The sequence below is a fragment of the Tursiops truncatus genome, chromosome 1 (assembly GCF_011762595.2).
Source record: "Tursiops truncatus isolate mTurTru1 chromosome 1, mTurTru1.mat.Y, whole genome shotgun sequence".
Classification (NCBI taxonomy): domain Eukaryota; kingdom Metazoa; phylum Chordata; class Mammalia; order Artiodactyla; family Delphinidae; genus Tursiops; species Tursiops truncatus.
In genome coordinates, this window is record NC_047034.1 from 62,891,938 (window position 1) to 63,036,116 (window position 144,179).

Here is a 144,179-nt window from a genome sequence, read left to right on the forward strand (position 1 = left end):
AACATTGTAATCTAATTTGCTGTGATAAAGAATAAAAATTAAAATAATGAACAAGAAGTAATGAGACATAATCTTAAGGGGCTTTTCCTGGCACATTCCGTTCTAATTTACAACCTACACCACAACTTCCATTATGGCTCTGTTGCCCTATTAAGCAGATTTGGTAAGGAGAAGTGCTGCTGCCTTCTGGTCATTTCGCACAACAGCACTAATGGTCACTTAATATTCAAAATAATTGCAGGCCTGTAAATGACACCTGGCATCAAAAAAAATCCTGGGGTCGTAAATCGATCAGAAAATTCAAAAGACGTCAACATTTCAAGAAGACAATTTCAAGAGGCATATTTTACGCACATTTTGTCTTTTCTTTTTCTTTCTTTAAAATAAAAGGGAATTGAAAAATGTGCAACATCAGCAATTAATAAAGCCATGCAAATCCAATTACAGAAATGTTCACCTCACAGCCGTCAGAATGTTCTTCTCAAAAAGTCTACAAAGAATAAATGCTGAATGGGGTTTCAGAGAACTGTGTACCCTCTAGCTGCTGGGGGGATGTAAACTGGTAACAGAAAGTAGTGAGAACATAATGGAGGTGCGATTAAGGGTAAAAATTGACCTACCATGTGATCTGGTAGGTCCTTTGATGCTCCTATCACCTGAGCAGAGCAGAATGGAAAAGACACAGGCTGGCAGTCCTACACTGCAGGATCATTTAACATAGCCAAGACTTGGAAGAAACTAAAATGTCCATCAACAGAAAAATGCACAAATAGGAAGTGGTCCATGTAAAAAATGGAATATTAGCTATGGAAAACAATGAAACAGTGCCGTTTGCACCACCATATAAAGACCTAGAGATAATCACCCAACTTGAAGTAAGAAAGTGAAAGACAGATATCCTATGACATGACTTATAGGTGTTACCTAAAAATTGATACTCATGAACTTAAAGAGAAGGAAAAGCATGGATTAAGAAAAAAAATATGTTTAACCAAATGGAAAATTGTAAGGAATGTATGAATTAGGATATGGGGGTTAACAGACATGTACTAACACATATGAAATATATAATCACAAAATACGTATGGAATACCAAGAGATGTCTGCTCAACACTCTGTAATAACCTACACGGGAAAGGATCCAAAGATGAATAGACAGATACATTGATATGATGAACCAGATTCTGTACACCTAGGAGAATCTACATTTTTATCAAATTTGCTCTGATAATTAATAAAAATGAAATTAAAAAGCAAACAAGAAGTAAGGAGATATAATCTCTTGGGGATGTGCCCTGGCACATTCCACTCTAATTTGAAGCCTACTAACACGATTTCCAGAAAGGCTCTGCTGCCCAAAAACCCAGAGTTAGAAATGTAGAAATTCTGCCACCTTGTGGCCACTTCCCGCAAGAGTGGCGTTAAGCCCACAGCTAATGGTCTGTTAACATTCACAAGGACTCAGGGCTATAAAGCACACCTGCCCTAAACAATTGTGCAGAGGTAAGAAATGGACAATAAAATTCAAAACTGGCAAATTTTTCAAGAAGTTAGTATGAAGAGGTAAGTTTGACTCACTCTTTTTTTAAAAAAAAAGAAAATGGGAAAACGCTCAGCCTCAGGAATTATTAGACTCATGAAAATCTAATCTACAAAAAGATTTCAACTCACACCAATCGACTGACCATCAGCAAAAAGTCTACAAACAATAAATTCTGAAGGGGTTTAGAGAACTGTGTACCCTCTAGCTGCTGGTGAAATGTAAAGTGGTAACAGCCAATAATAAGAACAGAAAGGAGCTGCGATTAAAAGTAAAATTTGAGGTGCCATTCAATCCAGCAGTCACACCACTGGGCCTCTCACCTGAGAAGACCAGAATCGAGAAGACCCGGACTGCAAAAGCTGCACTGCAGCCTTATTCACAATAGCCAAGACACGGAAGCAACCAAAATGTCCATCAACAGATGAGTGGATAAAGAAGAAGTGGTCAATGTACACAATAGAATATTAGCCATGGAAAACAATGAAACACTGCTATTTGAGGCACCATAGATGAGCTAGGAGATAATCACAGAACATGACGTAAGTCAGAAAGCAAAAGAGCTATATCCTATGATATCACTTATAGGTGTTATCTAATAACTAACACAAATGTACATATTTCCACAGAGAAAGACACTCACAGCCTTAGAAATTAAGTATGCTTATCTAAAAGGAAAGGTGGGCGGAATGGATAAATTAAGATTAGCGTTACCATACGTATACAAATACATATTATAAACATATATCAAAAAGACCGACGATATAGCAAGGGAGGTCTATGGAACACTCTGTAATATTTTACATGGGAAGAGGATCTGAACATGAATAGACATATATATTGTACAAATGAACCAGATTCTGTACACCTGGACAAACAATATCTAATCATTATCCCAATTAAATACATTTTAAAAACTAAGAAGTACTGAGACATAAACTTATGGGCGTTTCTCCTGGCACATTCCATTCTAACTTACAACCCAGGAACACGACTTCCAGAAAGGCTCTGCTGCCCTAGTACCCAGATTTGCGAATGGAGAAATGCTGCCTCCTTGTGGCCATTTCCCACAACAGCAGCTTTAAACCCAGTGCTAATGGTCACTAAATATTCACCAAACTTGCAGTTCTGTAATGACGCCTGCCCTGCAAAAAGATCCTGGGGTCGAATATCGACCAAAAATTCAAAAGAGGGCAACCTTCCAAGAAGAAAATTTCAAGTGATATATTGTACTCACACTTTTTTTTTTTTTACAGAAAAAAAAAAGGCATGGAAAAATCATGAATTTTAGGAATTTTTAAAGACATGCAAACCCAAATTACAAAAACCTATCAGGTCACAGCAGTCAGAACTGGCATTAGTAAAAATGCTGCAAACAATAAATGCTGAAGGGATTGTGGAGAAATTTGTACCCTTGGTTCTAAGGGGGAGGTGGTAAGAGCCACTAATGAAAACATAATGGAGGTGCTTTGAAAATGTAAACATTGAGTTACTAGTCAGTCAGTCACACCCACTGCTGGGCCTGTCACCTGAGAAAATGAGAATCAAAAAGTCACAGGCTGGCAATCTTGCACTCCAGCAATATTTAGTATAGCCAACACGTGGAAGCAACAAAAATGTCCATCAACAGAGGAATGCATCAAGAAGTGGTCCATATACACAATGGAATATTACTCGGATAAAAATATAAATTAAATTTAAAAAACAAGCAAAATTAAAGAGACATCAGCTTTTCGGGGTTTATCCAGGCACATTCCACTCTAATATATAACCGAGGAAGACCACTGGCCAGAAGGTCTGTTTCCCTAGTACGAGCATGGGGAATGAAGAAAGACTGCCACACTCTAGCTGTTACCTGCAAAAGAAACTTTAAAGCCTGTACTAATGGTCACTTCATGTGAACAAGTACTGCAGGGCTGTAAGTGAAACCTTCCCTCAAAATGTCTTGAGGGATGTAATGGCCAATAAATTTCAAAATGTGACACATACTTTAAGAAAACACTTTGAAGAACTAAGTTGTAATCGCAACTTGAAAAATAAAAAGGACATGCCTTCAAGCTCAATTTCAACGGATTATGAGTCACATGCAAATTCAACCACAAAGATGTATCAGCTCACACCAGTCAGAATATCCATCAGCAAGAAAACTACAAATAATAAATGCTGAAGGTGTTGTGGAGAAATGCATACCCTCAACTTTAAGTGGGATGTAACCTGGAAAGAGCCACTAATGAGAATAAAATCGTGGTGCTTTTAAAAGGTAAACCCTGAGATACGATATGATACAGGAGGCCCACTCCTGGGCCTATAATATAAGAAGACAGAACTGGAAAGACACAGGCAGGCAAATGTGCATTGCAGCAGTATTACAACAGCCAAGACATGGAGGCAACCAAACAGTCCATCAAGAGGTGAGTGGACAAAGAAGAACTGGTACATGAACAGATGGAATATTAGCTAGGGAAAAAAATGAAACAAGGCCATTTGTAGCACTGTAGATGATTCTAGAGGTAATCAGGCAAATTGTACTAAGTCAGACAGCAAAAGACACATATCCTATAATATCACATATAGATGTTAGCTAAAAATTGACACCAATGAAGATACTTCCTCAGAGAAAGGCAATCACAGATTCATTAAACAAAGTTATGGTTCACCAAATGGAAAGGTGTGAGGACTGGATACATTAGGATCTTGGGGTTAACATAGATATACAAACACATGTGAAATATATAATCACCAGAGACCTACGGAATACCAAGATAAGACTACTCAACATTGTGTCATAACCTACATAACAAAACGATCTGAAGAAGTATAGATACATGTATATGGGTAAAAGAACCACATCTTGCACACCTAGAACAAACAAAACATTTTAATCAAAGTTACTCTGATAAAAAATAAAAATTAAATTAAAAAAAGAAGACTTAATGAGACATAAACTTAAGGGGCTTTTTGCTGGCACATTGCATTCTAATTTACAACCAGAACATGACTTCCATTAAAGCTGTGTCATCACTAATAAAGCAGCTTTATAAGCAATGTTGAATGTAGCTTAAAAGAAGTCTCACTAATTATTCATAGTAACAAGAAAACAAATAAAAGTAAAAACCTCACTGCAAAAAGTATACACAGAGTAAGGGTAGTAGATCGAACAGTTATTAAACTTCTGTAAAGAATAAAAGACAACAGTAGTATGTTTTGTTAAAAAGAGACGGCCCAAATAAATCAGAAATGAAAGAGATGATGTTACAACAGCCACCACAGAAATACAAAGTATCCTAAGATACACACAGGGTAACTCAGGGCTCAGACTGGACAGAGCCCACTCTCCATTCCCCTGTACATGACTTACAGGAGCCTCAGGAACTGAGGAGCGGGTTCCTGAGGAGAGGCACAAGATAGAATATATTAGGCATTAACATGACTGCATTCATCTTAAACGTGCCTGTGAATGTGAACTACATTCATACGAGATGATTTTGTCCTGTATTTACATCAGCACCTCTCGTCGGAACTGCAGATCTTTGGCTTCACCACCTCTACTGACAGCATTAGCTTCACCTGGTGTGGACCGTCTCCTATAGGATTTCTAGAACCACAAAGCATTGAAGCTTCACAGGACCCAGAGTCTGTGTGACTCCAATATGAGTCTCAGAGTCTCAACTGCATTCAGAGACTCAGAGTCTCAACAGAGACTCCCCTCTTGGAGGGCACACACAAAGTAGTGTGAACATCAGGACCCAGGGGAAGGAGAAGTCACCCCATAGGCGAATGACCATACCTAACTACTAGTGTTAGAGGGTCTCCTGCAGAGGTGGGGAGTGGCTGTGGATCACCATGGGGACAACGACACTGGCAGCAGAAGTTCTGGGAAATACTCCTTGGTGTGAGCCCTCCCAGAGCCCACCATTAGCCCCACCAAGAGCAAGGTAGGCTCCATTGCTGGGTCGCCTCAGGCCAAACAACCAAAAAGGAGGGAACCAAGCCCCATGCATCAGCAGACAAGCAGATTAAACTTTTTATTAAACTTTTATTTAATCCACAGACAAGCAGATTAAAGCTCTGCCCACCAGAGCAACAGCCAGCTCTACCCATCACCAGTCCCTCCCATAAGGAAGCTTGCATAAGCCTCTAAGATAGACTCAATCACTGGAGAGCAGACAGCAGAAGAACTACAATTCTGCAGCCTGTGGAAGGAAAACCACATTCACAGAAAGATAGAGAAAATGAAAAGGCAGAGGACTTTATACCAGATCAAGGAACAAGATAAATCCCCAGAAAAACAATGAAATGAGGTGGGGATAGTCAACCTTCCAGTAAAAGAATTCAGAATAATGATAGTGAAGATGATCCAAGACCTTGGGAAAAGAATGGAGGCAAAGGTCGAGAAGATGCAAGAAACGCTTAACAAAAACCTAGAAGAATTAAGGAACAAACACCTAGAAGAATTAAAGAACAAACAGAGATGAACAATACAATAACTGAAATGAAAAATACACTAGAAGGAATCAGTAGCAGAATAACTGTGACAGAAGAACGGATAAGTGACCTGGAAGACAGAAAGGTGGAAATCACTGCCATGGAACAGAATAAAGAAAAAGAATGAAAATAAATGAAGACAACCTAAGAGACTTCTGGGACAACATTAAATGCAACAACATTCGCATTATAGGGGTCCCAGATGGAGAAGAGAGAGAGAAAGGACCCGAGCAAATATTTGAAGAGATTATAGTCGAAAACTTCCTTAGCATAGGAAAAGAAACAGCCACCAAAGTCCACGAAGCACAGAGAGTCCCAGGCAGGATAAACCAAAGGAGAAAAATGCCGAGACACACAGTAATCAAACTGACAAAAATTAAAGACAAAGAAAAATTACTGAAAGCAACAAGGAAAAAATGACAAATAACATACAACGGAACTCCCATAAGGCTAACAGCTGATTTCTCAGCAGAAAATCTACCAGCCAGAAGGGAGTGGCATGATAAAGTTAAAGTGATGAAAGGGAAGAACCTACCACCAAGAGTACTCCACCCAGCAAGTATCTCACTCAGATTTGTTGGAGAAATCAAAAGCTTTACAGACAAGCAAAAGCTAAGAGAATTCAGCACCACGAAACCAGCTCTACAACAAATGCTAAAGGAACTTCTCTAAGTGGGAAACACCAGAGAAGAAAAGGACCCACCAAGACAAACCCATAACAATTAAGAAAACAGTAATAGGAACAGACATATCGATAATTACCTTAAACATGAATGGATCAAATGCTCCAACCAGATGACACAGGCTCACTGAATGGATACAAAAACAAGACCCATATATATGCTGTCTACAAGAGACCCATTTCAGACCTAGGGACACATACAGACTGAAAGTGGGGAAATGGAAAAATATATTCCATGCAAATGAAAATCAAAAGAAAGCTGGAGTAGCACTACTCATATCAGATAAAATAGATTTTAAAATAAAGAATGTTACAAGAGACAAGGAAGGACACTACATAATTATGAAGGGATCAATCCAAGAAGATATAACAATTATAACTATATATGTACACAACATAGGAGCACCTCAATATATAAGGCAACTGCTAACAGCTATAAGAGAGGAAATCGACAGTAACACAATAATAGCGGGGCACTTTAACAACACACTTACACCAATGCAGATCATCCAGACAGAAAATTAATAAGGAAACACAAGCTTTAAATGACACAAGAGACCAGATAGATTTAATGGATATTTATAGGACATTCCATCCCAAAACAACAGATTACACGTTTCTTCTCAATGGCACACAGAACATTCTGCGGGATAGATCACATCCTGGGTCACAAATAAAGCTTCAGTAAATTTAAGAAAACTGAAATCATATCAAGCAGCTTTTCCGACCACAATGCTATGAGATTAGAAATCAATTACAGGGAAAAAAACCATAAAAAATACAAACACATGGAGGTTAAACAATACATTACTAAATAACCAAAAGATAACTGAAGAAATAAAAGAGGAAATCAAAAACTACCTAGAGACAAATGACAACAAAAACATGATGATCCAAACCCTATGGGATGCAGCAAAAGCAGTTCTAAGAGGGAAGTTTATAGCAATACAAGCCTACCTCAAGAAACAAGAAAAATCTCAAATAAACAATCTAACCTTACACCTAAAGGAACTAGAGAAAGAAGAACAAAACCCAAAGTAAGTAGAAGGAAAGAAATCATAAAGATCAGAGCAGAAATAAATGAAATAAAAGCAATAGCAAAGATCAATAAAACTAAAAGCTGGTTCTTTGAGAAGATAAACAAAAATGATAAACCTTTAGCCAAACTCAAGAAAAAGAGGGAGAGGAGTCAAATCAATAAAATTAGAAATGAAAAAGGAGAAGTTGTAACAGAAACCAAAGAAATACAAAGCATCCTAAGAGACTACTACAAGCAACTCTACGCCAATAAAATGGACAACCTGGAAGAAATGGACAAATTCTTAGAAAGATATAACCTTCCAAGACTGAACCAGAAAGAAATAGAAACTATGAACAGACCAATCACAGGTAATGAAATTGAAACTGTGATTAAAAATCTTCCAACAAAAGTCCAGAATCAGATGGCATCAGAAGTGAATTCTATCAAACATTTAGACAAGAGCTAACACCCAATCTTCTCAAACTCTTCAGAACTTTTCAGGGGAAGGAACACTCCCAAACTCATTATATGAGGCCACAATCACCCTGATACCAAAACCAGACAAAGATATTATGGAAAAATAAAATTAGAGACCAATATCACTGATGAATATAGATGTAAAAATCCTCAACAAAATACTAGGAAACAGAATTAAACAACACATTAAAAGGATCATGCACCATGATCAGGTGGGGTTTATCCCAGGGATGCAAGAATTCTTCAATATACACAAATCAATCAATGTGATACACCGTATTAACAAATTGTAGAATAAAAATATGATCATCCCAATAGATGCAGGAAAAGCTTTTGACAAAATTCAACACCCATTTATGATAAAAAGTCTCCAAAAAGTGGGCATAGAGGGAATCTACCTCAACATAATAAAGGCCGTATAGGACAAACCCACAGCAAACATCATTCTCAATGGTGAAAAACTAAAAGCATTTCCTCTAAGATCAGGAAGAAGACAAGGATGTCCACTCTCACCACTATTATTCAACATAATTTTGGAAGTCCTAGACACATCGATCAGAGAAGAAAAATAAAAGGAATACAAATTGGAAAAGAAGAAGTAAAATTGTCACTGTTTGCAAATGACACGATACTACACATAGTGAATCCTAAAGATGCCACCAGAAAACTACTAGAGCTAATCAATGAATTTGGTAAAGTTACAGGATACAAAATTAATGCAGAGAAATCTCTTGCAATCCCCTACACTAACAAAGAAAAATCAGAAAGAGAAATTAAGTAAACAATCCCATTCACCATTGCAAAAAAATGAATAAAATACGTAGGAATGAACCTACCTAAGGAGGTAAAAGACCTGCACTCAGAAATCTATAAGACACTGCTGAAAGAAATCAAAGATGACATAAACAGATGGAGGTGTAAACCATGCTCTCGGATTAGAAGAATCAATATTGTGAAAATGACTATACTACCTAAAGCAATCTACAGATTCAATGCAATCCCTATCAAATTCCCAGTGGCATTTTCTACAGAACTAGAACAAAAAAAATCTTAAAATTTGTATACAAACACAAAAGACCCCGAATAGCCAAAGCAGTCTTGAGGGAAATTAAAAGAGATGGAGGAATCAGACTTCTTGACTTCAGACTATACTACAAAGTTACAGTAATCAAGACTATATGGTATTGGCACAAAAACAGAAATACAGATCAATGGAAGAGGATAGAAAGCCCAGAGATAAACCTAAGTACCTATGGCTAACCCATCTATGACAAAGGAGGCAAGGATATACAATAGAGAAAAGATAGTCTCTTCAGTAAGTGGTGCTGGGAAATCTGGACAGCTACACATAAAAGAATGAAATTAGAACACTCCATAACACCATACACAAAAATAAACTCAAAATGGATTAGGGATCTAAATGTAAGACCAGACACTATAAAACTCTTACAGGAAAACATAGGCAGATCATTCTATGATATAAATCACAACAAGATCCTTTGTGACCCACCTCCTAGATAAATGGAAATAAAAAGAAAAATAAACAAATGGGACCTAATGAAACTTAAAAGCTTTTGCACAGCAAAGTAAACCCTAAACAAGACCAAAAGACAACCCTCAGAATGGGAGAAAATATTTTCAAATGAAGCAAATGACAAAGGATTAATCTCCAAAATTTACAAGCAGCTCATTTAGCTCAATATCACAAAAACAAACAACCCCATCCAAAAATGGGCAGAAGACCTAAAAAGACATTTCTCCAAAGAAGATATACAGATTGCCAACAAACACAAGAAAGGATGCTGAACATCACTAATCATTAGAGAAATGCAAATCAAAACTACAGTGAGATATCATCTCAAACCAGTCAAAATGGCCATCATCAAAAAATCTAGAAACAATAAATGCTAGAGAGGGTGTGGAGAAAGGGGAACACTCTTGCACTGCTGGTGGGAATGTGAATTGGTTCAGCCATTGTGGAGAACAGTATGGAGGTTCCTTAAAAAACTACAAATAGAACTACCATATGAAGCAGCAATCCCACTACTGGGCATATACCCTGAGGAAACCAAAATTCAAAAAGAGTCATGTACCAAAATGTTCATTGCAGCTCTATTTACAATAGCCCGGAGATGGAAACAACCTAAGTGCCCATCATCGGATGAATGGATAAAGAAGATGTGGCACATGTATACAATGGAATATTACTCAGCCATAAAAAGAAATGAAATTGAGCTATTTGTAATGAGGTGGATAGACCTAGAGTCTGTCATACAGAGTGAAGGAAGTCAGAAAGAAAAAGACAAATACCGTATGCTAACACATATATATGGAATTTTAAAAAAATGTCATGAAGAACCTAGGGGTAAAACAGGAATAAAGACGCAGACCTACTGGAGAACAGACTTGAGGATACGGGGAGGGGGAAGGGTGAGCTGTGACAGGGCGAGAGAGAGTCATGGACATATATACACTAACAAACGTAAGGTAGATAGCTAGTGGGAAGCAGCCGCATGGCACAGGGATATTGGCTTGGTGCTTTGTGACAGCCTGGAGGGGTGGGATAGGGAGGGTGGGAGGGAGGGAGACGCAAGATGGAAGACATATGGGAACATATGTATATGTATAACTGATTCACTTTGTTATAAAACAGAAACTAACACACCATTGTAAAGCAATTATACCCCAATAAAGATGTTTTTTTAAAAAAAAAAGACATTCACCACAATGTTCATTGCATCATTATTTACAATAGCCAGGTAATGGAAGCAACCTAAATGTCCACAGACAGACGAATGCATAAAGATGTGGTACATATATAAAATGGAATATTACTCAGCCATATAAAGGAATGAAATTGGGTCATTTGTAGAGACGTCGATTGATGTAGAGACTGTCATACAGAGTGAAGTATGTCAGAAAGAGAAAAACAAATATTGTATATTAATACATATATGTGGAACCTAGAAAAATGGTACAGATGAACCGGATTGCAGGGCAGAAACAGAGACACAGATGTAGAGAATAAACGTATGGACACCAAGGGGAGAAACCCGTGTGGGGGTGGTGGTGGGATGAATTGGGAGATTGGGATTGACCTGTATACATTTATATGTATAAAATAGATAACCAATAAGAACCTGCTGTATAAAAAATTAAATAAAATTTAAAAATTAAAGAAATAAATAAAATTTAAAAAACAGAAAAAAGTTCTTCCCTTCCCATAGATGTATTTATATGAATGAATTATTTCCATGTTTATATCTATAAATACACAAAAGAGGAATAAAATCTACCATGAACCAAAAAAGAAAAAAACAAACCCAGAACCCACCAGTTATACAGAGCAAAACCCTATCAGGGCACTTGATAAATACACAAAAGAGGAATAAAATCTACCATGAACCAAAAAAGAAAAAAACAAACAAACCCAAAACCCACCAGTTATACAGAGCAAAACCGTATCAGGGCACTTGATAAATACACAAAAGAGGAATAAAATCTACCATGAACCAAAAAAGAAAAAAACAAACAAACCCAGAACCCACCAGTTATACAGAGCAAAACCATATCAGGGCACTTGATAAATACACAAAAGAGGAATAAAATCTACCATGAGCCAAAAAAGAAAAAAACAAACAAACCAAAAACCCACCAGTTATACAGAGAAAAATCGTATCAGGGCACTTGATAAATACACAAAAGAGGAATAAAATCTACCATGAACCAAAAAAGAAAAAACCAAACAAACCCAGAACCCACCAGTTATACAGAGAAAAACCCTATCAGGGCACTACACTGGTAAACAATTCTGAAGTTGGTCAGAGGTGGGGAATCATCTCCCATGCAGCCAGCAGCCCACCCGCAAGGAGCGTCCTCATTACAAAGCTGGCGGACCGTGCTGAGGCGTCTGTGAGTAAACGTGAGCTGAGCCCCAGGCCAGCTGCTGCTGAACTGTTCCCACACTTCCCAGGTAAAACACCTGAATGTGTGCAAGGACTTGAAAGCCTAGAGGAAGGGCCATGGAGCCACACGAGTGACAGCATGCCGGCCGACTTGGTGCCTGCAGGCCAGCCAGGATGGTCCTGGCCCTGGGTGCTCTTCTGGAAGCTTTCCATTTCCCTGCCTGAGATACCCGTCCTGTCCCGGCCCCCACTGCTTTTTTCTTTCCTCACCTCTGCCTGGGGAGAAATTCCAGCGGCAGGTATGGGTGACACATCCTCTTCTTTAGCAGGTGGCAGCTTGGCAACTCCTGCAGAAAGTCCAGCAGAGCCCCACTCACACCGGGCCACCCAAAAAGCCGTGGCCCCTCACTCCCTCCCACCAGCCCAGCCCCGACACTGCTGACGGGGCAGAGAAAACGGCGTCAGGCACAGCTGCAGGGGCTCTTGCTGCCTGGAGCGGTGTTTATATTGACCTCAACCCAGGTACACCTGGGGAGGGCTGGTCGACAGGGTCAGGCTGCACAGGTCAGCCAATCCTCGCCCCTCAGGGGCTCACATTGCATAAATTGGGCCTTGCTGAACAGGCCAGGTCCAAGGAACAGGTGTGGGCTCCTGAGAGTCAGGATAGACAAGGGGCTGCAGCTTTGGCTTGTTTTCTAATCATTTTATCTGGCCCATGAGTGGGAGACAACTTCAAGAAAACCCTCTCCTAATGAGAGGAACCCAGGAGTCAGGGAGAGGAGGGGTGATGGGTGGAGAGAGAGGCCTGGTGCCCTGGCTGCAGTGGAAGTCTCTGGAAGACCAGGCAGAGGAGGGCCGCACAGAGTGATACCCAGAGTCACAGACCTTCTGGAGCTGCTGTTTGTTAGTTCAAGTCCTGCTCTGAGGTGCTCTGTGTCAGCTCTGAGCTACAGGTGAGCTGGGGATGGTCTTCAATGAGGGATATGTGCACGGTTCCTGTGTGCCCAGCCTGGCCAGGGTACCTACCCAGGTGAGCTCCATAACCTGGGAGGGGCCTGACCATGAAAGCCCCGTGGGCTGCTGGGGACCTGCCCAGCTGAGCTCCATATCCTGGGAGGGGCGTGACCTCGAGAGCCCCGGTGGCAGCTGGGTACCTGGTAATGGATGTCAGGACAGTCAGTGAAGCCACCGAGGATATACATTCAGTAGTTCCTAATTCCTACACACTGCTGGTCATTCTACCATCCACCAGGACATGGTATTCTGTAGTAGACTTCAATGATGCCTTCCTTTGTATTCCATTAGTCCCAGAGTCACAAGAAATTTTGGCTTGTGAGTGGCAGGACTCAACATACAAGAGAAACAATACTTCTGGGCCGTCCTGCCCCAAGGGTTCAAAAATTCCCACACCATCTTTGGGGAAACGTTAGCTAAAGACCTAAAAGTTCTACCTCTGGAAAAGGGAACCCCCCTTCAATATGCAGACGACATTCTGATCTCCAGCCCTACTAAGGAGGCCTCTGAACTACCGAGCCAATAAAGGATAGAAGTTGTCGAAGAAAAAGGCTCAAATATCACAGACTAAGGCGACCTGCCTGGGCTTCATTCTCACAGAAGGTCGGAGAAGCCCATCCCAGGAAAGGGAAGAAACCATTTGCAGCCTTACCCCTTTCTAAAACTAGAAGACAGCTTAGGGGTTCCTGGGGAGGCCAGGGTTTGCTGCTTCTGGATCCCTAACTACAGTCTACTAGCTGGGCCTCTATATGAAACACTGAAAGGAAAAGATGATGATCCTTTTGAACAGAATCCAGAAGTGGCCTTTCAAGAATGGAAAGAGCAGTCAATTCAGACCCTTGCCCTGGAACTCCCTAATTTAGCTAAACCCTTTGACCTTTATGTTCCCGGTCAAAGGTGAATCGCCCTTGGAGTATTAGTGCAAAAACTGGGACCACCTGAAATGGAACAACTCAAGAATGTCCTCCAGGTAGGATAAACTACGGTCACCAAGGGCTTGGCTCGCCACCCCATCCGGCCAGGATACTGGGAGTATCTAAAAACCTGGAAATCAGCAGCCCGCAAGGCCAGCTCCCTCCTAAGGGAAAAGGACTCCACGTAGTGATCCTAACCACCAACCATGCCCTGAAGTTGCAGGGTTCGCTCCGTGGGCACACCGACCTCGAGTGAGGAGGCCCTCCAACTCCAACCTTCAGAGAGACAACCGGGGCAACGGGCCCCCATGACGACTCGTGTGACCATCACTTGACCTGGAACTTCTGTCAGAAAACAAGAGTGTGTCCCAAAAGAGTAGACTACTGCTTGCAGGACTTACTGCACCCAGAGGGGAGCTAATAAGCTTGTCGGGGGAACCGTATATCACACTGTCTCCATAGAAAACCTACAGACACCGTGGTGATGGTGGCCAATAAGACCAGCTGGACTCCTGGCTATTTCAAAAGGCCGTTGACTCAGTGGCCGTCATGGTCCTGGATCATCACCCACCCTGGACTGTCTGGGAGTTGAGCGGGAAGGGCTCTGACACCTGGTGCTGTTTTTACGTTAATTCAGGGGCCTAATTGAAGAAAGCGCAGACTACTGGTCAGAGCATCTAGGCTAGCAGAAACGGTCAGCTAAGGTGGCCGAACAAATGTTGGGCCGGGTAAAACAGGCCCCCCCAGCGTCTCTGCGCATCTCTTTCCTGGACCCTTAAAGGTCATTAGAATCTATAACGGTTCCAATGCTGGTGCTCAGGCGGACGAGCAGTGAGGCAGGAGGCCTGGAGACAATCAACCTCACCTGGAATCTGCTGGGGAGAAGTTCTCCCCCTCCCCACCCGGTGTGAGGACTCCCAACTCAGCACGAAGGAGTTACAGAAGAGGGGTCTGCACCCTCAGCACTCCAAGAATGAGGAACGGGACAAAAGGCAGAGGAGGGGTTTGTCACTGGCAAAGCCCATTAAAAATTCCTGGGAGATAAAAATAGAATCTGGGCAATAAAATAAAGTCTGACCTTTTTTCCTTTGTGCTTTGTCTAATTTCACATGCTCCTAGGGTCCCGCATGCAGAGGTTCCACACCCGGCACTTCAGACCAGATTTCCTAGTGCAGAATGGCTGGGTCGACACCTCAGCTCCTGGGGCCCAGTGCAGGCTCCGAGATATAGAGCCTGAGCTGCAGCCAACCCGGCCCTCGAGAGCTCCGCCCCCTCCCTCCCACTGACTCTGACAGGATCTCTACACAGCAGCCCAGCCCACAGCCCACGGGGTAGTGCATGCTCTCACCTCTCCATTCTCTCATCAAAATATAAAGTTTCCTTTGCTTGTGAACCAAACTCAGTCTCGATCTGTTGGCCCCAATGACACTGGGCAGGGGGACCCTTGTTGGGGCCCACTCTGGAGGATCAGTAACAGAAATTGAGAACATTGTAACTTCAATGAACAGATATGTGAGCCAAACTGTAATTAACATAGAACAGTGTATAAGGCTCGGGTAAAATAAGATGTTTCTAACACTTCAATTTGATATTTCCATCACTTTATTATAAGCAAGTTCAGTGAAGAAGTTTGTCTTATTTGTCAGGTCAACATTAGAGAAATGAAGTGATTTCTTTCCAAGGATGTACCTCTAATAATCATGGCTGAAGCTTCAATCTTGTTTCAAATGCTTTTCCATTGAAAAAGATACCTCTCTTTCAGCTCCCCCATTTCTGAGAAGTATAAACTCTTATAACTTATTATTACCAAAGGGGAAAGGTGGGAGGAGGGATAAATTAACAGTTTGGGTTTAACACATACACACTGCTATGTATAAAACAGATCATCAACAAGGAACTACTGTATAGCACAGGGAACTACACTCAATATTTTGCAATAACCTATAAGGGGAAATAATGTGAAAAAGAACAGATATTTTTATCAACATCATCTATCAACGACAGATAAAATGTAACCTAAGGGAAGCCGGTGGTGAGTGCTTCTGACCCTGAAGACTTCAATCATCTAAAGTTCACACTCTGCCTACTTCCCAAGGCCCTTAATGAACATATGTGTAGCCGTATCTTAAAAATTCCCCAGTTTGGGTTTCAGGGAGACACTGATTTGAAACAATCCCTGGTGTTCTCCTTACATGCACGGGACCCTTCCTACTGCTAAAACATACCTGTCACACCCAGATGATAGTACACCGTCTGATCGGGAAGAGTTTGGAATAGGCATCTGATCTCCTCATCTCTTGGTGCTCGGGTTCACCCCTCCAGTGTCTTTCCTAACAATCTCCCCACTTGGAGATGTCAGCACCGTCAACATCCTGTTGCGTACAGTTTGGAATTTGTCCAGAGGATGAAGCGGAAGGATGCGAAACAATGAGAGGTAAGTCCTAGGTGTTCGGAAAGGCACATGTCACTCTAATTTCCAATCAGGAAGACGTATTGACCAAAGGCTAAGATTACCCACGGAAACAGAATAGGGCTTGAGGAAATCCCGCTGTTTTGTGGCCAGTTCCCAAAAACGCAAGTTGAAAAATGGAACTCAGGGGCACTAAAGTTCACGAAACTGAAGAGCTGAAAATATCTATCGTCGAAAAATGTCTTGAGGAAAGTCAAAGAAAAGGACTTGTAAGCAAGGGAGAATGGCAGGAAAGGGATTTGAAGAGGTAGAAAGGACTCGCCATTAAAGCACAAGAAAAGGGGCTGAACATCGCCAACGATGCAGTTGGCCAAAAAGGGCATATGCGTTTTTTCTGAATATATTCAAGAAAAGGGCATATGCCCTTTTTAGCCAACCAAACAGGTGGGCACTGGAAATCAATACTACAAGAGGTATCACTTTGCATCAGTCAGAAGAGCCATCCTCATAAAGTGTAAACACCACAAAAGCAGGACAGGGCGAGGAGAAAAGGGAGCCCTGTGAGGCTGATAGTGGAAATGTAAATTGCCAACGGCCATTCTGCAGAAGTGTATTGTGTTTACTAAAACATCTGAAAAATGAGCTACAGAGCATAGGGCACTTGCACTCATGGGCGTATATCTTGGGAAAAACAAACATCGAGAGGACACAGGCACCCCAATGTTTACCGCCTCTCTGTTTAAAAGATCCTCGACTAGGATATAACTTAAATGTCTCTGGAGGGAAAAACTGGATAGATATGTGGTACTTACGTAGAGTGGAATATTACTCAGCCTGGAAATCAATGAAATATGGCCAGTTGTAACAACTCCGGAGGAGTTACGTATGATCATTCTAAGTGACAGAATTCAAAAAGAAAAAGACACATATCATAAGATATCACTTAAAGGTGGAATCCAGAATGGCTACACATGAAATAAATTACAAAACAAAAACATAGTCAAATATGTAGAAAACACGTATAAGGCTGCTAAAGGGGAAAGGTAGGGAGGGGTGAGGCATCATCCAGGAGGTTGAAATTAGCAAATATACCGTTTCAAATACCAAATTGATAATCGAAAAGGCCTACACGGTACCTCAAAGAACTGCACTCAGCACACTCAAGTCACCGGAAAAGAATATATACGACTGGTAAGAATCCGAAGAAAAATTTATTGATGTCTCTCTATACGTGAATCAAGTGGATGTACAGCAGCAAGAAACAAGACCATTGAAAATCAGCTGTAACCAATATAATAATAAATTTTAAAAAAAAGACAGTGAGACAGAAAAATTCTTACAACTTTTGCTCAGGGCCTGTTAATCAACATGGATTGAACATATACAGACCCACAGCAGGATGAGACATAAGGCTGGAAACTGTTCGTGGTAAGAGAATTAGTGAGGTTAGGTGAGGAAATGCAGACCATTGAAAGTAATACTGCCTGGTACCCATTCCATGGGTCCCAAATCTGCAGGTTCAAGGGAACTGCCTACAGGTAAAACATGCATGGGAAACCCAGAGGACTGTACACGGTGTGAACAGGAAAGGTGGCTAAAATGCACCTCATTTTTCACCTCCTGGTGTTCGGGTTCGCCATTCCAGCCACTTTACTAAAAATCTCCCCACTTGGAGAATCAGAGCCTTTAACCTCCTGTTTCGCACAGCTGTAAATTTGTGCACAGGATGAACGGGAAGAAGGGGAACCAATGAGACACTAGCTGTGGGTGTTTCGACAGGCACATGTCAGACTAATTTCCCATCGGGAAGAAGAATTAACCAAAGGCTCAGCCTACTGGCCTAAAACCAGAATAGGGCCTGAAGCAATCCTGCGGTTTTGCGACCAGCACACAAAAAAGCGAGTTGAAAAATGGAGCTCAGGGGCAGTAAAATTCACAAAGCTGCAGAGTTATATATGACACCTAACGTCCAAAAATATATTGAGGTAAGGCAACGAAGAGCCTCTGAATGCAAGGCAGAATTGCAGGAAACAGATTTCAAGAGGTGGATTAGTCTAGCCTTTAAAGTACATGAAAAGGGTCAGAACTTCGACAATGATGCAGTTGGCCAAAAAGGGCGTATGCGTTTTTTCCTGAATATATTCAGGAAAAAACGCATACGCCCTTTTTGGCCAACCAAGCAAGTGGGCAATGCAAATCAGCACAAGAAAGAAGTCTCACTTCCCACCACTCAAAAGGGCCATCCGAAAAATATGTAAAAACCAGAAATGCAGGACAGGCCATGGAGAAGAGGGAGCCTTATTACGAGGATGTGCGCGGTATAAATTGCCGAAAGCCACTCTGGAGAAGTGGATCGTGTTTCCAAAAACATTTAAAAACAGAGTGAAAGAGCATAGGTCACTTCCAGTCACGGGCGAATATCTTGGGAAGACTAAAAATAAACAAGACACAGACACCCCAATATAGGGCTGCTCTGTTTACAAGAACCTAGATTTCGGTTCAGCTTAAATATCCCAGGAAAGAGAACAATGGATAAAGCAGATGTGGTACTTATGTACAATGGAATTTCACTCAGCCATGAAATCAGTGTCATAAGGCTAGTAGCAGCATAATGAGTGGATTTAGGTCCGATGACTCTAAGTGAAGTCACACAGAAAAAGAAACTTATCATAAGATATCACTTTTAGAAGGAATGTAACCATCGCTACACATGAACTAAATTACAAAACAAGGCAGAGTCACACATTTAGAAAACACGCTTATGCCTGCTTAAGGGGAAAGTTGAGGTGGGATGATGCATAAAAAAAGAGATGGAAATTAGCACAAATACCGTTATATAATTCAGATATGTAACAGACAAGACCTACTCCTTGCTCAATGAACTAGACTCAACACTCCCTCTTCACAAAAGAAGAATATATCTGACTAGTAAGAATCTTAAAACCTATGTATTGATATGTCACCGTAGGGAAATCAAGTGTGTGTAGAGCAGCATAAACACAGCAGTGAAACTCAGCTAAACCCCATTATAAAAATGAATTTCAAACACAAACACAAAGACCGTGAAAGAGAGAGAAATTCTTACAAAATTCGTTCATGGGCTGTGATGCAACATGGACTGAGCACATCTACAACCACAGCTGGATGAGACATAAGGCTGGACATTCTTGTGGCTGAGAGGATTGGTAGGGTTGGGTGAGAAAAGGCATACCATTTAAAGTAATTCTGCCTGCTACCCATTCCATGGGTCCCAACTCTCCAGGTTCACCGAATCTGCGTACGGTGAAAAGATGAGTGGGAAAACCAGAGGATGGTACACGGGGTGATCCGGAAAGATTTCTAAAACGCACCTCATTTTTTAATCTCCTGGTGCTCGGGTTCACCATTCCAGCTGCTTTACTAACAATCTCTTCACCTGAATAATCAGCGCCTTTAACCTCCTATTTCCCACAGTTTGCAATTTGTCCGGAAGATGAATGGGAAGAGGGGGAATCAATGAGAGACTAGCTATAGGTGTTTGGATGGGCATATGTCACTATAATTTCCCATCAGGAAGAATAATTAATGAAAGGCTCAGCCTGCCGCTTCAGAACCAGAATAGGGCCTGATGCAATCCTGCGGTTTTGAGGCCAGCTCACAAAAAAGCGAATTGAAAAATGGAGCTCAGGGGCACTGCAATTCACAAAACCTGCAGAGTTATAAAGCACAACTATCATCCAAAAATATATTGAGGTAATGCTACGAAGAGGACTTGAAAGCAAGGCACAATTGCAGGAAACAGATTTCAGGAGGTAGATTGGAATTGCATTTAAGGCATATGAAAAGCGGCAGAACTTCGACAATGATGCACTAGGCCAAAAAGGGCGAATGCGTTTTTTCCTGAATATATTGAGGAAAAAACGCATACGCACTTTTTGGCCAACCAAGCAAGCGGGCAATGCAAATCCGCACTACAAAGAAGTCTCACTTCCATAGGTAAAAAGGGTCATTCGAGAAAAGTGTTAAAACCAGAAAGGCAGGACAGGCCATGTTGAAAAGGGAGTCTTGTTACGCTGACGGACGGGATGTAAATTGTGAACAGCCACTCTGGAGAAGTGTATAGTGTTTCTTAAAACACCTAAAAAACAGCTACAGATCATAGAGCACTTCCACTCATGGGCATATATATTGGGAAAACTAAAAATCAACAAGACACAGCCACCGCAAAGTTTAGGGCTGCTCTGCACACAAGATCATCAACTTCAGTACACCTTAAATATCATAGGAAAGAGAAAGATGGATAAAGAAATTGTGGTACTTATGTACAATGGAATATCACTCAGCCATGAAATCAATGTCATAAGGCCAGCAGCAGCAAAATGAGTGGATTTAGGTACGATGATTCTAAGTGAAAGAAGTCACACAGAAAAGGAAACTTATCATAAGATATCACTTATAGACGGAATGTAAACATGGCTACAAATGAGCTGAATTACAAAACAGAACAGTCACACATTTAGAAAACGCACTTATGCCTGCTTGAAGGGAAAGGTAGGTGGGGTGATGCATAAAACCGGAGTTTGAAATTAGCACAGATACCTTTCCATAAACCAAATATGTAATAGACAAGACCTACTCTTGCTCAATGAACTGGACTCAGCACCCACTACGCACCGCAGAGGAATATATGTGACTAGTAAGAATCTTAAAACCTATGTATTGATATGTCTCTGTAAGGGAATCAAGTGTGTGTAGAGCGGCAGAAACACTGCAGTGAAAACAGCTAAACCCCATTATAAAAATAAATTTCAAAAAACAAAAAAACACAAAGAGAGTGATGGAGAGAGAAATTCTTACAAAATTCGTTCAGGGACTGTGATGCACCCTGAATTGACCTTATCTACACCCACAGCTGGATGAGACATAAGCTGGACACTTGGGGCTGAGTGGATTCGTGAGGTTGGGTGAACAAATGCAGACCCTTTAAAGCAATACTACACGCTTCCCATTCCATGGGTCCCAACTCTCCAGGTTTAAGGGAATCTTCCTACAGCTAAACATGCAAAGGAAACCCAGAGGACGGTACACCGTGTGATCGGGAAAGGTTTCTAAAACGCACCTGATTGTTCCTCTCCTGGTGCTCGGGTTCGCCATTCCAGCTGCTTTACTAACAATCTCCCCATTTGGCGAGTCAGCGCCTTAAACCTCCTGTTTCGCACAGTCTGCAATTACTGCAGAGGATGATCGGGATGAGGGGGTACTAATACTAATGAGAGAATACCTGTAGGTGTTTGGACGGGCACATGTTACTCTAATTTCCCATCAGGAGGAAGAATTAACCAATGGCTTAGCCTGCCGGCCCGGAACCAGAATACGGTCTGAAGCAATCCTGTGGTTTTGCGGCCAGTTCACAAAAAAGCGAGTTGAAAAATGGAGCTCAGGGGCACTGCAATTCACAAAGCTGTAGAGTTAAAAAGGACAACTTTCGTCGAAAAATATATTGAGGTAAGGCAATGACGAGGATTTGAAACCAAGGCAGAATTGCAGGAAACAGGTTTCAACAGGTAGATTGGAGTCTTCTTTAAAGCACACGAAAAGCGGCAGAACTTCGACAATCATGCAGTTGGCCAAAAAGGGCGTATGCGTTTTTTCCAGAATATATTCAGGAAAAAACGCATACCCGCATTCTGCCCAACCAAGCAAGCGGCAATGGAAATCGGCACAACAAAGAAGTCTCTCTTCCCACCGGTCCAAAGGGCCATCTGAAAAAAGTGTAAAAACCAGAGAGGCAGGACAGGCCATGGAGAACAGGGAGCCTTGTTACCCTGAAGGGTGGGATGTAAATTGCCAACAGTCACTCTGGAGAAGTGTATGGTGTGTTGTAGTTTTTCTTATGACCGGGCCGAAAGTAAGCTCATCACACGAGATGAATTGTGCCGAAGCACAGCAGTAGAGGGCTGCCACTCGCTCAGGCAAAACAGCGCCGTCTGTCCTGCTGTGGTAGCTTTTAAGCATTATCTATGTTTACATTTTAAGACTTGTTTTCTTAACATTCCAACAATGCCAAAGCAGCAACATACGCTTTTATTGATTATACAAGCAATAATGGGCTTTCTTGAAAACATGCCGTGCTTCGTCCTTGAGCGCAAAAGCAGCACAAGGACATTGCCTTGTGTTCCCACCATTCTGATTATTCTGAAGTAGCACAAGCACATTTCCTTGTGTTCCCACCATTCTGATTATACTGAGGACATCTCATGGATCAGTGCCCAAAGCACTCAATGCTTATTCGCAGGCCCCCGGTTTGCTGTGGGGGGGGGGGTCTCAAAGCACTTAGGACTGTTTACAGTTCTGGCTTATTCGCATGCCCCCGGTTTGCTGGGGGGGTGGCTCATAGGTCACGTCTCCTTTCCATGTCCTCAGTTATTCCACTACATTTCCCCCTTTTTGTTTTGCAGCTTGTGCACCATCAAGGAGAACACGGCAGCTTGTTGAGATGTTGTATGGCGGGTAGCTTTCACTCGTCGTCGGACTACAGTTAAACATATGATTATTATTATAATGAGCATTAGCAATCCTGTAGTAGAACAAAATAAAGCATGTAATTTAGACATGGGATTAAAATTATTAAATCCTTGAATAATTTTAGACCATATTTCTTGTGAATTAAGTCGTTGTAATTTCCTTTGAAAAGTTTGTTGAATTTTCCCTTGTAAATTCACAATTTCTTCTGTCAAATTTTTGTGGTGTAATAAATGCTTTTTTATTTTTGCCCAGGGGAATGTAGACTGATTATATGGAACCGAAGTGCCACAAAAGGCACTTTGATTCCAGTCACAACGTAGCTTCATTTGTCTTTGTAAATTTACAAGTTGGTCCCCCAACATAACCACAGCTTGTTGTAAGTCTGCTATTTCCGAATGTATTTCCAAATCAATTTGTCGTTGAGAGGACCAAAGCATTTCAGAATTTTTATGTCAATCAGTTATATAATCAACGGTTTGAATAGATTGTTCTAAAGCAACTCCAGCTACTGCAGCAGTAGCTGTTATGGCTATAATACCCATGACAGCTGCAATCAACATTCCTACAAATCTTGTACCTTTTTTTAATGCATCAGCTAAATATTGCAAAACAGCCATAGGAAGAGATTCTTGCCATCCCCTTCCAAGATTGACAGGAAGCCAAAGACCTGTCCGAGCTCGTAAGATATACAAACTTCCAGTAGATATGTTAAAAGATATACTAGAGTTAATGCAGGTATACAGAGAGCAATTTTTACACATTATAATACCTAGAGTCTTATTCCATTTATCTGGTCCCTTTAACAATATATAAGGTAATTTCACACAACTATGAGTATACCAAGTAACATTTTTATGAAAACTCAAACTATGATTTCCAGATTTGTTAACCATATGTCCTACCCAAGCATTAATCTTTTTCAAAGCTGCCATAAGCTTCCACAAGTCCTTTTGGATAGGATATCCATTTAAATGAGGATCTGGAGGAGAAAACCCTCCAGCATGTCATACTATGGTATCATTAATAGTATTGCTATAGTGTTATCCTCTCTATGCCAGTGTAAATTCTTCAGACCCCTTTTTTCTCGGGCGGAGCCAAAAGGGCTCCAATCAATGACGCTTCCCCAAGAAGTATTAACAAGAACCCGAGCCACTTCTCCTCGGCATCGAGTCCAATGGACCCAGTCCGATAATCGATCCACAAGAGGCACCTGGCATGGAGGCAAGTAAGGTGTGGAAACATTCTCATTAAGAGTGGAATTAGAACTTTTAAAACTATAAGCACTCAAAAGATATAACCCATGATATCTGCTTTCATTTTTGACAACACTTAACCATGCCTGATAATTCATTTTAAGGCAATGATCTCCCTTTCCCATACAAATAGGAGGTCCCCTAACACCCACCGTGTAATATTCTATTACCCTTCCTTCTTCTTCCGGCTTCAAAGGGCCTCTATCATCAAAAGGACCAGGCAACCATCTAGACTCATTTATATATACAAGAATTGGGGCATCCCACCAGGTAACCCCCATATTAAGAGGAGGGTTAGGAATATAAGTCCAATAAGTATGGTTAGTACAATTTATCTCATTGGCTGATATGCTTATTACCTGTGCAGACAACACTGCCATCATGGCCACAAAAAGACTGGTGCTATTGAGGGATTTACCCTGCGAAATAACAAGATTTTCAGCAGTGCCTGTAAACTTTTTCATTTGTCCCCAGGTCAATGGAGGCGCCTTCTTTTTTCCACCAAGTCTTAAACTGTATATATTGTCCAGGTTCAAGAACAGTCTTGGCAAGCGCCTCCCAATCCTGAGGAATTAATATGTTTTCGGAAGCATACCTAGACAAAACACCTTGAACATAATTAGAATGCATCCCATATACCTTAATGGCTTTTTATTAGCATTTTTAAAATTTTTACATCATGAGGGTTATACTCAACGTTCATATACCCATTCAGAAATTGATCATTAGCAGGCATAGCTTGTCTAACAATAGGGAAAGCAAAAAATGATTCAGAATATTGCTTTTCTTGTTTATTCATCTCTTCTTCCAACAATATTCTATCAGATTCAGGTTTTAGAGGAAAGCGAAACTGACGAGAGGCTCCAACAGGATAAGCTGCTAATTCTAAAGGAGGAGCCAAAGGAATAGTAGGACATGGCTCCTGATATAAAGGAGTGGTAGCACTGTTTTTATTTTCTTCCAATTTAACCCTCAAATTTTTCAACTTTGAAAGTATATCAGAAATCTCATTTTGTTGAGAAAGTGGCATCTCATTTTGTTTGCTAGCCTGCTCCCGATCTTTATCATCATCAGAAAAAGCCCCTTCATCACTGGAACCTGAAAAATCCTCTCCCGTCTCAGACACAAGGGGAGGAGGGGGCGGAGGAAGGTCCTCTATAGGAGACTCACGAAACAAAGTACGAAAAGCAGCAGAATGATCGGGATCAGAATTCGGACGCTGAGGGCGTGCCCCATTTTCACTTTCAGTTTCAGATTGTCATGGTTTCAGAGCAAGGGAAATTAATTTACAAACAGACCAAACACGGACAGATACAGGGTCTCCATGTTGATGAGCTCTTCTTAAGGCTCGCATAACCTGTTTCCAAACTTTTATATTCAACTGGTTATGACCAGTAGGTTGAAAGCAGTAACAATGTTTACGAACCAATGCAAACAATTCATCAAAAGATTCTGGTTTCACTTTCACTCCTGAACTCAGTAATAACTGTTTCAGGAATCTAATGTACTGAAATTCTACTGAATGGGAATTCCCCATTACAGTTACTCTACTGCTCCCGAAGGTTTGGCTTACTCTTGAACGTACCAAATTCCCCTTTGGTCCCGCGATCACGCGATTGCTTACCTTCAGGTCCCTGTTCGGGCGCCAAATGTTGTAGTTTTTCTTATGCCAGGGCCGAAAGTAAGCTCATCACAGGAGATGAATTGTGTCGAAGCACAGCAGTAGAGGGCTGCCGCTCGCTCAGGCAAAACAGCGCTGTCTGTCCTGCTGTGGTAGCTTTTATTTAAGCATTATCTATGTTTACATTTTAAGACTTGTTTTCCTAACATTCCAGAAATGCCAAAGCAGCAACATACGCTTTTATTGAATATGCAAGCAATAATGGGCTTTCACGAAAACATGCCGTGCTTCATCCCTGAGTGCAAAAGCAGCACAAGGACATTGCCTTGTGTTCCCACCATTCTCATTATACTGAAGTAGCACAAGGACATTTCGTTGTGTTCCCACCATTCTGATTACACTGAGGACATCTCATGGATCAGTGCCCAAAGCACTCAATGCTTATTCGCAGGCCCCCAGTTTGCCGGGGGAGTGGCGGGGCTCAAAGCAATCAGGACTGTTTGCAGTTCTGGCTTATTCGCAAGCCCCCAGTTTGCTGGGGGGCAGGGGCTCATGGGTCACGTCTCCTTTCCATGTCCTCAGTTATTCCACTACAATGGTGTTTCCTGAAACATGTAAAGAAAAGAGCTACAGAACATAGGGCACTTCCACTCATAGCCATATACCTTGGGAAAACTAAAAATCAACAAGACACAGACACCCCAAAGTTTAGGGCTCTTCTGTTTACAAAATCCTCGACTTCTGTGCACCTTAAATATCCCGGGAAAGAGAAAAATGGATAAAGGAGTTCTGGTACTTATGTACAATGGAATATCACTCAGCCATGAAATCAATGTCATAAGGCCAGCAGCAGCAAAATGAGTGGATTTAGGTACGATGATTCTAAGTGAAAGAAGTCACACAGAAAAGGAAACTTATCATAAGACATCACTTATAGACGGAATGTAAACTTGGCTACACATGAGCTGAATACAAAACAGAACAGAGTCACACATTTAGAAAACGCACTTATGCCGACTTAAGGGGAAAGGTGAGGTGGGGTGATGCATAAAACCAGAGTTTGAAATTAACACAGATACCCTTCCATAAACCAAATATGTAATAGACAAGACCTACTGTTTGCTCAATGAACTGGACTCAACACCCCCTATGCACCGCAGAGGAATATAGGTGACTAGTAAGAAGCTTAAAACCTATGTATTGATATGTCTCCGTAAGGGAATCAAGTGTGTGTAGAGTGGCATAAACACTGCAGTGAATATCAGCAAAACCCCATTATAAAAAGAAATTTCAAAAAGGAAAAAAACACAGAGTGATGGAGAGAGAAATTCTTACAAAATTCGTCCAGGCGCTGTGATGAACCGTGAATTGAACTTATCTTCACCCACAGCTGGATGAGACATAAGGCTGGACACTTGGGGCTGAGCTGATTGGTGAGGTTGGGTGAGCAAATGCAGACCCTTTAAAGCAATACTGCGCGCCACCCATTACATGGGTCCCAACGCTCCAGGTTTAAGGGAATCTTCCTACGGCTAAAACATGCATGGGACACACAGAGGATAGTACACCGTGTGATCGGGAAAGGTTTCCTAAAACCCACCTCATTTTTCCTCTCCTGGTGCTCGGGTTCGCCATTCCAGCCGCTTTACTAACAATCTCCCCATTTGGAGAATCAGCGCATTTAACCTCCTGTTTCGTACAGTCTGCAGTTAGTGCGGAGCATGAAAGGTATGAGGGCGAACCAATGAGAGAACAGCTGTAGGTGTTTGGACAGGCTCATGCCACTCTAATTTCCCATCAGGAGGAAGAATTAACCAAAGGCTCAGCCTGCTGCCCCGGAGAAAGAACAGGGCCTGAAGCAGTCCTGTGGTTCTGTGACCAGCTCACAAAAAAGCGAGTTGAAAATGGAGCTCAGGGGCACTGTAATTCACAAATCTGCAGAGTTAAGGGCAACTTTCGGCGAAAAATATATTGAGGTAAGGCAACGAAGAGGATTCGAAACCAAGGCAGAATTGCAAGAAGCAGGTTTCAACAGGTAGATTGGAGTCTCCTTTAAAGCACAGGACAAGGGGCAGAACTTCAAAAGATTGAAAGATTGAAAAAAGATTCAACCTCCTCAGGGCTTTGTGGATGCTAAGCAGGGGGCTCCTGCTGGGGTAAAGTTTCAGCCTCCTCAATGAACTCTGCATGAGGAGCTTGGGCCTCCTGCTGGGATGGAGAAGTTTCAGCTTCCTCTGGGGGCTCCATAGTTTTATCTGGGCTCCTAAAAAAATCCCTAGGTCACCTCTCCTCAGGTTAAATGGCATCCATACTGGTATCCAAACAACAACCCTGCAACTGTCGTTCTAGACCCTGAGTGTTTTTTTCGAAATTGGCCTGTAGTTCCAACAACAACTTTGGCAAGCCGTTGATGCTGAACTAGATCTTTCTTCAGGTTTGGGGGTGAAACAATAAACTTCATTGGTTTTGAGCTCTTACTACCTAGAGGTGGAACAAGTATGAACAAATGACTGGTGACCTTCAGCCTCATCTAGACCTATGTGTTTAGTCTTACTTTTGTGTCGAGAAAGGAGAACCAAGGGCTGACTCTGATCCCAGTCTAGCACTGGAACTGCCTCTGGGAGCTTTTGATGTTGGGTTTGCTTGTTATTCAGATCCTGATGTGGAACAGCAAACTGATCTGGCCCTGTAGGCAGCTCTCCAACCGAATCCGTGTCCGGGTATGGAACCCCAGTCTCAGTCAACTCCTGATGAGGCCGGGCCAACATCTGGACTGGAGACTAGGACGTCAAGTAGTTAAAGCCCCCGGCTTCTGCCAGGGATGTAAGGGCATGGGGCAATTTGGGAAGGGTTCTTAGGCATCTGAAGACAAAGCCTCGGTCAGCCGTGCGGGGTTGGGGATCACCTGGACGGGGCCCATGGCCCACTCCGGAGGCTGAACTGCCTGGGCTAGAAGCGACCGTTGTTGCCATGTGAGGAAGAGCCGTGGGGTGCAGCCACGACACAGAGGCGCAGCCACGACATAACATGCGGCGGCTCCCAGGCACAGTGACCCAGGCCAGTGAGGAGCCGGAGCCACATCCTCCTCCAGAGCCAAACGGAACTGCTATGCCAGTGCCGCGATGTGAGGGCTCATGTTAGCAACCGCGCGGACCGGCCCCGCAAAACGTCCCACCCGTTATTTATGACGTCTTTAGTTATGCCACCGTTATTAGGCTCATTCGGAGATCCAATCCGCGCCACCAGAGTGGGACTTTCTCCCAGAGTCCACAGGGCGCAAGCCATCCTTCCCCTTGCAAAGGTGACAGTTACCTCCTGCTGGGCCCTCTTCCCAAATCCGCCCTGCGCACCCCGGTCCCAAACAATGAGGCGGGATTTGGGCTGCAGACCCGAGTGGCCCCAAACTCTGACAGCCCAGTGGTTGAGGGGGGTTGGGAACGATGCAGAGCTTCCCGTGGAAACCAAAGGACCTGGCATTCTGGGAAATTCAAAAGTGCTAGTCCAGTTCTGGCAATCTCAACTCTTCCTCCTCAAAGCTGAAGTCTGAGAGACATTCTTCCTCCCTTTGGCCAAACGGCTGACATGAAAAGTAGCTGACCTGCAAAATGAGCACCAGTTAGGGTGGCGGGAAGGGAACACACCTTACAATTATGCTGAAATGTTGCCATTTCCTCCAAACTCTCAGTATTCACGTCTCATGATTCATTCACCACTCTATTATTAGGGGGTCACCACTGAATCAGTGATGACTCCAGAATTTCTGTAGGAGGGGAATGGGGCAGGTGAACAATTCATTCTGGGAAAGAGTTTAAAACCAAGTGAATGGCCCTTTACATTAGCATGGGAAAATGTCCCACATCCCACCTTGTCTCAACAGAGCCATTAATCTAGAAAAAACTACAGTGCCACTTTTCAGAGGTCTACCTTGTGTGCACATATGGAGAAGATACTTAGAATGTTAAAGTCAGCATGTTAAGTAATTTTCTTGAAATACTCTAACTAGCACGAAGTTTACTTTCTTCACAGTCCTTTTCATAATCTATTTAATTTTAGTCCTTTTTAATTGTCTGTTACACCTTTAACACCTAAACTCCAAGAGAGAAGGAGCTTCACCTTATTTCCAGTGCCTAGCACATAATGGTTTCTAAATGGAACTGATTCCAAGATTGGCCTCATTTAGGAGTGGATCTCTTGTTATAATCAGGTTTCCAAAATCTTTAGTATCAATACGGAATCCTTTCCTCTCACATTTCACAGGAAGCTAGACTTCTTAAAGCCCAAACATGGATACGTTTCAAGTTTCCTTGACTGATTTAAATTGAATTGAAATAATTATTTTGTACGGGAAAAACTTTCAAAAAGTTTTCATTTTTCAGAACATAACCACCTTTTCTTTCTCTACTTTCTTCCCTTCAAAACAAACTTTGCAACATTGGGGTGAGTTAAATAATCAGAAATCTAGGCAAAAATTAAGCTCTCAATGGCATGAAACACACTTTTTGCTCATTTTAAATAAAAATCCTATATGCAGTACATTAATGTTTTCTTTCAGAAATTACGTTGACAACTTAATCCCTAATTCGAGGTATCCATATAACTTCTTTACAAAAAGGTTCTTTGGCAAAATATTTAACACAAGATACATATGAGATGCTGAGATCTGGGTAATATACCTTACTTGAAAGGCATGAATTGTTTTTCAACAGTGTAGCATAATCACACTTAAGACCATAGTTACTTTGTTCCCAAATCCCTGCAATTCTAATTGAGGGGAGTTCTAAGGGCCTGTGTCCACAACTGTAGACGTACACTGGTGGCCCTCAATCCTGCTCTCCAAACTTCAAATAAGGGGCCAGAGACAAGGCTCAGAACTTGGAAAAGTCCTAGAAATTTCCTGCCTCAAAAGCAGTTTCAGAGTTTCACCTTTTCCTAAGAAACACAGAGCTGAGTAGATATGCTGAAGTCTTCCATATCCTGCTGGTTGTTTTGAATTATGGCTACACTGGCTGTGTACCCCTTGAGCTTTTATCTCCACATACTTGAATTAAATCCTGTAGTTCCTCTTCGGTTCTAGCATCTGTGACCTCTTCACAGGGTCTATATGCCACAGCTGTTTTACCACTTTCTGTAATAAAATTAACAAGGATCAATTCAGAAGTTTTCTTGTTCTTAAACTTCCTATATACAATGGTAGCACCGAATAATTAGACATTCTTTTGACTTCTAAAAGCAGAAAATAAGAGCATTTTCCTAGAAGTTCCCTCATCTGACACTTCAGTTTTTATCATAATTATTTGTGAAAACATATATAAGAAGTATCAACTTTGGTTCAAAAATTTATGATCTTAGAAATAAGAACTAAGAAATAAGGACACAGAAATTAAAAGCTGTGGAAAAAACATGTTCAATCACAATACAGTTAAATAGGAAGGCATTAGGGGAGAGTCAAAGTGAGTTCAAACCTGGGAGAGATACCACTGGACTACAATAGATACTTCCTATTAGAAGCAAGGCAAGTGCCTATTCCTTGGGACCAAAATTCTACCAGATACAATGAACATAGCTTTAGAGACAGAGACAGAGAGAGTGAGCATTTGAACACTCTACTGGCAGAAACTGGCCCATGTACACTTTGCACAATACAGCTTTCCTCAAGGCAAGTTAGGGATACCAGGCTTTTTGGTCTAAGGAGTTTTGGGTATATATAAGGAGTGCCTGGGCATATTAGGCACAAACAACCCAGTCATTTAGTTTGGTTCTTAAAGGCTGTTACCCAGAGTTGACAGCTGATGGAGATTCTGCCTGATGACCAGGAAAATCAAACTTCACTGGAAAGATTGCCCAGGCTGGAAAGACAAGACCAATCCAGGGTCAACTCTTACAAGCAAATAAAGTCTCTGACAACTTAGCTAGGATTTCTCAGCCTGCAGGGCTGTGAAGCAGGGGAGCAGTTCTGTTCTGGGGATCTACTAATCATAAAGTTTCCTTTGGGCACAGCTTATGCCATTCTCACCGCTGCATAACTCGATAGGGAACAAAACCAACACTATTCAATCGCATGACCACTTTCAAGGTTTACAAAAACGTAGCCGGTTATTATGTAAGAATAATATTCACCGAATACATCAGAAATGAAAACTGAAATTAAACTGATTCCCAAAACATAATCTAATAAACTCTTCAACAAGAAAATGGCAGTAATAATAATAGTCAATATATTTTCTCTGCTTACTATGTTTCAGGCATAGCTCTAAGCTTGTTAGGTTCATCATCCCATTTACTCTTACAATATCCCCCATTTGGTGGTAAGCTGAATTACTAACCCTATTTGCAGATAAAGAAATTGCAGCTTAGAGATATTAAATACCTACAAATGTCTCTGGCTACAAAAATCTAAAATTGCAACAACAACAAGAAAATCTAAGAGACAAAATTAGGACTCAAACACAGGTGTCCAAGGCTTATAATCACTACACCATTCTGTATGATAAGCAAGCAATTGAGGAAGAAGTGGATCAAACACTTTCTGTATGAACTGAGGCAAGTCATTCTACATCTAAACACTGGGGACAATAATATTTGCTGTTGTTTTTCTCATAAATGCCACAAAGCACAAATGTAAGACTGCTGCTGTGAAAGCATCTGGTGAATGAAAGAATACGTAATGTTTTAGATAACCATTATTTTCATCCAATTAACTTTTCAAATAAGTTTATTTGCTCACTGAAACTGAAGCACTTCAACGACAATCAAAAAGGTCTTACCTAAAACCACAATCAGCAATTTCTGAAATGCATCTGTCATAGCTTTCTGAATAGCAAGCTTCTGGGTTATCTTCCTTTTCATAAACAACAATAATGACCCTAAATCCAGCCAAAACAGATGAATTTAAAACGCCTATATGAATAACTGATTTCTAGGTTATACGTTTAAAACTAAAAATGCATCTGTGATCCTTAGATCATTACCTTAGTGATTAAGGGCAGGCACAACACTGGGCTACGGGTGAATGTCTCCGTTGCAGGTATACCCTGGCATGGCATATTTTTACAGCTCAGATGTATTCTGGAAGTTCCTAAAATACTAGACGGGAAATGCAAACCAAAAACGTGGCAGAAATCTCGTATTACTCACAGATTTCAAATGGAGAAGCTGAGGCTACACTGCTACAGACCCTGCTCTCCTGTGCATAAACAGCTGGATTCATACAGTGAGATAGATTTGGTTGTAGTGCAGATGATCTGGCCTCTCCTCAACCATCACCCACTCAGGTGAATAGTGGAGCCTCCTCCACCCCATTCGCTAACAGCCCTGCCTCTGACTTAAAACCCTAAGCCCAAGTGCCATGGATTCTAGGAAAAAACTCAGTACCAATCAGAATCCCCTTTCTAGGAATCTACATTTAATTATTCTGCTCAGGTCCTTTTACAGGAGGCAAAAGACTGAACATTTACACAAGAGTTTATTTCAATCTTTAGACAATGATTTTGTTGGGATAACTGAAGGCCAGAAGACATGTGCATTTGAAGGACTATTTTAGCACAAAAATAATTATTAACGAAAAAAAAAAAAACCATTCCTAACTGATTTTCCCTCCTCCTAAGCTTCTTGGCAGGCAGTGAGTTCCAAATTTCTGAAGATTAAGGTGCTGTCAGGTATTCCCTAAGATAAAAACCTATAGTGTCGGGCAGAAAAATTCTGCCCAGGGCTTTCGTTGCTTAGAGAAGGTGATGATGTATCTGAAAAGTTGAGTTTCAGAAAGAAAGGAAAAAAGAGAAATCCCACTCCCTCACCTCCCCACACACACACACATACTGGAAAACAGGCCTTCCTCCAACTTCTCCAAAGGTTCCTGAGCCATGCCAACTCAGGGACTCCTGCACTCGTGGGAGGGCAACACACCTCTAAAGCACAGAAGACCTTCAGGCTTTGCTTCTGAAGTGGTGTCACAGTATCTGTATTTTCTCTTTCTTCAATGTTAGAAAGATCCTGAAGCTGTTAGGATTTTGAATTAAAGGCTAGACTTCAACATATTCTGTTGTTAGAAATAAATACCAAACTCCAGCAATCCCAGGTAATAGTTTAGGTATGCTATCCCTTCAAAATCAACTGAGACTTGCAAATGAATGACTAGATATGGCCAACTATTTTTTTTATGATATAACATACAAATACTGGAGAAAATTTTGGACACCACCATCCAAGTCATTGAGATTATCACTAATTCTAGGTGGCAGGCCAATGCTCAGATACTTCCATGTGGAAGTCTCTCACAACTCCTCCCCACAGCCCTGTTCTGTTCTGCCCTCTAAAGTCTAGGAGTTCAATGTTGAAAGGAGTCTGGTTAGTCAAAGAAAATCTACAGAGTTTACCTTGATGATCCTTTTTGAACACCCACGGAAACCAAAGTTGTATGTTCCCAATTCTTGGCATCTGGAGCTCTTTAGGGCAAGCGTATTATGTTGAACCGCCTTATGTCTGGTGCCGAGATGAACCTAAAGACATAAAAGACCTAAAAATATCACGACCCTACATAAAGACTCATTTTCGATATACCTGAGATTTATCAATACCAATTTTATAGAGTGGTTTGAAGATTAAGTAGGACATTTTAAGCAATGAGTTCACAGTGAGTCCTAAATAAATGTTATTTATTATTTTTCAGTCAGTACTTTTGTGCATCATTTCCAGGACCCCTGATTAACTGGAAGGTTCCCTGACCTCTGGTGGTGAAAGTGATGATGAAAGAACCAAGGAAGCCCAGGAGAAGCCTATTATGGGGCTGGGGGTAAGCAAAGGAAGTGAACTATTTTACTCACCTCATCCTGTATCTCCTGCTTGAGAATATGACCTGAAGAGGAGATAAGACGGACCTGCCACTGAATTAGGACCTGAATCTGTAGCACCCCCTCCCCAAGTTACTAACCCCTGTTAGAAGAGGGAATATGTATACCTCTATAAATGTAAATAAAGCAACGAAAAGAATTAGAGGTTCATCTGCATTAACAGGCTTATTTGACAGTGCAAATATTTCCAGTCTTAACTCTCTGAAGAACTTACATATTACTGTGGAGTTTTTATATCACTAGTTCTTTCTTAGATGTCCATTTCCATTTTGAACAGGGTGTAGTATATAAATATAGTCATAAAAATTCAAATAATACAAATAAAATCACAGCATTGTTAATGCTTTATGGATTTGTTTGTGCATCTTCCTCTGTCACTAGTTTATGAGCTCCTTCAGTGCTTGAAGGAACCATATATTATTCTTTCCTTGTTACCAGAAAGAAGAATACATATTGGCATATAATAGAGGAGTGATGGTCTGTTGACTGAGTGAATGAATGAGTACATAAGAAAATGAAGTTACTTTCTCCAACTGAAGTTGCCTGCTGGGTAGGAGAAATGAAGATTAATTTTTAAATATTGAGTGTCGCATGGGATGCTAGGCCCTGTACGGTGAGTCAAAATGGAGCTGTCCTGGACAATTAGGAAGCTTCAGAAGGGCTTGAGCTCCTGGGTAGTAGATACAGCTGACATCTGGGATAACCTTGCCACAGTTCTTGCTGGCAAACCTTTCCCTTCGTGCTACTAAGAAAAGCTCAGATACATTAGGCCTTTCCTTGGTTTTAATTTAAGATGTTATTCTCTTTTCTGTATTTATAAAAAACACAGGGGAAGTAAGATAAGAAGTATGTATACCTGCCAATGAATAAAAGAACACATAATTGGAACTTCCGTGCTGGTGCAGTGGTTAAGACTCCATGCTCCCAATGCAGGGGGCCTGGGTTCGATCCCAGGTCAGTGAACTTGGTCTCACATGTATGCTGCAACGAAGAGTTTGCACGCCAAATTTCAGGAGCCTGCAAGCCACAAAAAAAGGAGCCTGCCTACTGCAAATGGGGAGCCCACATGCCACAACTGGGGAGCCCTTGAGCCAAAACTAAGGAGCTATCTGCTGCAACTGAGATCCAGTGCAAGCAAATAAATAAATAAAATTGAAAAAGAACGCATAAGTAAAGTAGGGAAAAATTTCGGGATTGTGGGTAGTAAACTAAGGCTCTGCATTAAATATACAAATCTAATACGAATGCCCTTTCCTCTCACCTCTATAGTGACTTGGAGAACATTTTCTTCATTATGCTATCAGTGACGGGCTTTATGCTGTGAAAATCTCACAACCTATGCTTATGGAATGGTCTTAATGTCCAATATAAGAAAAGAACTCATTACTTACAACTGATACCAAGTAACTGTTTCATAATCTTTCCAGGACCATCTGTAATATCTGAGTGGTTATGTGAAATGGTCACAGGGTGTGCAAATTAAAGAATGTCTGACACAAAATCATTTCAATCCCAGGGAGTACTGCCAGGATTGAAGAGGGTGTTAAACAGGGTAAAGAAGTGGGAGGTAGTGTACCTGGAGTCACATCTGAGGAGAGTTCTCAGATTCAATAAAGGTGAAATCAGTGAGTACAGAAATATGGGTGAGAAGAGGCAGCAAGGTCAGTAGGAAGTAGCCAGAGCAAGAAGCCAGTCAGAGAAGACACACAATTATAAAGGGAAAGGTCTGGGAAATCTAAGCCTCACTCACTTATTCAGAGGAATTGAAAAGGTCCTTGAAAAAGGAATGGTGGCTGAATGGAAGTACATAATGAAATGTTAATTCTGGGGAAGTAAAATTGGATGGCATTTTGATATGGAATAAGGTTTCTACAATGCATTAAAGAATATTTTAACCATTTTCTGGAATCTGAAGGGAGTTCTGAATAGGCAGTTTGACAGTAATGATGATGATGAAGCCTCCTTTATGTTACATCTGACAAAAGTTTGTCAAGCTCGGGACTTCCCTGGTGGCACAGTTGTTAAGAGTCCGCCTGCCAGTGCAGGGGGCACGGGTTCAATCTCTGGTCCAGGAAGATCCCACATGCCGCAGAGCAACTAAGCCCGTGTGCCACATCTACTGAGCCTGTGCTCTAGAGCCTGTAAGCCAAAACTACTGAAGCCTGCGTGCCTAGAAACCGTGCTCCGCACCAAGAGAAGCCATTGCGATGAGAAGCCCACACACCGCAACGATGAGCAACCCCTGCTCATGCATCTAGAGAAAGCCGGCGTGCAGCAACAAGACCCAACGCAGCCAAAAATAAATAAATTAATTAATTAAAATAAATTGTCAACCTCACACATTTAAAATCCACATAAAAGTAAATATAAGGAAGACTCTTGTGAAGATTTCTTAAATTAAGGGGCAGCATAAAATGACATGGGGTTTAACATCAGTTAAGTTTGGGTTTGGCCTCTAGTTTCCACATTTACTGCCATGAACCTTAAGTAAGCCACTTAACCATCCTGAGTTCGTGTTTCTTCATCTAAAAAAAAGGAAGAAACCACTAGGGAACTGGGGGATCAGTGGAGCAGTGCATCTGAGAGCATTCTGTACACCACAGTGCTGTACAAACGCTGGCCGTTTTTTTTTTTTTTTTTACCCCTGGGATCTTAGTTCCCAGACTAGGGATTCAACCCGGGCCCTCAGCAGTGAAAGTGCACAGTCTGCACATTTGGACCCACCTTCACTGGAGATGTGTGAAACAGCTGCTTCTGGTCACATGCCTTTTGGGCTCTATGGGCATCCCTTGCTGAATAAAACTTGATGATGGCATAGAACCCAGGACCACCCACTGCTGCGTTTGGGAAGACTCAGACAGAATACAGAAGGCCAAATCAGGAGAAGACTGTGAACAGAGAATGCTCTAGGGTGGTCTCACACTAAGAAAGTGCAGTAAATTTCAGGCCCAGGAAACCAAACCGCCCATTCCCTTATATTCCCCCAGCCCTTCGCCACAGGTAACTGTGGTGAGTCTGCTACTCCAAACACTTCTCATTTCATGAACAAGTTCCCTCTGAAATCCTAAGCTTCGAGAAGCATTAGGAGGCAATGCCTTCTGTTGGGAACTATGCCTCAAAAATCTATGGGGGCGAGGTGACTGCTCAGGTCGTCTCTAGAACTAAGATTCCTCTCAGCAGAGACCACAGGCAGATGAGGTGCTGAAGCAGTACCCCGGGGCGCCCAGTTATTGGGGTGTGGGGCGGCTTCCTCCACCCCTCCCTCCACTCCGGCTCCTCTCACTTGCAAGGCCTCGGCCGTGGATCCAGAGCTCAGCTCCCACACCAGCAAGGTTTTGTCACCCCCGATGGGAACTGCAAAAGGTACCAAATGCAGCATCCTAACATCACCGCGCATGCGCTGCTCGGGGCGCAAGAGGACTGCACCAGCGAACGGCCACCCGTGCGCTTTTTAAAAAGTTAGTGCCAATAAATCTAATATATAGAAAAATAGTTGAAAGCCCCTGAGTGTTTTGTGGATAGAAAAGCATGAGATTCAGAGCAAGTTCAGAGCTTGAGAGTCTAAGAATAAACTAGCTCTCCATTCCATTAGAAGGACTAGGTAGCAGCTTCTGGTTATGGAACCAGAAACTCTCAGGCTCCAAATAGGACATAAAACAGCATCACTTGTACTCTTTATAAAATTGCAGAAACAAACAAAATAAACAAAAACATATTTACACCTGTCCTATAAGACAAAGGGTAACTGAGACCTAATGTATATAAAATCAGTTAACAAACTGTGATGCGCTCTATCAATAAGTTCTCATTTGCAGAGAGCACAGCATAGGATATGGGGCCATTAATGTTAATTCCCTTCCCCCTTGGATTCCTTTCTCTTGTTCCTTTAACTATGCGGATCCGTTACATTATTAAGCTAACAATGTAACTGAGCTATTATTAGCTTAATAATGTAACCTAGAATCTGATTTTTAGCAAAGGGGTAGTTCTTAGAAACTTAGGGAGCTGGAACTCTGAATGAATGAATTAAAAAAACTCAGTTACATCATTAATTTTAAAATATATCATCATCGATTAAAAATAAAAATTAAAATATTAAATTAAAAATTAAAAATTTATTATCCTGCAATTGAGACTCACCACAATGTGTTACGTCTGTCAGGCATTCCCTGTCACAACGTAGCTTGAATGTCTTACAGACAACCTCAATGGTATTTTTAACTTGGCAGAGGCAGCAGGCCATACGGCTAGGTAAGATCCTATAAATGGAAACACAGAGCTTCTAGCAATTAAAAACAATGGCTAAATGAAAAAGACATTGAATGAGGTTAATTGCAGATTAGACACTGCAGAAGAAAGGGTCAGTGAACATTAAGGTATAGTCATAGAAACTATCCAAAATGAAACAAAAAGAGTAACAAAACAAAACAACAACAAAAAAGAATACAGCATCAGTGAGCTGGGCAACAACTTCAAGTGGCCTAATACATGTGAACTTAGAGTCCATGAAGGAGAAGAGAAATACAAACATTTGAAGAAATGATAGCCAAAATTTTTCCAAACTGGTAAACACTATAAAGCCACAAAGTTAAGAAGATCAATGAACTTTAAGCATAAGAAACATGGACAAAACTACACCAATGCAAAAAAATTATCAAATTGCCCAGAACCAGGAATAAAGAGAAAAATTTAAAAGCAGCCAGAGGAAGAACCTATACACTACATACAGAGGAACAAAGATATCAATGACAGCAGAATTTTTGCTGGAAACAATGTAAATGAGAACTCAGTGGAATAACATCTTTAAAGTAGTGAATTGAATTCTATCAAGCTAGAATTCTATACCCAGATGTATCAAAACAAAAGCAAAATAAAGACTGTCTCAGACATACAAAGGCTGCAAGAATTCTTTACAAGTAGCATTTCACTATAAGAAATGTTAAAAGAAGTATTTTTAAGCAAAAGGAAAATGACACCAGATTGGAATATGGATCTACACAAAGATTAAGAATACAGGAATAGGGACTTCCCTGGTGGTTCAGTGGTTAACAACCTGCCTGCCAATGCAGGGGATATGGGTTCAATCCCTGGTCCGAGAAGATCCCACATGTCGCCGAGCAACTAAGCCCGTACGGCACAACTACTGAGCCTCTACTCTAGAGCCTGTGTGCCACGACTACTGAAGGCCACGCATCTAGAGCCTGTGCTCTGCAAAAAGAGAAGTCATCCAATGAGAAGCCAATGCACTGCAACGAAGAGCAGCCCCTGCTTGCCGCAACTAGAGAAAGCCCAGGTGAAGGAGTAAAGACCCAACGCAGAAAAAATTAATTAAAAAAAAATACTTAAAAAAATTTTTGAAAGGATTTTACTCATTCAATATATGTCTCTGACCACAGTGGAATTAAATTAGAAATTAACAAATCCGAAAAAGTTCCAAATATTTGGAAACTAAACAACACTCTTCTGAGTAACTTTGTGGTCAAAGAAGAAATCAAAAGGGAAATCAGAAACTATTTTGAACTCACTGAAACTGAAAACATAATATGTCAACATGTGGGTTATTGCTAATGCGGTACTCAGCTTCCTCAACTTCCACCTTAAACTGGAAAAACAAGAGCAAATTAATCACAGAGTAAGAGAAGAAAGAACACAATAAAGATCAAAGTAGAAATAAATAAAATGGAAAACAGAAAAATACTATTGATATTAAAAGGATAATAAGAGAATATATAGAATACTTTATACCAATAAATTCAAGATGAAATGGACAAATTCCTTGAAACACATGCACTACCAAAGTTTATTCAAGAATACAGATATTAAAGAAATTGGGTGTGCAGTTTAAAACCTTCCAACAAAGAAAGCTTCAAGTCCAGGTGGCTTAGCTGATAAATTCTACTGAACATTTAAGGAATAAAATAATGCCAAGTCTACACAAACTCTACCAGAAAGTTGAAGAGAAGGGAATATTTCCCAACTTATTTATAAGGCCAACTTTCACCGTATCAAGATTAGACAATGACATTACAAGAAAACTATAGACCAATATCTCTCATGAACACAGAGGCAAAAAATCATAACAAAATTTTAGCATATCAAATCCAATAATATATAAAAAGATGATACATCATGATCAAGTGGGGTTTATCTCAAGAATCAAAGGTTGGGTTAATATTTGAAAATCAATTTACCAACTTACTACACTAAAAAAGAAAAATCAGGACATCTCTGGTGGGGCAGTGGTTAAGAATCCACCTGCCACTGCAGGGGACATGACTTTGACCCCTGGTCAGTGAAGATCCCACATGCCATGGAGCAACTAAGCCCGTGCACCAGAACTACTGAGCCTGAGCTCTAGAGCCCATGAGTCACAACTACTGCGCCGATGTGCCAAAACTAGTGAAGCCCGTGCTCCTAGAGCCCATTCTCTGCAACAAGAGAAGCCACCGCAATGAGAAGCCTGCATACTGCAATGAGAGTAGTCCCTGCTCGCCACAACTAGAGAAAGCCTGCGTGCAGGAATGGAGGCCCAATACAGCCCAAAAATAAATAAACAAATTAAGAAAAGAAGGGAAAAATCACATAATCATTGCAATAGATGCAGGAAAAGAATGAAAAAATCTATATCCATTCCTGATTAAAGAAAAAAAACAGCCCTCAGCAGACGAGGAATGGAAGGACACTTCCTCAACTTGATAAATGACTTCTACAAAAAACTTACCATCATATTTAATGGTGAAGGACAAAGAACTTGCTCGCCAGTATCAGGACAAAGGCAAGGATGTCTGCTCTCATTATTTCTATTTTACATTGCACTGAAGGTTCTAGCCAGTGCAATAGGGCAACAAAAATAAGAGATATTCAGAAAGGAGAGGAAGAACTAAACCTATGTTTATTTCCACATTAACATGATGATAGAGAAAACCTGATAGAATCTACAAAATTGCTACTGGAACTCATCAATGAGTTTCTCAAGTTTGCAGGGTACAAGATGAACATACAAAAAGACTAATTTATCTCAACAAACCATCAGAGATCAAAGTTTTAAAATACTACTTATAATAGAATCAAACATACAAAATACTTAGAATAAATCTGACAAAACATGTAAAAGACTTGCAAAGTGAAAACTGTAAAATATTGCTGGGGAAAATTAAGGAAGACCTAAATAAATGAAGAGATAAAATGTATTCATGGATCAGAAGATTCAATATTGTTAAGACATCATTTCTCCCCAAACTGATTTATAGATCAAAATACCAGTAGGCTTTTCTATAGAAATTGAAAACCTAATTCTAAAATTCATGTGGAAATAAAATTTAGGATAACTAAAACAACGTTGAAAAAGAACAAAGTTGAAGAACTAACAGTAACTCATTTCAAGGCTTATGAAGTAACACTTTCAAGACACTGTGATAGTAGTGTAAAGATACACAAAAGGATCAAAGGAAGAGAATAGAATGTTCAGAAGTAGAGAGATGTGGACAACTGACTTTCAGGTTCAAAGGCATTTAAGTGGAGAGATGATAGTCTTTTCACCAAATGATGCTGGAACAATTGAATATACAGGTGCAAAAACCAAACAAAAAATAAGAACTTCCATCCAAACCATATACGGAAATGAACTCAAATTGGTTCAAAGATCTAAATGTAAAACATAAAAGTATAAAACTTCTAGAACAAAAGAGGTGAAAATTTTATGACCTTGAGTTAGGCAAGATTTCTTAGATACAACACCAAAAGCATAATCCATGAAAGAAAAAAATAGATAAATTAGACACTATCTAAATTAAGAATTTGTGCCCTGCAAAAGACACTACTGAGAGAACAGAAAGATGAGTCACAGAATGGGAGAAAATACTTAGCAACTTACATATTGGATAAAGGAGTAATTTCCAGAATATATAAAGAACTCTCAAAACTCCAGAAAAATATAGATAAAAGATAAAAAGATATACAGATGGAAAATAAGCATATGAAAAGACGTTTGACATGATTAATCATTAGGAATGCTACAGTGAGATAAAACTACACACCTATTAAACTATCTGAAATTAAAAATACCGAGCATAGCAAGTGCTGGCCGCAACGTGAAGAAAATGCAATTCTCATACACTGCTGGTAGAGATGTAAAATGATCAAACTACTGTAGAAAATAGGTATTTTTTAAAAACTTAAACATACACTTACCAATGATCCAGCCATTCTACTTGCAGGTATTTGCCCAAGGGAAATGGAAGTATACATCCATACAAAGACTTGTACACAAATATTCATAGCAACTTTACCTGTAATAGACAAAGTCTGAAACAACTCAAATGTTCATCAATGGTGAATAGATAAATACTGGTTCATCAGTATAATGCAATACTATTCGGCAATAAACAGAAATGAATTACTGATATATACAAAAATATGGATGAAAATTAAAATGATCATGCCGAGTTAGAAACCAGTTAGAAGAAAGTATACACTGTATGATTCCCTCTACATACAATTCTAGAAAATGCAAACAGAAAGCAGAGCAATGGTTGCATGGTGATTGGGAAGGGCAGGAACAATGGGAAGGAAGAATTACAAAGAGATGTTAAGAAACTTTCTGAGGAGATGGACATTTTGATTTTGGTGGTGTCTTCATGGTGTTTATATATGCGTGTGTGTAAACACAGATTATTGTATGTCAATTATACCTCAAAAAGCTGTTAAAAGAAACGATGTTATATGAGAGAGACAATTGGGGAAATTTGAATAGCAACTTTTTATAAGGTAATATCATTGTGTAGGAATTTAATTTCTTCAATACTGTGTGTTAACAGTATTGTAGTTACATAGGGAAATAATTTTTAATCTCCAGAGAGGAAGGCATCTAGCTGACAAGAGAGGGATCGCAATTGTGGCAGATGCTGTTGGAGCCTGAGGAAGATGAGGCTAGAGCAGTGAACAATGTGTGATGGCGTGGTGAAGACACTCATTTGTCAAATGACCTGACAAAGACGGTTGGAACAGACTGCTAAACGCACGGCCCTTTCTGCATACTAATCTCAAGCAATCCCCTCACCTAGCCTTGGCATAACAGAAAGTTTCTATTCGCTTGCCATATTGGAGGGGGGATGGTACAGTTTAAGGTGCAGTAAGTTGTGTAATAAACTGTCACAATAGGGTCCTACAGAAATAGTTTTTCTTAAATGACAAAGAAAAGAAACTTGACCCTTCCCTCACAACATATATGAAAATTAACTCAAAATGAATCATAGCCCTAAATGGAACTATACAACTTCTGGAAGAAAACATAGGAGAAAATCTTTGTGATTTTGGGTTAGACAATGGGGTCTCAGACAAAGATTTCTTAGATAAGACACAGAAAAGCACAAACCATCTAAGAAAAATTGCTAAGGGACTTCCCTGGTGGTTAAGACTCTGAGTTCCCAATGCAGGGACCCGGGTTCGATCCCTGGTCAGGGAACTAGTTCCCACATGCATGCCGCAACTAAGAGTTCGCATGCCACAACTAAGAAGCCCATGAGCCGCAACTAAGGAGTCCATCTGCCGCAACTAAGACCCAGAACAGCCAAATAAACAAATATGAAAAACAAGAAAAATTGCTAAATTAGAGATCATCAAAAATTTAAAACTTCTAGTCTTCAGAGACACTGTAATACAATGAAGATAAGTCACAATCTGGGAGAAGATATTTACTAAACACATATCTGAGAGAAAGGACTTTTTCCATTGCTTTTTATATAAAGCACTCTTAAAACTCAATATAAATATCCAATTTAAAAATGGATTTGAACAGACACTTCATTTAAAAAGATGTTTCACATCAATAGACACTCAACATCATCAGCTATTACAGAAATGCAAAATGTGGCAAAAACCACGAGATGCAACTACACACCTACGAGAAAGGCTAAATTTTTTTAAAAAACAAATATAAGGATCAGGTGACGATGTGGAGCAACTGAAGCTCGCATAAACTGCTAGTGGGAAAGCAAAAAGGCACAGGCACTTTAGAAAACAGTTTAGCAGTTTCTTAAAAAGTTAAATATGCGCTTGGCATATGATGAAGCAATCCCACCCTTAAGTATTTTACCCCAAAGAAGTGAAAACATATGCTCGCACAAAACACATGTTCACACACACGTGTGTTTTCAGAGGCTTTGTTCAAAACTACCAAAAAACTAGAAAAAACTCAAATGTTCATCAGTCACTGAATGCGTAAACAAACTGTGTATCCACCCAACTAGAATGCTGCTCAGCAATAAAAAGGAATGAAATACTGACAGGTGCAACAAAACAGATAAATCTCCAAAGAGACTGGTAAGTGAAAGAAGCCAAAAACAAATGGCTACATTCCACATGATTTGTTATAAGACTTTCTGGAAAAGGCAACACTACATGGACAAAAATCAGACTGGTTTTTGCCAGGGGCTGGTAGTGGGAGGAGGGTGGATTGACTACAAAGGGACATGAGGGGTCTTTTGGGAGTGCAGAAATGTTCTTTACCTCAAATGTGGTGGTGGCTACAGAACTAACTATACGTTTGTCAAAACACATCACACTGTATATTTAAAAACAGTGAATTTTGTGAAATGAAAATTGTACATAAGTAAACCTGACTTAAGAAAATAATAAAACAAACATAAAAAAACAAATGAGTGAAAATAAATGTAAGAAAAATCAACTTACAGTTTTTCCAATTCAAGGGTCATCATGAGGATGCTTTCAATTGCTGTGACACTTGTGTTGTTCCCATATCTCTGAAGGAGAAGCCCAAACATGCATGATATAAAACCCAAAGACAAAAATTCTACACTTAAAAAGATACTTAACATGTGATTACTTCAATTCTGGCTTCTGACTTGCCATAGATGATAATTCCAAAGAGCTCTTAGTGAAGAAATTTAAATTTGCATCATCAAATGAATGACCTTGGTGCTGAACAGCACAATCATTTTTTATTATCCTAGCTTCTCATTTTCAATTGCATCTACCTCTTTGATCACTCTTTTTTAAAAAAATAATGTACCCCTTATTCCTTTTTGCTTTCTGGGATAAATAATATTCCTACATTCATCTACATCTTCCATAACTATATGTGTTCTTCAACACTGTTCTCATTCTCTGCTGGCTGTCTTACCCATATATATTCTTTCTTAATCCTTTTCTTTGCCAATAACTCTTATTTTCAATAACCCAGTTAAAATCTAAATTATGACTTTTTAGCCAAAGTACTCAATCTTTGACGAAAGAAAGAAGGAGCAGAAATTATCTCATGAGCCATGAAACTGTTGCAATACTTACAAATATTTTAATGCTGGCAATGTAAAAAGATAAGAATCTTCAACTGCTGTCAAAGGATTACAATTGAGAATTCTGAAAAATGGAATGGAATTAAAATTATCTGCATTTTCAATTACTTCCATGAAAGCTTATATTCAATTTTTTTGGTATGGAACTTGAAGGTCAAAAAAACCCCATTTTCTCACTTTACCTATAAATCACCATTAGAATTTGTAAAACACCCTTTCATTGGGAACTAGGCAGGTCTCTAGATGATAAAGTGGAGAAGAGAAACAAACAAAAAAATAGAAAAAAAGTGGCTAGCATAGAAAAAATATGCCAAAGAACTTTTCAGGTTCAAAACCCTCGAAGTGACTATACTGGTAGGAAGCCCTTGCTCTGTAAAACAGTACTATTTCTAGTGTCCTCCATAATTCAAGGTGATTTCTTTCATCTCTACAAATTTTTTGAAAATTTCATGATTTAAACTACCTAATTAAAGACAAAAATAGGTCTAATTCCTTGGTTCTGTAGCCAAAGAAGAGATAAATCCAAGAGGAAGTGGTGAAAGCCATATTACCATCACACAGTCCCATGTGTATTCTAGTATCATAGCCTTTGTTACTGTGTATGTAATCACTGGTTTACTTGTCAGTGTCCTAGATTGTCAGCAACTTCAGAGCAAGGACCACACTTTAGTGTCAATATTATTACTGTGCCTGACATAGTGGCTATATATTTACTAGGTATTTAATAAATCTTTGCTGAATAAATAAATAACATTTTGTTTATATATCATAAAATAAACAAATTAATTTTGGGGAACAAAATTTTATTCCAAAATGCTGGAATAGATTTTCTTCTTAGTTCTTTCTTTTTTTTTTTTTTCTTCCTTTGCTCTGTAAAACAAATAAGGGAAAAAAAACCCAAAAGAAACAGGAAGAAAGAAGAGAATATATGACTTTAGGTTAACTCTACTCAAGAATTATTAGTGTACTTTTGCAGAATATGATAAAGATAATCATCAAAACTAATATCTTTTGGGTTGCCAGGCTTCTGTGATCAGCATTTAACATTTAATCCTCACAGTAACCTTATGTGATAGATATATTACCCCATTGTACAAATGAGGAAACTGAGGCACAGAGAAGTTACATAACTTGTCCTAAGTCATCAAGCTAGTAAGAAGCAGAGCTGGAATTTGAACTCAGTTCTGACTCTAAAGCCTGTGTTTAACATGAATGAAAAAAATAAAGGGTTTTTTTAAAAATATCTGTCATTTTCACCTTAATTTGGAGAGCACTAAATATAGAAATACCTTTTCAAACTTCATCTACCCATCTGGGAAAGCCTCTATGAGAATTATATTTTCTCTTTTTATTTATTTATTTATTTTTCTTTTCATTTTTTCCTTAATCATCTCCCATAATAAATATTTAATTCGCCTATGGTCATTGAGACTTTAGAGATTTTAAAAAACATTGCAGGAAAATCAGTAATAAAATGATGGAGGAAGGACATCTAAAAATTCATCCCTCCATAGAAGCAACAATAACAATAACAACAACAACAAAACTGGCAAAAATGGTCAGAATCAACTTCTTCTGAACTCTGGAAATTTAACCAACAGGCTCGCAACACAGTGGGGAGCAATTTATTCAAGGAAAACAAATTAATTTCTGTAAGAACAATGAGATCTGTGTTGCTTGAACTTGTCCTTGACGTTTGCTCTCCATGCCAGTGGTAGCCTTGAAAAATAGCCCACATCCCTGGTATCAGAAGGAGCAGCATAGTCTGGGAGGTCCTTCAAAGCCTCATTCCCAAAGAACTGTCATTGTTTTACATGTCTGGTGGTCCCCTGGAAGACCTCACGTGAAAGGCTTGTCTTTGACCTGACCATCAGCAGTCTAATGAGAAAAGCCTCTCCTCAGGTGGCATTTCGGAAAACATTTTCAAGCAAATATTTTAACATGGCACTTGCATGAGACAATGGATAACAGTTTGGGGCAAAAAACAGCCCACCGAAAAGCTTAAAAACAAAAGCTGAGGAATGAGATGTCCACAGAGACTGAAATGTTCCAATGTATTCCTGGGAAACTGGAAGACCACAAGACATATTCCTGGGAATGTAGGAAAATAACTGTTAGCATTAATAAATGAATTCAGCGAGGTTTCAGGATATAAGATCAATATTATTTCGAGGGCTTCCCTGGTGGCGCAGTGGTTGAGAGTCCGCCTGCCGATGCAGCGGACACAGGTTCGTGCCCCGGTCCGGGAAGATCCCACGTGCCGTGGAGCGGCTGGGCCCGTTAGCCATGGCCGCTGACCCTGAACGTCTGGAGCCTGTGCTCCGCAACGGGTGAGGCCACAACAGTGAGAGGCAGCATACCAAAAAAAAAAAAAAAAAAAAAAACAGATTTCTACACACCAGCAATGAGTAATCCAAAAGTGAAATTAAGAAAACAATTCCATGTGTAACAGCATCAAAACAAATAAAATACTTAGGGAAAAATTTAACCAAGTAAGTACAAGATTCACACTGAAAAGTACAAAACTGCTGAAAGAAATTGAAGAAGATCTAAATAAATAAAAAGACATGCTGGATTCATGGACTGGAAGATAGTCATATTAAAATGTCACTACTTCCCAAATCGACCCATGGTTACATTGCAAATCCTATCAAAATCCCACCTGGCCTCTTTCCAGAAATTGCCAAGCTAATTCTAAAATTCATATGGTAATTCAAGGAAACAGAATAACCAAAACAATGTTCGTAAAGAACGAAGTGGGGGACTCACACATCCTGGTTTCAAAACTCAGTTCAAAGCTACTGCAATCACAGTGTGGTACTGGAATAAGACAGGACATGTAAATCAATGGAACAGAAATGACAGTATAGAAATGAACCCTCATATTTATGGTCTATTGATTTTCAACAAGCATGCCAAAACAATTCTATGTGGTAAGAAGAGTCTTTTCAAATGATGCTGGGACAACTGTACATCCACACACAAAATAATGAAGCTGCACTCCTACACTTCACACCATATATGAAAATTAACTCCAAATGGATCAAATATCCAAATGTAAGAGCAAAGGCTATAAAACTCTTAAAAGAAAACACAGGAGTAGTCCTTGCATTAGACAACAGTTTCTTAGATGTAATGCCCGAAGCACAAACAACCAAAGGAAAAATAGATGAATGGGATTTTTTAAAAATTAAAAAGTTTGTGCTTCAAAGGACACTATCAAAAAAGTGAAAAAAACATATAGAATGGGAGAAAATACTACAGGTGGGAAGAATAAGATGCAGTTGGGAGAAGAAAATATAGTAGTTGCTAGGTGTGACAGTCTCAAAATTTTGAACTATTACAAATAAAACAGCCACCCTAAATCATGGCAAAGGGCAGACCGAAGTTATTTTTGTTTTACGCCTTTCTAAATCTGAGAAGCTGCCAGGATTCTAGTACATAGCAAAAAGTGATGACAACACCCTGACGTGTGTAAGCTTTTGCGTGTACATAGCTATCTAAAGGAAACCAATGCTAGTTGACTGGGGGAGCATTAGGGCAGCTCTGTGACCACAGCTCAGTTTGCCTTCATAGTGTGGCCCCCCTCCCTCACTGATATTCTCCAAAATGGGGTAAATAATTCAAAAGGGATAAGGCTTTGATTTTCCTCTTATTCTCTCTTGTTCTTGGTTCAATATTGGTGTACCAGACAAGACAGCATGTGAATGCACTCTGTCTGGTTAAGTTATATAGCCTGTATACATTGTAGAGTCCTTCAGTTTCTAAAATCATGGAGCTTGTATTGTTAGAACCAATGAAGTGACTAAAAGAATTTTTAAAAATAAGCCATCAGTCTGGACCTGCCTAGGTGAATAAAGGAGAAACACTATAAAATCAGAAAGAAAAAGTATACTTAACATTTAGGATTATCAACCACTGCTCCTTTTCCATAATATATTTCATTCCTGATTTTATCTGAAAGAGATATGATTACTACCACCAGTCAAAAAGTGGTACTTTAGTAATTAATAAACTCTTGGTTCATCTTTGAGGTAGATTTCGGATTTAAAATAGACTACCACACTGCTAACTACTTCACCTGATGTTTGTCAATAACATAGAAGCTTCATTCAAGAAACCTACTGACTTATAACTACCTGAAACCCGGTGATGAATCAAGGTTTTGTGGGGCCTGAAGCTCATCTACTTTGGGAAATCCTATCTAATAAAAACATGCAAAGTTGTGAATACAAAAATCGCTAGGACCCCTCTCAAGACTTTGGAAGGGACCTCTGCAAGTGAGGAGCCCTGAAGCCTAAGCTTCATTGAATTCATGATAAATCCACCTCAGCTGAGGCCCTTTTCCAAACTTATTTAATGCAGGCAACTTATAAACACCCCAATAATACGTCATTATAGGTAGTAAAATGACTTAACTCGAGGGTGGCATCTTCCCTTGGTGGCTTGCCTTTGGAAAGAGATGCAATAAAGTTTTTATCTCACCATGGCAAATGTTTCCTGAATCAAATTAGCTTTGTCTATTAGAAAGACTTAGCCCAAGACAAAGACTTACTATAGTGTGACAATCTTTTGAAAGTAACTGTGAATGAGTTTTAGGAGTACAGTACTAATTTATTTCCAACTCCAGATAGTTCTGATTCTTTCACTAACTTTTTCGGTCATTAGAGAGGAAAACAAATTCAAAAGCAACAAGTTGGTGCCTCTTCCATTACAAATCTTTTCTAACCTACCACCCATTTTCTACTTCATCACCCCCCTCCCTCACCTTGTTACCCTGCTGCATAGGTGCTAAAATGGCTCTCATCTATGTTTTCCCATCAACTTTCATCTTTCTCCTCCCAGTATGAAAGCTTCTTGGGGACAATGTCCTTGCCCTATGTGTCTTTGTATTCCCAGCACGTAGTACACTGCTGACACACAGTGGGCATGGTACTCAGTGAATGTTTTTGAATGAATTCATTAATTTTTAAACTGTGATTGATTGATTGATTTCCACAATATATTTTCCAGTGTTGCCTACATAACTATAGTGAAACTCTGACTCTTATAAGGAACTCTTGGTGTTATAGGATGTTTAGGAAAGGTGGTGAGTTTAAGACCTTGTATTGACGCTACTAAAACCTCCTGGTGAAGGGACCTCATCAGCCTGCTCTCCGATGTGCTGGCAAAAGAAAAACTGACCCTTGGTGCTCTCTCCCCAAGGTAGGCATCAGCAAAGTAACAAGGGAAAGGAAGGAGGCCACTAAAGATAGGCATCTGCAGGAATTTCTAATCCAGTTCCAGACACAGCCTCAACACCTTCATTAACCCAAAATGTGTGAACTGTGTGAAACTGGATTTATGACCCACAAGACAGGTAAGAGAGTCTTTTCCAAAGCCAGGTGTAGAAGAGCTCTTTTTTGCCTTGAGTCTAAAATCGCCTTCGGTCCATTGAACGTACCCACTATCATTTCCTTGTGTCATGAGAAATCACAGAATTTTTGAGCTGAAGGGGTGTAAAACCCACACTTCTTATTGAAGAGTAGTCAGCAAAGAACGTATATTGTATTAGGCTACAGCAATGTATTTTCTTTATATTTTTCACACTACAGCTGAACACAAACAACGTCTTTTTCCATATCTCAAAGGTTCCTATTGGCCACAAACATTACACTTCAGAGATATATGCTTTTTGAAAAATAATGTTCTGGGTGACTGGGGAATGCCCTGTGGTGTGCCTTCAGGAATTCTTTCTACTTTACCATTTAAAAGAGCTAATAATGGTTGGGGAAGCACCCACACCATTTGCTCCCTGAAGAATTCGCTGCTAAACTTAGTTCTTTGCAGCTCTGTGTTGCATACATTTTAAGCAGTTAGGAACTTTGCACATGAGCAGGAATCAAAGTTAAATTCAAAAGTGGAACTTCATGGGCCATTCGCATGTTGGAGAGGCATCAGTGGGATTCCATGACAATGCTAATTTGAGTGTTTTGGCTTGGTGCCTTTTATTGCCCGAGCCAAAGTTCAGTACTATAGAAAGCAGAGGGTTTCATATATGAGTTAAACAAGTCTCTTGGCCTCTTTGTACCTAAGTTTCCTCATTTGAAAAAAATAAAAAATAAATGGCTCTCAAGACATCCTTACCAGAATTCATACTGGGCTTACACCCAGCTAACCAATAACGGCATGATGTTTTTATACACAGTTTCTTACATGTATTCATCTTCTATTTCACTTACTACTTGTGTAAAAACTTCATTCCATGCCAGGCCTGAAACGTTCCAAAGCTCAGTTCTGTGAGTAAACTGCAACCAAGATTTCTACAAAGAAAGACACAAGCAAAATAAAAAGAAAAATATATATACTTTCAGAATATTTATCCTTTGGTAATAATTCTAATTTATATACGATGAAACATAACATCACTACTCCCTCCATGCACTAAAGAAATCTCACTGTGGAAGATATTATGATTTATACTTTCATGAATATATATGTGGTGCATTAGATAGAAAATAGTAAATGTTCATTAAATACTTGTGTTAAGTGATCTTTATTTCTCTAGAAAGGCAGCACTCTTGGCATTTTTGGCTGGATAATTCTTTGCTGTGGGAGGCTTCCCTGAACAGTTGGGTGTTTAGTAGCATCTCTGACCTCTGTTCACTAGATGCCAGGAGCATATACAGTTCTGACAAGGAAAAATATCTCCAGACACTACCAAATGTCACCTGAGTGCAAAAATCACCCTGGTTGAGAACCATTGCTCCATAAAGATTCCTCTGATCTGTGTAATAATTCTCACACTAATCTTTGCTAGAGACAAAAAGGATTTGCTACATAATTTTAGTAGTAATTTATTCTTATTTCAAATTGAGTAAAAACTCATCTTATAAAAAATTAAGCTTTATAAAAATTCCAAATATAATGAAGTTATATTTGTAACTTACATAAACTGCAAAAAAGGTAGTGTTTCAAATGTAATGCTTTCGATACATGGTATTTTATTGCAGGAAAAATCTCTAGGAACATTGAAAGGAATATATTGCTTAAATTTGCTTTTAGATATCTAATTAGTAGGAATAACTAGTAGAAGTTAGAATGATAATAATAAATAAGACACTTTGGTCTAAACTCCAAACCTTAGGAATTACTATTTGAACCTTCCAGAGCCCCTAACCCTGCCTTCACGTCTCACCTTCAGGATCTTCATAAATTAAATATACAACTATAGATCTTGATAGATTTTGGAGGTAATCTTTCCTGAGAGAAGAAGCATTGATTAGATTCCACCTTTTGTGGTCTAATCAAATTCTAGATTATGAGCCCAAAGTTTTTATCTCTATATATCATTATAATTTCTTCTATTAAAAGGAATATTCTTATATTTACGCACTTCCCAGTATAGTTCTGCTTTTCTACGCCAATTCATTACCAGAAGAAATAAAAGATAACCTTTCACACAACTTGAAAGGAAGTTATTCCTATCATTAATATGTAATGTTAATTCAGGATGACACTTTCTATCATTTTGACTTTTATTTGAAAATACCTACTCTTGACTATAGCTGACCATCTTATTTCCATTGATTCCAGCTTAGTCTCTCATTTCACCTGGATGGGTATAACTGTCTTCTGACTGGTGTTTCCATCTCTACCCTCTCCCTTTCTAAGTCATCCTCCACGCGATCCCCAGATTAACTCTCCGGAAGTGGTTCTGAAATACCAGCATCACTTGTGAATTAATGAAGATACAAATACTCAGCCCTACTCTGGACCTCTTGAATCAGTAACTGTGGGGGTGGAACTTGTGTTTTCACAAGCCCTCCAAGTGGTTGGTTCTGTTGCAGGCTAATGCTTGTCCTAAAGCACTGCTGTGGTAACGTGCTAGCTTGGCATGTTATCCTTGGCTTGGCCTCCAAAGCCCTAGATGATCTGGCTCTAATCCCCTACTCTTCCCACTTGTACTCTTCAGGTACTCAGAGTATTTTTCCTGTGTTTTGCCTTTCTCCCACTTTCCTTTTGCAACCTTATTCTTCCCAAGATGTCTGTCATTGATACCCAATGGCCCTTCGAGGTCCCGTTTAAACAGCATTGCTCTAGTAACATCTTCCCTGATCCAATTTGAAGTCTTTTTTCCTTCTTTTGTGCTCCAGTACCAACTTGTAGCTCTCATTGCCCGTATTCATTTCTTTCTTTAAATATAGCTCTTTTTGCAACCCATTTCCTCTGAGTATAAACTCCTTCAAACTATGGACTAGGTCCTGCTTATGTGCATCGTCTATCATATTTAAAGCCAACGCGTGGACATAAAGCAAACTCAAGTATTTATAAAATCAACAAATAGCTGGGGAATGGATAGAAGGAGGAAATGACTGTTTTAAAACAAATGTAGTTTTATTACTTCATGGTGCCTCCACAGCACTTTGTCATCATGTTTTGAGCTTATATGCTTATTTTGCCTATGAGATCATGAGTTGCTAAAAGGAATCCTGTCTTACCCATCTTCGTGTTTAAAATAAGCCTCTTGTTTTCATCATTTGTCTCTCTTGCTTGAAACCTTGCACGGGCTCCCCATATCTTACAGCGGAACTTTCAAACCTGCATTGCCGATAGCCAAGGTTTTTCATAATCCTATCTTCCATTGTTACCTAACCCAATTATTTACAGCCAGACTAATCTATTAAATTCTGATCATCCCTGCAGTCACACCTTTGCCTAGACTGTACTGCCTATTATTTTTCTGACAAATCACAGCCAATCTTTAAGTCCCAGCTAAACATTGAGCTTATCCATGAAGCCTTCCATGACCTCCACACCCCTGTGATTGCAGGTTCTGGTGAATTACAGCACCTATCTGTATTTCTCTTCATACTTAATTATATATTACCTCCCTTTTAAGGCATATCCCCTTTCTTGCAACTTGTCATTGTCATTTCTGGAGACAATGCCATATACTTCTGTGGCTCCCAAAGTACTTAGCCCTGGGTTGGGCACAAAATGGGTGCTACATATAGAAAGCCAGGGGACAAACTTGAGCTCTAGATATAACTGAGGGATGGAATAATAATAATAATAGCTACACTAAAATATATGCTAGGCACTGACAGAAGAGCTTTACCTATATTAACTCATCTAAATCTCCCAATGAGATTGGAGTCATTGGGAGATTGAGGACTCATAGGAGTCATCCTATGAGATGATGACTACCATAATCCCCATTTTACAGATGAGGAAATTGAGTCATAAAGCTAATAAATGACAGATCTGGGCTCAAACCCAGGTACTCTGGCTCCAGAATCTCTACTTAGGAATCATTGACAAACAAAAGGTGGAAACACAAACTCAGTCAATGTGGATTGGGGAGAAAAGGAGGACCCAGGAAGGCCTGAAGAAAGGCTGCCATGTCAGGCACAATGCACAGAACAATTGAGGAGAGGCGATCCTTACCTGATGGTGAAGGTGCTGTTGTAGGCGTTAGGCTCTGGCTCAGGCACTCTGTGGAGCTTCTGCTTTGGGCTGAGACCATTACATGACAGCGCCTCATTTTTGCAGGTACAGAGCTCACATATGCTGAAGTTTATGGTGGCATTCTGTTCCGGCTGCTTCTTTTCTGGGGTTTATTTTACACCAGGAAGACCTGTGGATACTGAATACTGAGTCGAAGGAAAAAGAACTGTCTCAGATGGCATTGGTTGCTGAGATATGTTAACTCCCAGGCCCACAGGTAGAACTGTGACTTGAGTCAGGTTTGGTTGTGCAAGTGTCACCTCAGGGTGTTTCGGAGGGGAAGCTGTAGTCTGCTGTAGGGATGTAGAATGACAAGCCTCCATAGTGGGTTCTGGAATTGTGGTTTGCTCTAGGTCCACATGATGAACTGTGACACTGGATGATGTTGAATACTGACCTTGATCCTTACTTCAAGTTGGAACTGTCACCTCCTGCTGGAATGGAGATTGAAATACAGCGTCCTGAGGTGCCTCTGGAGGCTGTGTTGGTGTGTCCTGCATGATTGGATAAGGTACAGTCTCCATATTGCATCCTGCAGTAATGGTAGTTTCCACATCCATAGGTTGACTTGTGAGTTGAGTGTGGTTTGGCTGTGCAAGTGTCATCTCAGGGTGTTTTGGAGGGGGAGCTGTAGTCTGCTGCCGGGCTGTAGAATATTCAGACTCCGTAGTAGATTGTGGAGTTCTGCTAAGCTCCAGGTCCAAAGGTTTAACTGTGATACTGGGTGATACTGGATGCTCAGCATGATCCTGATCTGGGGCTGGAACTGGCACCTCGGGATACAATGGAGACTGAGCTACAACTTCCTTAATGAGCTCTGGAGGCTGAGTTTGGGTCTGCTGCACGGTTGGAGAAGGTTCAACCTCTAAACTGGATTCCAGAGTTAACGTAAGTTCCAGGTCCAAAGGTTGAACTGTGACCTCAGTTAAGGTTGGATGCTGAGCCTGAACTTGCTCTCGTTTGGAAGTGTCACCTCGTGGTATGTTGGAAGAACTATAGTCTCCTGCAGGGGTGTGGAATGTTCACCTCCATAGTAGGTTCTGGAGTTGTGGTAAGCCCCTGGTCTAAAGGTTGAACTGTGACACTGGGTGATGCTGGATGCTCAGTGTGATCCCGATCTGGTGTTGGAACGATTGGGTTCTGATATACTGGAAGCTGAGCTACAAAAACCTCCTTAGGTGGTTCTGGAGGCTGTGTTAAGTTATCCTACATGGATGGAGAAGGTTCATCCTCCTACTGGGTTGTTGCCTTATGGTCAGTTCAAGGTCCAAAGGTTGAATTGTGACCTCTGTCAAGGTGGGATGCTGAGCCTGAACTTGCTCTGCATTTGGAAATGTCACCTCGGGCTATGTTGGAGGAAATGCAGTCTGCTGCAGGGCTGCAGAATATCCAGCCTCCGTTGTAGGTTCTGGAGCTGTGGGAAGACCCTGGTCCAAAGGTTTAAATGTGACTCTGGGCAAGTTTGAATGCTGAGCTTGATCCTGTCCTAGTGTTGGAATTGTCATCTCATAATGCACTGGAGTTTGTGCTACAACCTCCTTAGGTGGCGCCGGAGGCTGAGATGGGGCCTCCTGCTTGGCTGGAGCAGGTTCTGTCGCTTTAAGGGGTTCCAGAGGTAGGCCTGGGAACGCCTGTTGGACTGGAGAAGATTCCATGTTCTCAGGGGGCTGTAGAAGGTGAGGAAGGGTCCCTTGAGGGACTGGAAATGGTTCCACCTTTGCAGGGAGTTCTGGTGACTGAGCCTGAAGCTCCTGCTCTGTGGGAGAAGGTACCACCTCCTTAGGGGGCTACGGACATAGAGCTGAGCTCCCCTGGGGAACCGGAGACTGAGCTGGGGCCTCCTCCTGGATTAAAGAAAGCTCTAACCCTCCAGGGGGTTCTGGAGTCTGAGTAGGGTCCTCCTGCTGCACTGGAGGATGTTCAACCTCTTACTGGGCTCTAGAGTTAAGACAACCTCCAGATCCATGGGTTTAACTGTGATATTAGGCAACACTGGATGTTCAACTTCACCTGGACCTAGAGGTGAGAATGTCACTTCATTATGTACTGAAGGTTGAGCTGCACCATCTGTAGAGGCCCCTGGAGGCTGAGTTGGGTGCTGATGCTGGACTGGAGAAGGTCCAACCCACTCAGTGGGTTTTGGATGCTGAGCTGAGCTCTCCTGCTGGATTGGAGAAGGGTCAGTTTCCTGAGGAAGCTCTTCAGGTTGAGTTGGGGCTCCCTGCTGAACTGCAGAAGGTTCATCATTTTCAGAGGGGGTTGGATGCTGATCTGAAAATTCTTGCTGGACTGACAATGGTTCCAACTGCTGAGGGAAGACTGTAGACTGAGCCGAGGTTTCTTGTTGGGGTGGAGAAGTTTCAACCTCATTAGTGAACGCTGGAGTTACGATAAGTGCAAGATCCACAGGTTTAACAGTGACAGCGGGCCGCTGCAGAAGCTGAGCTTGATCCTGACCTAGAGGAGAAACTGTTGTCACAGGATGCTCTGCAGAGAAAACTACAGTCACATTAGAGAGCTCTGGAGACTGAGTTGGAGAGGATTCCACCTCACCATGGGACTCTGGATGCTGAGCTGTGGCTTCCTGCTGAGGTGGAGCAGGTACAACGTCAGGAGCCTGTGAAAGCTGATCTGGAGTCTATTGCTGGCTTGTGGCAGGTATAACCTCTTCTCCACGATGCTCCGGATACTGAGCTGGGGTCTCCGCTTGTACTGAAGGTTTATTATGTGTACTGTCTTCTAGAGTGCGGCTGGAGCCTCCTGCTGAACTGGCAAAAGTTCAACCTCCTCAGGTGGCTGTGAAGGCAGTGTGGGGGCCTCATGTTGCACCGTAGAAAATTCTGCATTAGTAAGGGGCACTGAGGCTGAGCTGAAGGCTTGCGCTGATTTGGAGAAGGTCCCACCTCTGGAGTGGGTTCTTTTGTTATGGTAAGCTCCATATCTGCATGTTTGACAATGACACTGGATAAGTCTGAATGCTGAGCATGAGGGTGACTTGGAGGTGAAACGGTCATTTCATGATGCTCTGGAGGTTGAGCTGGCTGTTCCTGTTGAGTCGGAGAAGGTTCCACCTCCCCTGAAGGAGGCTCTGAAGGCTGAGCTGGTTGCTCCTGCAGGGTTGCAGAAGTTTCTAGCTCCGCTGGAGACAGAGCTGGGATCTCCTGCTGGGTTGCAGAAGATTCTGCCTCATTAGGGGTCTCTGGATACTGAGCTGAGGCTTCCTCCTTGGTTGCAGAGGTTTCAGGTTCTCCAAAAGACTCTGAAAGCTGAGCTGGAATGTCCTGCTGGGTTGCTGGTTTCACCTCCTCGGGAGGCTGTGTAGGCTCAGAAGGCTGAGTCGGTTGCTTCTGTGCACTAGAAGGCTCAGCTTCCCCAAGAGGCCCTGGGGGCTGACCTGTGGGCTCCTGCTGGGTTGGAGAAGGTTCAACTTCCCCAGGAGGCTCAGAAGGCTGAGCTGGTTGCTCCTGCTCCCTTGAAGGCTCAACCTCTCCAGGAGGCTCTGGAGGCATAGCTGAGGTCTCTTGTTGGGTTGGAGAAGATTCTGTCCCCTCAGGATGCTCAAGCGGTGGAGTCAGGTCCTCCTGCTGAGCTGCAGGAAATTCAGCTTCCGTAGTGGGCTCTGGAGTGATGGTTAAGTTCCAAATTCAGAGGTTGAGGTGTAACACTGGGCAAGTTGGAATGAGCGTGACGCTGAATGCCAGGTAGAGGTGCTACCTCTTCACTCACTGGAATTTCATGTACATACTCAGTAGGGAGACCTGGAGCCTGAGTTGGGGCATCTTGATGGAGTAGAGAAGGTTCACCTCCTCAGGGCTCTCTGGAAGCTGAGATGGGGTCTCCTGCTGGACTGGAGAAGGATCAACCTATTTAGTGACCTGTGGAGTTATGGTAAGTGCCAGATCCAGAGTTTTATCAGTGACATTGTACAAGTTTGACTGCTGAGCTTCATTTACCCCATGATGTGCTACTGGTCGAACTACAAGCTCCTTAAGTGTCTCCAAAGGCTGGGCGAGGGCCTCCTGAGAACTTGAAGTTTCTAGTTCCTCAGGGGCCTCTGAAGGCTGAGATGGAGCCTCCTGCTGAAGTGGAGGTGGTTCTACCTCTTCAGTGGGCTCTGGATGCTGAGTCTGGGCCTCTGCCTGGGGTGAAAAAGATTCAACCTCCTCAGGGGTCTGCGGATGCTGAGCAGGGCCCTACTGGGGAAAAGATTCAGCCTCCTCAGTGAGCTCAGGATTACGAGTTTCGGCCTTCTGCTGGGATGGAGAAATATCTCATCCTCATCAGAAGACTCCCTGTCGTGTAGCTTTTGTGCCATATTTTCCTTGCGTGTGGCGTTGAGAGGCCTATACGTATCCCTATGTCAAAGTGGCCGCCTTCTCCCGAAAGGGTCCTCCTAGGAACAGAAAGGGAAATATTAATTCTGCATCTCCCCTGCTTTCTCTGGCCACAGTACTTTCTCCTCCTCAAATTTACCTGACTCTCACTTTGCCCTGAGCTTCTCTTACACAGCAGAAATCGAAAAAAGCCCCTTGGAGGCACACACACACAGTTAGTGTTACATGTCCTTTTTGCATCTGTCTCACAATGTGTTACCTCTGGTCTTATTAGGACTAAATGGGTACCTCAGTCCATAATCACAATGAGCAAAATCACCACAGATCCGGGATCCTGAAAATCATTGCATGCATGCTGACCTTCCAGAAGTTCTCTGTGTCTGTCCAAAATGGCCCTCTAGTGTCTCTGGGGAGACCTTTACATGTAGCTTAGCATGGAATATAGGCAAGATTTTCAGCCCCACTCACCTTTCTTGGTCCTTGGCCAAGTGCCATCGTGCAGAGAAAACACTGCACAACGGCGCAGGGCAGAAACACGTTACTCTCTAGATGCGCTTCACACCAGTCCCTTTCGGACTTAGTCACACATGCAACATTTGCTGGGGTTGGGGTGTGGGCAGAAAGCGCTTTTATTTTCCTGGCTGCTCTATCCTATAAGTTGAATCACACCAAGTAAACACCTGAAACCAACAAGCAAAGTTATCTATACCTCTCTGACTTTCATACTGCAGGCTGTCACTGTGGTGTCAGTGAATTGTGGGATCAGTTTAAAGGCCATGACCAGCAGGGAAACACAAAATACTCTTTCTGAATACAAATAGAAGAGAAAAAAATCAGAGTGCAAAATAAGGTTGTTTCAGAAACTACTTATGTCCATATAGTATGTGTATACTGAATCGTGACATAAAACGTAGCTCACAGCCCAAGCACAGTGCGATCAGTAGAGAAGTCCTCAGTGGAAAGGGACCCCCTTCTTTTTGATAATCACTAGCTGTATGACCATGGGGCAATATATTTTCCCCTTCTCCTTCTCCATTTCCTTATTATAAAAGGAAGAGACAAACTACTGTCTAACCTTTCTCCAGGTTAAAATTCTATGAGGTTTGGATAAAGGGAATAGAGTAGGGGCATAAAAAACAGTAGGATGAGAAGCGAAGTTTCCTTGCCAAATTACAAAAGGGACTCATATGTTCTACCTTTTGTCAGCTTTGAGTGAGGCCAGCCCCTACATCCCCAACCATGTGGCCTTCCCTACCCCAGAGCCTCCTAGAAGGCCTCTGGCCTGGCCTGATGCCTAGGAACCAGGCATCAGGCCAGCAGGAACAGGTACAACCAAAACCTCTCTCCGTCCACCCTCTTTCCTTAAAGGACTAGTGAAAGGAGATGAATCGGTGCCAGTCCTGTTCTAAGTCAGCTTGGGCTGGGGAGCTAATTCTGCTAATAAATAAATTAGGGTAAACCATTAGGGTAATTAAACATTCTTCCTGCCTTTGGTCAGGAAATTGAAATAGATGAGTTCTAAGTTCTCCTCTAGTTGTAAAATTCTGCTTTCAAAACCAATATTTACCTTCTGCTTCTCTTTTTCACTTCCTCTTTTGCAATTCTATGAGAATAAATCTGTTTTGAAAGAAAACGTGATCATGATTAGCCATTACAAGTATTTCCAAATCCTTATTCATTCCTTTTTACTTTAAATCTTATCTACCCAGTGAGATGATAACGTTTTTAAGGAAAGGAAATCTACCCTGTTTAATAATCCTTTGACTCTTCCACAGTACCTAACATAGGGACTTGCATGCAGCAGGCGATATATTTTATTGACTGTTTTAGATAACGTTCAACAGATAATTCCTAGTAAATCTCTTAGAAGTAGGAAAAGAAAATAAAAGTATCTAGCAGAAACCTAAGCATTGTTTTAAAGTCAAGACCAAGAGTAGGATGCCCATGATTACTGCTACTATTGATCATTGTGGAGGAGGTCTTAATCAGTACGATAAGAAAAAGGAAGTATTGGAAAGGAAGAGACAAAAATATTTCCACATGAAATGAGGGACCTAAAAAGACCAAAAGAATCAACCGAAATTTTATTGGAAACAACATGAGTAAGATGGCTCCATACAAAATCAAGAGATCCACATATAAGCCTCGATAGCTTTCCCATATAACACAAATAACTAACGAAGAAACAGAAGAAACATCCCATTTACTATATCAATTGAAATGCATAAAGTACCTAGGGATAAACTTAACCAAAAATTTGTAAGACCTATGTGATGAAAATATTAAAACTTTTCTGAAGGACATTAAGAAGATGTACTTACATGGCATGAGATACCATCCTCCTAGACGGCTGAAAAGACATCAATTCTCCTCACATTAACCTCCAAATTCAATGCAATCCATTTATAGCCAAAATAATTTTTAAATGAAACCTGGCCAGCAGACATTTGGTAGAGAATATATGTAAGAATAGTTATGAAATGTATGAAAAAGAAGGTCAAAGAGTAGGACCTTGCCCTACCAGATATAACATTGTTATAGAGCAACTGGAATTAAGCACTGTGATATTGGTACTGGTACAGGACAAGATAACTGGATCACAGAATAGAGTCCAGATAAAGATAGGATATTAGACCAGGGAAGAAAGACTAAACCATTCAGTGAAATGTTTGAAAACAATGAGATGTTCATATAGGGGGAAAATGTTAGATCCCCTACCTCAACCACACGAAAAAAACAAATACAACAAATTCTAGACAGATTATTAAAGTACTTGAAGAAAATATTATGGATTATTTTTATGTCATGAGGTGACAAAGGCCTGGCTAACAAAACCCACCACACATGAGCCATGAGGAGAGGTCGGGCAGATATGGTGGCTGACTGTCAACACACATCCTACTCTTCACAGCCCTTGCCCCCTTTTTCCCTGGACTGTTTGTCTTCTTCTTGTTGACTTATGAAACTCTTGGGAGTTCCCTGGTGGTCCAGTGGTTAGGCCTTGGCTCTTTCACTGCTGTGGCCCGAGGTTCAATCCCTGGTCAGGGAACTAAGATCCCGCAAGCTGCACAGCATGGCCAAACCCCCCACGCCCAAACAACCAAACAAACAAACAACAAACTCCTTAGAGTAAAGAAATACTGGCTTTCATTGAATTTCAGTGTTTTGAATCTTTCCAGTTTTTTTGTCTCTGAGGAGACAAGACAAAAGAGTGGAGTAGGGAGCACAAGCTTTGCAGTCAGGTGAAACTGGCTTCTGCTTTTGGTTTGGCCACTGGGGCCTTACATTGATCTCCTTCATCTATGAAGGAGGGATAGTAATATCAACCTTACAGGACTGTGGGCATTAAATCAGACAATATATGGAAAACTCTTCCTCCTACGCTTGGCATGAATCAGTGCTAAGCTGGTGTCACAGACAAGATGGTGGAATATATCAAAGGCTCTGCTTGTGGCATCAGGCTCTGAAGGCTCTTTCCCACCATAAGATTATAAAAATATTGCTTTTATTTTCTTCTAATACCTTTATGTGGTCTTTCTTCACATTTATGGAAATATGTTTCTTTAAGATGAAAAATGGGGATCTGCTATTATTTACCCCCCAAAGAGTTAGGCAGCTATTCTATCACCATTAATTCATTTTTTTTCACTGATTCGAATATTAAAACATGACATCTCAAAAGTCTTAAGAAAACATGGGTCTATTGCTTGACTCTATGCTACTTCAGATAAATATTCGGCTGCATTTTTCCTCACTGTGGAATTGACATAACGCCTTATCTCCCTTCCGCGGAACACCATTATTGGCTACCATAGGAAGAGCACTGCATGGCCCCTGTCCTCAAAAGGCTTATCATATAAGTGGGGAGAGGAAATAATGGTTACGACTCCTCGGTTTCACTGCAGAGGCTACAGGTTTAATCCCTACTTGGGGAACTAAGATCTCGCAGGCGAAATCAAAACAAAAGAAAACAAATGCAAGGTTAAACTACATAGAAGTTAAAAACAATAAAAAGGGGACTTTACAGAAATTGTCAAAAAGCAAAAAGCCATATGCCACCTGGAGATGTAGAGGGTACAGTCTGGGCAATGGCCAATGACTAGCAAGCTGACCCCATGCTAGTCCCCAGCCTCCTAGGCTCAGAAATCATACTCTTCCTCACCAAGAGAGAACTCATGTCTTCCTGTTGTGGCAGTCTCACTTTATCAATATCACAGGATTGATCAAAAATCAGAATGCCAAATTATTACTTAACAATGAGAAATAAATCTCTTCTACACACAGGGCATCCGTGTCAGCACAATCAGTGAATTACCTTTTGTAGATACAGGCCTCAGTGGCACACTCAAGCACAGTCACAAAATCGAAGGCTACTTGGTGAGAACAGAATTAGAAAAGGAATCAGCTGAATCGAGAATTTAATGGGAAGGCCTGAGGTAGCTGGATCGGCCCATCTCCTCAACAGGCACAGCCTGGCTAGTGGGCCTGACTCTTCAGTTATGCTGCCTAAGGTGCCATCTCTACTCTCGGGCAATGTGAGGATGGGCACTGCTCTCCTCCTTTATGAATAAAGACTCTGCATTGAACGACTTTCCCACCAGCTTCCTGGGCCTCTGCACCATGAGAAGCTGTTTCAGCTTTCTTGGGGATGGCCTCCTGAGCCTTCTTTCTTCGGCAGTGTTCGCCACAGATTGCTGGGCATTCCGTTTCCTCCTGACGCTCTCATCTCCTCACCTTGGTCTCTCCTCACCTTTTCTATGCTTTCACTACTGACCAACCCTCCTGCAGACAGACACATTTCTATTGAGAAGTTAGTACATCATGTCAGGTTTTATTCAAGTCTGATAGGCCAGGAAGCCATTGGTCCTTACACATCTCTGCTCAGCTCCGTGATGTGCTAACATTGGTGTTTCTCTCTTGGGGGGCTGCCTTTTAAAAACTGCTTACCACTGTTGTCAGTTCTGAGGGGAGGGGACTGCTTTGCTATGGCCCCTAATAAATGGTGACAAACCTCACAGGACAAGGATCAGGAGGGCTGGAGTATTCAGGGAACGCTTTATGAAGAAAGATAACTGAACTTGAGTTGGTTTGTGAGAGATTCATAGGACTTCCACAGGCAAAGCAAAATAAAGGAATTTTAGATGGTCAAAGGCACAGACAAAAGTAGGAATGGGTTTGGTGTAACTAGCGTATAGTGAGGAGCTGCTTTGGCTGGAATGCGGGGCTGCCATTACAAGAGAAAAGGTCAATAAAGTAGGTTGGATTGGTAGGGTAGAATCAAGACTGTCAGCTTATTAAAGTCACTCTTTTAATGTTAGCAACTGCCTGTTGGGAAAAGTAATAAACCATTATGTAACTGAACATAAAGGTAAACAGGCTAGCTCCAGGAATAGGCTACTATAAATATGACAAACTTCAGGGTAGCCTGCTGCAGGATTTTATTTGCAGTGTTTTAATGGAAGCTATCTACACAATTCCTAATACACCGGAGAAGAAAGCTGCTAAGTAAACCTAAGGAATTGAAGAGATCACACTCTTATCTTTTAGGCACATCCTTTTAGCCCTCCCAGGGTGACTGATCGCTCCATGAGTATGGAGATCCTATATCTCTCATCATTTCAGCCAACAAGTAAAGAAATCAACAGTAGAATGAGAGTGACTGGTGAGTACAACAAATCAGCATAGTTTTTTGTGTTGAAGAAATTTTACTATCATGTCAACTCTGGCCTTCTTATAAACTTCACTTGTCAAAATAGTCCAATGGCTTGTCACCATGGATCCAATTCCATAGAGATCTCCTGGGAGTGGAGTTCCTTTAAAAATCCTGTGGAGACTTCCCTGGTGGCACAGTGGTTAGAATTCGCCTGCCAGTGAAGGGGACGCGGGTTTGATCCCTGGTCTGGGAAGGTCCGACATGCTGCGTAGCAACTAAGTCCATGAGCCACCATTCCTAAGCCCGCGAGCCTAGAGCCCGTACTCCACAACAAGAGTAGCCACCACAATGAGAAGCCCGCACACCGCCATGAAGACCCAACGCAGAGAAAAAACAAACAAAAACACAAACAAACAAACAAAAATCCTGGGAATATACTTTTCAGTAAAAGAACAAAGTGTATTCAGTCCTCCTGATTAAAGAGAAGAATCAAGTAGTCGGAGGAGGAAAGGTGGCTTTGATTCTCAGTTTGTGGCTTCTGAATCTGAATTAATTATTGTCCTTACCTCAATAAGACAGAGAATTGTAACCAAAATCGTCATTACTACAGTTACAGATATTGCCAAGATGAGTTTGTTGTTATAGCCATATCCTGGAACTTCTTCTGTGTGCTAAAAAAAATAAATACAATTTTTTAAACACAAGGAGATGGAAGGGATGAAAGCTATTTTTAATCCTATTCTAAATGATAGTTAACTATTCTTAAAATACTATAAAACCCAATCCTTTCAGGTGAGTAGCTTCTATAAGAACAAGCCAAAATGAATGTTATTAATCTTACCATTAGCATTTTCTTCTACAATTTATTTATCTACACATTATTTATCTTGTGTTATGCCTTTTCTCGTCTACCCTAGGAATAGTGGCACACTCTCTAAACGAGCAAAGTGGGAGATCACTGTCGTAGGCAGTTTCATGGCTGAAGATAAGATACAGACTAGGAGCCCATGGTATTCCTGCCTGGGCATGTTAATGGCATGTCCTAAACTGAGTGAAAGTCCAGCTCCCGTGTGTCAGGGGTTATCCTCACCTCACTTGACTGCTGCTCTTTCTGCTCACTCTGGGCTTCTGTGCTCTCACTGATATAGTTGTCAGTTTTCCACTGATCCGTATGCCATTCCGCGTTGGAAACATTTACTTCTTGCTGCTTGCTGAGAAGTTTCATCAGGAGGCCTGTTTTAGAGATGAGGCTGGCACAGGCCAGCTGCACGTGGGCCTCTGAGCAGTCCATTTTCAAAGTCTGGATAACATGAGAAATGAGCCTTCGCATGTCATTATTGGGGATGAGGGACCAGAGCTGCTGGTTTAGCTGAGTTTCAACTTCATCACCTGGGGATGTGAGCCCTGGGAAAGTGAAGCCTGTGGGCTCGGAGGATAATTCAGTGCCCATGTTGTGGTACTCCCATTGTGTTTTGTTGGTGTGTTGAACAGTGGGCATACTGTTATCTGCAGCAACAGTAGAATGTGCAGTGGAGACGTTCCTATGGGTAGTGTTTCCAGGGCCGTTTCCTCCTGGCAGAGTAGAGTTTCCTCTAGAAATAATTTCATCAGAAACATTTTGTGCAGTATTGTTTTCTGAACTAGTGTTTTCTGCAGAAGTGTCTGTAAAAGAAAATAATGCTGGAAAAGGATTTTCCTGAGAAGTCACTTCTCTTCAAGGTGAAACAGCCTCTCGTGGAGGGGAATTTATGAGACTCCTTGCTGCAGAGAACGGAGAGCTTGCAAGCATCATTCTACTGAGTGAACTTTTCTTTCTGAACTTTCGACTCCTTTTGACTTTGGGTTTTCTGTGGACCCGATGAGACTGAGTTTTATGCAAGATATATTTTTCACCAGAAGGTGAGATTAGTTCAGGAGCCTCAATATTTCTAACTCTAGACTTTACAGCTTCTAAAACAAAAATAGTGTGGGATAAGTCTTTTGATTTGCTTTTAACCTCAGATGGGGATTTTGGACGGATGGAGGCATAAGGCCTGCCCTTGAAGTACTGTTTCAGGGAAGAGGAGGCTGCTGCCTTGTGTTCCTTTATGAATGAAGACTCTGCATTGGACGACTTTCCCACCAGCTTCCTGGGCCTCTGCACCATGAGAAGCTGTTTCAGCTTTCTTGGGGATGGCCTCCTGAGCCTTCTTTCTTCAGCAGTGTTCGCCACAGATTTCTGGGCATTCCGTTTCCTCCTCACGCTCTCATCTCCCACTGCTCTGAGGTGCATTTTCTGTATGCCGCTTGGGCCCTGAGGACCCTGTTCACTCTCAGCAGCTTTTTCTCTGTACTCTCAATCTTTGCTAGGCTGTCTTTCTCTGGTTGGGCAGCTTCCAATTTCTTTTGAAAGATGTAGAGTTTAAACATGGCACCTAAATGGTTGGAACGCGTATGCGTGGCAGGTTTATCTTCCTTTTTAACCTCATGAAATTTTTCTTCGATTTCTGCATCTAACAAATTTTCCAGAAAGTGAAGTTTCTTCAATTTATTTTTATTAGTTGAATTGTTGGGTACAGCTTTAACAGAAGGGCTCCTTGTACTGATTTTCAGAATGCCCAGTGGCATATCTCCATCTTGTGTATTTGAAAAAAGAAGTTGAATGAATGGTAATAATGTTGATTCCACATCTCCTAGATTTCCCTCTGAGATAAAAGGCAGTATGTAATTCAGTGCACTGATAATATCACTTTTATTATTAAAGTCCAGCTGCTCATTCATGAAGCCTGACAAGCTGACAGCACTTTATCTGAGGATGCCCTCTATGACTCAATACTCAGCTCGCTGCTGTTCTTCTTCCAGGCTTGCAACACCTTCATCAACGATCCTTTTGCATTCCCTATAGATGTTTCTTCATCTGTCAAAAATAACTGTTTTTGATCATTGAAGACTGATGGGACAGCTTTTAGTCAGTCCACAGCCAAATAAATTAGGAATCTGTCAACGTTTGAGTGCCACTTAGGAGAAAAAGAAACACACACTTAAGTCTATGACTGGCAACAGCAAAATGATATCTCTTGAAAAAGTGGCTATCTACTCAGAAAATTCTGTAGTGTGAAATACACTAACTATATTCAGGATTACTCCACTGGTTCCCAGGGGCCAGAACTGAAGAAACTCCAAGGCTGGAAGACAAATATTCCCCTACTCAGCGGGACTCTCTGCAGATCTACTGTGACTCCTCAAATTTATATACCCGATCCTGTCCTTCCTCAGAGGCAGAGGAGTGTGAGGCTTCCTCTATCCACCTCTTTAGTGTGCTTGTGTCCTTGCTACTATCACAGATGACCACGACAACGACCGCCGTTAACAGGTCGTCATCTGGACATTTTCTTCTCCACCCACCCACTGAGTCCTTTGCTCACTCCCTGCTTCCATATATCCCAGCCCTCATAACAGAAGGCTCTATACAGAAAACAAACACTATGTCCACCTGGGCTCATTGCTAAAATTTGGGCAGGGATCTGGGGTATAAGAGATTTGCCCAATTTTAGGCCAACGTGGAATGTTCAACAAATCAATGGAATAATACTTGAGGTCCAAAATGCAGAAGGGAAAAAGCAACTTCTGTCAGATGGCTACTTTGCTTTCATTTCATTTTACTTCTAATATTTCCAGCTTTACTTGGGGAACCATCCAAAGCTTCTGACTGTGGGAAGGTAATGTGTACCATTGTGTAGCTGGGATTCTCTTCCAAAAGGATTAAAAGTATTTTTCCTAAGGGTCAAAGGAGGAGGGAAGTGTCATGAGAAAGGAGGAGCATGGGCTTGCAGAGAGCCCCAAACTGGAGGGAGGAGATCGGGGCACTAGGATCATAGCACTTAACACCTCTCACCTTGTTTCTCCTCACCTGTAAAAGGAGATTAAAAATGCCTTTTCTGCCCACTTCTGGGGGACAAGGGAGTAATACAACTAGTAAAAAAATTGTTTGGGGGAGTTCCCTGGTGGTCAAGTGGTTAGGACCCGGCACTTTCCCTGCTGTGGCCTGGGTTCAATCCCTGATTGTGGAGCTAAGATCCCACAAGCTGTGTGTCACAGACAAAAAAAACAAATTGTGTTGAAAAATCAGCGATATTGTCTTTATATAAGTAGCAAAGTGTTATTATTTATGATGTGCTCTAGATCAGCGATAGAGACCTGTATTCAAGCTACGTGGGCATGAAAGCACATTTTGGAAGTCACCAAGTTAGTGCCAATAAATCTAATATATAGAAAAATAGTTGAAAGCCCCTAAGTGTTTTGTGGATAGAAAAGCTTGATATTCAGAGCAAGTTCAGAGCTGGACAGTCTAAGAATGAACTAGCTCTCCATTCCATTAGAAGGGCTAAGTAGCAGCTTCTCGTTATGGAACCAGAAATCTCAGCCTCCAAATAGGACATAAAACAGCATCACTTGTACTCTTTATACAATTGCAGAAACAAACAAAATAAACAAAAATATATTTACACCTGTCCTATAACACAAATGGTACTTGAGACCTAATGTATATAAAATCAGTTTACAAACTGTGATGCACTCTATGAATAAGTTCTCATTTGCAGAGAGCACAGCATAAGATATGTGGCCATTAATGTTAATTCCCTTCCCGCTTCCATTCCTTTCTCTTGTCCCTTTATGTATGTGGATCAGTAACATTATTAAGCTAACAATGTAACTGAGCAACTATTAGCTTAATAATGTAATCAACACTCTGATTCTTACCAAGGGGGTAGTTCTTAGAAACTTAGGGAGCTGGAACTCTGAATGAATGAATTGAAATAATGAAATTACATCACTAATTTTAATTTTAAATTAATTTTAAAAATTATCATCATTGATTACAAATAAAATTAAATTAAAAATTTATTATCCCACAATTGAGACTCACCACAATGTGTGACTTCTGTCAGGCATTCACTGTCACAATGCATCTTGACTGTCTTACAGACAACCTCAATGGTATTTTTAAATTGGCAGAGGCAGCAGGCCATACAGCTAGGTAAGATCCTATAAACGGAAACACAGATAATTAAATTCGTGGTAAAAGAGTTACTTGAGGGCTTCCCTGGTGGCGCAGTGGTTGAGAGTCCGCCTGCCGATGCAGGGGATGCGGGTCCGTGCCCCGGTCCGGGAAGATCCCACATGCCGCGGAGCCGCTGGGGCCGTGAGTCATGGCCACTGAGCCTGCACGTCTGGAGCCTGTGCTCCGCGACGGGAGAGGCCACAACAGTGAGTGGCCCGCGTACCAAAAAAAAAAAAAAAAAAAAAGAGTTACTTGAGTAGGTAGAAGAGGTAGGCCAAGACCACAATAGACCAGTTAAAAAAGGAGTTCTTGGGGCATATGGACTGGAGAACTGAATAGGGGCCGGTTGGCCAATTGCTGCTCTTGACTGTTGTAAATAAATATAGAGGAGGAGAGAGGTGCCCAACAGAAGGATTAGGATGGCAGTAGGTATGGTATGCCTAGAAAAAAGGGAATAGGGATTACAATTGGGTGACACTGATCTGTAGTTTAATTCAGAATTATCTCCTTCCAACCCAAAAGCCTCACTTTGGGTTGAGAGTACACAGGAAGTAGGCAAACTTCTAAGAAGAGTCTGAATAAGACCGCACCTTCTGGAATCCCTTTCTCAGTTCCCATTTGTGAGTAGTAATATATTAGAAGTTATTCTAGTAATAAAAAAAGCATCGTGTGGTTAAACAATAACAGAGATCGCATTGGCCAAATCCAGACAAAAGGAACATTCCAAAGAATAACATTATCATTATAATAAGGTATAACATAGTTAATTTTAAAAAAGCACATGAGTTCATAGTGATACTCAAAATGAAGTGGGGGAGCTCTTCTGTATAGAATAATGTCAGCTAATAAATGCAAAATGGATGATAGAATAGGAAACTGTCATCTTGCAACTATCAATGTAATAATGGATTCAGACAGAGATTATCATTGATGCACAGTTGGGTGAAGAGTTGTTTGAAAGTAGGATCTTCACTGATCCCAAAGTATCACCCCACAGATTATTTATCAATTACCAAGGGGAACAATAACTTTACCATGGAGAGATATGGAAGAAACCACCTTAATCAAGTGATCAAACTTAGCACTGGGCCATCCTGCTGGGATGGAGAAATTTCAGCTTCCTCAGGGGGTTCCGTAGGTTCATCTGGGCACCCCAAAAAATCCCTAGGTAGGCTGTCCTCAGGATAAATGGCATCCATACTGGGATCTAAATAATCACCCTGCAACTGTTGTTCTAGACCCTGAGTGTTTTTTTGAAATTGGCCTATAGTTCCAACAATAATTTTGTCAAGCCGTTGATGCTGAACTAGATCTTTCTTCAGGTTTTGGGGTGAAACAATAAACTTCATTGGTGTTGAGCTGTTACTACCTAGAGATGGAACAAGTATTTCAAATCATTGGTGACCTTCAGCCTCCTCTAGACCTATGTGTTTAGTCTTACTTTTGTGTCGAGAAGGGAGAACCAAGGGCTGATTCTGATCCCAGTCTAGCACTGGAACTGCCTCTGGGAGCTTTTGATGTTGGGTTTGCTTGTTATTCAGATCCTGATGTGGAACAGCAAACTGATCTGGCCCTGTAGGCAGCTCTCCAACCGAATCCGGGTCCGGGTATGGAACCCCAGTCTCAGTCAACTTCTGATGAGGCAGGGCCAACATCTGGACTGGCGACAAGGACGTTAAGTAATTAAAGCCCACGGCTTCTGCCAGGGGTGTAAGGGCATGGGGCAATTTGGGAGGAGGGTCTGAGGCCTGTGAAGACCAAGCCTCTGTCAGCCGCGGGAGGTTGGGGGTCACCTGGACGGGCCCAAGGTCCCACTCCGGAGGCTGAACTGCCTGGACTAGAAGCCACCGTCCTTGCCATATGAGGAAGAGCCATGACAACCAATGGCACAGCCGGGACATAACATGCAGCGGCTCCAGGGGCAGTGACCCAGGCCAGTGAGGAGCCGGAGCCAAATCCTGCGTCCGAGCTGAACCGCTATGCCAGCGCCAAAGCGACGGCTCACGTTAGCAACCGCGCGCCCCACCCCCACCTAACGTCCCTCGCGTTATTTATGACGTCTTTAGTTACGCCACCGTTATTAGGCTCATGCGGAGATCCAATCCGTGCCGACATAGTGGGACTTTCTCCAAGAGTCCCCAGGACGCAAGCCATCCTTCCCCCTGCAAAGGTGACAATTACCTTCCGCAGGGCCCTCTTCCCAACCCCGCCCTGCCCTCCCTGGCCCCAAACAATGAGGCGGGATGTGGGCTGCAGACCCGAGTGGCCCCAAACTCCAGCAGCCCAGGGGTTGAGCGGGAGGGAAGGATGCAGAGCTTCCCGAGGAAACCAAAGGACCTGGCATTCTGGGAAATTCAAAAGTGCTAGTCCAGTTCTGGCAATCTCAACTCTTCCTCCTCAAAGCTGAAGTCTGAGAGACATTCCTGTTCCCTTTGGCCACACGGCTGACAAGAAAAGTAGCTGACCTGCAAAATGAGCAACAGTTAGGGTGGCGGGAAGGGAACACTCCTTACAATTATGCTAAAATGTTGCCATTTCCTCCAAACTCTCAGTATTCACGTCTCATGATTCATTCACCACTCTATTATTAGGGGGTCACCACTGAATCAGTGATGACTCCAGAACTTCTGTAGGAGGGATTTGGGGCAGGTGAGCAATTCATTCTGGGAAAGAGTCTAAAACCAAGTGAATGGCCCTTTACATTAGCATGGGAAAACTTCGCCCATCCCAACTTGTCCCAACAGAGCCATTAATCTAGAAAAAACTACAGTGTCACTTTTCAGAGGTCTACCTTGTGTGCACATATGGAGAAGATACTTAGAATGTTAAAGTCAGCATGTTAAGTAATTTTCTTGAAATACTGTAACTAGCACTCAGTTTAATTTCTTCACAGTTCTTTTCATAATCTATTTAATTTTAGTCCTTTTTAATTGTCTGTTACACCTTTAACACCTAAACTCCAAGAGAGAAGGAGCTTCACCTTATTTCCAGTGCCTAGCACATAATGGTTTCTAAATGGAACTGATTCCAAGATTGGCCTCATTTAGGAGTGGATCTGTTGTTATAATCAGGTTTCCAGAATCTTTAGTATCAATACGGAACCCTTTCCTCTCACATTTCATAGGAAGCTAGACTTCTTAAAGCCCAAACATGGATACGTTTCAAGTTTCCTTGACTGATTTAAATTGAATTGAAATAATTATTTTGTACGGGAAAAACTTTCAAAAAGTTTTCATTTTTCAGAACAAAACCACCTTTTCTTTCTCTACTTTCTTCCCTTCAAAACAAGCTTTGCAACATTGGGGTGAGTTAAATAATCAGAAATCTAGCCAAAAATTAAGCTCTCAGTGACATGAAACACATTTTTTGCTCCTTTTTAATAAAACTCCTATATGCAGTACATTAATGTTTTCTTTCAGAAACTACGTTGACCACTTAATCCCTAATTCGAGGCATCCATATAACTTCTTTACAGAAAGGTTCTTTGGCAAAATATTTAACACAAGATACATATGAGATGCTGAGATCTGAGTAATATACCTTACTTGAAAGGCATGAATAATTTTTAAACAGTGTAGCATAATCACACTTAAGACCATAGTTACTTTGTTCCCAAATCCCTGCAATTCTATTTGAGGGGAGTTCTAAAAGGCCTGTGTCTTCTCCTGTGTCCACAACCATAGACGTACACTGGTGGTCCTCAATGCTGCTCTCCAAACTTCAAATAAGGGGCCAGAGACAAGGCCCGGGACTTGGAAAAGTCCTAGAAATTCCCTTCCTCAAAAGCACTTTCAGATTTTCACCATTTCCTAAGGAAGATAGAACTTAGTAGATATGCTGAAGTTTTCGAAATCCTGCTGGTTGTTTTGAATTATGGCTACATTGGCTGTCTACCCCTTGAGCTTTTATCTCCACATACTTGAATTAAATCCTGTAGTTCCTCTTCGGTTCTAGCATCTGTGACCTCTTCACAGGGTCTATATGCCACAGCTGTTTTACCACTTTCTGTAATAAAGTTAACAAGGATCAATTCAGAAGTTTTCTTGTTCTAAAACTTCCTATATACAATGGTAGCACAGAATAATTAGACATACTTTTGACTTCTAAAAGCAGAAAATAATAGCATTTTCCTAGAAGTTCCTTCATCTGACACTTCAGTTTTTATCATAATTATTTGTGAAAACATATATAAGAAGTATCAACTTTGGTTCAAAAATTTATGATCTTAGAAATGAGAACTAAGGAATAAGGACATTGAAATTAAAAGCTGTGGAAACAAAAATGTTCAATCACAATACAATTAAACAGGAAGGCATTAGGTGGGAGTCAAAGTGAGTTCAAACCTGGGAGAGATACCACTGCACTATAACAGATACTTCCTATTAGAAGCAAGGCAAGTGCCTACTCCCTGGAACAAAAATTCTACCAGATAAAATGAACAAAGCTTTGGAGACAGAGACAGAGAGAGAGAGCATTTGAACACTCTACTGTCAGAAACTGGCTCATATACCCTTTGGACAATACAGCTTTCCTCAAGGCAAGCTAGAGCCACCAGGCTTTTTGGTCTAAGGAGTTTTCTGTACATATAAGGAGTACCTTGGCATATTAGGCACAAACAACTCAGGCATTTAGTTTGGTTCTTAAAGGTTGTTACCCAGAGTTTATAGCTGATGGAGATTCTGCCTGATGACCAGGGAAGTCAAACTTCACTGGAACGACTGCCCAGGCTGGAAGGCCAAGACCAATCCAGGGTCAACTCTTACAAGCAAATAAGCTCTCTGACAACTTAGCTAGGATTTCTCAGTCTCTAAGCCTGCAGGGCTGTGAAGCAGGGGAGCAGTTCTGTTCCGGGAATCTACTAATCATAAAGTTTCCTTGGGCACAGCCTGTGACAATCTCACCGCTGTATAACTCGATAGGGAACACAATCAACGCTATTCAATAGCATGACCAGTTTCAAGGCTCACAAAAACATAGCCGATTATTACATAAGAATCATATTCACCCAATATATCAGAAATAAACACTTCAACAAGAAAACAACGGTAATAATAATAGTCAATATATTTTGTCTGCTTACAATATCCCTCATTTGGTGGTAAGCTGAATTACTAACCCTATATGCAGATAAAGGAATTGCAGCTTAGAGATATTAAATACCTGAAAATATCTCTGGCTAGAAAAACCTAAAATTGCAACAACAAAAACAACAAAATTTAAGAGACAATGTTAGGACTCAAACACAGGTGTCCAAGGCTTATAATCACTACACTATTCTGTATGATAAGCAAGCAATTGAGGAAGAAGTGGATCAAACACTTTCTGTATGAATTGAGGCAAGTCATTCTACATCTAAACACTGGGGACAATAATATTTGCTGTCGCTCTTCTCATAAATGCCACGAAGAACAAATTTAAGACTGTTGCTGTGAAAGCATAGGGTGAATGAAAGAATATGTAATATTTTAGATAACCATTATTTTCATCCAATTAACTTTTCAAATAAGTTTATTTGCTCACTGAAACTGAAGCACTTCAACGACAATCAAAAAGGTCTTACCTAAAACCACAATCAGCAATTTCTGAAATGCATCTGTCATAGCTTTCTGAATAGCAAGCTTCTGGGTTATCTTCCTTTTCATAAACAACAATAATGACCCTAAATCCAGCCAAAACAGATGAATTTAAAACGCCTATATGAATAACTGATTTCTAGGTTATACGTTTAAAACTAAAAATGCATCTGTGATCCTTAGATCATTACCTTAGTGATTAAGGGCAGGCACAACACTGGGCTACGGGTGAATGTCTCCGTTGCAGGTATACCCTGGCATGGCATATTTTTACTGCTCAGATCTATTCTGGAAGTTCCTAAAATACTAGATGGGAAATGCAAACCAAAAACGTGGCAGAAATCTCGTATTACTCACAGATTTCAAATGGACAAGCTGAGGCTGCACTGCTACAGACACTGCTCTCCTCTGCGTAAAGGGCTGGAATCATACAGTGAGATAGGTTTGGTTGTAGTGTAGATGATCTGGCCTCTCCTCAACCATCACCCACTCAGATGGATGGTGGAGCCTCCTCCACCTCATTCGCTAACAGCCCTGCCTCTGACTTAAAACCCTAAGCCCAATGGATTCTAGGAAAAAACTCAGTACTAATCGGAATCCCCTGTCTAGGGATCTCCATTTACTTATTCTGCTCAGGCTCTTTTATAGGAGGCAAAGGACTGAACATTTACACATGAGTTTATTTCAACCTTTAGACAATGACTTTGTTGGGATAACTGAAGGCCAGAAGATATGTGTATTTGAATGACTATTTTAGCACAAAAATAATGATTAACCAAAAAAAGAAAAATTCGTAACTCATTTTCCCTCCTCCTAAGCTTCTTGGCAGCAAGCTCCTAAGCTTGCTATCAGGCATTACCTAAGATAAAAACCTATAGTGTCGGGCAGAATAATTCTGCCCAGGGCTTTAGTTGCTTAGAAAGGTGATGGTGTATCTGAAAAGTTGAGTTTCGGAAAGAAAGGGAAAAAGAGAAATCCCACTCCCTCACCTCCCCCCACACACACATACTGGAAAACAGACCTTCTACCAACTTATCCAAAGGTTCCTCAGCCATGCGAACTCCAGGACTCCAGCACTCGTGGGAGGGCAACACCACCTCTAAAGCACAGAAGACCTTCAGATTTTGCTTCTGAAGTGGTGTCACAATATCTTCATTTTCCCTTTCTTCAAGGTTAGAAAGATCCTGAAGCTGTTAGGATTTTGAATTAAAGGCTAGACTTCAACATATTCTGTTGTTAGAAATAAAAACTAAACTCCAGCAATCCCAGGTAATAGTTTAGGTATGCTATCCCTTCAAAATCAACTGAGACTTGCAAAGGAATGACTAGATATGGACAACTATTTTTTATGATATACCATACAAATACTGGAGAAAGTTATGGACACCACCATCCAAGTCATTGAGTTTGTCACTAATTTAGATGGCAGGCCAATGCTCAGATACTTCCATGTGGAAGCCTCCCACATCTCCTCCCCATAGCCCTGTTCTATTCTTCTCTGTAAAGTCTAGGAGTTCAATGTTGAAAGGAGTCTGGTTAGTCAAAGAAAGTCTACAGAGTTTACCTTGATGATCCTTTTTCACCACCCATGGAAACCAAAGAATTAATTTGCCAATTCTTGGCATCTGGAGCTGTTTAGGGCAAGTGTATTATGATGAACCTCCTTATGTCTGGCGCCGAGATGAACCTAAAGACATAAAAGACCTAAAAATATCACAACCCTACACAGAGATTTATTTTGGATATACCTGAGATTTATTAATTCCAATTTCATAGAGTGTTTGTGAAGATTAACTAGGACATTTTAAGCAATGAGTTCACAGTGAGCCCTAAATAAATGTTGTTATTTTTAAGTCAGTACTTTTCTGCATCATTTCCAGGGCCCCTGATTAACCGGAAGGTTCCCTGACATCCGGTGGTGAAAGTGATGATGAAAGCATCCAACGAAGCCCAACTGAAGCCTATTATGGGCCTGGGGGTAAGCAAAGGTATGGACTGTTTTACTCAACTCATCCTGTAGTTCCTGCTTGAGAATATGACCTGAAGAGGAGACAAGATGGACCTGAAACTGAATTAGGACCTTAATCTGTAGCACCCCCTCCCCAAGTTACTAACCCCTGTTAGAAGACGGAATATGTATACCTCTATAAATGTAAATGAAGCAACCAAAAGAATTAGAGATTCATCTGCATTAACAAGCTTCTTTGAGAGTGCAAATATTTCCAATCTTAACTCTCTAAATTCTAAAGAACTTCCATATTACTGTGGATTTTATACATCACTACTTCTTTCTGAAACGTCTATTTCCATTTGAACAGGGTGTAGTATATAAATTTAATCATAAAAATTCAAATAATACAAATAAAGTCAAAGCAATGTTAATTCTTTTTTGATTTGTTTGTGCATCTTCTCCTGTCACTAGTTTATGAGCTCCTTAAGTGCTTGAAGGAACCATATATTATTCTTTCCTTGTTACCAGAAAGAAGAATACATATTGGCATATAATAGAGGAGTGATGGTCTGTTGACTGAGTGAATGACTGAGTACATAAGAAAATGAAATTACTTTCTCCAACTGAAGCTGCCTGCAGGGAAGGAGAAATGAAGAGTAATTTTTAAATGTTGAGTGTCAGATGGGAGGCTAGGTCCTGTGCGGTGAGTTATAATGGAGCTGTCCGGGACAATTAGGAAGCTTCAGAAGGGCTCTGAGCCACTGGGTAGTAGAGACAGTTGACATCTGGGATAACCTTGCCACAGTTCTTGCTGGCAAACCTTTCCCTTCGTGCTACTGAGAAAAACTCAGATACATTAGGCCTTTCCTTGGTTTTATTTTAAGATGCTATTCTCTTTTCTTTATTTATAAAAAACACAGGGGAAAAATGATAGGAAGATACCTGCCAATGAATAAAATAACACACAATTGGAACATCCGTGCTGGTGCAGTGGTTAAGATTCCGATAACCCAATGCAGGGGGCCCAGGTTCAATCCCTGTTCAGGGAACTAGGTCTCACATGCATGCTGCAACTAAGAGTTCGCACGCCACATTTAAGGAGCCTGCCTGCTGCAAATGGGGAGCCCACATGCCACAACTGGGGAGCCCTTGAGCCGCAACTAAGGAGCACGCCTGCTGCAACTGAGACCCGGTGTAAGCAAATAAATAAATAAATAAATAAAATTGAAAAAGAACGCATAAGTAAAGTAGGGAAAAATTTCGGGATTGTGGGTAGTAAACTAAGGCTCTGCATTAAATAAACAAATCTAATACGAATGCCCTTTCCTCTCAACTCTATAGTGACTTGGAGAACATTTTCTTCATTATGCCATCAGTGACCAGGCTTTATGCTGTGAAAATCTCACAACCTACGCTTATGGAATGGTCTTAATGTCCAATATAAGAAAAGAACTCATTACTCACAACTGATACCAAGTAACTGTTTCATAATCTTTCCAGGACCATCTGTAATATCTGAGTGATAAGTGAAATGGTCACAGGGTCCGCAAATTAAAGAATGTCTGACACAAAATCATTTCAATCCCAGGGAGTACTGCCAGGATTGAAGAGGGTGTTAAACAGGGTAAAGAAGTGGGAGGTAGTGTACCTAGAGTCACATCTGAGGAGAGTTCTCAGATTCAATAAAGGTGAAATCAGTGAGTAAAGAAATATGGGTGAGAAGAGGCAGCAAGGTCAGTAGGAAGTAGCCAGAGCAAGAAGCCAATCAGAGAAGACACACAATTATAAAGGGAAAGGTCTGGGAAGTCTAAGCCTCACTCCCTTATTCAGAGGAATTGTAAAGGTCCTTAACATAATGAAATGTTAATTCTGCGGAAGTAAATTTGGATGGCAAGTTAATATGAAATAAGGTTTCTACAATGCACTAAAGAATATTTACCCATTTTCTGGAATCTGAAGTGAGTTCTTAATAGGCAGTTTGAGAGTGATGATGATGAAGCCTCCTTTATCTTACATCTGACAAAAGTTTGTCAGCTCGGGACTTCCTTGTTGGCACACTGGTTAAGAGTCTGGGTGCCAACGCAGGGGACATGGGTTCGATCCTTCTCCGCGAAGATCCCACGTGCCGCAGAGCAACTAAGCCCTTGTGCCACAACTACTGGGCCTGTGCTCTAGAGCCCGTGAGGCACAACTCCAGGATCAGGACAAAAGCAAGGATGTCTACTCACATTACTTCTATTTGACATTGCACTGAAGGTTCTAGCCAGTGCAATAGGGAAACAAAAAAAAAGAGATATTCAGAATGGAAAGGAAGAAGTAGAACTACTTTATTTGCAGATAACATGATTATGTAGAAAACCTGACAGAATCTACAAAATTGCTACTGGAACTAATAAATGAGTTTATCAAGTTTGCAGGGTACAAGATCAACATACAAAAAGATTAATTTATCTCAACCAACAATCAGAGATCAAAGGTTTTAAATACTACTTATAATAGACTCAAACATATAAAATACTTAAATAAATCTGAAAAAAGATGTAAAAGACTTGCACACTGAAAACTGAAAACTATTGCTGGGGGAAATTAAGGAAGACCTAAATAAATGGAGAGATAAAATGTATTCATGGATCAGAAGATTCACTGTTGTTAAGACATCAATTCTCCCCAAACTGATTTATAGATCAAAATCCAAGTAGGCTTTTCTATAGAAATTGACAAGCTAATTCTAAAATTTATATGGAAATAAAATTTAAAATAACTAAAACAATGTTGAAAATGAACAAAGTTGAAGAACTAACAGCAACTGATTTCAAGGCTTATGAAGCTACACTTCCAAGACAAGGTGATAGTAGTGTAAAGATACACAAAAAATCAAAGGAACAGAATAGAAAGTTCAGAAGTACAGAGATGTGGACAACTGACTTTCACGTTCAAAGGCATTTGAGAGGAGAAACGATAGTCTTTTCACCAAATGATGCTGGAACAATTGAATATCCAGGTGCAAAAAAAAAAAAACTTCCATCGATACCATATACAGAAATAAACTCAAATTGGTTCAAAGATCTAAATGTGTAACACAAAACTATAAAACTTCTAGAGCAAAACAAGTGAAAAATTTTATGACCTTGAGTTAGGCAAGATTTCTTAGATACAACACCAAAAGCGTAATCCATAAAAGAAAAAAAATAGATAAATTAGCCACCATCAAAATTAAGAATTTCTGCCCTGCAAAAGACACTACGGAGAGAATGAAAAGATGAGTCCCAGAATGGGAGAAAATACTTAGCAACTTACACATTGGATAAAGGACTAATTTTAAGAATATATAAAGAACTCACAAAACTCCAGAAAAATATAGATAAAAGATTCAAAGATATACATATGGAAAATAAGCATATGAAAAGATGCTTGACAAGATTAATCGTTAGGGATGCTAGAGTGAGAAAAAATTACACACCTATTAAACTATCTAAAATTAAAAATACTGAGCATAGCAAGTGTTGGCTGCAACATGAAGAAGATGCAACTCTCATACACTGCTGGTAGAGATGTAAAATGATCAAACCACTATGGAAAATAGGTATTTTTTAAAAACTTAAACATACACTTACCAGTGATCCAGCCATTCTACTTGCAGGTATTTACCCAAGAGAAATGGAAGTATACATCCATACAAAGACTTGTACACAAATATTCATAGCAACTTTATCTGTAATAAACAAAGACTGAAACAACTCACATGTCCATCAATGGTGAATAGATTAATTGGGGTACATCCATATAATGGAATACTATTCAGCAATAAACAGAAATGAATTACTGATATATACAACAATATGGATGAAGATTAAAATAATCACGCTGATCTTAGAAGCCAGTTAGAAAAAAGTATACACTGCATGATTTCATTTACATAAAATTCTAGAAAATGCAAACAGAAAGCAGATCAATGGTTGCATGGCGATTGGAAAGGGCAAGGAACGATGGGAAGCAATAATTACAAAGAAACGTTAAGCAACTTTCTGAGGTGATAGACATTTTGATTTTGGTGATGTCTTCATGGTGTGTATGTATGTGTGTGTGTGAATTACTGTATGTCAATTATACCTCAAAAAGATGTTAAAAGACATGATATTATATGAGAGACACAATTGGGGAAAATTGAATAGCAACTATTTATTAGGTAATATTATTGTGCAGGAATTTAATTTCTTCAATACTGTGTGTTAACAGTATTGTAGTTACATAGGGAATTTTTTTTTTTTTTTTTTTTTTTTTTTTGTGCGGTACGCGGGCCTCTCACTGTTGTGGCCTCTCCCGTTGGGGACCACAGGCTCTGGAGGCACAGGCCCAGCGCCCATGGCTCACGGGTCCAGCCGCTCAACGGCATGCGGGATCTTGCCGGACCGCGGCACGAACCTGCGTCCCCTGCATCGGCAGGCAGACTCTCAACCACTGCGCCACCAGGGAAGCCCTGGGAAATAATTTTTAATATCCAGAGAGGAAGGCATCTTACTGACAAGAGAGGGATCACAATTGTGGCAGATGCTGTTGGAGGCTGAGGAAGATGAGGCTAGAGCAGTGACCGATGTGTGATGGCGTGGTGAAGACACTCATTTGTTAGCTGACCTGATAAAGACGGTTGGAACAGACTGCTAAATGCAGGGTTCTTTCCACATACTAATCTCATGCAATCCCCTCAACTAGCCTTGGCATAACAGAAAGTTTCTATTAGTTTGCCATACTGGAGGGGGGATGGCACAATTTAAGGTGCAGTAAGTTGTGTAATAAAATGTCACAATAGGGTCCTACAGAAATAGTTTTTTTTTAATGGCAAAAAAAGAAACTTGACCCTTCCCTCAAAACATACATGAAAATTAACTCAAAATGAATCATAGACCTAAATGGAACTATACAACTTCCAGAAGAAAACACAGGAGAAAATCTCTGTGATTTTGGGTCACACAATGGGGTCTCAGAAAAAGATTTCTTAGATAGGACACAGAAAAGCACAAACCATCTAAGAAAAATTGCTAAGGGAATCCCTGGTGGTTAAGACTCCAAGTTCCCAATGCAGGGGGCCCAGGTTCGATCCCTGGTCAGGGAACTAGTTCCCACAGGCATGCCGCAACTAAGAGTTCACATGCCACAGCTAAGAAGCCCATTAGCCGCAACTAAGGAGTCCATCTGCTGCAACTAAGACCCAGCACAACCAAATAAATAAATTAAATAAATACGAAAAAAAATTGCTAAATTAGAGTTCATCAAACATTTAAAACTTCTGGTCTTCAGAGACACTTTAATACAATGAAGATAAGTCACAATCTGGGAGAAGATATTTACTAAACACATATCTGAGAGAAAGGACTTTTTCCATTGCTTTTTATATAAAGCACTCTTAAAACTCTATACAAATATCCAATTAAAAATGGACTTTAACAGACACTTTATTTTAAAAGATATTTGCACATGAATAGATACTCAACATCATCAGCTATTACAGAAATGCAAAATGTGGCAAACACCACGAGATGGAACTACACACCTACTAGAAAGGCTAAATTTTTTTTAAAAACAAATATAATGATCAGGTGACGATGTGGATCAACTGCAACTCTCATAAACTGCTAGTGGGAAAGCAAAATGGCACAGGCACTTTAGAAGACAGTTCAGCAGTTTCTTAAAAAGTTAAATATGCATTTAGCATATGATGAAGCAATCCCACCCTTAAGTATTTTACCCCAAAGAAATGAAAACATATGCTCGCACAAAACATATGTTCCCACACACGTGAATGTTTTCAGAGGCTTTATTCATAATAGCCAGAAAACTAGGAAAAACTCAAATGTTCATCAAACGATGAATGTGTAAACAAACTGTGTATCCACACAACTAGAATACTACTCAGCAATAAAAAGGAATGAAATACTGATAGGTGCAACAAAACACATGAATCTCCAAAGAGACTGGTAAGTGAAAGAAGCCAAAAACAAATGGCTACATACCACATGATTTCAGTTATAAGATATTCTGGAAAAGACAACATTATACGGACAAAAATCAGATTGTTGGTTACCAGGGTCTGGTAGTGGGAGGAGGATGGATTGACTACAAAGGGACATGAGGGGTCTTTTGGGAGTTCAGAAGGTTTCTTTACCTCAAATATGGTGGTGGCTACAGAATTATACGTTTGTCAAAACACATCACAATGTATATTTACAAATAGTGAATTTTGTTAAATGAAAATTATACATAAATAAACCTGACTTAAGAAAATAATAAAAGAAAACTAAAAGAGAAACAACTGAGTGAAAATAAATGTAAGAAAAATCAATTTACAGTTTTTCCAATTCAAGGGTCATCATGAGGATGCTTTCAATAGTTGTTAAGTGACATTTGTGTTGTTCCCATGTCTCTGAAGGAGAAGCCCAAATATGCATGATATAAAACCCAAAGACAAAAATTCTAAACATAAAAAGATACTTAACATGTGATTACTTCAATTCTGGCTTCTACTTGCCATAGATGATAATTCCAAAGAGCTCTTATTCAAGAAATTTAAATTTGCATCATCAAATGAATGACCATGGTGCTGAACAGCACAATCATTTTTTTATTATCCGAACTTCTCATTTTCAATTGCATCTACCTCTTTGATCATTCTTTTTTAAAAAAATAATGTACTCCTTATTCCTTTTTGCTTTCTGGGATAAATAATATTCCTACATGCATCTACATCTTCCATAACTATATGTGTTCTTCAACACTGTTCTCATTCTCTGCTGGCTGTCTTACCCATATATATTCTTTCTTAATCCTCTTCTTTGCCAATAACTCTTATTTTCAATAACCCAGTTAAAATCTAAATTATGACATTTCAGCCAAAGTACTCAATCTTTGACGAAAGCAAAAAAGAGCAGAAATTATTTCATGAGCCATGAAACTGTTGCAATACTTACAAATATTTTAATGCTGGCAATTTAACAAGATAAGAATCTTTAACTGTTGTCAAAGGATTACGATTGAGAATTCTGAAAAATGGAATGGAATTAAAATCTGCATTTTCATTTACTTCCATGAAAGATTATATTCATTTTTTTTGGTATGAAACTTGAAAGTTAAAAAAAATCATTTTCTTTTTTTACCTATAAATCACTCTAAGAATCTGTAAAACACTCTTTCATTGGGAACCACCCAGGTCTCTAGATGATAAAGTGGAGAAGAGAAACAAACAACAAAATAGAAAAAAAAGTAGCTAGCAAGGAAAAAATATGCCAAAGAACTTTTCAGTTTAAAAACCCTCAAAGTAACTATGCTGGTAGGAAGCCCTTGCTCTGTAAAAAAATACTATTTCTAGTGTCCTCCATAATTCAAGGTGTTTTTCTTTCATCTCTACAAATTTTTTAAAATTTCATGATTTAAACTACCCAGTTAAAGGCAAAAATAAGGCTAATTCCTTGGTTCTGGAGCAAAAGAAGGAAAGATAAATCCAACAGGAACTGGTGAAACCCATACTTCCATCACATAGTACCATGTGTATTCTTCTATCATAGCCTTTGTTACTGTGTATGTAATAACCTGTTTACTTGTCAGTCCCCTAGATTGTGAGCAACTTGAGAGCAGGGACCACACTTTATTGTCATTATTATTCCTGTGCCTGACACAGTGCCTAATATTTACTAGGTGTTTAATAAATGTTTGCTGAATAAATAAATAATATTTTCTTTATATATCAATAAAATAAACGAATTAATTTGGGGAAACAAAATTTTATTCCAAAATGCTCGAATAGATTTTCTTCTTAGTTCTTTTTTTTTTTTTCTTCTTAGTTCTTTAAAACAAATAGGGGAAAAAAGACCAAAATAAACAGGAAGAAAGAAAAGAATATCTAACTTTAGGTTAAATCTACTCAAGAATTATTAGCGTATTTTTGGAGAATATTATAAAGATAATTATCAAAACTAATATCTTTTGGGTTGCCAGGCTTCTGTGATCAGCATTTAACAGTCAATCCTCACAGTAACCTTATGTGATAGATATATTACCCCACTGTACAAATGAGGAAACTGAGGCACAGAGAAGTTACATAACTTGTCCTAAGTCATCAAGCTAGTAAGAAGCAGAGCTGGAATTTGAACTCAGTTCTGACGTAAAGCCTGTGTTTAACCTGAAAAAAAAAGTGGGGGTGTGTTGAACATCTGTTAATTTAACCTTAATTTTCAGAGCACTAAATATAGAAATACCTTTTCAAACTTCATCTACCCATCCGGCAAAGCCTCTATGAGAATTCTATTTTCTCTTTTTAGTTAGTATTTATCTTTTAATTTATTTTTTCCTTAATCATCTCCCATGACAAATATTTAATTAGCCTATGGTCATTGAGACTTTAGAGACTTTTAAAAAATATTGCAGGAAAATCAGTAAAAATGATGGAGGAAGGGCATCTGAAAATTCATCCCTCCATAGAAGCAACAATACCAGTAACAACAGCAACAACAACAAAACTGGCAAAAATGGTCAGAATCAACTTCGTCGGAACTCTGGAAATTTAACCAACAGGCTTACTGCACATTGGGGAGCAATTTATTCAAGGAAAACAAATTAATTTCTGTAAGAACAATGAGATCTGTGTTGCTTGAACTTGTCCTTGACCTTTGCTCTCCATGCCAGTGGTAGCCTTGAAAAACAGCGCACATCCCTGGTACCAGAAGGAGCAGCATGGACTGGGAGGTCCTTCAAAGCCTCATTCCCAAAGAACTGTCATTGTTTAACATGTCTGGTGGTCCCCTGGAAGACATCACTTGAAAGGCTTGCCCTTTGACCTGACTGAGAGCTGTCTAGTGAGAAAAGTCGTTACTCAGGTTGCATTTCTGGAAAACATTTTCAAGAAATATTTTAACATGGCGGTTGCATGAGGCGATGGATAACAGTTTGGGGCAATAAACAGCCCAAACAAAAAGCTTAAAAAGAAAAGCTGAGGAATGAGATGTCCACAGAGACTTTGAAATGTGCCAATGTATTCCTGGGAAACTGGAAGACCACAAGACATATTCCTGGGAATCTACGAAAATAACTGTTAGCATTAATAAAAGAATTCATCAAGGTTGTAGGATATAAGATAAATATTATTTCTACACACCAGCAATGAGTAATCCAAAAATGAAATTAAGAAAACAATTCCATCTGTAACAGCACCAAAAGAAATAAAATACTTAGGGAAAAATTTAACCAAGTAAGGGCAAGATTCACTGTGAAATGTACAAAGCTGTTGAAAGAAATTGAAGAAGACCTAAATAAATATAAAGACATGCCGGATTCATGGACTGGAAGATAATCTTATTAAAATGTCACTACTTCCCAAATCGACTTCTGGTTCCATTGAAATTCCTATCAAAATCTCAGCTGATATCTTTCCAGATATTGCCAAGCTAATTCTAAAATTCATAAGGCAATTCAAGGAAACAGAATAACCAAAACAATGTTGGTAAAGAACAAAGTGAGGGACTCACACATCCTGGTTTCAATACTCAGTTCAAAGCTACTGCAATCACAGTGTGGTACTGGAATAAGAACAGACATGTAAATCAATGGAACAGAATAGACATTATAGAAATAAACCCTCATATTTATGGTCTATTGATTTTCAACAAGCGTACCAAAACAATTCAATGTGGAAAGAACAGTCTTTTCAAATGATACTGGGACAACCGTACATCCCCACACAATATAATGAAGCTGGACTCCTACATTTCACACCATATATGAAAATAAACTCCCAATGGATCAAATATCCAAATATAAGAGCTAAGGCTATAAAACTCGTAGAAGAAAACACAGGAGTAAATCTTTATGACCTTGCATTAGACAATAGTTTCTTAGCTATGATACCAGAAGTACAAACAACCAAAGAAAAAATAGATGAATTGGATTTTATAAAACTTAAAAAGTTTGCGCTTCAAAGAACACTATCAAACAAGTGAAAAAACATATAGAATGGGAAGAAAATACTACAGGTGTAAAGAATAAGAGGCAGTTGGGAGAAGAAAAGCATAGTAGTTGCTAGGTGTGACAATCTCAAAATTTTGAACTACTACAAATAAAACAGCCACCCTGAATCACCCCAAAGGGCAGACCCAAGTTATTTTTGTTTTTAGCGTTAATGCTTTTCCTAATCTGAGAAGGTGCCAGGATTCTAGTACACAGCAAAAAGTGATGACAGCACCCTGAAGTGTGTAAACTTTTGTGTGTACATAGCTATCTAAAGGAAACCAGCGCTAGCTGACTGGGGGAGCATTAGGGCTCAATTTGCCTTCAGAGTGTGGCCACTCCTCCCTTACTGATATTCTCAACAATGAGGTAAATAATTCAATAGGGATAAGGCTTTGATTTTCCCCTTATTCTCTCTTAGTGCTTATGTTCCTGGTACCATATTACTTTTACTTTTTTTCTTTCCTTTTTTTTTTCTTTTTGCGGTACACGGGCCTCTCACTGTTGCGGCCTCTCCCGCTGCAGAGCACAGGCTCCGGACACGCAGGCCCAGCGACCATAGCCCACGGGCCCAGCAGCTCCGAGGCATGCGGGATCCTCCCGGACTGGGGCATGAACCCGCGTCCCCCGCATCGGCATGCGGACTCTCAACCACTGCACCACCAGGGAAGCCCTTGGTACCATATTAATGTATCCCAGAGAAAGCAGCATGTAAATGTGCTCTGTCTGGTTAAGTTATATAGCCTTTCTACATTGAACAGTCCCACAGTTTCTAAAATCATGGAGCTTGTATTGTTAGAACCAATGAAGTGACTAAAAGAATTTTTAAAAATAAGCCATCAGTCTGGACCTTCATAGGTGAATGAAGGAGAAACAATTTATGGTCAGAAAAAAAAGTATACTTAACATTTAGGATTATCAACCAATGCTGGTTTTCCATAATATATTTCATTCCTGATTTTATTGGAAAGAGATATGATTACTACCAGCTTTCAAAAAGTGGTACTTTATTAATTAATAGGCTCTTGGCTCATTTTTGAGGTTGATTTCGGATTTAAAATAGACTACCACACTGCTAACTACTTCACCTGATGTTTGTCAATAACATAGAGGCTTCATTCAAGAAACCTACTGACTTATATAATTACCTGAAACCTGCAGATGAATCAAGGTTTTGTGGGGCCTGAAGCTCACCTACTTTGGAAAATCCTATCTAATAAAAACATGCAAAATTATGAATACAAAAATCGCTAGCACCCCTCTCAATACCTTGGAAGGGACCTCTGCAAGTGAGGAGCCCTGAAGCCTAAGCTTCATTGAATTCATGGTGAATCCACCTCAGCTGGGGCCCTTTTCCAAACTTATTTAATACAGGCAAATTATAAACACCCCAGTAATATGTCATTATAGGTAGTAAAATGACTTAACTCGAGGGTGACATCTTCCCTTGGTGGCTTGCCTATGGAAAGAGATGCAATAAAGTTTATATCTCACCATGGCAAATGCTTCCTGAAGCAAATTAGCTATGTCTATTAGAAAGACTTATCCCAAAACAAAGACTTACTATACTGTGACAATCTTTTTTTTTTTTTTCTTTTCTTTTGCTGTACGCGGGCCTCTCACCGTTGTGGCCTCTACCGTTGCAGAGCACAGGCTCCGGACGCAGAGGCTCAGCAGCCATGGCTCACGGGCCTAGCTGCTCCACGGCCTGTAGGATCTTCCCGGACTGGGGCATGAACCCGTGTCCCCTGCGACGGCAGGCGGACTCCCACCCACTGCGCCACCAGGGAAGCCCTGTGACAATCTTTTGAAAGTAACTGTGAACGAGTTTTAGGAGTACAGTACTAATTTATTTACAACATCAGATAGATCTAATTCTTTCACTACCTCTTTCTGTCATTTAAGAGGAATACAAATTCAAAAGGAACAAGTTGGTGCCTCTTCCATTACAAATATTTTCTAACCTACCACGCATTTTCTACTTCATCACCCCCGTCCCACACCTTGTTACTCTGCTGCATAGATGCTCGAATAGCTCTCATATATGTTTTGCCATCAACATCCATCTTTCTGCTTCCAGTATGAAAGTTTCTTGGGGAGAAAGTCCCTGTCCTACGCGTCTTTGTATCCCCAGCACTTAGTACCGTGCTGACACACAGTGGGCATGGCACTCAGTGAACGTTTTTGAATGAATTCATTAATTTTTAAACTGTGATTGATTTATTTATTACCACAATGTATTTTCCCGTGTTGCCTACATAACTACAGTGAAACTCTGATTCTTATAAGGAACTCTTGCTGTTATAGGATGTTTAGGAAAGGTGGTGAGTTTAAGACGTTGTACTGTCGCTACTAAAACCTCCTGGCGAAGGGACCTCATGAGCCTGCTCTCCAGTGTGCTGGAAAAGAAAAACTGACCCTTGGTGCTATCTCCCCAAGGTAGGCATCAGCAAACTAACAAGGGAAAGGAAGGAGGGCGCTAAAGATAGGCATCTGCAGGAATTGCTAATCCAGCTCCAGACACAGCCTCAACACCTTCATTCACCCAAAATGTGTGAACTGTGTGAAACTGGATTTCTGAACCACAAGACAGGTAAGAGAGTCGTTTCCAAAGTCAGGTGTAGAAGAGCTCTTTTTTACCTTGAGTCTGAAATCACCTTCGGGCCACTGAACGTACCCACTATCATTTCCTTGTGTCAAGAGAAATCACAGAAGTTTTGAGCTGAAGGGGTGTACAACCCACACTTCCTATTGAAGAGTAGTCAGCAAAGAAAGTATATTGTATTAGGCTACAGCAATGTATTTTCTTTATATTTTTCACACTACAGCTGAACACAAACAACATCTTTTTCCATACCTCAAAGGTTCCTATTGGCCACAGATAATTCACTTCAGAGATATATGCTTTTTGAAAAATAATGTTCTGGTTGGCTGGGGAGAGCCATGTGGTGGGTGTTCAGGAATTCTTTCTGCTTTACCATTTAAAAGAGCTAATAATGGTTGGGGAAGCACGCACAGCTTTTTCTCTCTGAAGAATTCGGTGCTAAACTTAGTTCTTTGCAGCTCTGTGTTGCATACATTTTAAGCAGTTTGGAACATTGCACATGAAGAGGATTCAAAGTTAAATTGAAAAGTGTAACTTCATGGACTATTCGCATATTGGAGAGGCATCAGTGGGATTCCATGACAATGCTAATTTGAGTGTTTTTGCTTGGTGCCTTTTATTGCCCGTGCCAAAGATCAGTACTATGGAAAGCAGAGCGTTTCATATATATGAGTTAAACAAGTCTCTTGGCCTCTTTGTTCCTTAGTTTCCTCATTTGAAAAAATAAAATAAATGGCTCTCAAGACATGTTTTCCAGAATTCATACTGGTCTTACACCCAGCTAACCAATAACGGCATGATGTTTTTATACACAGTTTCTTACATGTATTCATCTTCTCTTTCACTTACTACTTGTGGAAAAACTGCATTCCATGCCAGGCCTGGATGTTCCAAAGCTAAGTTCTGTAAGTAAATTGCAACCAAGATTTCTACAAAAAAAGACAGAAGCAAAAGAAGAATAAAAATATATATTCTTTCAGAACATTTATCCTTCGGCAATAATTCTAATTTATATATGATGAAACATAACATCACTACTCCCTCCATACAGTAAAGAAATCTCACTGTGGAAGATATTATGATTTATACTTTCATGAATATATATGTGGTGCATTAGATAGAAAATAGTAAATGTTCATTAAATACTTGTGTTAAGTGATCTTTATTTCCCTAGAAAGGTAGCACTCTTGGCATTTTTGGCTGGATAATTCTTTGCTGTGGGAGGCTTCCCTGAACAGTTGGGTGTTTAGTAGCATCTCTGACCTCTGTTCACTAGATGCCAGGAGCATATACAGTTCTGACAAGGAAAAATATCTCCAGACACTACCAAATGTCACCTGAGTGCAAAAATCACCCTGGTTGAGAACCATTGCTCCATAAAGATTCCTCTGATCTGTGTAATAATTCTCACACTAATCTTTGCTAGAGACAAAAAGGATTTGCTACATAATTTTAGTAGTAATTTATTCTTATTTCAAATTGAGTAACAAACTAATCTTATAAAAAATTAAGCTTTATAAAAATTCCAAATATAATGAAGTTATATTTGTAACTTACATAAACTGCAAAAAAGGTAGTGGTTCACATGTACGTCTTTCGATAGTCTATATTTTATTGTAGGATAAATCTCTAGGAAATGTAAAAGGAAAATATTGCCTCAATTAGCTATTAGATATCTAATTAGTAGGAATAACTAGTAGAAGTTAGAATGATAATAATAAATAAGAAGCTTTGTTCTAATCTCCAAACCTTACGAATTACTATTTGAACCTTCCAGAGCCCCTAACCCTGCCTTCACCTCTCTTAAGAGTCTCACCTTCAGGATCTTCATAAATTAAATATACAACTATAGATCTTTATAGATTTTGGAGGTAATCTTTCCTGAGAGCAGAGGCATTGATTAGATTCCAACTTTTGTGGTCTTATCAAATTCTAGATTATGAGCTCAAAGTTTTTATCTCTATATATCATTATAATTTCTAATATTAGAAGGAATATTCTTATATTTACAAATTTCCCAGTATAGTTCTGTTTTTCTAGGCCAATTCATTACCAGAAGAAATAAAAGATACCCTTTCACACAACTTGAAAGGAAGTTATTCCTATCATTAATATGTAATGTTAATTCAGGATTACACTTTCTATCATATTGACTTTTATTCGAAAATACCTACTTTTGACTATAGCTGACTATCTTTTTTCCATTGATTCCAGCTTAGTCTCTCATTTCATCTGGATGGGTATAACTGTCTTCTGACTGGTGTTTCCATCTCTACCCTCTCCCTTTCTAAAATATGCTCCACAGGATCACCAGGTTAACTGCTCTGGCCTTGGAATCAGCCTCACCGTCAGCAGGTGATTACTGCATAGGGACTGCATGGAGCTTGGACCTACCCAACAGCAAACCTGCTCTAGCAGTGGGATCAGCCTCATACACCAACAGGCACACACCAGCTCCAGGAATACCACATTCCAGCAGCGTGTGTGACCAGAACACTCACTTGCAGGCCAGAAGCAGTCATGGACTCAGCTGGGTCCTGACCCTGCCCATCAGAATGCCAATACAAGATTAGGGATACCCCAGACCCTGCAGATAGCTGTGTCAGGGACAGTGATCCAACACCAACTCTGTGACTCCTGGGCCCTGCAGCCAGAGCTCAGGACCTGTGTCTTCCTCCCAGTAGCCAGCATAGCCCCAGGACCAGTGACTGGGCACTAGCCCTGAAATCACCTGGACTGCAGTTCAACCCATAAGTGATCCAGCACTAGATTTGGTGTCCCCCAGAGTTGTACAGCCAGCTGCCTTATGATTTAGCCTTACCAAGCAGCACAGACAGCTTCCATACTAGGCAGAGTCTGGCAAACATGCACTCTGGGGTAGCCAAGGCTACCAGACGACCCCCAGTAGTCAGTCCACCACAACAGAAGAGCCCAAGCAGCCCACATAGGGGGTACACCTTGAACATATAGTTCTAGTGACCAGGGGCAGTGGGCTGCTGGGACACATAGGACCTCTCCTACAAAAGGCCACTTCTCCAACGTCAGGAAATGTAACGAGCCTACTACATACATAGCAATAAAAACAGCAAGTTAAGTAAAATGAGGTGACGCAGAAACACAATCCAAATGAAGGAACGAGATAAGAACTCAGAAGATCCAAGTGAAGTGGAGATAGCCAATCTCCTCAACAAACAGTTCAAGGTAATGACTATAAAGATGATCAAAAAACTCAGGAGAAGAATGGACGACCAGAGCAAGAAGTTAGAATTTTTTTAAAAGAGTTAGACCATTAAAGAAAAACAAAACAGAGATGAGGAATACAATAACTGAAATGAAAAATATACTAAAAGGAAAATACTGTAGACTAAATGATACAGAGGAATGAATCAGAAAACTGAAGGACAGAGTACTGGCAATCACTGAAGATGAACGGTAAAACAATAGATTAAAGTGAAATAAGGAAAGTTGAACAGACTTGGGAAACAACATCAAGTGTACTAATATTTGCATTATACTGGTCCCAGAAACAAAAAAGGAAAGAGAAAGCAGTGTAGAACATACCTGAAGACATAAGAGCTGAAAACTTCCATAACCTGGGAAAGAAAACAGACAACAAAGTCCAGTACACACAGTAAGGGCAAAACAGGATCAACCCAAAGAGGACCACACCAAGACTCATTGTAATTAAAATGGCAAAAAAATAAAGATAAAAAGACACTATTAAAAGGAGCAAAGGAAAAGCGACAAGTTACAAACATGGGAACTTGCATAAAGTTATCAGCTGACTTTTCAGGATAACCTCTACATGCCAGAAAGGAGTGACATGGTATATTTAAAGTCATGAAAAGGAAAAGCCTATAACCAAAAATACTCTACCCAGCAAGGCTCTCCTTCAGATCTGATGGTGAGATCTAAAGTTTTACAGAGAAGCAAAACTAAAAGAGCTCAGCAACGCCAAACCAGGTTTATGAGCAATCTTAAAGGGGCTTTTCTCAGTGAAAAAGGAAAGGCCACGACTGAAACATAAAAATTAGGAAAGGAAACTTAATAAAGGAAAAACCTCATTGGATAAGACAAACATTCAACAAAGGCAGTAAATCAACCATGTACATAGCTAATGGGAAGGATGAAAGAAAACAGTAATAAAGTCATCTATATTCACAATAAGAAGTTCAGGGACACACAAAACAAGCAGATGTAAAATATAAGGTCAAATTCAGTGACTGTGGGGGAGCAGAGTAACAGTGCAGGGTTGTTAGTGTCCATGTGAAATTAAGAGCTCAGCAGCTTAAATAATCACACACACACACACACACAACTGAAAGAAATCCAAACATAACATTAAAGATAGTCCTCACATCACAGATGAAGGGAATAAAAGGGGAAGAAGGGAACACTGAAGAAATTAAAGAGGGATTCTAAAAATACCCAAGACAAATGAAAATGAACACACAATGATACAAAATCTATGGGACACAGCCAACGCAGTTCACAGGGGGAAGTTATAGTGATACAAGCTTATTCTTAGGAAACAAGAAAAATATCAAATAGACAACCTAACATTACACCTGAAGGAATTAGAAAAGGAAGAAAAAACAAAACTCAAATCTGCCAGAAAGAAAAAAATTAAGAAAACAATACCATATGTAATCGCACCAAAAAGAATAAGATACTTAGGAACAAACACCCCTAGGCAGGTAAAAGACATGTATTCAGAAATCTATCAGCCACTGGTGAAAGAAGTTGAAGGCAACAGAAAAAGATGGGAAAATATAGCAGGTGCATGGACTGGAAGAATTAATACTATTAAAATAACCATACGACCAAAGGCAACCTACAGATTTAATGCAATCCCTACCAGAATACCAAAGCATTTTCACAGAACTTAAAAAAGTAATTTTAAAATTTGTATAGAAACACAAAGACCCCAAATAGCCAAACAATGTGGAGAAAGAACACAGCTGGAAGCATCACGCACCTTGACTTCAGATTATACTGCAAAGCGACAGTAATCAAAGAGAACTGGACCGGAGCAAAAACAGACACAAAGATCACTGGAATAGAATAGAGATCCCAGAAAGAAGCCCACACACGTATATTTAACTGATTTATGACAAAGCAGGCAATATGGAGAAAAAACTGTCTCTTCAATAAGTGGTACTCAGAAAACTGGTCAGCTACATGGAAAAGAATAAAATTACAGTATTTTGGCACACCATATATAAAATCCATGCAAAACTGAATAAATACTTAAATATAGGACCATAAAACCCCTAGAGGAAAATACAGAACATTCTTCAACATAAATGATAGCAACAGTTTTGGGTTCAGTCTACTAAGGCAAATGAAACAAAAGCAAAAATAAACAAATGGGACTTCACTAAACTTAAAAGATTTTCCACAGCAAAGGAAACCAAAGACAAAATGAAAAGACCACCTGCTGAAGGAGAGACAATATTTGCACATGATAAGAGGTTAACACCAAAATGATGACCACGCAAGGGTTCATATCTAAACTACAGAAACAGCACATAAAACGCAATATCAGAACAACACACAAAATCATTTTTAAAAATATGAGAAGACCTTAATAGTCATTTTTCCAAGGAAAAAATACAGATAGACAGCCAGAACTCACAAAGATGATAAACATAGCTAATCCGGCAATAAAATGCAAATCAAAACAATGAGATATATCACCTCAGGCTTGTCAGAATGGCTGTCATCAAAAAGGTCACAAATAAGAAAGGTTAGTGAGGATGTGGAGAAAGGGAAACTCTTGTACACTCTTGATGTGAATGTGAAGTAGTGCAGCTACTGTGGAAAGCAGAATGGAGGTTCCACAACAAATTAAAAATAGAACTACCATAATATCCAGCAATTTCACTCTTGGGTATATCAGAAGAAAACAAAACCACTATTTCAAAAAAATAACTGCACACCAATGTTCATAACAGTGTTATTTGCCATAGCCAAGATATAGAGTCAAACTAAGTCTTCATCAATAAGTTAGGGGATAAAAAAGATTTTCTATGATGACTTCAGCAAAAGATGAAATTTTGCCATTTGCAAGAACATGGATGGACTTGGAGGGTATTATGCTTAGTAAAATAAGCCGCAGAGAAAACAAGCCTGGTAGGTCATCACTTACACGTGGCATCTAAAAAATTGAATACAACAACAACAACAACAAAACAGACTCCCAGATTAAAGAACAGACTAGTGGTTACCAGCAGGGAGAGACAGGGTGGAGGAGCAAAATAGTGGTAGGAGATTCTGAGGAAGAATCCACTATGTATAAAATCAATAATCTACAGTGACGTACTGTATAGCATGGGGGATAGAGCCACTCTTTTATAATAAATATAAATGGAGAACAACCTAAACATTTATGAATCACTATGTTATACTTCTGAAACTAATATAATAATGTAAATTAACTATAGATTAATAAAATATAAAGTAAGAAACAATAAAGAGGAGATTATTAGATAGAAATCAATTAAATAAACACAAATTTTGGAAATCAAGGAATTAAAAAACAACATGTAAGACACAACATTGGCATTTAAAGTGTACGATCTATTCATTTAAAAGAAATCATTTAAGTGGTGAAAAATGGTACCCATTCTCACAATTTTGTATTATCTAGCATAAATTATTAGCTACAAAAATATGTTACAAATATTCACTCAAAAAGAAAGACAAAATTTGGATTAACCCATTTTAGTATACAAATTTAATATCAAAGTCTCTATGTAACATTGATTTGAATAAGTTCTGTTAGCCACTTCTAGTTTCTTTGTGATGTAAAATCTTTTAAAGCATAAAAATCAGCCTTTCTACATTATTCCATTAGACATACATAGAAGTTAAAAGAAATGAGAAGACAGATCAACCAAGAAGGTGAATTTACTGAGAAACAGTCGTTCGTTCTCCCTCCTCCTTTTCCAGGTCTCTTTCGATTCCAATCAAGAGAAGTCTTGAGAATTCTGAGAATATTTCCTTCAGGGCTTCAAATCACCATACCTACATCCTCCGCCACAACTACACACACGGGAACAAAAATAAACCTCTGCTATCTACTCATGTAGGAGGGATGCATGCAAAATAAACTCCTACATGGAGACCAACAGGTGAGTTTTCTACCTGTTCTTTGTAACGTCCTTCCATTATAGTAAATCCCACACATTATGAGGCAGAAGGGGTTATGTGAGCTCTTCCTTGAAGTAAAAAAAACTTGCATTCATTTCAAGTACCTGGTGATCATAGGGTACAGCCAGGAAAGGTGCCATCCCCCTTGGGGGGAGGGTCAGTGAATGGGTTCCCGCAGCCATGCACCTCCTGATGTACAGATTCTGGAGAAACAAAGGGCAGTCACACTGCAGTCACCCTGTCAGGCTGTCAGGCCACTGGGAAACCACACCAGCCTGGAAGTGCCCCATCAGTTGCTGAAAGCAAAACTCTGTCCCCGCTGTGAAGCCAGGTAATGTGGGCCAGAGAGTCAGAGGAGACCGGTAATCAACTCCTCCTCTCTGCTCACCTCCTTGGGGTTACAACAACCCCATCTCCAAACCCAACTCTGATCCTGGAGTGCCAAAGTGGGAGTGCAGGTGGGCTCTGCCGGTGCTTCAGCGCCCTCTGGAGGTTATCTGCTCTAATGGCAACTCTCAGCCCTTCCTCCTCCTCCTTCCCTAGTCCTGGGGGCTGCCTTGCCCTCTGCAGCTGCTGGCCTGACTTCATTCTGCTTTTTTCTCCAATTACACTGAAGTGTCCTACAGAGGTCTAGAACCTCTTGAAGGAAGGTCTTTTAGTCAATACACCTTTACCGTGAGAAGTTGGTTTCAAGAATGAACGTGAAATACTGTATTTTTCTCCTGATGATTCCAAGGAGAGACAGCTCAAGTTTTCTAAATCTTAAGAAAAACCAAGGTAAATATGATATTCTGAGCCAGAGATGAAAAAGCAGTTTTTAGCACCCCCTCCTCATGTCATATGACCAGGATTTAAATCAATCAACTGCCACTGGTTTTTAAATCACATGACCCAACTTTAAATCAATCAGCTGCTTCCCTATAACTCATGTGACTTGGCTTTAAATAGTAAGAAATGCAGACGTATAAAAATGTTCTGAACAATAAATGGAAAAACAACATTTTAGAAAGTTCTTTTCTTTTCAAATGGACCATTCATTGCATACAGAGTAAAGGATTCTCTTCTGGATTTCCTAACTGTAAACACATACAATGTCTCCGTTGGCTTGACTGACTTAGTTTTTTGGGGGTTTTGTTGTTGTTGTTAACATCTTTATTGGAGTATAATTGTTTTACCATGTTGTGTTAGCTTCTGCTGTATAACAAAGTGAGTCAGCTATTCGTATACATACATCCCCATATCCCCGCCCTCTTGCGTCTCCCTCCCATCCTTCCTATCCCACCTCTAGGTGGTCACAAATCACTGAGCTGATCTCCCTGTGCTATATGCAGCTGCTTCCCACTAGCTATCTATTTTACATTTGGTAGTGTATACATGTCCATGCCACTCTCTCACTTAATCCCAGCTTACCCTTCCCCCTCTATGTGTCCTCAAGTCAGTTCTCTACATCTGCTTCTTTATTCCTCGGCAGCGACTCCTGCGAGGGGTGGATACTTACTTTTATGCTCAGGAGAAATCCCCTAGTTTGTATTTTTTTTTTTTTTTTTTGCAGTACGCAGGTTTCTCACTGTTGTGACCTCTCCCCCTGTGGAGCACAGGCTCCGGATGCGCAGGTTCAGTGGCCATGGCTCACGGGCCCAGCCGCCCCGCGGCATGTGGGATCTTCCCGGACCGGGGCACAAACCTGCATCCCCTCCATTGGCAGGCGGATTCCCAACCACTGTGCCATCAGGGAAGCCCCCTAGTTTGAATATGATTTCAGTTTGATCCTGTGAAATCATCAGAAATTCCCACCAGAGATAAATGAGGAGATTCTGGCCTTTATTAGTATGCACGGTGAACACGGTTGTCCTAGCTGTACTTGCCAACCCTCCTATTTTACCCACCTATTTTTATCCACCTTCCTCCCTGTGAGTACCTTTGAGCAACCCTGAGCTCAGACTCCTGACCTATTACAGTGACTTTGTCAGTCATTCTTTAAAACTGGACAGGTAGGGCTTCCCTGGTGGCACAGTGGTTGAGAGTCCGCCTGCAGATGCGGGGGACACGGGTTTGTGCCCCGGTCCGGGATAATGCCACATGCCGTGGAGCGGTTAGGCCCGTGAGCCATGGCCGCTGAGCCTGTGCGTCCGGAGCCTGTGCTCCGCAACGGGAGAGACCACGACAGTGAGAGGCCCGCGTACTGCAAAAAAAAAATAAAAAAGGACACGTAATAAAATGAATTTAACCTAGAAGCAGCAGCTCAGTAAGGGAAATAAAATCATCAGAAGCTACCTAATCACAGCCACAGCCATCCAGGGCATAAGAATGGGACCTTCCTAAACTTGAAGGGCATCCAATCAAATAAGTAAAGGTGTCGCTCACCTCTGGCTCTTGGAGGGATTGCTAGGCGTCTACCCAGTGTATACTAACTGCAAAACACTGTCATGGTTTTGAAACACCTATGTTCAAGGAAAGCTTTTTGGGGTACATGACGAAGGTTTCTTTTTGACATCAAGCAGAAAATAAATCGCCAAGCTCTTTGAGCACAGGGGTTCTTAAGAGGGAAGTAGAAGGAACGGGCAGAAAAGGCGATCTCCTCTGAAGTGAAGGTCGTTTTTCCAAAAGAGTAGGATTTAGTCTCAGTTTAAGGAGAACACTTTTAAATAGCTGGGACAGCTCCAAACTGCAGTTTAGGGAACGAGTGTTTCAAAAGAACAGTGCTTTAAAAGTCCTGGCAAGGCAGCAAGAGGATGAAGAGTTAGTTTTGCACAGTTTTGAACACAGGAGTAAAGAAGCAGAGGCATCTCTGACTAAAAGGCCCTGAGATCGTATGGCATCAATGGGTGAGTTGCAGGGGGCAGGGGGTGTGGGGGGCGATATTTCTCTCTCAACGTCACCCAGGGCAGCCACCCCTCCCTACCCCACCCCCCTACTCCCTTCACCCTTCCTCCCTCCACTGTTAGGTCCCAAGGGGCAGCACTTCTTAAGCGGGAGCCCTCAGGCACCATCTCTGCAGTCTGTATTCTTCCTGGAGTCTGGAAAGTTCTGGGACAGGAAGCCAGGTCTGCAAGGCCGCTGGGATGAAGTTAGACCTGGAGGCCTGGAGGGAAACTGGAGCCCTGAAGTCCACCCACGTCCTTGAAGCCGAGGGAGGAACACATCCTCCTAACAGTACTTCTCAGGGCTCAGCGTGCTCCCCACCCGACGGTGATCCATACTCACTTGAGGCAGCAAGGACTGCCTCTAAGTGGCCCCCGCGATTCCGCCTTGAGGGTCCTCGGACATATGTGAGAGCGCAGGCCCCGGATCTCTTTAGTCAGCTGAGGCCAGTGCTGCCGGGGTCCCTCCAGTCCCATCCCCCAGCCCCTCCCTCTGGGACTGTATCTAATAGAAGAAAGAGCACAGAGGAATTGGATGAATCAAGCGAACTGGGAGCCTTGGTATGAGTTTGAAGACCGAGAACCTAAGGCGCAATTACTTATTATGGGAAACTCTTGTGGGGTGTGTGTGGGTAGGTTAGGAGGCTGAGAGGCTGAGTTGACCTGGTGAGTCCAGCCCCAGGACACCACACAGCCCCGCCCCACGTTCCCTGCCATCAGAGAAGGGGTGCCGCAACTCCAGCTGGGACTCTGCACTTCCCCCTCCCTGATTCACCTCCAGAAGAGCAGGTGGCCCCCCTCTGAGGGCAGCGGTAAGACAAGGCACCAAGTCCCCCTGCACTAAGGCGCTACTGGAAGCTCTTCCTGAACAGCAGCGCTGGCTTGGAGCGAACCCGTGCACCCCCAAAGTTGTTCTCATCCTGCAGCTGAGGGACGCAGTCTTTAAGTCAGCTGCCTTGGCTTTAAATCAATCAGCACCCCCCTTTAAGTCAGGTGACCCGACTTTAAATCACTGTGTGCCCCTCAAGCCTGCAACTTCAAAAGTTGTGAACTTCACTTTGATCCCAGCAGCTCACCGAGCTGAAAGCACATTGTAGTCAGTCCCAAGCCTGGCTTAGAGACAAGATATAAGGTAACGGGATGGGCGTGCACTCATGGTGATGAGAGAGTACTTCATGTACCAGAAGGGTCTAGGCACTCTGGGGTACAGCGAGCAGTGCACGATACAGCAGCTCCCTGGCAAAGCTGGTGATGCACAGGGAGAGCAGGCACACCCATGCATGCAGAGGGTCCAGGACGGGAGCTGGGGCACAGCCAGCTGGGAGGGTGTGAAAGCGGAGGATCTGAGCCTTCTTGAGAAAGGCAGACACAGAGGATGGATGAGAAACAAAGACCAGATGAAACATGGATTTGAAAAACACACCCTGCTCTTGAAATTGGCGTGGGGAGGCACCCCAGATTTGAGTCTTCTTACTCCCCAGTACCTAGTGCTTTGGCCTTTGCCCAAATACTTATAAAATTTACTGATAAGATCTAGCCCATAGAATACTGCATTTGTACTGGTATCGCGTGTTAATGTTTTTATAGTGGAATAATCTTTTCTACAAGGAACATGTACACTATCTGACATAAATTAAAACCCCTCTTTATAAACTACTATATCGGACTTCCCTGGTGGCGCAATGGTTAAGAATCTGCCTGCCAACGCAGGGGACATGGGTTTGAGCCCTAGTCAGGGAAGATCCCACATGCCGCGGAGCAGCTATGCCCATGTGCCACAACTACTGAGCCTGCAGGCCACAACTATTGAAGCTCGCGCGCCTAGAGCCGGTGCTCCACAGCAAGCGCAGCAAGACAAGCCACAGCAATGACAAGCCCGCGCACTGCAACAAAGAGTAGCCCCCGCTCGCCACAACTAGAGATGCCCGCGCATAGCAAAGAAGACCCAACGCAGCCAAAAATTAATTAATTAATTAATTTTTTTAAAGTACTATATCCGTCTGTACAACTTCTCTGGGAAGAACAGAGAGATGGTGTGGGAGAGTGAGAAAGACCAATATTTAGTGCACATCTCTCATGCAAGTGCTCTGCTGGCTCAGATACATTTATCCCCACTTTACAAAGGAGGAAATAAGCTCAGAGAGGTTTAGTAATTTTCCCAAAGCCAAATAGCTATTGAGTGGCAGAACCAGGATCTGAACCAACTCTGTTACCTTCAAAGCCTAAGTCCTCATCACAACAAAACTCAATTCATATTTACATTTATCGAATTACATTGAAAACTGGGGAGTTCTTGGCACAGTCCTGAATAAAAGTGAGAAAGAAAGAAATAGCATTGTTCCTACAGTCAACCAAACTTTTTGGAGCAGCTGCTAGATACCTGGCCCTTTTTGGAGTTCAGCAGTGATCACGACAGGAAGAGTCCTGCTTTCATGGACCATGTAGTGGGGAGGAGAGACGGGTGCAACTTGGGTGAGGGATTTCACCTTGCTGGGCCTCTGTTTTCTCATCTGGAAAATGGGACGGGTGTTCCTCATTTTCTGGGATTGTCCAGCCCTCACATTCTCTGATTCCATAAGAAGCATTTGTTTTCCTGTTTCTTTAAAATTCATTCAGGCCACGAGCCGTGATGAATGTTGTTAGCTGCTCCCCAAATCACTCTATTCCCACCCTTTTCCTGTGACCAGGTCTTTACCGAAACATGACTCACAATCAGTCAAGTCACAGAACCTAAGGGGCACCCAGCAGAAAAATTCCAACCCTTGCTTCTCAGGAGCTCTGCGGTCTACCTGACAGGTAAACTTAACTCACCTGGCACAAGGTGGCCATCTCCGGTTTCACATCAACGTGATCTCAGGCACAAACCTTCTTGTTTTTCCATTTTGTCTTTAAGTAACTTGTTGAAACAACTGTACAAATATGACAAAGATATAAAATCAGGCATCTTCTGCCCCCAGTGCCTACTAATAAATGATTTTCTGCCACTTTAATGATAAAATTGAACATTTCAACATTCTGCTGCCCTTATTATTTGTCATTTTTGTTGATATTTCTATTGAATACATCTTTCAATATTTTAACAATGGAACATTTATGTAGGTTGTTCCACACCCAGCCTTTAGTGGAAAAGGTTTTGTTGTTATATTTCTTTTATGTTTCCTTTAAAAATCATTATCCTATTTAAATGGATTAAGTCAATTCTATAGGCATTTATCTTATGAATACTGATGAAATGAATACCTAGAGGGCAGTAGTAGAAGTTGATGGGACTTGAGAACCTCTATTAGCACAGTTAAGTATAAATATAATCTATATGTAAACCAAAGTACAGGCTGAATGACATTCTCTGACTCTTTTTCACCGCCTGCCCCTCAAGCCTGTGAGAAATGGAATATTTCTTGCCAGCTCAGTAAACAAAGGATGTCACAGTCATCAGCACTTGCAGCCCTCCAGTGTGAGCCACGGGCGATGAGGAATTCAGGACACGCAAATACAGAATGCAGGCCCCAGAGAGCTGAGGTGCATATCAAAGGAAGGATTTCAGGGAGCCCAGACTCCGGCATCTTCGTGCACAAAGAAAAGCGCTACTTTCCTCACGTTGGGAGAGCTGGTTTTCCTTAGTTAACAATCACCTTTTGATGTTCCCCATTACCTGCGCCAGGGCCCTGCCCTGTCCCCTCCCCCCGATACTTTAGCTCTGGAAGGAAAGAGCTCAGAGGGTCTCCGCTGAATAAGGGGCCTGCGAGCCTCGGGAGGAGTTTTCAGCCGCTTTCCCCGCAGTCGGGAGTAGGGGCGGGACGCTGCAGCAGGACCCGGTGCCTCCCTTGCCCCGTTTCCCCTCAGGACGCTCAGGCCGACCCCCTCCCCACGCCCCACAAGCCCCGCGAGCCAGGGCGAGGGCAGCGGGGAGAGGAGGGACCGAAGTTCCCCGGGACCAGACGCTGGGGGCCGCTCTTTCTACACAGCAGCGGCGGGTGGCAGCGAACCCCTGCCCCTCAGAAGCTGGTCTTGCGCTGCCGCCCGGGCAGCGGACCAGGCGGAGGGTCGGCGCCCACTTACCCGGCCCGCGGTCCGCACGACTCTCGCGGCTTCGGCCGCCGGGGCCCGTCCAGAACCGGCAGCCTCAATGAGGCCGCCCTCCCCTCGGCCTCCGGGGAGTTCCGTGACGGCGGAGGGAAGAGACCCCGAGCTGCGGCAGTCCCAGCTCTGCGGAAACGCGGACTCCGTTCTGGGCGCAGGGAGTGGGACCGCTCTGACCCGAGGCCTTCCGGGAGGGAGGGGGCGCCGGGGGAGGGTGCCGCCAGGAGCGCAGGGCCCCGTCGGGGGTCCTGGAGGGGCGGCCAGGCCTGGGGGCCCCCCCATTGTGACCGCAGCCCAGGCCTTTTTCCTGGAATCCTACACAAAAAAGAAAGTTACACGGTCTATAGTAAATATTCACAAATGATTGTTGCTGCTATGCTTACTATCCTATTTAAGGTGTAAAATCCATAAAACACTTTAAGTTCAAAATTAAATATGAATTTTTACCTTTCTAATTATGTCTCTGCTATTCACAATTGTCGTTAATGGATCAGAGACTGTGGCATCACTAGTTAAAAATGAGCTTGTGAAAAAAATAGAACTCAGGCCCACCGGACCTACTGAATCACAATCTACACTTTTACAATCTCCCCAGTGTACTTGTGTACCCATGAATAGTTGAAAGGTACATTTCTACCTCGACATGTCTTTTGTGTCTGAGAAATACACACATTTTATCCAATTTGATATAAATAAAACATTCAAAAATGTATATGCCTGTGTTGAAACCATCATTTTATCATTTCTTTTCCAGATAAGTATAGTCTCTATACTGGTTTTGTGAATCACATGCCATACTCTTTTCTTCTAGTTAGAAATAAGGTAGAGAAAGTTACTTTGTAATATATATATATTTGTGATAATTGAAGACACTCTTCTAAATTAAAACCAGTTCTCTCAACTTGCTGTTTTCTTCTTGGGTCACCTTATAAACTCTTCCCGTGGCCACATGGCATGTGTACCTTTAATTTCAGGGACTGCTGACATTCCAGGATATGGCCATACATTTCTCTCAAGAGGAGTGAGAGTGCCTGGACCAACATCAGTGGAAATTGTACAGGGATGTGATGTTAGACAAGTATAGGAACCTGCTCTCCTTGGGTGAGGATACCTTCCTTCCAGAATTCCTTATCCAACCACAGCTTTTAGAGTCCTTCATTTGTAGAATGTCTCCTGGAATCTTCTGCTTCCTACAATAGGGTTTCAGATTGCAATGTTTCAGGAAATATTGGGAGTTTGTGGGTATAATTTATCTTATGCTTTTAAAATTGCAGCCTCCCTCAACCACATAGCACAGGGAGAGCAACTGGGTGTTTTGTGACCTCCTAGAGGGTTTGGAAAGGGATGGTGGGAGGGAGGGAGATGCAAAAGGGAAGAAATATGGGAACATATGCATATGTATAACTGATTCCCTTTGTTATAAAGCAGAAAATAACATCATTGTAAAGCAATTATACTCCAATAAAGATATTAAAAAAACAATAAAAAATAAAATAAAATTGCAGCCTCCCTTTTAATATACTTTGTAACTGCTTGGGATGTGTCTATATGAACTGTGTACTATATGCTTCTGTTATAGTCCTTACAATATTTTATTGTCTTATTTTCTGTAACAATTTTCCATGGATTCTTTGGGCTTACGGTATATTAAAAGGGAGACAGCGATTCTGGGACTTCCCTGGTGATGCAGTGCTTAAGAATTCGCCTGCCAATGCAGGGGACACGGGTTCGATCGCTAGTCCGGGAAGATACCACGTGCCATGGAGCAACTAAGTCAGTGGGCCACAACTACTGAGTCTGTGCACCACACCTACTGAAGCCGATGCGCCTTCAGTCTGTACACCATTTATTTTTTGGAGAATAAAACCACCTCTGAGTGATTAAAATTTAGACCAGCTAGTCTAAATGCTTTATCACCTGTTCTTCTAAAACACTGATCAACGGAACGAGTTTTACTAGGGATAGCAGTGTAATTGTATTCTGGAGTTCATATCGGCAATATGGTTTATGACCTTGATGCTGGATCACGACATTTCAATGGTATAACTGCTATTAATTGTCTGTTTGTTCAACGATTAAAGTCTCACGTGATCTGAGTTCAGACTGGATTCATCCTGGTTGCTTTCTGTCTATTGCAGATTTCTTCCAGTATGAAAGGACAAGAGCAATACGGCTTACTTTACAAAATGTCTGCAAACTAAATGATGATATAAACTACATTCAAGTAATTTATACATACCCTACTGTAGAACTGGGTTTGTTACGGTGGCAGAGCCTGGTAATTATGTAAAACTGAAACCTTTATCTGCACTGGTTCAAGTTCTCTTCCTAAGAATATGTTTATAATCAACATTCTTTCACAATTGACCCAATTTAATTCACCATAGCATTGCTCATATTAACTAAATGGAAAATCCTAGGCTATATACAAATCCAGAAAGGATTTAGATCTCCTGGGAGTGGAGTTCCTTTAAAAATCCTGTGGGGACTTCCCTGGTGGTACAGTGGTTAAGAATTTGCCTGCCAGTGAAGGGGACTCGGGCTTGATCCCTGGTCTGGGAAGGTCCCACATGCTGCGTAGCAACTAAGTCCATGAGACACAATTCCTGAGCCCGCGCGCCTAGAGCCTGTACTCCACAACAAGAGTAGCCACCACAATGAGAAGCCCGCCCACTGACATGAAGATCCAATGCAGACAAATAAACAAAAACACAAACAAACAAAAATCCTGGGAATATACTTTTCAGTAAAAGAACAAAGTGTATTCAGTCCTCATGATTAAAGAGAAAAATCAAATAGTAGTAGGAGGAAAGGTGGCTTTGATTCTCAGTTTGTGGCTTCTGAATCTGAATTAATTATTGTCCTTACCTCAATGAGACACAGAATTGTAACCAAAATCGTCACTACTACAGTTACATATATTGCCAAGATGAGTTTGTTGTTATAGCCATATCCTGAAACTTCTTCTGTGAGCTAAAAAAAATAAGTAACAATTTTTTAAATACAAGGACATGGAAGGGATGAAAGCTAACTATTTTTAATCCTATTCTAAATGATAGTTAACTATTCTTAAAATACTATAAAACCCAATCCTTTCAGGCGAGTAGCTTCTATAAGAACAAACCAAACTTAGTGTTATTAATCTTATCATTAGCATTTTCTTCTACAATTTATTTATCTACACATTATTTATCTTGTGTTATGCCTTTTCTCGTCTACCCTAGGAATAGTGGCACACTCTCTAAACGAGCAAAATGGGAGATCACTGTCTTAGCCAGTTTCATGGCTGAAGATAAGATACAGACTAGGAGCCCATGGTATTCCTGCTTGGGCACATTAATGGCATGTCCTAAACTGAGTAAAAGTCCAGCTCCCATGTGTCAGGGGTTATCCTCACTTGACTCCTGCTCTTTCTGCTCACTCTGGGCTTCTGTGCTCTCTCTGATATAGTTGTCAGTTTTCCACTGGTCCGTATGCCATTCCGCTTTGGACACATTTACTTCTTGCTGCTTGCTGAGAAGTTTCATCAGGAGGCCTGTTTTAGAGATGAGGCTGGCACAGGCCAGCTGCACGTGGGCCTCTGAGCAGTCCACTTTCAAAGTCTGGATAACATGAGAAATGAGCTTTTGCATGTCATGCTGGGGATGAGGGACTGTAGCTGCTGGTTTAGCTGAGTTTCAACTTCATCACCTGGGGATGTGAGCCCTGGGAAAGTGAAGCCTGTGGGCTCGGGGGCATAATTCAGTGCCCGTGTTGTGGTACTCCCATTGTGTTTTGTTGGTGTGTTGAACAGTGGGCATACTGTTATCTGCAGCAACAGTAGAATGTGCAGTGGAGACGTTCCTATGGGTAGTGTTTCCGGGGCCGTTTCCTCCTGGCAGAGTAGAGTTTCCTCTACAAATAATTTCATCAGAATCATTTTGTGCAGTATTGTTTTCTGAACTAGTGTTTTCTGCAGAAGTGTCTGTAAAAGAAAATAATGCTAGAAAAGGATTTTCCTGAGAAGTCACTTCTCTTCAAGGTGAAACAGCCTCTCGTGGAGGGGATATTTTAGACTCCTCGCTACAGAGAATGGAGAGCTTGCAAGCATCATTCTATTGAGTGAACTTTTCTTTCTGAACTTTCGACTCCTTTTGACTTCGGGTTTTCTGTGGACCCGATGAGACTGAGTTTTATGTTAGATGTATTTTTCACCAGAAGATGAGATTAGTTCAGGAGATGCAATATTTCTAACTCTAGCCTTTATAGCTTCTTAAACAAAAATAGTGTGGGATAAGTCTTTTGATTTGCTTTTAACCTCAGATGGGGATTTTGGAGGGATGGAGGCAGAAGGCCTGCCCTTGAAGTACTGTTTCAGGGAAGAGGAGGCTGCTGCCTTGTGTTCCTTTATGAATGAAGACTCTGCATTGGACGACTTTCCCACCAGCTTCCTGGGCCTCTGCACCATGAGAAGCTGTTTCAGCTTTCTTGGGGATGGCCTCCTGAGCCTTCTTTCTTCAGCAGTGTTCGCCACAGATTTCTGGGCATTCCGTTTCCTCCTCACGCTCTCATCTCCCACTGCTTTGAGGTGCATTTTCTGTATGCCGCTTGGGCCCTGAGGACCCTGTTCACTCTCAGCAGCTTTTTCTCTGTACTCTCAATCTTTGCTAGGCTGTCTTTCTCTGGTTGGGCAGCTTCCAATTTCTTTTGAAAGATGTAGAGTTTAAACATGGCACCTAAATGGTTGGAACGCGTATGCGAGACAGGTTTATGTTCCTTTTTAACCTCATCAAATTTTTCTTCGGTTTCTGCATCTAACAAATTTTCCAGAAAGTGAAGTTTCTTCAATTTATTTTTATTAGTTGAATTGCTGGATACAGCTTTAACAGAAGGGCTCCTTGTACTGATTTTCAGAATGCCCAGTGGCATATCTCCATCTTGTGTATTTGAAAAAAGAAGTTGAATGAATGGTAATAATGTTGATTCCACATCTCCTAGATTTCCCTCTGAGATAAAAGGCAGTATGTAATTCAGTGCACTGATAATATCACTTTTATTATTAAAGTCCAACTGCTCATTCATGAAGCCTGACAAGCTGACAGCACTTTATCTGAGGATGCCCTCTCTGACTCAATACTCAGCTCGCTGCTGTTCTTCTTCCAGGCTTGCAACACCTTCATCAACGATCCTTTTGCATTCCCTATAGATGTTTCTTCATCTGTCAAAAATAACTGTTTTTGATCATTGAAGACTGATGGGACAGCTTTTAGTCAGTACACAGCCAAATAAATTAGGAATCAGTCAACGTTTGAGTGCCACTTAGGAGAAAAAGAAACACACACTTAAGTCTATGACTGGCAACAGCAAAATGATATCTCTTGAAAAAGTGGCTATCTACTCAGAAAATTCTGTAGCGTGAAATACACTAACTATATTCAGGATTACTCCACTGGTTCCCAGGGGCCAGAACTGAAGAAACTCCAAGGCTGGAAGACAAATATTCCCCTACTCAGCTGGACTCTCTGCAGATCTACTGTGACTCCTCAAATTTATATACCCGATCCTGTCCCTCCTCAGAGGCAGAGGAGTGTGAGGCTTCCTCTATCCACCTCTTTAGTGTGCTTGTGTCCTTGCTACTATCACAGATGACCACGACAACAACCGCCGTTAACAGGTCGTCATCTGGACATTTTCTTCTCCACCCACCCACTGAGTCCTTTGCTCACTCCCTGCTTCCATATATCCCAGCCCTCATAACAGAAGGCTCTATACAGAAAACAAACACTATGTTCACCTGGGCTCATTGCTAAAATTTGGGCAGGGATCTGGGGTATAAGTTAAGAGATTTGCCCACTTGTATGCCCATGTGGAATGTTCAACAAATCAATGGAATAATACTTGAGGTCCAAAATGCAGAAGGGAAAAAGCAACTTCTGTCAGATGGCTACTTTGCTTTCATTTCATTTTACTTCTAATATTTCCAGCTTTACTTGGGGAACCATCCAAAGCTTCTGACTGTGGGAAGGTAATGTGTACCATTGCGTAGCTGGGCTCCACTTCCAAAAGGATTAAAAGTATTTTTCCTAAGGGTCAAAGGAGGAGGGAAGGGTCATGAGAAAGGAGGAGCATGGGCTTGCAGAGAGCCCCAAACTGGAGGGAGGAGATCGGGGCACTAGGGTCATAGCACTTAACACCTCTCATCTTGTTTCTCCTCACCTGTAAAAGGAGATTAAAAATGCCTTTTCTGCCCACTTCTGGGGGAGAAGGGAGTAATACAACTAGTAAAAAAAATTGTTTGGGGGAGTTCCCTGGTGGTCAAGTGGTTAGGACCCGGCACTTTCCCTGCTGTGGCCTGGGTTCAATCCCTGATTGTGGAGCTAAGATCCCACAAGCTGTGTGTCACAGACAAAAAAAACAAATTGTGTTGAAAAATCAGCGATATTGTCTTTATATAAGTAGCAAAGTGTTATTGTTTATGATGTGCTCTAGATCAGCGATAGAGACCTGTATTCAAGCTACGTGGGCATGAAAGCACATTTTGGAAGTCACCAAGTTAGTGCCAATAAATCTAATATATAGAAAAATAGTTGAAAGCCCCTAAGTGTTTTGTGGATAGAAAAGCTTGATATTCAGAGCAAGTTCAGAGCTGGACAGTCTAAGAATGAACTAGCTCTCCATTCCATTAGAAGGGCTAGGTAGCAGCTTCTCGTTATGGAACCAGAAATCTCAGCCTCCAAATAGGACATAAAACAGCATCACTTGTACTCTTTATACAATTGCAGAAACAAACAAAATAAACAAAAACATATTTACACCTGTCCTATAACACAAATGGCACTTGTGACCTAATGTATATAAAATCAGTTTACAAACTGTGATGCACTCTATCAATATGTTCTCATTTGCAGAGAGCATAGCATAGGATATGTGGCCATTAATGTTAATTCCCTTCCCGCTTCCATTCCTTTCTCTTGTCCCTTTATGTATGTGGATCAGTAACATTATTAAGCTAACAATGTAACTGAGCAACTATTAGCTTAATAATGTAACCAACACTCTGATTCTTACCAAGGGGGTAGTTCTTAGAAACTTAGGGAGCTAGAACTCTGAATTAATGAATTAAAATAATGAAATTACATCATTAATTTTAATTTTAAATTAATTTCAAAAATTATCATCATTGATTAAAAATAAAATTAAATTAAAAATTTATTATCCCGCAGTTCAGACTCACCACAATGTGTGACTTCTGTCAGGCATTCACTGTCACAATGCAGCTTGACTCTCTTACAGACAACCTCAATGGTATTTTTAAATTGGCAGAGGCAGCAGGCCATACGGCTAGGTAAGATCCTATAAACGAAAACACAGATAATTAAATTCATAGTAAAAGAGTTACTTGAGTAGGTAGAAGAGGTAGGCCAAGGCCACCACAGACCAGTTAAAAAAGGAGTTCTTGGGGCATATGGACTGGAGAACTGAATAGGGGCCGGTTGGCCAATTGCTGTTCTTGACTGTTGTAAATAAATATAGAAGAGGAGAGATGTGCCCAACAGAAGAATTAGAATGGCAGTAGATATGGTATGCATAGAAAAAAGGGAATAGGGATTACAATTCGGTGACACTGATCTGTACTTTAATTCAGAAGTATCTCCTTCCAACCCAAAAGCGTCACTTTGGGTTGAGAGTACACAGGAAGAAGGCACACTTCTAAGAAGAGTCTGAATAAGACCACACCTTCTGGAATCCCTTTCTCAGTTCCTATTTGTGAGTAGTAATATATTAGAAGTTATTCTAGTAATAAAAAAGCATCATGTGGTTAAACAATAACAGAGATCGCATTGGCCAAATCTAGACAAAAGGAACATTCCAAAGAATAACATTATTATTATAATAAGGTATAACATAGTTAATTTTTAAAAAAGCACATGAGTTACTGGTGATACTCAAAATGAAGTGGGGGAGCTCTTCTGTATAGAATAATGTCAGCTAATAAATGCAAAATGGATGATAGAATAGGAAAGTGTCATTTTGCAACTATCAATGTTATAATCAATTCAGACAAAGATTATCATTGATACACAGTTGGGTGAAGAGTTGCTTGAAAGTAGGATCTTCACTGATCCCAAAGTATCACCCCACAGATTATTTATCAATTACCAAGGGGAACAATAACTTTACCATGGAGAGATATGGAAGAAACCACCTTAATCAAGTGATCAAACGAAGCACTGGGCCATCCTGCTGGGATGGACAAATTTCAGCTTCCTCAGGGGATTCTGTAGGCTCATCTCGGCACCCCAAAAAATCCCTAGGTAGGCTGTCCTCAGGATAAATGGCATCCATACTGGGATCTAAATAATCACCCTGCAACTGTTGTTCTAGACCCTGAGTGTTCATTTGAAATTTGCCTATAGTTCCAACAATAATTTTGTCAAGCCGTTGATGCTGAACTAGATCTTTCTTCAGGTTTGGGGGTGAAACAATAAACTTCATTGTTTTTGAGCTGTTACTACCTAGAGGTGGAACAAGTATGAACAAATGACTGGTGACCTTCAGCCTCGTCTAGACCTCTGTGTTTAGTCTTACTTTTGTGTCGAGAAGGGAGAACCAAGGGCTGATTCTTATCCCAGTCTACCACTGGAACTGCCTCTGGGAGCTTTTGATGTTGGGTTTGCTTGTTATTCAGATCCTGATGTGGAACAGCAAACTGATCTGGCCCTGTAGGCAGCTCTCCAACCGAATCCGGGTCCGGGTATGGAACCCCAGTCTCAGTCAACTTCTGATGAGGCAGGGCCAACATCTGGACTGGAGACAAGGACGTTAAGTAATTAAAGCCCACGGCTTCTGCCAGGGGTGTAAGGGCATGGGGCAATTTGGGAGGAGGGTCTGAGGCCTGTGAAGACCAAGCCTCTGTCAGCCGCGGGGGGTTGGGGGTCACCTGGACGGGGCCCAGGGCCCACTCCGGAGGCTGAACTGCCTGGACTAGAAGCCACCGTCCTTGCCATGTGAGGAAGAGCCGAGGCAACCAATGGCGCAGCCGGGACATAACATGCAGCGGCTCCAGGGGCAGTGACCCAGGCCAGTGAGGAGCCGGAGCCACAACCTGCGTCTGAGCTGAACCGCTATGCCAGCGCCAAAGCGACGGCTCACGTTAGCAACCGCGCGCCCCACCCCCGCCTAACGTCCCTCGCGTTATTTATGACGTCTTTAGTTACGCCACCGATATTAGGCTCGTGTGGAGATCCAATCCGCGCCACCAGAGTGGGCCTTTCTGCCAGAGTCCCCAGGGCGCCAGTCATCCTTCCCCTTGCAAAGGCGACAATTACCTCCTGCCAGGCCCTCTTCCCAACCCGCCCTGCCCTCCGTGGCCCCAAACAATGAGGCGGGATTTGGGCTGCAGACCCGAGTGGCCCCAAACTCCAGCAGCCCAGGGGTTGAGGGGGGAGGGAAGGATGCAGAGCTTCCCGAGGAAACCAAAGGACCTGGCATTCTGGGAAATTCAAAAGTGCTAGGCCAGTTCTGGCAATCTGAACTCTTCCTCCTCAAAGCTGAAGTCTGAGAGACATTCCTGCTCCCTTTGGCCACATGGCTGACAAGAAAAGTAGCTGACCTGCAAAATGAGCACCAGTTAGGGTGGCGGGAGGGGAACACACCTTACAATTATTCGAAAATGTTGACATTTCCTGCAAACTCTCAGTATTCACGTCTCATTATTCATACACCACTCTATTATTAGGGGTCACCACTGAATCAGGGATGACTCCAGAACATCTGAAGGAGGAGTTTGGGCAGGTGAGCAATTCATTCTGGGAAAGAGAGTCTAAAACCACGGTCCTTTACATTACTATGGAAAACATCCCCCATCCCAACTTTTCAAAACAGAGCCATTAATCTAGAAAAAAACTACAGTGTCACTTTTCAGAGGTCTACCCTGTGTGCACATATGGAGAAGACACTTAGAATATTAAAGTCAGCATGTTAAGTAATTTTCATGTTAAGTAATTTTCTTAAAATACTGTAACTAGCACTCAGTTTAATTTCTTCACAGTCCTTTTCATAATCTATTTAATTTTAGTCCTTTTTAATTGTCTGTTACACCTTTAACACCTAAACTCCAAGAGAGAAGGAGCTTCACCTTATTTCCAGTGCCTAGCACATAATGGTTTCTAAATGGAACTGATTCCAAGATTGGCCTCATTTAGGAGTGGATCTGTTGTTATAATCAGGTTTGCAGAATCTTTAGTATCAATACAGAACCCTTTCCTCTCACATTTCATAGGAAGCTAGACTTCTTAAAGCACAAACATGGATACGTTTCAAGTTTCCTTGACTGATTTAAATTGAATTAAAATAATTATTTTATACAGGAAAAAACTTTCAAAATTTTTACATTTTTCAGAACATAACCACCTTTTCTTTCTCTACTTTCTTCCCTTCAAAACAAGCTTTGCAACATTGGGGTGAGTTAAATAATCAGAAATCTAGCCAAAAATTAAGCACTCAGTGACATGAAACACATTTTTTGCTCCTTTTTAATAAAACTCCTATATGCAGTACATTAATGTTTTCTTTCAGAAACTACGTTGACCACTTAATCCCTAATTTGACGCATCCATATAACTGGTTTACAGGAAGGTTCTTTGGCAAAATATTTAACACAAGATATATATGAGATGCTGAGATCTGGGTAATATACCTTACTTGAAAGGCATGAATAGTTTTTAAACAGTGTAGCATAATCACACTTAAGACCATAGTTACTTTGTTTCCAAATCCCTGCAATTCTATTTGAGGGGAGTTCTAAAAGGCCTGTGTCTTCTCCTGTGTCCACAACCGTAGACGTACACTGGTGGCCCTCAATCCTGCTCTCCAAACTTCAAATAAGGGGCCAGAGACAAGGCCCAGGACTTGGAAAAGTCCTAGAAATTCCCTGCCTCAAAAGCAGTTTCACCTTTTCCTAAGTAAGACAAAACTGAGTAGATATGCTGAAGTCTTCCACATCCTGCTGGTTGTTTTGAATTATGGCTACACTGGCTGTGTACCCCTTGAGATTTTATCTCCACATATTTGAATTAAATCCTGTAGTTCCTCTTCGGTTCTAGCATCTGTGACCTCTTCACAGGGTCTATATGCCACAGCCGTTTTACCACTTTCTGTAATAAAGTTAACAATGATCAATTCAGAAGTTTTCTTGTTCTAAAACTTCCTATATACAATGGTAGCACCGACTAATTAGACATTCTTTTGACTTCTAAAAACAGAAAATAAGACCATTTTCCTAGAAGTTCCCTCATCTGACACTTCAGTTTTTATTATAATTATTTGTGAAGACATATATAAGAAGTATCAACTTTATGATAAAGTTTTCAAAAACTTTATGATCTTAGAAATAAGAACTAAGGGGATTTCCTGGTGGCACAGTGGTTGGGAATCCGCCTGTCAGTGCAGGGGACATGGGTTCGAGCCCTGGTCTGGGAAGATCCCACAGGCTGCGGAGCAACTAGGCCCGTGCGCCACAACTACTGAGCCTGTGCTCTAGGGCTAATGAGACACAACTACTGAAGCCCACGTGCCACAACTACTGAAACCCCAGCACCTAGAGCCCGTGCTCCGCAACGAGAGAGGCCACAGCAATGAGGAGCCCGCACACCACAATGCAGAGTAGCCCCCACTCGCCCCAACTAGAGAAAGCCCATGTGCAGCAACAAAGACCCAACACAGCCAAAAACAAATAATAAATTTATAAAAAAAAAAAAAGAAATAACGAATAAAGACATAGAAATTAAAAGCTGTGGAAACAAAAATGTTCAATCAAAATACAAATAAATAGGAAGGCATTAGGTGGGAGTCAAAGTGAGTTCAAACCTGGGAGAGATACCACTGGACTATAACAGATACTTCCTATTAGAAGCAAGGCAAGTGCCTACTCCTTGGGACCAAAATTCTACCAGATACAATGAACAAAGCTTTGGAGACAGAGACAGAGAGAGGGAGCATTTGAACACTCTACTCGTAGAAACTGGCCCATGTACCCTCTGGACAATACAGCTTTCCTCAAGGCAAGCTAGAGCCACCTGGCTTTTTGGTCTAAGGAGTTTTGGGTACATATAAGGAGTACCTTGGCATATTAGGCACAAACAACCCAGGAATTTAGTTTGGTTCTTAAAGGTTGTTACCCAGAGTTGACAGCTGATGGAGATTCTGCCTGACGACCAGAGAAGTCAAACTTCACTGGAAGGACTGCCCAGGCTGGAAGGCCAAGACCAATCAAGGGTCAACTCTTACAAGCCAATAAGGTCTCTGACAACTTAGCTAGGATTTCTCAGTCTCTAAGCCTGCAGGGCTGTGAAGCAGGGGAGCAATTCTGTTCCGGGAATCTACTAATCATAAAGTTTCCTTTGGGCACAGCCTGTGACATTCTCACCGCTGTATAACTCGATAGGGAACACAATCAACGCTATTCAATAGCATGACCAGTTTCAAGGCTCGCAAAAACATAGCCGATTATTATATAAGAATCACATTCACCCAATACATTAGAAATGAAAACTGAAATTCAACTGATTCCAAAAAGATAGCCTAATAAACACTTCAACAAGAAAACAACGGTAATAATAATAGTCAATATACTTTGTCTGCTTACTATGTTTCAGGCATAGTTCTAAGCTTTTTACATTCATCATCTCATTTACTCTTACAATATCCCCCATTTGGTGGTAAGCTGAATTACTAACCCTATTTGCAGATAAAGAAATTGCAGCTTAGAGATATTAAATACCTGCAAATATCTCTGGCTAGAAAAACCTACAATAGGGACAACAACAACAACAACAAAATCTAAGAGACAATGTTAGGACTCAAACACAGGTGTCCAAGGCTTATAATCACTACACTACTCTGTATGATAAGCAAGCAATTGAGGAAGAAGTGGATCAAACACTTTCTGTATGAACTGAGGCAAGTCATTCTACATCTAAACACTGGGGACAATAATATTTGCTGTCGTTCTTCTCATAAATGCCACGAAGAACAAATTTAAGACTGTTGCTGTGAAAGCATATGGGGAATGAAAGAATATGTAATGTTTTAGATAACCATTATATTCATCGAATTAAGTTTTCAGATAAGTTTATTTGCTCACTGAAACTGAAGCACTTCAACGACAATCAAAAAAGTCTCACCTAAAAGCACAATCAGCAATTTCTGAAATGCATCTGTCATAGCTTTCTGAATAGCAAGCTTCTGGGTTATCTTCCTTTTCATAAACAACAATAATGACCCTAAATCCAACCAAAACAGATGAATTTAAAACGCCTATATGAATAACTGATTTCTAGATTATATGTTTAAAACTAAAAATGCATCTGTGATTCTTAGATCATTACCTTAGTGATTAAGGGCAGGCACAACACTGGGCTACGGGTGAATGTCTCCGTTGCAAGTATACCCTGGCATGGCATATTTTTACAGCTCAGATCTATTCTGGAAGTTCCTAAAATACTAGACGGGAAATGCAAACTAAAATCGTGGCAGAAATCTCATATTACAGATTTCAAATGGACAAGCTTAGGCTGCACTGCTACAGACACTGCTCTCCTCTGCGTAAAGGGCTGGATTCATACAGTGAGATAGATTTGGTTGTAGTGCAGATAATCTGGCCTCTCCTCCACCATCACCCACTCACGTGAATGGTGGAGCCTCCTCCACCCCATTCGATAACAGCCCTGCCTCTGACTTAAAACCGTAAGCCAAAGTGCCATGGATTCTAGGAAAAAACTCAGTAGCAATTGGAATCCCCTTTCTAGGGATCTACATTTACTTTTTCCGCTCAGGCCATTTTATAGGAGGCAAAGGACTGAACATTTACACATGAGTTTATTTCAATCTTCAGACAATGATTTTGTTGAGATAACTGAAGGCCAGATTACATGTGTATTTGAAGAATTATATTAGCACAAAACAAATTATTAACCAAACAAATAATAATAATAACTAATTTTCCCCCCTCCTAAGCTTCTTGGCAGGCAGTGAGTTCTAAAATTCTAAAGTTTAAGGTGCTGTCAGGTATTGCCTAAGATAAAAACCTATATTGTCGGGCAGAAAAGTTCTGCCCAGGGCTTTAGTTGCTTAGAAAAGGTGATGATGTATCTGAAAAGTTGAGTTTCAGAAAGAAAGGAAAAAAGAGAAATCCCACTGCCTCACCTCCCCACACACACACATACTGGAAAACAGACCTTCCTCCAACTTATCCAAAGGTTCCTCAGCCATTCCCACTCCAGGACTCCAGCACTCGTGGGAGGGCAACACCACCTCTAAAGCACAGAAGACCTTCAGGCTTTGCTTCTGAAGTTGTGTCACAATATCTTCATTTTCCCTTTCTTCAAGGTTAGAAAGATACTGAAGCTGTTAGGATTTTGAATTAAACGCTAGACTTCAACATATTCTTTGTTAGAAATAAAAGATAAACTCCAGGAATCCCAGGTAATAGTTTAGGTATGCTATCCCTTCAAAATCAACTGAGACTTGCAAATGAATGACTAGATATGGACAACTATTTTTTATGATATACCATAGAAATACTGGAGAAAATTATGGACACCACCATCCAAGTCATTGAGATTATCACTAATTCTAGGTGGAAGGCCAATGCTCAGATACTTCCATGTGGAAGTCTCTCACATCTCCTCCCCATAGCCCTGTTCTATTCTTCTCTGTAAAGTCTAGGAGTTCGATGTTGAAAAGAGTCTGCTTAGTCAAAGAAAGTCTACAGAGTTTACCTTAATGATCCTTTTTGACCACTCATGGAAAACAAAAATGTAATTTGCCAATTCTTGGCATCTGGAGCTGTTTACGGCAAGCGTATTATGATGAACCACCTTATGTCTGGTGCCAAGACGAACCTAAAGACATAAAAGACTTAAAACTATCACAACCCTACATAGAGATTTATTTTGGATATACCTGAGATTTATTAATTCCAATTTCATAGAGTGTTTGTGAAGATTAAGTAGGACATTTTAAGCAATGAGTTCACAGTGAGTCCTAAATAAATGTTATTTATTATTTTTAAGTCAGTACTTTTCTGCATCATTTCCAGGGCCCCTGATTAACAGAAGGTTCCCTGACATCCGGTGGTGAAAGTGATGATGAAAGCATCCAAGGAAGCCCAGCAGAAGCCTATTATGGGCCTGGGGGTAAGCAAAGGAATGGACTGTTTTACTCATCTCATCCTGTAGATCCTGCTTGAGAATATGACCTGAAGAGGAGACAAGATGGACCTGCCACTGAATTAGGACCTTAATCTGTAGCACTCCCTCCCCAAGTTACTAACCCCTGTTAGAAGAGGGAATATGTATACCTCTATAAATGTAAATAAAGCATCAAAAAGAATTAGAGATTCATCTGCATTAACAGGCTTCTTTGAGAGTGCAAATATTTCCAGTCTTAACTCTCTAAAGAACTTACATATTACTGTGGATTTTATACATCACTACTTCTTTCTGAAACGTCTATTTCCATTTGAACAGGGTGTAGTATATAAATCTAGTCATAAAAATTCAAATAATACAAATAAAATCAAAGCGTTGTTAATTCTTTGTTGATTTGTTTGTGCATCTTCCTCTTTCACTAGTTTATGAGCTCCTTCAGTGCTTGAAGGAACCATATATTATTCTTTCCTTGTTACCAGAAAGAAGAATACATATTGGCATATAATAGAGGAGTGATGGTCTGTTGACTGAGTGAATGAATGAGTACATAAGAAAATGAAGTTACTTTCTCCAACTGAAGCTGCCTGCTGGGAAGGAGAAATGAAGATTAATTTTTAAATATTGAGTGTCGCATGGGATGCTAGGCCCTGTACGGTGAGTCATAATGGAGCTGTCCTGGACAATTAGGAAGCTTCAGAAGGGCTTGAGCCCCTGGGTAGTAGAGACAGCTGACATCTGGGATAACCTTGCCACAGTTCTTGCTGGCAAACCTTTCCCTTCGTGCTACTAAGAAAAGCTCAGATACATTAGGCCTTTCCTTGGTTTTATTTTAAGATGTTATTCTCTTTTCTGTATTTATAAAAAACACAGGGGAAGTAAGATAAGAAGTATGTATACCTGCCAATGAATAAAAGAACACATAATTGGAACTTCCGTGCTGGTGCAGTGGTTAAGACTCCATGCTCCCAATGCAGGGGGCCTGGGTTCGATCCCTGGTCCGTGAACCAGGTCTCACATGTATGCTGCAACGAAGAGTTTGCACACCAAATTTCAGGAGCCTGCAAGCCATAAAAAAAGGAGCCTGCCTACTGCAAGTGGGGAGCCCACATGCCACAACTGGGGAGCCCTTGAGCCGCACCTAAGGAGCTATCTGCTGCAACTGAGATCCAGTGCAAGCAAATAAATAAATAAAATTGAAAAAGAACGCATAAGTAAATTAGGGAAAAATTTCGGGATTGTGGGTAGTAAACTAAGGCTCTGCATTAAATATACAAATCTAATACGAATGCCCTTTCCTCTCAACTCTATAGTGACTTGGAGAACATTTTCTTCATTACGCTATCAGTGACGGGCTATATGCTGTGAAAATCTCACAACCTACGCTTATGGAATGGTCTTTATGTCCAATATAAGAAAAGTACTCATTACTCACAACTGATACTAAGTAACTGTTTCATAATCTTTCCAGGACCATCTGTCATATCTGAGTGGTACGTGAAATGGTCGCAGGGTCCGCAAATAAACGCATGTCTGACAAAAATCATTTCAATCCCAGGGAGTACAGCCAGGATTGAAGAGGGTGTTAAACAGGGTAAAGAAGTGGGAGGTAGTGTACCTGGAGTCACATCTGAGGAGAGTTCTCAGATTCAATAAAGGTGAAATCAGTGAGTAAAGAAATATGGGTGTGAAGAGGCAGCAAGGTCAGTAGGAAGTAGCCAGAACAAGAAGCCAATCAGAGAAGACACACAATTATAAAGGGAAAGGTCTGGGAAGACTAAGCCTCACTCTCTTATTCAGAGGAATTGAAAAGGCCCTGAACATAATGAAATGTTAATTCTGGGGAGGTAAAACTGGACGGCATGTTAATATGGAATAAGGTTTCTACAATGCACTAAAGAATATTTACCCATTTTCTGGAATCTGAAGTGAGTTCTTAATAGCAGTTTGAGAGTGATGATGATGATGAAGCCTCCTTTATCTTACATCTGACAAAAGTTTGTCAAGCTCGGGACTTCCCTGTTGGCACACTGGTTAAGAGTCTGGGTACCAATGCAGGGGACACGGGTTCGATCCTTGTCCGGAAAAATCTCACATGCCGCAGAGCAACTAAGCCCGTGTGCCACAACTACTGGGCCTGTGCTCTAGAGGCCGTGAGGCCCAACTATTGAAGCCCGTGTGCCTAGAACCCGTGCTCCACAACAAGAGAAGCCGTCGCGATGAGAAGCCCATGCACTGCAACGAAGAACAAACTCCGCTCGCCACAAATAGAGAAAGCCGGCATGCAGCAACAAGACCCAACACAGACAAAAATAAATAAATAAATTCATTAATTAATTAGAAAAATTTTTGTCAACTTCACATATTTAAAATCCACATAAATGTATATATAAGTAAGATTCTTGTGAAGATTTCTTAAATTAAGGGACAGCAGAAAATGACATGGGGTTTAACATCAGTTAAGTTTGGGTTTGGCCTCTAGTTTCCACGTTTACTGTCATGAACCTTAAGTAAGTCACTTAAGCATCCTGAGTTCGAGTTTCTTCATCTAAAAAAAAAGAAAGAAACAACTGGGGAACTGGGGGAACAGTGGAGCAGTGCATGTGAGAGCATTCTGTACACCACAGTGCTGTACAAACGCTGGCCATTATTTTTGTTTGTCGGTTTGTTTGTTTTTTCCCTGGTATCTTAGTTCCCAGACCAGGGGTTGAACCCGGGCCCTCAGCAGTGAAAGTGCAGAGTCCTAACCAGTGGACCACCAGGGAATTCCCGATGGCCTGTTAGTTTTAAATTCAGCACTTCACCCCAGTAGAGCGAAGAATTCCACATTTGGACCCACCTTCACTGGAGATGTGTGAAAAAGCTGCTTCTGGTCGCATGGCTTTTGGGCTCTGTGGGCATCCCTTGCTGAGTAAAACTTGATGATGGCAGAGAACCCAGGACCTCCCACTGCTGCGTTTGGGAAGAGTTGGACCGAATACAGAAGGCCAAACTGAGAGAAGACTGTAAACAGAGAATGCTTTAGGGTGGTCTCACACTAAGTAAGTGCAGTAAATTTCAGGCCTAGGAAACCAAACAGCTCATTCCTTTATATTCCCCCAGCCCTTCACCGCAGGCAACTGTGGTGAGCCTGTAACTCCAAACACTTCTCATTTCATGAACAAGGTTTCCCTCTGAAATCCTAAGCTTCGAGAAGCATTAGGAGGCAATTCCTTCTGTTGGGGACTAACTCTCAGAAATCTATGGGGGTGAGCTAACTGCTCAGGTCGTCTCTAGAACTAAGATTCCTCTCAGCAGAGACCACAGGCAGATGAGGTGCTGAAGCAGTACCCCGGGGCGCCCAGTTACTGGGGCGCGGGGTGTCTTCCTCCACCCTTCCATCCCCTCCGGCTCGGCTCAATTGCAAAGCCTCGGGGGTGGGTCCAGAGCTCAGCTCCCACACCAGCAAGGTTTTGTCACCCTCGATGGGAACCGCAAAAGGTACCAACTGCACCATCCCACCGTCACCGCACGTGCGCTGCTCGGGGTGCAAGCGGACTACGCTTGCGCATGCGCACCCGTGCTTTTTAAATACTTAGTGCCAATAAATCTAATATATAGAAAAATAGTTCAAAGCCCCTGAGTGTTTTGTGAATAGAAAAGCTTGAGATTCAGAGCAAGTTCAGAGCTTGACAGTCTAAGAAGAAATTAGCTCTCCATTCCATTAGAGGGGCTAGGTAGCAGCTTCTGGTTATGAAACCAGAAACTCTCAGGCTCCAAATAGGACATAAAACAGCATCACTTGTACTCTTTATAAAATTGCAGAAACAAACAAAATAAAACTATATTTACACCTGTCCTATAAGACAAAGGGTACTTGAGACCTAATGTATATAAAATCAGTTTACAAACTGTGATGCACTATATCAATAAGTTCTCATTTGCAGAGAGCACAGCATAGGATATGAGGCCATTAATGTTAATTCTCTTCTGTAGTGGGATAACTGAGGACATGGAAAGGAGACGTGACCCATGAGCCCCTCCGCCAGCAAACTGAGGGCTGGCGAATAAGCCAGAACTGCAAACAGTCCTGATTGCTTTGAGCACCCCCCCCACCCCCTCGGCAAACCGGGGGCATGCAAATAAGCCAGAGTTGTGAACAGTTCTGGATGCTTCGAGCGCCCCCCGGCAAACCGGGTGCCTGCAAAAGAAGCATTGAGTGCTTTGGGCACTGATCCATGAGATGTCCTCAGTATAATCAGAGTGGTGGGAACGCAAGGAAATGTGCTTGTGCTACTTCAGTATAATCAAAATAATGGTGGGAACTCTGTGCTGTTCTTGCGCTCAAGGACGAAGCACGGCAGGTGCTCACGAAAGCCAATTATTGCTTGTATAATCAATAAAAGCATATGTTGCTGCTTTGGCATTTCTGGAATGTTAAGAAAACAAGTCTTAAAATGTAAACATAGATAATGCTTTAATAAAAGCTACCACAGCAAGACAGACGGCGCTGTTTTGCCTGAGCGAGCGGCAGCCCTCTCCTGCTGTGCTTTGGCACAATTCATCTCGTGTGATGAGCTTACTTTTGGCCCTGTCCTAAGAAACTACAACATTTGGCGCCCGAACAGGGACCTGAAGGTAAGTAAGTAATCGCGTGATCGCGGGACCGAAGGGGAAATTGGTCCGCTCAGAGTAAGCGAAACCTTCGGCAACAGTAGAGTAACTGTAATGGGGAATTCCCATTCAGTAGAATTCCAATATAGTAAACTCCTGAAACAGTTATCATGGATTTCAGGAGTAAAAGTGAAACAGGAATCTTTTGATGAATTGTTTGCACTGGTACATAAACATTGTTACTGGTTTCAACCTACTGGTCACAACCAGTTAAATTTAAAAGTTTGGAAACAGGTTATGCGAGCCTTAAGAAGAGCTCATCAGCATGGAGACCCTATATCTGTCCGTGTTTGGTCTCTTTGTAAATTAATTTCCCTTGCCCTGAAACCATTACAATCTGAAACGAAAAGTGACAATGGGGCGCCTCTTCAGCGTCCGAATTCTGCTCCCCATCATTCTGCTGCTTTTCGTACTTTGTTTCGTGAGTCTCCTATAGAGGACCTTCCTCCGCCCCCTCCTCCCCTTGTGTCTGAGACAAGAGAGAATTTTTCGGATTCCAGTGATGAAGGGGCTTTTTATGATGGTAATAAAGATCGGAAGCAGGTTAGCAAACAAAATGAAATGCCACTTTCTCAACAGAATGAGATTTCTGACATACTTTCAAAGTTAAAAAATTTGATGACTAAACTGGGAGAAAATAAAAGCAATACTACTACTCCTTCATATCAGGAGCCATGTCCTACTATTCCTTCGGCTCCTCCTTTAGAATTAGCAGCTTATCCTGTTGGAGCCTCTCGTCGTTTCGCTTTCCTCTAAAACCTGAATCTAATAGAATATTGTTGGAAGAAGAGATGAATAAACAAGAAAAGCAATATTCTAAATCATTTTTTGCTTTCCCTATTGTTAGACAAGCTATGCCTGCTAATGATCAATTTCCGAATGGATATGTAAATGTTGATTATAACCATCATGATATAAAAATTTTTTAAATGTTAAAATAAGCCATTAATGCGTATGGGATGCATTCTAATTATGTTCAAGGACTTTTGTCTGGGTATGCTACTGAAAACATGTTAATTCCTCATGATTGGGAAGCGATTGCCAAAACTGTTCTTGAACCTGGACAATATATGCAGTTTAAAACTTGGTGGAGAGAGGAAACTGAAACCAAGGCAAGGACTAATGCGGTCCGCAATCCTCCAGGGCCACTTTTAGATGAATTAATAGGAGCAGATGCATTTAGTAATCTACAAGCTCAAACTCAATTTGATGATTTACGAATCATTCAAATACGTATGTGTTGTTTACGAGCATGGTTACGAGTGGAACCCCCTGGAAAAACAGCACAATCTTTTACTAAGTTAATGCAAGGGCCTGGTGAGCCTTACACTGATTTCTTGTCTAGACTGCGTGCAGCCATTCAAAGAGCTGTAGCACAAATAGACATGCAAGATTTATTATTACAATCTTTGGCTTTTGAGAATACAAATTCTGAATGCCAGAAGGCATTGCGGCCTTTACGGGCTGTAAACGCTCCAGTTGAGGAGTATATAAAAGCTTGCCATGATATTGGATCTCCTACTTATCAGGCCAATTTACTTGCAGCTGCCATAAATGAAGGGTTGAAAGATAATCTTATTAAATGTTACAATAGTGGAAAGTATGGACATGTGATGTGAGATTGTCGAAAAGGGCAAGGTCAGATATCAAAACAGGCTAAGAATGGGCAGCTACCTGGTATGTGTCGCCAATGTGGTAAAGGACGACACTGGGCTAATAAATGCCATTCAAAAAGGAATAAGTTAGGAAATCTTTTGCCTCCACGAGATAATGTCTCGGGAAACGGGAAGCTAGGCCCAACCCGGGGCCACAACAACAATACGGGAAAAGTGACAGTAAACTCTCAACAGTATCCAGTAAGCAATGCCAGCTTTTATCAGACATTACAGGACAGTCTCAACCTCGGCTCTTAGTTACTGATCTCATGCATGCTACCAGCGGCAGTGCTGCCGTTGACTTAATTGCTCCTCGAGATTGTATCCTTACGCCAGCAGGAGGAGTACACAAATTAGCTACAGGAGTTTATGGCCCTATACCTGCAGGAACTGTGGGACTATTATTAGGACGAAGTAGTTTGACTCTGCAGGGTGTAACAGTTCATACTGGAGTTATTGATGATTATAATGGAGAAATTTCTATTATGATTTCTGTTTCAAAATCTATAGAATTTAATAAGGGACAAAGAATTGCTCAATTGTTATTGTTACCATATGTAAAACAAGCAGCCGCCCCCGTAAAGCGTACAGGGGGGTTCGGCAGCACGGGAAAAAATGTTTTTTGGCAATCCTTTCTCAGTGACTAACGTCCTCAATTAACGATTACTTTTAACAATAATGTAAAATTTACGGGCCTTGTTGATACGGGAGCTGATGTGTCTATAATAAAACAGTCTGAATGGCCTTCATATTGGCCTTTAGAAAAGGTGGAAGTTACTTTTACAGGAATAGGAACATTGCATATGATTTGGCGCAGTAAGGAATTGTTGGGATGTAAAGGCCCGGAAGGACAAAAAGCTGTGTTGCAACCATATGTGGCCAATATTGGAATTAATTTATGGAGAAGAGATATACTACAACAATGGGGAACCTCTGTCTCCATACCAACAATTTCCCCTGAAACAATGCAAATGATATCAAATAAGGAATATGATTATTTGCAATTAAATGCTACTGAACCCCAATATGTAACTAAAATGGGGAAAGATTACACTGGGCTTGGATATCCAAATTTAGTGTAGGGGCCACTGCTCAAAAATTTGCATTACCATTAAAATGGTTGAAAGATAACCCTATATGGACAGAGCAGTGGCCCTTAACTCAAGAAAAATTACAAGCATTACACCAATTAATACAAAAACAATTAATAGCAGGACATATTAAAATATCCACTAGCCCTTGGAATTCACCTGTTTTTATAATTAAGAAAAAATCAGGTAAATGGAGAATGTTGACAGATTTACAAAAAATTAATGAGATTATTCAACCTATGAGGGCATTGCAATCTAGAATTCCATCTGCTGCAATGCTCCCTCGCAATTGGGAACTTATAATTATAGATTTAAAAGACTGTTTTTTTACTATACCATTAAAATCTCAAGATTGTGAAAGATTTGCATTTACTGTACCAGCCTTAAATCAAGAACATCCAGCTCAAAGATTTCAATGGAAAGTTCTCCCTCAGGGGATGTTAAATAGTCCAACTATATGCCAATTTTTTGTTAATCAGCCTCTGGAGGAATTACGTCACATGTATCCTGAGGCATGTATTCTTCATTATATGGATGACATTTTATTTGCTCATCCTCATCAACAAACATTACAACAGATGTTACATCAAGCAGAGTTAAAATTTAAAGAATGGGGTTTACAGATAGCTCCTGAAAAAATTCAAAAATGTGCTCCCTGACAATATCTTGGACAAATTGTAACCAATACTCAGATTATTCCTCAAAAAGTACAAATTAGACGAGATTCTCTTGTAACATTAAATAATTTTCAAAAATTATTAGGAGATATTAATTGGTTACGTCCTAGGAATTCCTAGTAGGAATTCCTACTTATAAGTTACAAAATTTATTTCACACCTTAGAGGGCGATCCAACATTAAATAGTTACCGTAAACTTTCTCCCCAGGCTGAACAAGAACTTAAATGGATAGAAAAACATATACATGATGCACAATTGGATCGGATTGAGTCTCTGGATCATTTACGACTTATGGTATTTCATACTCCTCATTCTCCTACTGGTTTACTACAACAACAAGATAATCTCATAAAATGGATATTTTTAGCTCATAAAGCTCAAAAGAAATTGCAATCTCATGTACAAAAAATAGCTGATATTATTATTAAAGGTAGGTTACGATTAAGGCAACTATGTGGTCAGGACCCACATAAACTTATAGTCCCTTTTTCAAACAAAAAAATACAAACTCTTTCAACTAGAGGATAACTGACAAATTGCCTGTGCTCATTATATAGGTAAAATACATAATCATTATCCTTCTGATAAACATTTACAGTTTTTGAAAAAGACTAATTGGATTTTGAAAAAAATAGTTCAATTAGATCCTGTTATAGGACCAACTTTTTTTACTGATACCAATAAAACGGGAAAAACAGGATATGCTAACAGTCATGATCATAAGGTGTTACAATCTCCATATGTTTCAATTCAAAAAACAGAACTATTTGCTATAATACTATTGTTACAAGATTATCCAATTGCTCTTAATATAATTACAGATTCTCAATATATGAAATTTACAGTTAAAAATATTAAAACCGCTTTTATCCCAGATAATGGATCAGAACTACATTCTTTATTTTTACAAATACAACATATAATTAGACTACGTACTACACCGCTTTATATTACTCATATTCGTGCTCATACTCATTTACCCGGTCCATTGGTAGACGGAAATGATTTTATTGATACTTTAGTGAGTACTATACAATTAGTTACAGCAGAACATCACAGATATCATACTAATGCCAGAGGATTAAAAAATAAATTTAATCTCACATGGAAACAAACAAAAACTATTCTCCGTACATGCCTGCAATGTGCTGCTATTAATCAACCTTATTTGAATATTGGAGTTAACCCTTAAGGCTTATCTGCTAATACTATCTGACAAATGGATGTAACTCAATATCGTGGTTTTAGAAAGTTAAAATATATTCATAATTCTGTAGATACCTACTCTCATTTCTCATGGGCAACTCCATTATCTTCTGAAAGCTGATGCTGTAATAACTCATTTATTAGAAGCTTTTGCTGTTATGGGAATTCCCGACAGCATAAAAACTGATAATGCTTCTGCATATCATTCTCAAAAATGTCAGACATTTTTGCCACACATAATATACAACATGTTACAGGTATCCCAGGAAACAGTACGGGACAAACGGTTATTGAACGACAAAACCACACTTTGAAAAAAATGCTTATAAAACAAAAAGGGGAAGATGAGGTACAAAGTCTTGCTTTATTTACTCTTAATTTTTTAAATCATGGAGAAGATGATCTTAGTGCAGCTGACAGACATTGGACAAAAACAAGTACACAAGAACTTAGACAGCCTGTTTTTATATTAAATGAAAATACTAACACTTGGGAACCTGGCGAGGTTCTTCGTTGGGGCCGAGGATATGCTTTTGTTTCTAAAGGAGCTGAATCCTATTGGGTGCCAGCTAAGAAGATAAAGCTTCGGGATGGCAACTAAGCGTAGCCTTGATGTGACGGGAATGACAAAGGGATGTGCGGAGATGGATTTGAGCAAGAGAGCATTCAGTGTGCCGTTGGATCAAAGAAAGAGGGCGTCTCAATTGACTTGGGGGCAAATGAAAAAGTTTGCAGGCACTGCTGAAGATCTTGTTATTTCACAGGGTAAACCCCTCACTAGCACCAATCTTTTTGTAGCTATATTGGCAATGTTGTCTGCACAGGTAATAAGCATATCAGCCAATGAGATAAATTGTACTAACCATACTTATTGGACTTATATTCCTAACCCTCCTCTTAATATGGGGGTTACCTGGTGGGATGCCCTAATTCTTGTATATGTAAATGAGTCTGGATGGTTGCCTGGTCCTTTTGATGATAGAGGCCCTTTGAAGCCAGAAGAAGAAGGAAGGATAATAGAAAATTACACTGTGGGTGTTAATGGACCTCCTATTTGTATGGGAAAGGGAGATCATTGTCTCAAAATGAATCATCAGGCATGGTTAAGTGCTGTCAAAAATGAAAGCAGATATCATGGGTTATATCTTTTGAGTGCTTATAGTTTTAAAAGTTTTAATTTCACTCTTAATGAAAATGTTTCTGCACCTTATTTGCCTCCATGCCAGGTGCCTCTTGTGGATCGATTATCTGATTGGGTCCATTGGACTCAATGCCGAGGAGAAATGGCTCAGGTTCTTGTTAGTACTTCTTGGGGAAGCATCATTGATTGGAGCCCTTTTGGCTCCGCCCGAGGAAAAAAGGGTTTGAAGGATTTATACTGGCATAAAGAAGATAACACTATTTATAGCGATACTATTAATGATACCATAGTATGACATGCTGGAGGGTTTTCTCCTCCTGGTCCTCATTTAATGGATATCCTATCCAAAAGGACTTGTGGAAGCTTATGGCAGCTCTGAGAAAGATTAATGCCTGGGTAGGACATATGGTTAATGAATCTGAAAATCATAGTTTAATTTTTCATAAAGATGTTACTTGGTATACTCGTAGTTGTGTGAAATTACCTTATATATTGTTAAAGGGACCAGCTGTATGGAATGAGACTCAAGGTATTATAATGTGTAAAAATTGCTCTCTGTATACCTGTATTAACTCTAGTATATCTTTTAACATATCTACTGAAAGTTTGTATATCTTAGGAGCTCGGACAGGTCTTTGGCTTCCTGTCAGTCTTGGAAGGAAATGGCAAATATCTCTTCCTATGGCTGTTTTGCAATATTTAGTTGATGCATTAAAAAGAACTAAAAGATTTGTAGGAATGTTGATTGCAGCTGTCATGGGTATTATAGCCATGACAGCTTCTACTGCAGGATTGCTAATGCTCATTGTAATAATTATCATATGTTTAATTGTAGTTCGACGACGAGTGATAGCTACCCGCCATGCAACATCGCAACAAGCTGCTGTGTTTTCCTTGATGCTGCACAAGCTGCAAAATAATTCCATGTAGTTTAGTACCGAGAGTAATGCTGCCGTGTTCTCCTTGATGCTACAAAAATTATAAAACAAAAAGGGGGAAATGTAGCGGGATAACTGAGGACATGGAAAGGAGACATGACCCATGAACCCCCCACCAGCAAACTGAGGGCTGGCGAATAAGCCAGAACTGCAAACAGTCCTGATTGCTTTGAGCCGCACCCCCGGCAAACCGGGGGCATGCAAATAAGCCAGAGTTGTGAACAGTTCTGAATGCTTCGAGCGCCCCCCCGGCAAACCGGGTGCCTGCAAAAGAGGCACTGACTGCTTTGGGCACTGATCCATGAGATGTCCTCAGTATAATCAGAGTGGTGGGAACACAAGGAAATGTCCTTGTGCTACTTCAGTATAATCAAAATAATGGTGGGAACTTTGTGCTGTTCTTGCGCTCAAGGACGAAGCACGGCAGGTGCTCACAAAAGCCAATTACTGCTTGTATAATTAATAAAAACATAGGTTGCTGCTTTGGCACTTCTGAAATGTTAAGAAAACAAGTCTTAAAGTGTAAATCTAGATAATGCTTTAATAAAAGTTACCACAGCAAGACAGACGGCGCTGTTTTGCCTGAGCGAGCGGCAGCCCTCTCCTGCTGTGCTTTGGCACAATTCATCTCGTGTGATGAGCTTACTTTCGGCCCTGTCCTAAGAAACTACAACACCCTTCCCCCATCCATTCGTTTCTCTTGTTCCTTTATGTATGCGGTCAGTTACATTATTAAGCTAACAATGTAACTGAGCTATTATTAGCTTAATAACGTAAACAAGAATCTGATTTTTAGCAAGGGGGTAGTTCTTAGAAACTTAGGGAGCTGCAACTCTGAATGTATGAATTAAAATAATGCAATTACATCATGAATTTTAAAATTTATCGTCATTGATTAAAAATAAAAATTAAAATTAAAATATTAAATTAAAAATTTATTATCCCGCAATGGAGACTCACCACAACGTGTGAAGTCTGTCAGGCATCAACTGTCAGAACACAGCTTGACTCTTACAGACAACCTCAATAATATTTTTAAATTGGCAGAGGCAGCAGGCCATACGGCTAGGTAAGATCCTATAAATGAAAACACAGGTAATTAAATTCGTGGTAAAAGAGATACTTGAGTAGGCAGAAGAGGTAGGCCAAGGCCACCACAGACCAGTGCAAAAAGGAGTTCTTGGGGCATGTGGACTGTAGAACTGGATAGGGGCCGGTTGGCCAATTGCTGCTCTTGACTGTTGTAAATAAATATAGAGGAGGAGAGAGGTGCCCAACAGAAGGACTAAGATGGTAGTACATATAGTATGCCTAGAAAAAAGGGAATAGGGATTAGAATTGGGTGACACTGGTCTGTAGTTTAAATCCAAAGTATTTCCTTCCAACCTGAAAGCCTCACTTTGGGTTGAGAGTACACAGGAAGAACTCAGACTTCTAATAAGAGTCTGAATAAGACCGTTCCTTTTGGAATCCCTTTCTCAGTTCCTATTTGTGAGTAGTAATATAGTAGAAATTATTCTAGTAATAAAACAGCATCGTGTGGTTAAACAATAACAGAGGTCACTTTGGCCAAATCTGGACAAAAGGAACATTCCAAAGAATAACATTATCATTATAATAAGTTATAATATAGTTAATTAAAAAAAAGCACATGAGTTCATAATCATACTCAAAATGAAAGTGGGGGGTGCTCTTCTTTATAAAATAATGTCAGCTAATAAATGCAAAAGGAATGACAGAATTTGAAAGTGTCATTTTGCATCTAACAATGTAATAATCGATTCAGACAAGGATTATGATTGATGCACAGCTGGGTGAAGAGCTGTTTGAAAGTAGGATCTTCAGTGACCCCAAAGTATCACGCCACATATTATTTTTCAATTACCAAGGGGAAAAATAACTTTACAATGGAGAGATATGGAAGATACCACCTTAATCAAGTGATCAAACTTAGCACTGGGACACCTGAAGTGATGAAGTATGAAGACTACATCACCTATATAGTATTTTTCCCCCAAAAGTTTACTTTGAATCTAATGAGGAAATGGACAAATCCAGATTGTGGGGCAATTTACAAGACAACTGGCTTAGACTCTTCAAGAATGCCAATGTCATAAAAGACCAAGAACAAAAATAGAAGGGAAATATTGTAGATTAAAGGAAACAAAGACAAGACATGCAATGCCTAATCTTATTTGGATCCTGTATCAAAGCAAAACACACTTAAAGAATGTTATTGGATTCTGGCCAAGAAGAAGTAACAAGGACCAATTTAACCTTGCACCTGAAGCAATGAAAAAATAGGACAGAACATATGAAAAAACAGTTTTCAAAAAACTGGACCTCAGGCAATAAAGTTCAGTAATCCCCAGGAGATAGGAAATAAATGAAGTGATCCCTATAATTGCCCTAACTTACTTCTCTGAGAGAGTTTCCAGGTCACGGTACAGGGAAGAGAAGTCTAGGCAGAGACGGGTGGACACCCTGACTGAGGAAATGGAGCTGAGAGTCTGGGAAAACCAAGGTAACTAGAGTTCAAAAAGCAGAGTATCAGAGACAAAAGAAGTGCACAGACAAAGAACTCTGGAGATATGCAGAGGGATCTCTTGAGAATTCAACAAAGTATTTGTCAGTACATTTGTGTGAGGAATTACTTGATGCCAGGAAAAGAACCGTATGAAAGGATTAATAATAAGAATAACTGGATATCACACAGGGTTGTAGGAATAGTACCTGTTCCTACAAGTCAGACTGGAAAACCTCATGATACTCAGAAAGGACTTGTCTCAGTAGTTGCAAATAATGAGCTCCAGACTAAAGGGTACTTGGACTCCTACCCAACGAATCTTAAAAGCTAGACCTAAAAGAATAAAATTGTTTTGAGTAACTTAATTTCACCTAAAACAAATCCCAAGCATTTTACAGGAATGTAAATATATATAGCACACAATAAACTAAAACTCACAATATCCGGGATCATATGAAAAATTGCCAAGCATGCAAAGAAGTAGGAAAATATGCCCCATAGTGAGGAGAAAAGGCAATCAATCAAAACTAACCCATAATCTATACAGATGTTAGAACTGGCAGAAAAGAACATTTAAAATGTTATTATACCTGAAGTAAAGTTATTATAACTGTATTTCATATGTTAAAAAACGTAGACTAAAAACTGAAAATGTTAAATAAGTACAGGCATGGAAAAGGTAAAAGATACCAAAATTGAGCTTCTAGCGATTAAAAACAATGTCTAAATTAAAAATATATTGAACGAGGTTGATGGCTGATTAGACACTGCAGAAGAAAGGGTCACTGAACATTAAGGCATAGTAATAGTAACTATCCAAAATGAAACAAAAAGAGTAACAAAACTAAACAACAACAAAACTGAATAGAGCATCAGTGAGCTGTGTAACAACTTCAAGTGGCCTAGTACATGTGTACTTAGAGTCCATGAAGGAGAGGAGAAATGCAAAAATTTGAAGAAATAATAGCCAAAATTTTTCCAAATTGGTAAACAATATAAAGCCTCAAAGTCAAGAAGATCAATGAAATTTAAGTATAAAAAACATGGACAAAACTACACCAAGGCACAAAAAATAATCAAATTGCTCAAAACCAACAATAAAGAGAAAAATTTAAAAGCAGCCAGAGGCAAAAACTATACACTACATACAGAGGAACAAAGATATCAATGACAGCAGAATTTTTGTTGGAAACAATGTAAATGAGAACACAGTGAAATAACATCTTTAAAGTAGTGAATTGAATTCTATCAAGCTAGAATTGTATACCCAAATCTGTCAAAACAAAAGCAAAATAAAGACTATCTCAGACATACAAAAGCTGAAAGAATTCATTACTAGTAGACTTTCACTTTAAGAAATGTTAAAAGAAGTATTTTCAAGCAGAAGGAAAATGACACCAGATTGGAATATGGATCTACACAAAAGATTAAGAATACTGGAATAGGGACTTCCCTGGTTGTTCAGTGTTTAAAAATCTGCCTTCCAATGCAGGGGTCAAGGGTTCAATCCCTGTTCCGGGAATATCCCACATGCGATGGAGCAACTAAACCTGTACGTCACAAGTACTGAGGCTGCACTCTAGAGCCTGTGTGCCACAATTACTGAAGCCCATGCACCTAGAGTCTGTGCTCTGCAACAACAGAAGACATCCAGTGAGAAGCCAGTGCACTGCAACGAAGAGTAGGCCCTGCTCACTGCAACTGGAGAAAGCCCCGGCGAAGCAAAAAAGACCCAACGCAGCAAAAAAATAAATTAAAGAAATACTTAAAAATTTTTTAAAAGGATTTTAGTCATTCAATATATGTCTCTGAACACAATGGAAATAAACTAGAAATTAACAAATCTGAAAAAGCTCCAAATATTTGGAAACTAAACAACACACTTCTGAGTAAATTGTGGTCAAAGAAGAAATCAAAAGGGAAATCAGAAACTATTTTGAACTCACTGAAACTGAAAACATAATATGTCAACATGTGGGATATTGCTAAATCTGTACTCAGCTTCCTCAACTTCCACCTTAATCTGGGAAAACGAGAGCAAATTAAACACAGAGTAAGAGAAGAAAGAACACAATAAAGATCAAAGTAGAAATAAATAAAATGGATAACAGAAAAATACTATAGATATTAAAAGGATAATAAGAGAATATATAGAATAAACCAATAAATTCAAGATGAAATGGACAAATTCCTTGAAAGACAAGCACTACTAAAGTTTATTCAATAATATAAATATTAGGGCTTCCCTGGTGGCACAGTGTTTGAGAGTCCACCTGCCAATGCAGGGGACACGGGTTCGTGCTCCGGTCTGTGAAGATTCCACATGCCACACAGTGGCTAGGCCCGTGAGCCATGGCCGATGAGCCTGCACGTCTGGAGCCTGTGCTCTGCAACGAGAGAGGCCACTACAGTGAGAGGCCCGCAAAAAAAAAAAAAAAAAAAAAAAAAGAATAGAGCTATTAAAGAAATTGGACGTACAGTTTAAAACCTTCCAACAAAGAAAGCTTCAAATCCAGGTGGCTTAACTGATAAATTCTACTGAACATTTAAGGAATAAAATAATGTCAATTCTACACAAACACTACCAGAAAGTTGAAGGGAAGGGAATATTTCCCAACTTATTTATAAGGCCAACTTTCACCGTATCAAAAATAGACAATAACATTACAAGAAAACTATAGACCAATATCTCATATGAACACAGAGGCAAAAAGTTTTAACAAAATTTTAACATATCAAATCCAGTATTGTATAAAAAGATGATACATCATGACCAACTGGGTTTATCTCAAGAATGAAAGGTTGGTTTAATATTTGAAAATCAATTTACCCAACTTAGTACACTAAAAAAGAAAAATCAGGACTTCTCTGGTGGGGCAGTGGTTAAGAATCCACCTGCCAGTGCAGGGGACATGGGTTTCAGCCCTGGTCCAGGAAGATCCCACATGCCACGGAGCAACTAAGCCCGTGCACCACAACTAATGAACCTGCGCTCTAGAGCCTGTGAGCCACAACTACTGAGCCCATGTGCCACAACTAGTGAAGCTCATTCACCTAGAGACTGTGCCCTGCAACAAGAGAAGCCACCGCAATGAGAAGCATGCATACTGCAACGAAGTTTAGTCCCTGCTCACCACAACTAGAGAAAGCCTGTGTGCAGCAATGAAGACCCAAAACAGCCAAAAATAAATAAACAAATTAAGAAAAAAAAGAAGGGAAAAATCACATAATCATTGCAATAGATGCAGGAAAAAAACGAAATAATCTAACATTCATTCCTGATTAAAGAAAATAACAGCCCTCAGTACACTAGGAATGGAAGGAGACTTCCTCAACTTGATAAATGATTTTTACAAAAAACTTAACATCATATTTAATGCTGAAGAACAAAGTACTTTCTCTCCAGAATCACGAAAAAAGCAAGGATGTCTGCTCTCATTACTTCTATTTGACATTGCACTGAAGGTTCTAGCCAGTGCAATAGGGAAACAAAAAAAAAGAGATACTCAGAATGGAAAGGGAGAAGTAAAATGATCTTTAATTGCAGATAACATGATTATGTAGAAAACCTGATAGAATCTACAAAATTGCTACTGGAACTAATAAATGAGTTTATCAAGTTTGCAGGGTACAAGATCAACATTCAAAAAGATTAATTTATCTCAACAAACAATCAGAGATCAAAGTTTTAAAATACTACTTATAATAGAATCAAACATATAAAATACTTAAAATAAATCTGATAAAATATGTAAAAGACTTGCACACTGAAAACTGTAAAATATTGCTGGGGGAAATTAAGGAAGACCTAAATAAATGGAGAGATATAATGTATTCATGGATCTGTAGATTCAATATTGATACGATATCAATTCTCCCCAAATTGATTTATAGATCAAAATCCCAGTAGGCTTTTCTATAGAAATAGACAAGCTAATTCTAAATTTTATATGGAAATAAAATTTAGAATAACTAAAACAACGCTGAAAAAGAACAAAGTTGAAGAACTAACAGTAACTGATTTCAAGGCTTATGAAGCTACTCTTTCAAGACATTGTGATAGTAGCGTAAAGACACACAAAAAATCAAAGGAACAGAATAGAAAGTTCAGAAGTACAGAGATGTGGACAACTGACTTTCACGTTCAAAGGCATTTGAGAGGAGAAACGATAGTCTTTTCAGCAAATGATGCTGGAACAATTGAATATCCAGGTGCAAAAAAAAAGAACTTCCATCCAAACCATATACAGAAATGAACTGAAATTGGTTCAAAGATCTAAATGTAAAACATAAAACTTCTAGAGCAAAACAAGTGAAAAATTTTATGACCTTGACTTACGCATGATTTCTTAGATACAACACCAAAAACATAATCCATAAAAGAAAAAAATAGATAAATTAGCCACCATCAAAATTAAGAATTTCTGCCCTGCAAAAGACACTACGGAGAGAATGAAAAGATGAGTCCCAGAATGGGAGAAAATACTTAGCAACTTACACATTGGATAAAGGACTAATTTCAAGAATATATAAAGAACTCTCAAAACTCCAGAAAAATATAGATAAAAGACTCAAAGATATACATATGGAAAATAAGCATATGAAAAGATGTTTGACAAGATTAATCATTAGGGATGCTAGAGTGAGAAAAAGTTACAAACCTATTAAACTATCTAAAAATGAAAATACTGAGCATAGCAAGTGTTGGCTGCAACATGAAGAGATGCAACTCTCATATGCTGCTGGTAAGAGATGTAAAATGATCAAACCACTATGGAAAATAGGTATTTTTTAAAAACTTAAACATACACTTACCAATGATCCAGCCATTCTACTTGCAGGTATTTACCCAAGAGAAATGGAAGTATACATCCATACAAAGACTAGTACACAAATATTCATAGCAACTTTATCTGTGATAGACAAAGACTGAAACAACTCACATGTCCATTAATGGTGAATAGATAAATTGGGGTACATCCGTATAATGGAATAATATTCAACAACAAACAGAAATGAATTACTGATAAATACAAAAATATGGATGAAGATTAAAATAATCATGCTGAGTTAGAAGCCAGTTAGAAAAAAGTATACACTGCATGATTTCATTTACATAAAATTCTAGAAAATTAAAACAGAAAGCACATCAATGGTTGCATGGCGATTGGAAAGGGCAAGGAACGATGGGAAGCAATAATTACAAAGAAACATTAAGAAACTTTCTGAGGTGATGAACATTTTGATTTTGGTGATGTCTTCATGGTGTGTATGTATGTGTGTGTGTGAACACAGATTACTGTATGTCAATTATACCTCAAAAAGCTGTTAAAAGACATCATATTATATGAGAGAGACACTTGGGGAAAATTGAACAGCAACTCTTTATTAGGTAATATTATTGTGCAGGAATTTAATTTCTTCAATACTGTGTGTTAACAGTATTGTAGTTACATAGGGAAATTATTTTTTTATTTTTTATTTTTTATTTTTTTTGCGGTACACAGGCCTCTCACTGTTGTGGCCTCTCCCGTTGCAGAGCACAGGTTCCAGACGCGCAGGCCCAGCGGCCATGATTCACGGGCCCAGCCATTCCACGGCATGTGGGATCTTCCCGGAACGGGGCACGAACCCACGTCTCCTGAATCAGCAGGTGGACTCTCAACCACTGCGCCACCAGGGAAGCCCCGGGAAATAATTTTTAATATCCAGAGAGGAGGACATCCAGGTGACAAGAGAGGGATCACAATTGTGGCAGATGCTGTTGGAGGCTGAAGAAGATGAGGCTAGAGCAGTGACCGATGTGTGATGGCGTGGTGAAGACACTCATTTGTCAGCTGACCTGACAAAGACGGTTGGAACAGACTGCTAAATGCAGGCTTCTTTCCGCATACTAATCTCATGCAATCCCCTCACCTAGCCTTGGCATAACAGAAACTTTCTATTAGCTTGCCATACTGGAGGGGGGATGGCACAATTTAAGGTGCAGTAAGTTGTGTAATAAACTATCACAATATGGTTCTACATAAATAATTTTTTTTAAATGGCAAAAAAAAGAAACTTGACCCTTCCCTCAAAACATATATGAAAATTAACTCAAAATGAATCATAGACCTAAATGGAACTATACAACTTCCGGAAGAAAACATAGGAGAAAATCTTTGTGATTTTGGGTTACACAATGGGGTCTCAGAAAAAGATTTCTTAGATAAGACACAAAAAAGCACAAACCATCCAAGAAAAATTGCTAAGGGACTTCCCTCGTGGTTAAGACTCCAAGTTCCCAAAGCAGGGAGCCCGGGTTCGATCCCTGGTCAGGGAACTAGATCCCACATGCATGCTGCAACTAAGAGTTCGCATGCCACAGCTAAGAAGCCCATTAGCCGCAACTAAGGAGTCCATCTGCTGCAACTAAGACCCAGTACAACCAAATAAATAAATTAAATAAATATGAAAAAAAATTGCTAAATTACAATTCATCAAACATTTAAAACTTCTAGTCTGCAGAAACATTTTAATACAATGAAGATAAGTCATAATCTGGGAGAAGATATTTACTAAACACATCTGAGAGAAAGGACTTTTTCCATTGCTTTTTATATAAAGCACTCTTAAAACTCAATATAAATATCCAATTAAAAAATGTATTTTAACAGACACTTCATTTAAAAAGATGTTTGCACATGAATAGACACTCAACATCATCAGCTATTACAGAAATGCAAAATGTGGCACAAACCATGAGATGGAACTATAACCTACTAGAAAGGCTAAATTTTTTTAAAAAACAAATATAATGATCAGGTGACAAAGTGGAGAAACTGCAACTCTCATAGACTGCTAGTGGGAAAGCAAAATGGCACAGGCACTTTAGAAAAAAGTTTAGCAGTTTCTTAAAAACTTAAATATGCACTTAGCATACAGTGAAGCAATCCCACACTTATGTATTTTACCCCAAAGAAATGAAAACATATGTTCACACACACATGTGAGTGTTTTCAGAGGCTTTGTTTATAATAGCCAAAAAACTAGAAACAACTCAAATGTTCATCAAATAATGAATGCATAAACAAATGTGTATCCACATAACTAGAATACTACTCAGCAATAAAAAGGAATGAAATACTGACAGGTGCAACAAAACAGATGAATTTCCAAAGAGACTGGCTAAGTGAACAAAGCCAAAAACAAAAAGCCACATTCCACATGATTTCATTTATTAGATATTCTGGAAAAGGCAACATTATACAGACAAAAATCAGATTGGTGGTTGCCAAGGGGTGGTAGTGGGAGGAGGATGGATTGACTAGAAAGGGACATAAGGGGTCTTTTGAGAGTGCAGAAGTTTTCTTTACCTCAAATGAGGTGGTGGCTACAGAACTATACGTTTGTCAAAACACATCACACTGTACATTTAAAAATAGTGAATTTTGTTAAATGAAAATTATAAATATATCTGACTTAAGAAAATAATAAAAGAACACTAAAAAAAAACAATTGAGTGAAAATAAATGTCAGAGAAATCAACTTACAGTTTTTCCAATTCAAGGGTCATCATGAGGATGCTTTCAATGGTTGTAAGTGACACTTGCGTTGTTCCCATGTCTCTGAAGGAGAAGCCCAAACAAGCATGATATAAAACCCAAAGACAAAAATTCTACACTTAAAAAGATACTTAACATGTGATTACTTCAATTCTGGCTTCTGACTTGCCATAGATGATAATTCCAAAGAGCTCTTATTGAAGAAATTTAAATTTGCATCATCAAATGAATGACCTTGGTGCTGAACAGCACAATCATTTTTTATTATCCGAACTTCTCATTTTCAATTGCATCTACCTCTTTGATCACTCTTTAAAAAAAATAATGTACCCCATTCCTTTTTGCTTTCTGGGATAAATAATATTCCTACATGCATCTACACCTTCCATAACTATATGTGTTCTTCAACACTGTTTTCATTCTCTGTTGGCTGTCTTACCCATATATATTCTTTCTTAATCCTTTTCTTTGCCAATAACTGTTATTTTCAATAACCCAGTTAAAATCTAAATTATGACATTTCAGCCAAAGTACTCAGTCTTTGACGAAAGCAAAAAAGAGCAGAAATTATCTCATGAGCCATGAAACTGTTGCAATACTTACAAATATTTTAATGCTGGCAATTTAAAAAGATAAGAATCTTCAACTGTTGTCAAAGGATTACGATTGAGAATTCTGAAAAATGGAATGGAATTAAAATTATCTGTATTTTCATTTACTTCCATGAAAGCTTATATTCATTTTTTTTGGTATGGAACTTGAAGGTTAAAAAAAAATCATTTTCTGTCTTTACCTATAAATCACCCTTAGAATCTGTAAAACACTCTTTCATTGGGAACGACCCAGGTCTCCAGATGATAAAGTGGAAAAGAGAAACAAACAAACAAACAAAAATTAGAAACAAAGTGGCTAGCAAAGAAAAAATATGCCAAAGAACGTTTCAGGTTCAAAACCCTTGAAGTGACTATGCTGGTAGGAAGCCCTTGCTCTGTAAAAAAGTACTATTTCTAGTGTCCTCCATAATTCAAGGGGTTTTTCTTTCATCTCTACAAATTTTTTAAAATTTCATGATTTAAACTACCCAGTTAAAGACAAAAATAGGACTAATTCCTTGGTTCTGGAGCCAAAGAAGCAGAGATAAATCCAAGAGGAACTGGTAAAAGCCATACTCCCATCACATAGTTCCACGTGTATCCTTGTCATACCCTTTGTTACTGTGTATGTAATCACCTGTTTACTTGTCAGTCTCCTAGATTGTCAGCAACTTGAAAGCAGGGACCACACATTATTCTCATTATTATTCCTGTGCCTTACATAGTGGCTAATATTTACCAGGTATTTAATAAATGTTTGCTGAATAAATAAATAACATTTTGTTTATATATCAATAAAATAAACAAATTAATTTTGGGGAACAAAATTGTATTCCAAAATGCTGGAATACATTTTCTTCTTAGTTCTTTCTTTCTTTCTTTTTTTTTTCTTCGTAGTTCTTCACAACAAATACGGGGGGGGAAAGAAAACAGAAACAGGAAGAAAGAAAAGAATATCTGACTTTAGGTTAACACTACTCAAGAATTATTAGCATATTTGTGCACAATATTATAAAGATAATTATCAAAACTAATATATTTTGGGTTGCCAGGCATCTGTGATCAGCATTTAACAGTTAATCCTCACAGTAACCTTATGTGATAGATATATTACTCCATTGAACAAATGAGGAAACTGAGGCACAGAGAAGTTACATAACTTGTCTTAAGTCATAAAGCTAGTGAGAAGCAGAGCTGGAATTTGAACTCAGTTCTGACGCTAAAGCCTGTGTTTAACCTGAATGAAAAAAAAGGGGGGGTGTTAATACATCTGTTACTTGAACCTTAACTTTGAGAGCACTAAATATATAAATACCATTTCAAACTTCATCTACCCATCTGGGAAAGCCTCTATGATAATTATATTTTCTCTTTTTATTTATTATTTCTCCTTTAATTTATTTTTTCCTTAATCATCTCCCATCATAAATATTTAATTAGCCTATGGTCATTGAGACTTTACAGATTTTAAAAAATATTGCACTAAAATCAGTAAAAATGATGGAGGAAAGACATCGGAAAATTCATCCCTCCATAGAAGCCACAATACCAATAACAACAAAAACAACAACAAAACTGGCAAAAATCAGAATCAACTTCTTTTGAACTCTGGAAATTTAACCAACAGGCTTGCAGCACATGGGGGAGCAATTTCTTCAAGGAAAACAAATTAATTTCGGTAAGAACAATGAGATCTGTGTTGCTTTAACTTGTTCTTGACCTTTGCTCTCCATACCAGTGGTAGCCTTGGAAAAACAGCCCACATCCCTGGTACCAGAAGGAGCAGCATGGACTGGGAGGGCCTTCAAAGCCTCATTCCCAAAGAACTGTCATTGTTTTACATGTCTGGTGGTCCCCTGGAAGACCTCACTTGCAAGGCTTTCCTTTGACCTGACCGAGAGCTGTCTGGTGAGAAAAGCTGCTCCTCAGGTGGCATTTCTGGAAAACATTTTCAAGCAAATATTTTAACATGGCGGTTGCATGAGGCAATGGATAACAGTTTGGGGCAATAAACAGCCCAACCGAGAAGCTTAAAGAGAAAAGCTGAGGAATGAGATGTCCATGGAGACTTTGAAATGTTCCAATGTATTCCTGGGAAACTGGAAGACCACAAGACATATTCCTGGGAAACTAGGAAAATAACTGTTAGCATTAATAAAAGAATTCATCAAGGTTGTAGGATATAAGATCAATATTATTTCTACACACCAGCAATGAGTAATCCAAAAATGAAATTAAGAAAACAATT

The 144,179-nt window shown here is 40.4% G+C and overlaps 5 protein-coding genes, 2 long non-coding RNA genes and 1 pseudogene across 9 annotated transcripts in view; all 8 read right to left on the reverse strand.

Moving 5' to 3' along the window:
* Positions 1–15,123: 15,123 nt before the first annotated feature.
* Positions 15,124–17,034, reverse strand: LOC141279387 (uncharacterized). The gene is made up of 3 exons (XR_012333529.1): positions 16,264–17,034; positions 15,387–15,497; positions 15,124–15,204 (listed from the first exon to the last, which is right to left on the reverse strand). It is a non-coding gene; the product is annotated as an uncharacterized lncRNA (long non-coding RNA).
* A 5,103-nt stretch (positions 17,035–22,137) lies between these two features.
* LOC141278735 (uncharacterized) lies at positions 22,138–26,744 on the reverse strand. The gene is made up of 3 exons (XR_012331849.1): positions 25,830–26,744; positions 24,565–24,624; positions 22,138–22,959 (listed from the first exon to the last, which is right to left on the reverse strand). It is a non-coding gene; the product is annotated as an uncharacterized lncRNA (long non-coding RNA).
* A 2,578-nt stretch (positions 26,745–29,322) lies between these two features.
* On the reverse strand, positions 29,323–38,051 carry LOC117309601 (RAD52 motif-containing protein 1-like; annotated as a pseudogene).
* Positions 38,052–38,388: 337 nt separating this feature from the next.
* Positions 38,389–60,302, reverse strand: LOC117312945 (uncharacterized). Its single transcript, XM_073793324.1, is given in 15 exon segments — positions 38,389–38,399; positions 38,813–38,931; positions 45,362–45,410; positions 45,413–45,432; positions 45,977–46,048; positions 52,206–52,286; positions 52,914–52,985; positions 55,414–55,580; positions 55,887–56,431; positions 56,434–56,496; positions 56,499–56,679; positions 58,200–59,108; positions 59,110–59,280; positions 59,349–59,666; positions 60,276–60,302. Coding segments are annotated over 15 exon segments (2,805 nt in total).
* Positions 60,303–65,273: 4,971 nt separating this feature from the next.
* On the reverse strand, positions 65,274–67,810 carry LOC141276698 (leucine-rich repeat-containing protein 37A3-like). The gene is made up of 3 exons (XM_073793726.1): positions 66,551–67,810; positions 66,027–66,131; positions 65,274–65,318 (listed from the first exon to the last, which is right to left on the reverse strand). The coding sequence occupies exons 1-3, from the start codon at positions 66,956–66,958 to the stop codon at positions 65,274–65,276; spliced, it is 558 nt and encodes a 185-aa protein (XP_073649827.1). The 5' UTR covers positions 66,959–67,810.
* A 4,819-nt stretch (positions 67,811–72,629) lies between these two features.
* LOC117309359 (RAD52 motif-containing protein 1-like) lies at positions 72,630–90,081 on the reverse strand. The gene is given in 7 exon segments (XM_073794171.1): positions 72,630–72,966; positions 74,421–74,506; positions 76,062–76,160; positions 77,096–77,264; positions 77,639–77,761; positions 89,164–89,170; positions 89,984–90,081. Coding segments are annotated over 7 exon segments (684 nt in total). The 3' UTR covers positions 72,630–72,864.
* Positions 90,082–108,096: 18,015 nt separating this feature from the next.
* The window catches only part of LOC117312954 (leucine-rich repeat-containing protein 37A3-like), a 45,753-nt gene continuing 9,670 nt past the window's right edge, over positions 108,097–144,179 (reverse strand). The window contains 7 exon segments of the mRNA XM_073794560.1: positions 108,097–108,318; positions 109,014–109,318; positions 109,321–109,800; positions 109,803–109,913; positions 111,930–112,048; positions 141,327–141,401; positions 141,942–142,013. Of these exon segments, the coding sequence (XP_073650661.1) occupies positions 108,097–108,318; positions 109,014–109,318; positions 109,321–109,800; positions 109,803–109,913; positions 111,930–112,048; positions 141,327–141,401; positions 141,942–142,013 (1,384 nt within the window).
* On the reverse strand, positions 113,933–123,400 carry LOC109548395 (RAD52 motif-containing protein 1-like). Of its 3 annotated transcripts, XM_033847950.2 has the most exons (7): positions 123,306–123,400; positions 122,744–122,930; positions 119,476–119,598; positions 118,933–119,101; positions 117,880–117,978; positions 115,766–115,851; positions 113,933–114,299 (listed from the first exon to the last, which is right to left on the reverse strand). In XM_033847950.2, the coding sequence occupies exons 1-7, from the start codon at positions 123,398–123,400 to the stop codon at positions 114,207–114,209; spliced, it is 852 nt and encodes a 283-aa protein (XP_033703841.2). In that variant the 3' UTR covers positions 113,933–114,206. The 3 variants fall into 3 exon arrangements, with proteins under 3 accessions (XP_033703841.2, XP_073660922.1, XP_073660925.1); XM_073804821.1 differs by lacking the exon at positions 117,880–117,978; XM_073804824.1 differs by lacking the exons at positions 115,766–115,851; positions 117,880–117,978; positions 118,933–119,101 and having other exon boundaries at positions 113,933–114,308.

Bases quoted from the DNA above. Each gene is read 5' to 3' on its own strand.
- LOC109548395 (XM_033847950.2), bottom strand. From the start codon at position 123,400: ATGGTGCAGTTGGTACCTTTTGCGGTTCCCATCGAGGGTGACAAAACC. The intron at 119,102-119,475 runs GTAAACTCTGTA...AAATCCTAACAG, and splicing joins GGTCAAAAAGGATCATTAAG to CTTCAGTATCTTTCTAACCT. The intron at 115,852-117,879 runs GTGAGACTTTTT...ACTTTATTACAG, and splicing joins ATTGCTGATTGTGCTTTTAG to AAAGTGGTAAAACGGCTGTG.
- LOC141276698 (XM_073793726.1), bottom strand. From the start codon at position 66,958: ATGCCCACTGTTCAACACACCAACAAAACACAATGGGAGTACCACAAC. The intron at 66,132-66,550 runs GTGAGGATAACC...TATTTTTTTTAG, and splicing joins AAGAGCAGCAGTCAAGTGAG to CACACAGAAGAAGTTCCAGG. The intron at 65,319-66,026 runs GTAAGGACAATA...TCAATTCCTTAG, and splicing joins CAATTCTCTGTCTTATTGAG to GTTTACTTAGCAGCTTTCTT.